Source organism: Amia ocellicauda, chromosome 9 (genome assembly GCF_036373705.1).
Source record: "Amia ocellicauda isolate fAmiCal2 chromosome 9, fAmiCal2.hap1, whole genome shotgun sequence".
Classification (NCBI taxonomy): domain Eukaryota; kingdom Metazoa; phylum Chordata; class Actinopteri; order Amiiformes; family Amiidae; genus Amia; species Amia ocellicauda.
The window spans coordinates 38,254,466-38,398,644 of record NC_089858.1 but is presented as its reverse complement, the minus strand read 5'-3'; the positions used below and the strand labels follow the sequence as shown (position 1 = coordinate 38,398,644).

Genomic DNA, 144,179 nt, shown 5'->3' with positions numbered 1-144,179 from the left:
AAAACGCACTTCATGAATAATTTCGGCCATGCACCAAATTAAATATGCATGGGAAATGTATAATGGGGAACAATAGCAAAAACAGCCAAAGAAACGTGCCTTTAATTGTTAATGGGATATTTATTAGCGTAGATACATTTTGTTACCAAAAGTACTGCATCAGTACTGTCCCTTTAAATAAATGTGATGTAAACATGAAATGCTGGGTGGGGGAAGAGTTCACCTAACAACTTGCTACTGGTATTTGCAGGTGGCCTTTTGTTGGTTTTCCCTCTGTAGTAGCACAGCTTGAAAACGCATAAAAAAAATTTACAGTCTAGCAGTGAAATTATCAGGAAGATATTTGCTTTCCTTTTGCCAGGATGTTACTATGAATTCACATAGTCTTACTACTTAGATGTATATGGGTTTTTGTCTTTTTTGTGGTCACTTTTTGTTTACATACTATTAAACAGCTGCCTAGGAACCATTAGGTGAACCAGGTAGTTGCCTAGGGCACCATTATTTTGGGAAAACACCAAATAATTTGAGCGAGGAAAACAAAAAGAATTGTAAATAAGAGTAAATATAATTGGCTCAGAAAGTTGGCAAGTCTTTTGCTTAACCTTTTGTCCATAAATATAGTCTGATGCTCTGACCACTCACCTCTGCCCATCCCCATCCCCGTCCCAGTGGGTGGGGCAGTGGGCACCCAGGGAAACAGGTTACATAAGGCATCACCTACCCTTGAACCGGCCTATCTAGTGTGGTTCTCACACATGGTCCTGGGGTCACACTGGGACTTATTCCAAACCCAGTTCTCAGTTTCTTAAACCCATACCTGAACTAATCTAATCAGTGCTTTTTGATATTTTAACAGTCAATTTCAGGTCAGATATGAAATTATATTAGGAACATGAATTCTCCATAATTTTCAAAGTGAAACCTTTCCAAATGTCAAATTATGAGTTTAATTACGGCTTCAATTAACTAAAGCAGTGCTCAGATGAAGCCAAAAATAGACAGTGAGTTCCCAGGACCCGGGCTTCTTAATGTTCTTCAAATCAGGACTTAATCTGATTGAGCTTGGCTGTAGGAATATTGGCTCGGGTTTGATTTTGTTTTCCTTATGACCAAACTGTTACAAAACATACTTAAAAATAAGCAAGAAATGCAATTTTATTTAAGTTTTTGGGCTAATCTACAAAAACCTCTGTGAAATCAATAAGGGTACTGAATTAAAATATTTTATCCCCTTTCCCCCTGTAACTGATTTATGGATGTATTTATGGATGAAAGAAACTGTGCCAGCATAGATTCATTAGGGGGAATATTAAATATCTGTTAATCATAGTTATACATATCAGTTACATAATGTCCTTCATTACAGAGAGACTTCCTATTTAGCCAGTAGTTGATGTGATGATAACATGATAGTCTTTTTGATCTGTTTAATAGAAATGGCTTGATTAAAAACCTGCTTCTCGACAACCCAGTGCTGAGCTGGTAGTAGCTCAGCTGGGATTATCACAGGGTCTTATTCATTGAGCATGATAGCCTTGTCCAGACAGCCTTTACACTGTTACACTCCCACCTAATGTACAGATATAGTTCACAGGATATTTACTCACTGGCTGGTTCTGTTCATTCCTGTTTGTGTCGAAATATAGCCATCGCCTGTATGAAAGTGAAACCATGGGTAGAGCAGGTAGAGAGATCTAGTCCAAAGCGCTGTGACTGTAGAAAACCCACAGACAACATAGCTCTGCTTGTTGTCACAAACTAATAAAAGGCTATCGATTATGGAGATGTAATCTATAGAAAAGCACTGAGAGTTAATGCTGCAGGAGGCAATAGTATCAACAGCATAGATAACACACAGAAATAAAAAGATAAAAAAAAGCCTTGGACATATTTTTCAGAGAATAAGCAATAAACCCTCAGTACAATGTGCTACATTAATCATTTTTCTTTTCTTTTTTCAATATTATTACCATCTGGATATCTTTCTTTTTTCATACACTCCCTCATCTAAATGTCTGTGTGTCTGGATTACTGCTCAGTTTTGTTTGACAGCACTTCCTGCCCTGGTTAGTAACATGCATGCACCCAGTCCAGGAGCCTTGCTGCCGACTTGATTTGTTTGAGACTAGAAGGGTGAAGTATTGACTTTAAAGCATTACAAACAATCCAATCCCATCCAGTAATGTACTCATGAAGCACTTTTCAAACAAGGCATCCCAGGCCACTTTATAATACAATATAATTAAAAGCATAAGACCCACAAAATTAATCCAGCACAAGGAAAGACAAAAGCAATGAAATGTCTTACGATGTGATTGCAAACATATGGTTTGTCCTGCACCCCTAAATCATTCCTGCTCTTAATGAAACCAGGGTAAACTATATGGAGGTACAAGATGTTTTGGAAGTTCATGTTAAAACAGTGACACTCAGTCCTGGAGAGAGATAAATATATATACAACTTCCAATCTACAAGGGACTTGAAAACAAGTTGTTACTTAGACAGATTTGTATCGATAACAAGTTCAATAAAGTTATTAAGTGTTCAGATGACGTGAAACCCAGAAAACCAACTCTTCAGAACCAAGAACAAATAATATAACCATATTTAATAAAGAACTTGTTTAGGAAAAGTAAACACACAGGGCCATTAAGAACTGGAGTACAATTACAAAAATAAAAAGCCACAATACTAACCTAATCGAAACATTTCACAAGCCTTACAGAGATCGATACTAAACTGAAAAAACACCAGCTGTTTGCTTGGTCTTTTACATGTCTGGAAACATTGTCCTAGGTGTCTGATTGGATAAATGACCATCCAATGAAAATACAGTATTGAAAATACAGCCCTGCAGCTGTACACCCTGCATTCAGAAAATTGAAGTTAAAAAATAAGTACATAAAGTAAACTGACATAAAATGTATGTAATGTAATCATTATATATTTAACATGGTATGTATGGTGTAAGTACAAGAAACATACTTTGTTTTACAAGCCATACTGTACACCCAATGTTTTTTGTTTAAGGTTTATTTCACCCTAATTGTGTTAGTGGTCAGTTTTATTTTGTCTCCCTTCCTGCTGCCAAAAGGGCGAAACAGCATTCCTGTTAATTAAAAACAGACAATTGTGTTGGAGAACAGACCGTGATCACAGTGTAGTGGTTCAAATACCTTGAGACTAGACAATTTTTTATACTAAATTGAAACAAAATAACTGAGCATCCAACCCCAACTAAATTGGCAGTTCATTTGTTCACCCTTACAATACAATGTTACATGTTGAATTATTACTATTAGAATGGAGTGATCCACAGTGTCAAATGATGATGATGATAATAATAATAATAATAATAATAATAATAATAATAATTGTTAAAATTAAGTGAATCATACACCTAACATGCAGTAGAATGAACTACAAGCACTTCTATTTTAGAGACCCACCTCGAATTCCTCCCAGCAGCCTTTGCGAACCTGAATATTAGCATAGTATTATTATTATTATTATTATTATTACCAAGGTATTATTGTCGGGGATGAAACTAGCTGAAAATATGTTTTCTTCAAATAGTCTTGTAAGCTCATTTTCAATTCTCTCATTTAGTATACTAATGTGTAAAGACGGTGCGAGACCGCGGCGACAGCAGCTTCCAGCCTGAGAACATTTGGCCTCTGTGCCATGCATAACACCAGGCCACACTCGTGGGATCCCCCGCTGTTCTAAAGGGCGCTCCGAGCCTTCGCACAAGAAGTAGACCTAAACAAAGCCTTGCTGGGACTACAAGACCATCTGGAGCCAGATGAGATCTACCCAGGAGACCTGCAGAAATATCTGGGCTAAGGCTACGCACGTTTGCCTCACAAATACGCAGAAAGATGTCTCCTGGATGGTGTCTCCCCACTTGAGTGTTCATGTACAGAAGGGGTTTAGGTGGACATCTGCCCCACAAGGGTTGCCTGAGAAAGGAGATGGAGGCTCATATTTTTAAGGAATGCCCCTTTCCATGCAGGGTCTGGCTCCCGTTTTCTTCGTTCCTCCATAGGTTCACCGTTCCTGCGCAGACAACCGCCCAGCAGATCCTTTACGGACCAACCAGAGGACATTTAACATCAACGCTGAGGTGCTGGTGGTATGTCGTCTGCATGGTGAAACAGGCCCTGTGGGAGGGACAGAACATCTGTTTGTTCAATAAGCAGGAGCCGGACCCAAAGACCATCGCACGAGGGGCATGTACGTCAATCTGGAGATCCATCAGAGGGGTAAGGAGGAAGCCTTTAAGAACTGGAATATCTATGATCTGGGGGAGCTTAAAATCCCATGATGGGATCCCACCTCTGGGGACGGATACTTGCAAGATCTTTTAATCCTTTTATCTGAGAAAATTATTGTTTTTAAAAACAATTTTAACTGAACTTTGAACTCTTAATTTGTTATCCTGATTTGTTCTTGTTTTATGGTGTTTTTGTTCTGTTTATCTGGTGCATTGACCCTTTTTCTTCTTTGAAATGTATTAGATTGTTTTGTTTGGTTTCTTGATGATTTTTTTATGTTTTTGTTTATCTAATGCATTTATTGTTCATTTTCAATGCACCAGATCATTTTCACTAACCTTAAGATTAGTTGACTATTCACTTTTTTGGCCCTTGATTTAGTTTAATGTAATTATTGTTTTATACACTTGTCACTTTGTTTAAAGTTCTTTTATTATTATTATTATTATTATTATTATTTTTTTTTTTTTTATTATTTCTTGGCAGACGCCCTTATCCAGGGCGACTTACAACATAAGTGCAAACAAAGTGCAAAAATACAGAGAAGTACAAGGCATCAATCATTACAAATTCAACTTAGCTAAAACATAGCAATTCAAAATAATACATTTTACAAATTCCAATTTACAATTTACACAAGTACAGTAAGTGAGGTCCTACATCCTGGACGGTGAAAGCTAAGTGCTGTCAAGATGTAGGGTTACAGACGAGGGCTACGGGAAAGGGAGCAAGGAGGAAAACAATCAGGAACGCGAGGAGGATAATAAGCTGAAGTGCTATCTAGCAGGGATAGAGGACTAATATTACAAGTGCTGTCGGAAGAGATGTGTCTTGAGTAAGCGCCGGAATGAGGTCAAGGACTCTGCTGTTTTGACTTCGGTGGGCAGGTCGTTCCACCACTTAGGGGCCAGGGATGAGAAAGAGCGGCTCTGGAGGAAGGAGAGTGGAGAGGAGGCAGAGTTAGCCTTCTGGCACTGGAGGAGCACAGTGGTCTGGAGGGGATGTATGGGGAGACGAGGGTCTGAAGGTAGCTTGGTGCAGTGTGGTCAAGACAGCGGTAGGTGAGGGTCAAAGTCTTGAACTGAATGCGTGCCGCTATCGGGAGCCAGTGGAGGGAGCGGAGCAGTGGAGTAGCGTGTGCGAATCGGGGCAGAGAGACACCAGACGAGCCGCAGAGTTCTGGATGAGCTGGAGTGGCGGGTAGTGGATGCAGGCAGGCCGGCCAGGAGGGAGTTGCAGTAGTCCAGGTGGGAGAGGACCAGTGACTGGACGAGTAGCTGAGTTGAGTAGTCAGTGATGAAGGGACGGATCCGGCTTATGTTGCTCAGGAAGAATCTGCAGGTGCGCGTCAGCGTGGTGATGTGCTGGGAGTAGGAGAGCGCAGTCTAGGTGACTCCTAGATTTTTAGTGGAAGAAGAAGGAGAGAGTGTGGTGGATTCCAAGAGGATCGAGATGGGGAGGTCAGCAGAAGGTGAGGAAGAGTGGGGGAAAAAGAGGAGATCTGATTTGGAGAGGTTGAGCTTGAGGTGGTGCGAGTGCATCCAGGCGGAAATGGCAGACAAGCAGGAAGAGATGCGTGAGGGGATGAGAGGGTCAGAAGAGGGAAAAGACAGGAAGATCTGGGCATCATCAGCGTAGAAGTGGTAGGAGAAACCATGGGATGCGATGAGGGGGCCCAGGGAGCGAGTGTAGAGAGAGAACAGGAGCAGGCCCAGGACGGAGCCTTGGGGAACGCCTGTGAGGAGAGGCTGGGGGGTGGTTGGGGAACCTCGCTATGTCACTTGGTAGGACCGGTCGCTGAGGTAGGAGGAGAACCAGGTGAGAGCAGTCCCAGAGATCCCAAGGTCAGCGAGGCAGGAGAGGAGGATGGAGTGATCAACGGTGTCAAATGCTGTGGAGAGGACAAGGATGATGAGGACCGAGGACCGAGCCCGGCTGAGGGAGTCAGTGACAGCCAGGAGAGCCATCTCAGTGGAGTGAGATGTCCGGAAGCCGGATTGCAGAGGATCAAGGAGTGAGTGTTGGGATAGAAAGTCCGAGAGCTGACGGTGGACCGCCCACTCTAGAGTCTTGGAGAGGAAGGGAAGTAGGGAGACAGGGCGGTAGTTCTGAGGAGAGGTGGCATCAAGGGTTGGTTTCTTGAGCAGTGGGATGACAGCAGCTTGTTTAAATGCAGAGGGGAAACAGCCAGAGAGGAGTGAGGAGTTGAGGAGGGAGGAGAGAGGAGTTGAGGAGGGAGGAGAGGAGATTTATATCAGGATTTTAAATGGTTTTTAGAAATGAATTTTTAAAAAATCATAAGAATTAAAATGTTTGTATGTTTTTATATATGTAATGTAAAATACTCAATAAAACAATAAAACAGTAAAACATGGGTGATGCCCAGCTGACTTACTTACCTGCCTACAATAATGGTAAAAAGTAGATTTGTGCTTTCACAATTTGTCAATGAACAGTGTGTATTTGTTTATTCATATTTATGTTGTTGTTTTTTTCTTTGTATTTAGGGGCTTCCCAAAGGTTCCATTGTGGAACTCATTGCCTAATTTGCATTATTTATCCACAACATCACAATAGCTGCTGAATATCTCTGAAACTGTATGTTGATTTATTACATTTTGCTTTTTTCACTTTTTTAATATATTAATTTGCTATTCATGGTTTCTTAACAACTTAATTATCAATGGTAATTTCAAGAGGTCATCCCCCTTAAAGCAAGGAAAACTGCACACTGTTCTTGCTATCATTACAAGTGAATAGCTGATCAGCAGCACTTATTTAATTAGGAAAGTCTGTGCAATGCAAATTGTGTAACTGGTAACAAATAGGTATGTTTCCAAAAATACAGGAAATATTGAATATCCTGATTCCACCTGGTGCTATAGCAACAAGATTATAATGATGGGCAAAGTTAAAAACCCGTCCTGTCTCAAGGAAAAATGCCAATTTTTAAGCCTCTTCAGATCTCCCTTATTATGTAATGTTCAGGTTTAGCTTGTTATGTAATTTCTTCCATTTTCCAATGAGCTCAATGTGATTATAGCCCATACTGGAGTTTGGCCCTATTTGTAGGTAATGCTAGTCACTGTAGCCACCCAGACTCATAACTCTGCTCTATGCCCCAGCCCCAGCTACAGGCCATTCAGAAGGACACCAGCTGTGCAACCACCCCAGGACTTTCCTTTTCTTCTGATCATTGTGCAACTCTGGAATACAATCTGTAGCATTCAACAAGACTGGAAAACACATGGTTCATCGTTGTCTTTTCTGAAGTGTGGTCTCGGGTTGTCCTCCCAAAGCGCTGTTTCTTTTTGACCCAGCTATCATAGTTTCAAACACATTGCTCCTAAACTTTGCTGTTGTGTGGTGAACCAAGAAACCCCAGTTTAATTTGAACCCACCCTGCCCTGGTGGTGACCTGGGCATGTGATCTCCTTGTCATTGTTGTACTGTGACACTACCCAGGTTCAGTCAGGCCTCCTTGGACCAATACCTGCAGTCTGAGTGGATAACTTTATCAGTCTAGCTAATCTCCACGATATGATGTGATTATCATTATTTTTGCCAAGTTGTAAATCTCTGCCCCAAACCCACCCCCCTCATTACCGCACTGTCAAACCTCAAAACTCCAGGGACCAGCTCTTGTTTCCCCTCTGTTTCAGTCTCTCTAACTCAGAGCTCTAAATCACAGTTCCTAGAGGGATGCTGTATATTCTGGTTTTCATTCCAACTGGAAATCACACTTAATGAATCAAATTATTTTATCAATCAGCAATATAACCTCATTTTAAGGTATTTTACAAATGATGGGTTAAAATGGTTTTGAATCATGTTGACCCTATCTTATAACATCACTTGCAGTCTGGAGAAAGGTATTCATTTAATCCATTTAATGAGCTAATCATCAGACCAGCTACTGGCACATGTGATCTCCTTGTCATTGGCTCTCCACAGCTAAATCCAGCACTTCACATCTCCTGGTCCCTCAGATCTAACAAGCAGACATTGCTTCCCTCTCAACTCTAACCACTAACACACCCTCTCCTCTCCCAGTCCCGTTGCTCTGATCAACAGACCCCTTTCAACTTTTGCTCCATTTTCCCCCTTCATCCATTAGATTTCTAAAGAACCCAGCTTGCTATCATATTTGTGTGTTTGTATATGATGTATAACAATTGGCTTTTAGAAGTAAAATATAGCAACTTGGCTTCACAAATATGTATTATATGACTGAAGAAAACCACAGTTGACGAGCACATGTGTGGACAAGATGTCCATTGTGACTGGGTACAGTTCCCTATTCACAGATCGGTATTGTTCTGTAATACCCAGAACAGACCCTCCCAAGTAGATCAGTACAATGACTTTCATTTGGCTGCAGTCTCTACTGGGTTTTAAATCTGCTCACATTGTCAGCTTTTTGTGCTGCCAGGCTCCACACATCAATGACTCCCAGATGCAGATAACTAGTTTAAATGGGGTTGCAGAGAGTACATATGACAAGTGTTTTTTGGGGGACGATTTAATTGGCCCACAGTATTCAAAGTTTTTCGGCCATAACCCAAACCCAGGATGATGTCATTATTATTATTAGTATTATCATCCAGCAGTTCTACCACCATGAAGCTTACTTTGCTGATGAAACAAATCTTCTGTCTGGGAAGAGTTTATAATTCCAGAGGAACTGAGATAGAGAGATCAGAACAGGGGGAGAAGAAGGAGGAGAAGAAGAGGAGATCCAATTTAGTAAGGTTACATTTGAGATGATGCAAGTACATCCAGGAAGAGATATGTGATGGGATATGGTGGGGGGAGGGACAGTGGGCAAAGGTGGGGTGGGGCAAAGTAAAGGCATTAGTGGTTTAATATATACTTGTTCTTTTTTTCATTATTTTACTAATCAAACAAAACCAAAACAAATTATTCAATTCAATAAATGAGGCAATGATTAAAATGCAATTCTGTGTGGAGAATTACCATACATTATGGAAAGTCTATTTTTCATTTTTTGTGGTACAGTATTGTTTTAATACAAGATGGACTTACAAAAAGTCTTTACTTCACAGGTTTGAGATGTAAAAAAGGAGTGGTGGTCCTAAGGATTTTGGCCTTCAAGCTCAAGCACAAGCGCTTCTAAGAGACCCACCTCAAATTCCTCCCAGCAGCCTTTGCGAACCTAAATCTTAGCATACCAACACCCAAGGTTTTATTGTTGAGGAGGAAACTAGTCGAAAATACGTATTTTATTCACATATCACTTAAGTGTGATATGAATCCTAATCATTAATATACTGTGTAAAGACGGTGCGAGACCGCGGCGACAGCAGCTTCCACCCCTGAGGCCGATGGAGGGACGGCATGGTGGGTTGTGTTGTCCCGCGCAGACTCAGATATGCCATAAACTAATGAGTGAGGAAAATAATGCGCCGGTGTGACGCCCGGCTTCTCGCTGAAAGCGCAGTGAGTTTTTGCGGGGCGCCGGTCTGAGCTGCGCGGCGAGTGATCGGCCCGTCAGTAGCGCTGAAAGACAGACCCGCGAGTTTCTGTGTCTGTTTATTATGTTCTGTTTAGGGTTGTTCCGCAGTGTCCATTGTTACCTTCGAAGCTTCGGAACACCTCATTTGCATAATGTATTTGATTGAAAGGATAATACATATAAACAAAATAAAACATACACGTGTAGCTTCAAATAGGTAAATCTCGAACAGTAATCATGTTTTGATTCGTTTTGACAAGCACACGGTTTATGTACAGGTACAGTGAGGGAAAAAAGTTTGATCCCCTGCTGATTTTGCACGTTTGCCCACTGTCAAAGAAATGATCAGTCTATAATTTAAATGGTAGGTGTATTTTAACAGTGAGAGACAGAATAACTACAAAAAAATCCAGAAAAATGCATTTCAAAAAAATTATCAATTGATTTGCATGTTAATGAGGGAAATAAGTATTTGACCCCTTCGACTTAGTACTTGGTGGCAAAACCCTTGTTGGCAATCACAGAGGTCAGACGTTTCTTGTAGTTGGCCACCAGGTTTGCACACATCTCAGGAGGGATTTTGTCCCACTCCTCGTTGCAGATCCTCTCCAAGTCATTAAGGTTTCGAGGCTGACGTTTGGCAACTCGAACCTTCAGCTCCCTCCACAGATTTTCTATGGGATTAAGGTCTGGAGACTGGCTAGGCCACTCCAGGACCTTAATGTGCTTCTTCTTGAGCCACTCCTTTGTTGCCTTGGCTGTGTGTTTTGGGTCATTGTCATGCTGCAATACCCATCCCCGACCCATTTTCAATGCCCTGGCTGAGGGAAGGAGGTTCTCACCCAAGATTTGACGGTACATGGCCCCGTCCATCGTCCCTTTGATGCAGTGCGCACTGCATCAAAGGGACGATGGACGGGGCCATGTACCGTCAAATCTTGGGTCCCCTTAGCAGAAAAACACCCCCAAAGCATAATGTTTCCACCTCCATGTTTGACGGTGGGGATGGTGTTCTTGGGGTCATTCCTTCTCCTCCAAACACGGCGAGTTGAGTTGATGCCAGAGAGCTCGATTTTGGTCTCATCTGACCACAACACTTTCACCCAGTTCTCCTCTGAATCATTCAGATGTTCATTGGCAAACTTCAGACGGGCCTGTACATGTGCTTTCTTGAGCAGGGGGACCTTGCGGGCGCTGCAGGATTTCAATCCTTCACAGCGTAGTGTGTTACCAATTGTTTTCTTGGTGACTATGGTCCCAGCTGCCTTGAGATCATTAACAAGATCCTCCCGTGTAGTTCTGGGCTGATTCCTCACCGTTCTCATGATCATTGAAACTCCAAAATCAAAAAGGATCAAATACTTATTTCACTCATTAACATGCAAATCAATTTATAACTTTTTTGAAATTAGTTTTTCTGGATTTGTTTGTTGTTATTCTGTCTCTCACTGTTAAAATACACCTACCATTAAAATTATAGACTGATCATTTCTTTGTCAGTGAGCAAACATACAAAATCAGCAGGGGATCAAATACTTTTTTCCCTCACTGTAGGCCTTTTGATTTCACAAAAGAAATCAAAGTGAACTTCAAAGTTCTGGAAACCGATCGAACTTTCTAAGAGAGCCCTTCATAGTTATTTATTTTTAATAATATTTCTTATTTTAGCAATATATTTATTTCCAATTCATATTTTATTAATACATGAATTATCAATGGTACTTTCAACAGGTCTTTTTTTTTTGGTTTCAAAAATAAAGGTAATACACATTACTTTTGAATGTCATTAAAGACTATTGCATTTTCATGACATCACCTTGTGCTATAACAACAGGATATCACAGGTTTGACCTACAGTCTTTACTTTAATTCGTGGGCAAAGATAAAAACCTGACCTGTCTCATGGAAAAGTGCCCATTTTTAAATCTCGCCAGATCTCCCTTATTATGTGATGTTCAGGTTTAGCATGCTATGTAGTTTCCTCCATTTTTCAATGAGCTCAATCTGAGATTAGCCCATACTGAAGTTTGGCCCTATTTTTAGGTAATGCCTCTAGCTTTGTTTTTGTTGCAGGCAGCTGGGGGTGATCTCGAGTACCGAGTATCCCATCTTTGCTCCATACTAACAGTTAGTTGCAATTGACCCTGCAGTACTTAATAATACCATTTAAATGTATTTATTTATTATTATTATGACTTTAATATTTTCAAAATATTTTTAAACTGTCTTTGAACATTATATAGTTCCCTCCAGCAAGTACAGAATATTACTTTTGTACCCTGACAAATGTGCCACCTGTTATAATACAATGAGCAGATTTTTTTATTGATATTGGGACATATTTTTATAGGAGCAGTAGGGGGTGTCCAGTGCTTACTGAGAATTAAATGATATGTAAAAACAGATGTCATGAACATAATATTATACCGAGCTATAGACAAATTAATTGTCTCACATTCAGTTTATAAACACAGAAAGATTACTTACCATGTTATTATTTAAGGCTGACAGCAGAATGTCAAGCTTGCATTAATTGGAGGATTATTCTTGCCTCACAAACTCACATAAATCATGAAATTGTGCAAAAAGGATACATTCGTTATTGCAGAATTAATGATTTAAACTCAAGGTACAGTCCTTGGATCTAAAACTGTAGTTGTGACAAACAGTGTGACAAGCAAAACCTCTTTCGTGTGCAGTTTTGGCTCAACTTAATGAAGAAATTCAGTTCGAGAACTCTCACGGGCAGATAGTGCGGATGTGTATGGAGTAAGATCGCTATCAAAAACATTTCCAGTTCTTATTCCACTTGTTCATAGTGCTGCCACCTACTGTGATTTTCAGGAAATTGTTGTTGTACTGCAGAAGATGTGATGTGCCACGCAGATGTCTGCAGCTTCCTGCCCATGGCTTGAATTCTTAAAAATAAAATCAAGGTCAGGAATAATTTAGTTTATTTTCTCTAGCTGGGAATTTTTCTTCTGTTTGTATACAATAATAATTTAACTGTAATCTGAACATGTACCAGTTTGCATTTTTTTATTTAAGTCAAACTACCCCATTTTACTTGTTTTTTAAGATCATACGGTTGTCATCATTGGCGAATGCCTATCTGGTTATTATTACTATGTAATCATTTTAAAGTATATTGGGTTATCTGAAGCACAGGCAACACAATTGTGCGATTCAAACTATGTTTTTGTCCTTAATTCAGTGACACACACATACTTAAACTATCCTTATAAGGACTGTTGGCTGAACACTAAGACCAAGAACAGAGGGGAAAGGGAGAGAGGCTATGACAAGTGATTTCTGCCAGGGTGGACAAATGAAGTTACAGACAGAAGGGTGGGTGCATTCAGGACATATTGAAGTCCCAAACGCAACTACAGTGGCTCTCAAAAGTATTCAGGTTAAATACACCTGTCTCTGGGAGGTCCCACAGTTGGTTAGTACAATTCCTAACAAAAACTACATCATGAAGACGAAGGAAAATTCAAATTAAATCTGGAATAAGGTTCTTCAAAAGCAACAATCAGGGGTAGGATGTAAGAACATTGCCAAGGCATTGAATCCAGAATTGATATTTCAATTGTCTCTGCCCTATCCCTCATTGCAGGGCATTGCCCAGTCACAATCTGCAGCTGCAGCATGGTGGAGTCCCAGTTTGCAGGAGAAGTGTCCTTGGATTAGGGGGAACCGCCAAGGTCCAGCAGACTACCCCAACAAAAGTCCAGGACTTGTCTGATCTGGCCCACCTTAGTGACGGAGAGCTCCGACTCAGTCCTGGGGTGAGAAATTGATGCAGGAGGCGAACTCCTCTTTTCCAGGGCATCTCGTTTCCTGGCGGTAGGTTCCTGACCTGTGTTCCTGGGGGAACGTCATGCCTTGATGAAGTGGTCCTGTCTCCCACTTTGGTGGCAAACCAGATAAGCTTGTCTCCCCATTTAGTGCAAAAAACATGAGAGAATCTGATTTTGAAGCCAAAAAAACAACTTGACTTGTTCGGGTTCTTAGTTGGCAGAGAAACAAGATACCACATGAGTTTCATTATTTAATTATCTAATGTCACCATTCTCTGGGCACATAAACCACCCTTTCTGAATAAAGCAGGGCAAAAGAACACATGGCTAATTTGCCTATAAAGTCCATAATTTCTGCATCATTTGCATGTCGTCAGCAATAGATTAGTAAAATAACTGAAGGCTATATAACACCAGACAAAGAGAGGGTCATCTCATACTTATCTAAAACACAATGTCTCAAGTATGATTAGGACACCCATATTGTATCTGTGACCACTATTGGTACTAATTTCTTTATGGTGGGGGAAGGGGAGATGGGGGGTTTAATTTTGATATCTAGGCACTCTGTTGACCTAGCCTGAAATTGCTTTTTTCTTTTAAAGTACTACTGACCATTTTAATTTCCATGTATAAATATTACACAACAGGCTATTGTATATCCTTATGCTAGGGTGACCTTGTATTTTTTTAATGTGTGTGTGTATTGCAAGCCGTGCTCCAGGGCTAGTGTTCTTATGCTAATGGGACTTCTGTCTTGTTCAAAGCAAATTGAAATGGCCACATGTCTGGGCCCAATAAAAATCCCGAATCAATAAGAAAAGTGCTGCACATAATATTGCCGGGTGTATTTGCCTAATGGTTCTTGCTCATAGCATACACGGGCATTTGTAAATTGTATAACCTCAATCTCCTTGGGAAGTAAATGAAAGATTAAAGTGTATGGTTAGACATTGTTACATATACAATAGATTTAAGTACAAACAATATTGTGCTTATGGTTAGTAGCAAATGCTATTAGGGATGGCTATGTTATTGCTGTAGGACTGAGACATTCATTTATTAAGAATTGGTGCCCATTATTGTAAACAATTATAAATTAAATAATGGTCAGTAATTCCTCATGAATTAATGTATGAATATAACAAGATTAACATATGAATATCTCAATGTACTTCAGTTGAGTTCCCAAAAAATCCTAACCCTAACCCTGTTATACATGTTAACTCAAGTGAGGTGTATGACGTATCCATGTGTTTATCCTGTGGTCTTCATACATTAATTTGTTCAGAATACATACTTTTAGTTTAAAATAGTCTCCAATAGCGAGAGAAACCTTTGTCCAGCAGGGGGCTTTTGAACTGTACTTGACAGTCTTTCTTTTTTCCTTGCAGGGAGCTGATCCATCAGGCCAGACCAGACGAGACGGGGAGGTGCCGGTTGACAGAGCTGCAGAGTCCTGGGTCCTTGGAGCGGTCCGGAGGCCGAGGCGAGTGGAGATTGGGACGGACCGGGAGCGACAGGGGACCTAGCCAGAGGGGTCGGAGGACTCCTCACGGAGTGGGTCCCATCCAGAAGCCCGGCCGACCATCTACCCGGAGCCCGGCCTGACCAGGACTGCTCCCCGCTGACGTCACCAGCCAGGATCCAGGAGAGGCCTCGGATTCCAGGGACCGACCAGGCCGATCGGCAACGTCCCTGAGGGAGGCCTCCTGCAGCCAGGGCCCGGACTTCTCCCCGCAAGGCCCGCTCCCTGCAAGAGCCCCGGAGGTGGAAGCTGCTCCCCAGCCAGGTGGACTTGCCCCGACCTCCGGATTGAGAGCCTCCCGACCCTTCTCCAAGGTAGGAAAGTGCAGCATGGCCCAGCGAACCGCCGGTGTGAGGCGCCATAATGCGGTGCGCTTCAGCCGTGAGGCTGGAGCCGAGACCGCGGCCCTCACCCGGCTGGAGTTCAGCAGGTCCGTGCTGCAGAGGGGCCTGGGCTTTGCCCCTTCTGAGCTGAACTGTGTGGTAAAACTGCCTGGACCTAGGGACGTGTTCGAGGTGAGCTTTAAGAACCCTCAAGTGCTGGAGAGTTTTTGGAACCTGTATAGGGAGAAAAAAGACAGCATGCCCCTGAATGACTTTGTGGTCGACGCCCTGACAGATAGAGAGATTAAAATTGTAACTATTCAGTTTTACAACGAAGCAGTGGCAGAGTACGACGTAGAAGTATGGCTGAGGAGACACTGTGAGATCCTGTCTGAAAGTAGGAGAGTTAATGATGAGGATGGGGTCTGGACCGGTGCTCGGCGGTGGCAGGTGCGCCTGCAGGTGGAAGTGGCCGCCATCGGCGGAGTACGCCATCTACCAAGCACCGTGGTTTTAGGAGCAAATAGGGGGCTTGTCTTTTATCATGGCATGCCCAAATTATGTAGGAACTGCGGGGCCCTGGGTCATTTAGCCGCAGCCTGTACCGTTGTTAAGTGCAAGGTCTGCGGCGGGGAACATCAGACCAGGGCCTGCAAGCAGGAGAGGGCCTGCAACCTGTGCGGTGGGGGAGGGCACCTCTTTAGGAATTGTCCCTCCTCCTATGCAAATAGGGCGCGGGCCCTCGGGGGTGGTGGAGAGAGAGAAAACCAAGCGGAGGCCCCTCCAAAGGTGATACCCCAAGATGGGGGTAGAGAGGAAACAATCCTCAGGAGCCTCATAGGCTCCCTCTCTGACTCTGGGTCAGAAGTGGAGGCAGAGGGAGAGTGGACAGTGGTAGCGGGGAAGAGAAGGAGGGCTGAGAAGAGGAGCATGGGTAGGGGGGGTATGATGAAAAAGAGGATTCATTTTGCAGATTCTCCCCCCCCTGCCGGCTCCTCCCCCGCTCCAGAGTCCCCTCCCTCTAATTTCTATACGCCCCACTCTGACTCCGGAGAGGAGAGTGGTGGGCCTTCTCCACTGCCCCGAGTGGGCAGCCTGGTAGATGAGAGGCCCCCTAGAAATAACATTCCTCCTGCCCCACAACTGAGACTCTCCCAGGGGAGGGGTCAGGTATGCCCTCCCGGCAGTAGTGGGAGAGCCGCAGGTCCTCAGGAGACGAGAGTCGGCGCCAGTGTCCTTTCCCAGAAAGACATCAGGGACGTGATGGCAAGGTCACTGGCGCTGGGGGAGGAGGCCTGCGGCGGCAGACAGCCGGGAAGGGAGAGACCACCCCCTCCCCCACCATTAGTTAAAAGAACGACTAGCGGGGTCTATACAGTTTTCTCCCCAGTTGTACATAAAGCCTCTGCCCTGCCATCTGTTCGTCGGGCCTCGGCCTCAAAGGAACCAGGGAGAACCTCCAGCACCACGGGCCCTGAGCCCAGTGGAGTTTTGCCCGCCTTACCGGGTGGCGGGAGCCGAGCCCCCCCCATAGTCTTCCTAGAGGATCAAGCGGTGAGGCAAATGATTGAAATGATGGGTGCTAGCGCTAAGCTAGGTGAGGGAGAAGAGAGGAGTGGGGAAGAGAAAGGTTTCTTTACATGATTGTTACGGAGCTGGTAATTGCCCTCACAGCCATTATGGCATTAACCATTATTTCAATTAATGTGAGGAGCATTGCTGAGGTGAAAAAGAGGACCGATGTTTTAAACTCTCTGGCTGGCATGAAGGCGGATATTATCTGTTTGCAGGAGTGCGGCATCCCGTTCCAAAAAGAATACAAAGATCTCCGGGACACTTGGACCCTAGGAGAATCCTTCTGGTCGGGGTCCAATGTGTCCCGAGCGGACGGGATTGCCGTACTCCTGAAAAACCCCTTCTTAATAGTTAAAACATTCAAGGTTATAGAGGCGGGCAGACTGGCCAGCCTCGATTTTAAATACAAGGGGGCTGTATTGAGGCTGGTCAATGTCTATGCCCCCACCAGCCAGAGAGAGAGAGTCCTCTTTCTCCCTCAGCTACGCCCGCTCCTGATCGGCACCTTGCCAGTTATCATTTCAGGTGATTTCAACTGTGCTCTGAGGGATGTAGACCGGAGTAAGCCCCGCAACGATAGATCCAGCAGGGACCTCGCTGCGTTCGTGGAGGACTTTGAACTCTGCGACGCAGGTCGGGACCTGGTCCCCTTGTTCACCTGGGTGAGTTCTTCTGGCTCCTCCTTCTCCAGGATAGATCTCGTCCTCCTCAGCAAGCCACTGGAGAGGACCGCCATGTCTTCGGAGGCGGTCTTCTTTTCAGACCACAGGCTCCTGACGACAGAGGTGCTCATTCCGAGCACACGGGAGTCGGGGCCTGGGGTCTGGAAGCTCAACACCTCTCTGCTCGATGACCCTCGTGTGATTAAGACCTTTAGCAGACGCCTCGAGGAGTGGAGGACCCTGAAGGACCTTTTTGATTCTCCCATAGAGTGGTGGGAGATGATGAAGAAAAGAACCAAGGGCTACTTCATTCAGCTGGGGAAACGGAAAGCTCGCGAGAGGCGGGCGAGATATTCCCATCTAAACGCCCGCCTCCAGCGCCTGAGTCTTTTACAGCTCAGAGGCTTCGACCTAGCTGAGGAGGTGGCCCGGGTCAAACTGAGTCTCTCCGCCCTCTATCGGGAGGAGCAAGAAAAGATCAAGGTCCTTTCCAGGGTCCGCATCATGGAGGACGATGAGAAATGCAGCCGCTTCTTCTTCAAGAAAACGAAGGAGAGGCGGCCTGCAATGTCCTCCATGATCGACTCCTCGGGGCAAGAGGTGGAGGGCGGAGAGGCTGTTGAGACAGTGGTGCGGGATTTCTACAGGGAGTTGTACGACCAGAAGGTGGTGGATCAAAATCTGATCCATCACTTTCTGTCCCTGTTGGAATCCCGCAACGAGGGGGACGAGGAGGAGGAGGAGGATCCAGAGATCACCACCACTGAACTCTCCCAGGTGATAAAGAGTCTTAACTCTGGAAGGACACCGGGTCCCGACGGGATCCCTGCTGAGTTCTATAAGATCTTTTGGGAGGTGCTTAAGGAAGATCTGGGCCAGGTCCTGGGGTCGATGTACAGAGAGGGCAGATTGGCCCCTTCGATGAAGAAGAGTATCCTCTCCCTTCTTCACAAGAAGGGAGACACGAAAGATCTGAGGAACTGGCGGCCAGTCAGCCTCCTGTGCACCGACTACAAGATACTGGCCAAAGCACTGACGCTCCGGCTGCAGCGGCCACTCCCTCAAGTCGTGGGTCCCGACCAGGTCTGTGGTGCCCGGGGGAGATCGGCGGCCGACAACGCCATGCTGCTCAGGGATGTCGTGGCCTACTCGAACGAGAGAGGGCTTCCCCTGGTCCTAATCAGCTTGGACCAGGAGAAAGCCTTCGACAGAGTGGGCCACGAATACCTGCAGCTTGTTATGGAGAGGATGGGTCTCGCTCTTGGCCTGAGGAAGTGGGTCAAGATCATCTACAGCGGCCTAAGCAGCAGGGTCCTTGTGAACCGCCACCTGACCGAACCATTTCCGGTCAGGTCGGGGGTCCGGCAGGGTTGTCCCCTGTCGGCCCTGCTGTACGTCCTCTGCTTGGAGCCGTTCATGCAGGCGATCCGCCGGGACGTCCGGGTGACAGGTTTCCATCTCCCGGGTTCCGGCGGAGAGCAACTGAAGGCCCTGGCCTATATGGACGACGTGGCCGTGGTTTGCACGGACGCTCCGTCCGTGGCCAGGGTCGAGGAACTGCTGGACGGCTTCTGCAGGGCGACGGGGGCCGCTGTGAACAAGGCCAAGAGCGAGGTCTACCTCTCCAGGGCATGGCCTGTCGGCCGGGGCCCGCCGACCGTGTTCCCTGTGAAGCCGTTTATCAAGGTTCTGGGGATCACGATCGACGGGACCAACACGGGCACCCGGAGCTGGGAGGAGGCCATAGCAAAGGTCCAAAGGAAGATCCACGGCTGGAGCACAAGGACCTTGACGATGGCTGGTAAGGTGCTGGTCGTAAAGGCCATCCTCTTCCCGATACTCCTCTACGTAGGAATGATCTTCCCCCCAGACAAGGTTATCGCAAAACTAGTGACCCGAATTATATTTCGGTTTGTCTGGGGGAGCAAAATGGAGAGGCTGAAAAGAGTGCAGATGGTGAAGGGTACCCTGGATGGAGGCAGGGGGGTCCCGGACGTTGTGCGGCTGATAAAGGCGCAGGGGCTGGCCTTTGTGGTCAAGAACATCCAGGCTGCTGGCAAGAAAGTGAGTTTCATGAACCGCTTTTATTTTGCCAGCAGCCTGAGACCATTCGGCCTCTGCGCCATGGACAACACCAGGCCGCACTCGTGGGATCCCCCGCCGTTCTACAGGGCGCTCCGAGCCTTTGCGCTCGAAGTAGGCCTCCATAAAGTCGTGCTGGCCTCCTGGGATTATAAGACCATCTGTAGTCAGATGAGATCTGCCCAGGAGACCAGCCGGATAGAAGATTTCCCTCCCGAAACCTGCCGGTTTATCTGGGCTAACGCTACGCACGTTTGCCTCACGAACACGCAGAAAGATGTCTCCTGGATGGCTGTGAGTCGGTGTCTCCCCACCCGAGTGTTTATGCACAGAAGGGGCATAGCTCCTTATGACACCTGCCCCTATAAGGGTTGCTTGGGGAAGGAGACGGAGGCTCACATCTTTAGTGAGTGCCCCTCCGCCCACAGGGTCTGGCTCCTGTTTTCTCCGTTCCTCCACAGGTTCGCCGTTCCTGCGCGGGCGACCGCCCAGCAGATCCTATACGGTCCAGCCAAGGGAATTTCTACATCTACCTTGAGGTGCTGGTGGCGTGTCGTCTGCGCAGTGAAGCAGGCACTGTGGGAGGGACGGAACATCTGTTTGTTCAATAAGCAGGAGCTGGACCCGATCGTCATCGCGCGGAGGGGCATGGTGTTTGTGAAAGACTACGTCAATCTGGAGGTCCATCAGAGGGGCAAGGAGGAAGCCTTTAAGAACTGGCGCATACAAGATCTGGGGGAGCTCAGGATCCCGTGATGGGACCCACCTCCGGGGACGGTTAGTTCCCCCTGCTGGAGCCCGAGTCCAAGATCTTTTAAAGATTTTATGAATGATTGTTTTTAAAAGAAGATTTTAAATAATGATTCTTAATTGTTTTTAAAGATTAAGTTGTTTTTAAATCACACTGTTTAGGGTTTTTTAGGTATAGTTTTGTTATATTTTGTTGTCAGATACATTGACCGTTTTGGGTTTAATTTAAAATGCATTGGACCTTTTTTGTTTGTTTTTTATTTTTTCCTTTTTAATTGTTTTTTTTAATTTGTTCAATGCATTTTCAGTTATTTTCAATGTATCTGACTCTTTTGTTGGTGTGCAATTTTTTGCTTTTATCACGTTTTGTTTATTTGATTTGAGCACGTTTATTTTAAAGTTAATTGTTTTAGTTTGGTTAAAAATCACAAGATTTTAAAAATTTTAAGTGATTTTAAGGATTGGTATTTTAACGATTTTAATCATAAGTATTAAATATTGAATTGTTTTTATTTCATGCAATGTAAAATACTTAACCCAATAAACAGTATTTTTAGTTTAAAGTGTGACGCAATTGTGTTTGGTTGTGACATACTGTACATATATGATGGCTTTACAACTATATAAATCCTACTGCTATCTATACACACACTGTCACGCTTACACTGAGAACCTCCCTACAGAAAGGCAAAACTAGCAATATAAACATAAAACAAACAAACACAAAAAAATGAGGAACAGTATCTAAGGCTATAACAGGCTAAACTACTGAAGGAGTTAGAAACCCTTGCCCACAAGTGGTGGAACACTTGGTTAAAAAGTGCTGAAATGGTTAAATATTTCCTGTTATGGTTTACAGTGTTCCCCAAATACAGAAATCTTCTGAAATAAAATAATCCTAATCAGGATAGACATGAATCACTCACAAAATAGGTATTACACACAGCCCATCATCACGGTCATGGTGTTAGCTTTCAATAGGTACAAAACAGGCTGTGAATTATCAAGCAGTGACATGCAAAGTTAACAGGTTCAGAGTAATAATGTAATATTTCAAGACCAGTGTTTTTAAGTGGTATCTGAAAAACTCTTAATGCTGAGGATGAGCAGACATGCAGTCACTTGCTAGATGTCAACTTGCCTTTGTACAGCAGGGGTGCTGTGGAAAAATGTGCTTTTGCACTCTGTAGAGAAAAACTGTTTTAGAGAGAGTTATTTCTCCAGCAGCTGTGATAGAAGATCTGTACTAATGGAAGCTGCCATTTTGAAAACAATTGCACAAGGCTTATAATAAGGTACAGGGATATTTGAAGGGTAACTAAAAGAAGACTTGTTGATCTTTGTAGCCTCTATGTTTGCTGTGTTGGCAGAAATGTTGAGCTTTGTTTGGCTGTAGCTGTCTAAACAAAGTTGTTTAAAGACAAGAAAATACTTTTATAATGTATAATATGTATTTTGGGGTAGATTGTGTATGTGCAGTGCTTTTTGCTGTTTGTTTGGGTGATTTAGCATTTGAGAAGACTTTTTTCAACATTTCAACATCAGTTTTTTTAATTGTTCATTATTTCCATCCCTAAGAAACTACGAAACCATGGATGTATTATGAAATCACATTAAATGGATTGCATTCAGTAAACCACAATTGGAAGATTTCCATAGAACAAACAAAATAACATTTTAATATCATTTCATAACACTTGCAGTATCAGTATAGCATTTTTAAAAAGTGATGTATTAATAATGTTTAAAATGTTTAGTTCTACGCATAAAATCTCCTTACTTCAAATTTCAGTAACACTTGACAATAAGGTACCATAATTCCTAATGATTTAATATATGAAAACCATAGGATTTAAACATCAATACATCATGAACATTATCTGAGTTCTAATGTTAAGCACATGAACGCACACTTACCCTCACCCTGTTATTCATGTGATTAACATATGAACTTGAATTTCACAGACTTAATATAACTTTTCATACTAAATGTGGAGCGAGAACCAGATCCAATGACGAAATGAATAATCAAGTGAATGCAGACCAGGAACCATTACCAATAAGGAAGATATGTTTAAGAGGCATCGGCAACTGGGAGTCTTGAATCCATGAAAATAACAACAGTTTCTTCTTGACTTACTTTCACAGATACTCCACTTCTCAATGTTTATCTCTTACCTATTAGAGTGTTCAGGCAGACAGTTTAGTACAAAGCAGGCAGACTATCTATAGAGCAGTGAAACGCAGGACCCTGTAGGAAGTGAATGTTTGTGTCATTTTATATGCCGGCGATGTATTTGTTCTTAGTGTGATATTGTAGACTTCTTGATTTATTTGCTACTAGAATCTAACTGCAATCTATCATATGGATAACATTATTAGTAAGGCGTTGTTACCTTACTAAGATTTCCGGTACTGTATGTACATAAATCACAACTGGCCTTTGATCTTTTAGAGAGTCATTTCAATACCACTAGGGTTGGAGGGACATACTTCCCCTACTCTGTGCTCTGTCTGTTGTCTGAGACAGTCCATAGTTCATACATTCCTCAATATTGCACGGTCATGTCTGGCAGTATTATATATTTATGAAAAGTGGAAAGATGGGACATGATTTATGGATGGAGTATGGTGACCAGATCTGTCATGGTTATGTCCTGTGCCCCATCATTTTAGTCAACATCTTAAAGGGGAACACCACCGAAAATCCATAGTTTCTCAGGTTATTTCTCAGGTCAAGTAGAAATATATTCTGCGGAGTGAGCTTTTCATGTCCAGCTCATTCTATGTACCAGAAATCCGAGATCGAGTTCCCCTTTTAAGTCCTAGTTTAAAGACACATTCTGTAGCGTCTCTCACTCAAAACTGCCAGGTCTCCAGACAGGGATTGGCCATACTATACAAATTTACAGCATTTTTCCTAAATTGCCCCAAGGGTGAAATAATTAGCCCCTCTAACATTGTTTAATGAGCTTAGGACTTTCAACACTGAGGATATTTGTTTTGCAACTAAATACATTCTATGTTGACATTTCTAAGGAGCAATTTGTATATTAAATATTTGTTTTCCTTCCAATCAACAGTTTCTTAGGATACATGTTTCACTAAAATAGTGTAGTACTGATCCAAAATACACTGTGTTTTGTGACTGTGATGTTCATATTTATCTTTGGACATTTTTGTATCGTTTGTGCCGATGGTCCACTTTTCTTAATTGTGTAAATGCATTGCCAGCTTGGCATGCTCGTGTCATTAAGAAAAGTACAGTAGAACAATTTGGACAATTTCTTTTAGAAAGTAGACCTCGTTTGGCCTTTTTTACAAGATTTATATCTAAAGATATATATCAGATGCAAAACTAAGGTAGCAATGGAGGGTTTGTAATAAAGTTGCACACAATCTACATTTTTGATAAGTGCCATACCTCTTAAACTGGTCCTCTGTCTTAAAAGAGTTGGAACATATTAACTTCTACTTGCTTTCAATGCTGGGTATGTTTAAAAGATGTATCCTTTTTTAAAATATAGTATAAAATATACTGAAGCACACAATATCATTTACTGATGAAAATATGCATACATATACATACATTGAGATAGCGAGGGAGACATGTAGACACACACACACACACACTTTGTTGACTGTGTGTAAACAAGTGCCTCTGTACACGGCTCTATTCAATGGCGCATTTCTCTGTCTCCTTGCCTTTATTCAGTTGGAGGCTTTGTTGAGATGAAGCAAATTCCAGCTGTCCTCACTCCAGAGAGAGAGAGAGAGAAAGAGAGGGGGACCAAGAAAATGCTGAAAAGGTGCAGTAATGTGAGGGGTGGGTTTGAGGAGGAGGGGGGAAGGTGCCAGGGATGGGGGCAGTGTCGATTGATGGGGGATGGAGAGGATATTTGTTATTGCTTAGTGGCAGCGGGGAATGTAAACAGAGAGTCAGTGGTGGTCGAGAGCCAGGGGGACCTTTTCAGTGGATCAGGAGCAAGAGGTCCAATATGGAAGTCACCAGCATTGTTCACACCCGTAATGGTGCTCTCCACTCCATGCCCACATGTGCCCTTATGTTGGTATTACAGTAATGGTAAAGTGTACAACAGGATTAAAATGTACATTAATTACTAGAACAGTTTCATAATAACAACAAAATAACATTATTGTTGTTGCCTTTGATTTAAAGGAGTAGTAAATCTGATGTGAAGAAATCCATATGGAAAAGAAATGTAATGAAACATATATTGCAACATAATATGCCTAGACAAATCTATTGAACATTTAAAAATATATTTCATGCAAACATTAACATACATTCAAATATAATCTAAATATTTATTTTAATTAATAAATATATTCACACAAACACTGACATACAATTACAACACAATTCTTAGATTTCAACTTATAGAAGTATTGTTGCTTTACTGCATGGGAAATCACATTGCATATGTTTTTAATTCATGGAAATGTCTGTAAAGAGCTATATTGGTAACTTGTTGAGCACTGTGTTGTTTGCAACTAGACTAAAAACAAAACCCACTGAATTTAAAGAAAGGTTTGCATTTATACAGCCCACATCCCCCTGGTATTCAGTTACTAACTTCCTTACATTATCGTGATGCAGTGGCCCTGGGACGTTAGTTAGTTGATATCCCTGAGAGAAGGGAGAAACTAGAAACCAGCAAGAAGCATCTTATTTAATTAAATCGCACAATGTGATTTTGCATGTTGCTCTTGTTCCAGGGACGACAACAACTGTCCATGGATGAACATCCTCATAACCAGTTGACCACGGGTGTGATGTCAAAAAACAAAACATAGTTTTCAAAAAGCAGCGGCAGCTTGCATGGAAAATATGTTTTATTTATGGTTTATTACAAAATCTTTAAATTTTAAGCTAAATGTATTGAACAAAGCTGTCATATACATTAAACAATAAACCATTAAATACTGTAATTTTATTTTTGTCCAATACGGAATATATATTCTGACAAAATATTGAATGTTAAATAATCATATAATAATATTATATCCTACTTTACTGTATTATGTCCTAGTTTACTGTATTTTGGTTGTGATACGTCATTTATTTCTGTTGTCCATCAAAATTAATGCTGTGCAGATACTACAAATAAGCTTGGAAAATCATAAACCATGTTGTGTACGTTTGTGTCTAGGGTAAAATGCTATATAAGTAAAGTTTATAAAATAATACTTTTTGTCCCGGATATACATACTGTATTTAAGATCATATATAATGTGATGACAGGTGTGACATGCATGAGATCTGAGATTAGACAAATTTGATACATTCAAATATAAGTGAAAACTGACAACAAGATGAGAGGAACATGGTTAAAAAATAGTAGCTGAGAGTGTAAACCAACTAACTTCTATTATAGAATGATGTTTGTTTTTATATTTGTTCCAAATTAAAGTCAAAAATACTGTGCCAGAAAACCTCACCACTGCCATATTTAATATCACAGGCAATCAGATGTGACCGTAGTCTTTCCTGATTGGTTGATTCAGGCCTCAGGTGTCTGAGCTTGGCAAGGTATTCCAGCACGCAACATCTGCTCAGCATGATAGTGGACTAGATGAAGCGGTTGTTGAAAATAGATGGATGACAGCTTTGTTGAATTACTATAGCTTCACAAATGTCAACCCTTCATAATAAATATTGAATTAGAATTATGAGTTTCATAATTTATTTTCCCAAAGGGAAGTAAGATAGCTTAGCTCCTATTGGAAGGCAAGCATTTCATTTTATACTGATCTTCTTATGAAAACAACAACAACAATAAAACAGAAGAGGAGTCATCATTTTTTCACATCAACAACTTATTTTTTTAATTTTAACATTTACAGGTTAAGGGAGCAAAACCGCAAAATCATGTTGTGCAACTTCAATCGCCAACCCTGTTGTCCCAAATGCAGTCCCTTCTCTCAAAATCACATTAATATAGAATGTATTTAAATTCCACATGGCAGTTCTAGTTTTTGTCCACTGAAAATACTGAATATTGGACCCGTGTTTGATGACGCCTCTGCCATAAAATCTGAATACAGGTTAACAACTGAAAAGGAGCCATTCTGTAGGGATTTTATTAGCTAATCAACTCCTCTAATCTCATCCACCCATTTCCAGAAGGAACTGAGTCAGCTTCAACTACACGGCTGGGTACTCTGTTCCAGAAACCCACAACTGTGTAACGATGTGCCCCAGATCTAGCCTTACATTCTGCAGATGGACCCAGAAGAGATCTCTGATCTGATCTTTGATTCAAAGAGAATGTGGTTTTGCTGAAAGTGGACAACTGGTGTTGATGTTGAAGTTGCTTTTGATACAACAACATAAACAAGTTAATATTTATTTTTTAACTAGCTAACTAGTGCTTAATGGCCACTGTATTAGCAAGTATTAAAATAAGAAACAACAACTGAAGATCATTTTGCATGGTAATCATTAACACATTGGGGTTGACAGGTATGTTATACCCTCAGGGAGTCTTTGAAAATGTTTAGTGTGCTCCATGGGTGTGTTGACCTAGATTCAGTTTGGGTTGAACAGAACACTATTATTATTATTATTATTATTATTATTATTATTATTATTATTATTATTATTTATTTCTTGGCAGACACCCATACCCTCTTAGCAGACACCCTTGTCCAACACTAGCTTTGGCAGTTGGTAATAAGGCTGTAGAAGTGGAGTTGGTGGCACATGATCATGGCCTTAATGCTGGAGATGCTAGACTGGGCCAGAACACGTGTTGCCAATGGATGCAATGAGTCATTTGAAAGCAGTATGGAAGAAATTGTATAAGTCATGCACAGGTGACAATGCTCGTTGTGTAATGAGCTCATTGCAATTATGTAATCACCTTCTGAAATCAGCACAGTGTATAATTTTCCTGCGTTTTGGTGTAGTGGGTGTGTTGCTCTGCTGGGTGTGCCCGAGATGGCGTGGTTCGCTTTCCGAGCGGGATCTCAGACCCACGTGCTACACAAGCCTCACATCCATCTGTGAGATAAAAAATTACAACTAAGATATGAGAAAGAAATATGAGGAAAATGTCTTCGAAGAGGCTCTGCAATATTGCCACCTTGCTTAGTAGATGACACAAAGTATGCATCAGTCGAGGTTAGTTCCCCAGTAATCTGAGTCAACAGCTGTGAGATAGTTGCTGAGAAGATGTCGTTTAGGCCACTGGGCAATGCCAGGACTTTAAAGTTAATGATTACCACAAAAGGTTGATTTCTATATACCTGATAACAAGAGAGCCTGGAGTTTTATCACTGTTATAGGGGGTTGAATGCAATTTATCAAGATAGTTTGCTCCTTCTCCTCTTGTTTGCTCTACACCATGAGTCTGTGCACATGAGAGCACAATTCTTTGTTGCCAAACTAATGCCTATATAGGTTGTTGAAAGTGGAGATAAGATTACGTCAGACGCTGTAATTTCTGTGGTTGCTGCACAGACACAATTTGGGGTATGGGATGCCAGTGGGGGTGGGATGGTTTCTTTCTCCCTGTTGCCAGCTGATCGGCTCTGCTTTACTGAATTTGACTTGGGCTAGTTTGTCATCAGAGAGGGCCAGCATGATGTTTATATTCAGTAAAAGATGATCGGATCTGTTCTAATTGGACTCTCGTTTACTTGATGGAAGGTTTAATTTAAGTAATAATTTCCACCAAAAAAACAAGGATCTTAAGTGAATAAATAAATACTCTCATAGTTAGAAATTCTCTTTTAGGTTGTACTTTATTATTTAGTTATTTTAAACGATTTAATTTAACAATTCAGTTTTTGTGCATGAAGGAGGATTCATTTTTTGAATGATATTGTGTGTATTGCTCATGTATTGCCCATTATGTGTCACATAAGTATGTTCTAACTAACAGATTCACCAAGTCATATATATTTAAATTAAACATAACCCTAATCTTATTCCCACTGAATAATTATTACAATTATACACACCGGAATCTTATGCACTCTTCTTTGTTACAAAATACTACAATAAGATACTCCTACTAACCCGTTCTGTAATAGTGAGCACACACAGGGTTGTAACAGGACAGGATATCTTCAAAACTAGGAGAAGGTTGTGTGCAAATTATAGTGAAAGTGAAATATGGAAATTCATAGCTGTTGTTAAAAGCTGTCAGGGAGGTGATTTTGGAGCATGAAGCCCAGACACTGTGTGGCACAGCAATCTATTACCTGTCTCCATTGATACCTACCTTGCCCATGTTAAGTGCCGGGTAGCGCATTGTGCAAGCAGCCGGGCTGTAATTAGCAGGGCAGAGCTGCCAGCAGAGGCCATTCTAGCTGTCCATAACACCCCCATCCTCTCCACTGTCCCATAATGGGCTATTTCCACCCAAGTTGTCTGTGTATGGAATAATGTCATCAGGGACAAAATAGATCCTAGCCCACCTACAGTAAATGAAAAAGACTTCACTGCTGCATAGCTGGTAGACACTCTCCTGTTTCCAAAATGGAAAAACGTTTTTATAGATTTTATTTTCCCACCCTAGGTTCACTACAATACCAGTATTCTCTCACTTCCCTTACATAAATTCAGCAGCCAAATATGTTTTGTTGGATTAAATCCTACAACGCCCTCTTTATTCTGTGCCCTACTTTGCAGTGCCTTGCTCCGACTACAGAGGACCCTGGCAGAGACTGTTTGAACAGGGCCTGACTTCATGCCCCCCCTAATTATAGGTTACTTATTATATTCATGTTGATATTTTTAAAATCAAAATGGTCCTACATGAGAACATCATAAAGATGACAAACAAGAGAAGACCATTTGGTCTTTCTCGCTTGTTGGTTGACTAAGTAGCTTACTGATCCAAAGATCATTCCATGTTTTTTAAGGATCTCAGATAATCTGCTTAATCAATGTGCTTGGGTATCTTGTTCAAGACTCCCACTTTGTGTGCCCTTAGCTTTGCATTACTGCATGAAACCACCTGGCAGTTCTCTTCCACATTTCTTTCATTTCACATTGCTTGCACTGTATTACAGCCCTTCACTGTGGCCCCAGACTTCAAAACTATGATATATAGTAAATGTGCATTAGTTTAGTATCACAGGGTTAATATAGTACAGTATGGTACAGAACAAGGTAATTTTATATATATATATATATATATATATATAAAGAAAAGCATACTGAAAGTGAAATGCATTATGTTCAAAAAATAGAGCTGGGTTATAACCAATAGACCACTTAATTTGGTCTTAATGTACACAATAAACAAGACTGCTCTACAACCAGACGACCCTTGGCTTTGTTTTGGGCAGCGCCATGCACCAAACAATCAGTTTACTGGATACAATACAACCAACCTTCCTGTACTCATGCATATTCATCTTCAGACTTGGTTCCAAATATGGGAAACCTCAATGGTAATAACCAGAAAGATCAGCAATGCATTCACTTTATATTGTTGATCGTTACCATTGAGGTCTCCCATATTCTGGAACCAAGTCAACATTCATGAGCCCCTGCCTTAAATATGTTTATTTCCTTCCATGTTATGGGTCTTGATAAAAGTGGCAGACTGTGCTTAACACTTTTTACCATGTTACATAAAGGGAGAACTTAAAATAGCAGAGCAGAAGCAATATACCTGATGATATTATTTGGCCAGATTGACAGGCATGCATATCGTAGTAGTAGCTCGTTTCGAAGGGATATTGTTATCCCAAAAAGTCGAACCTTGCAATTCAGTGCGCGCGCACACACACACACACACACACACACACACACACACACACACACACACACACACACATAGCTTTCCACTTTACATTTTGACTTGGGCAATTTAAATGTGCTTCGCTTCCTTAATTCCACCCAACACAAACAGAAAACAGCCGGGTAAAGAGATGTCACCGACCGTTGCTGTCCTGTGCATTGAGATGCTTTTGTAAATGTGGCGGAAGCGGATTTTTGTTCTGTTCCTTTGTGCACGGGGCTTTGAATTAGTCACACTTTGCATATCGTTATGGAAATACAGGGAAAGACCGAGCACACAGCTGAGTAAATCCTCCTGAGTTTTCTGTGTCAATATCTATATTTTTATTCTATCCAAATTGGAGAACGAGAAGCAAAGCAAAACAAAACAAAACAAAAAAACACGCCAGACAGAGTTCACAAAGCAGGTGTAGCATCAACCTCCACAATAAAGAGATACACAGATAAGGAAAATAAAAAAATAAGTAATCCTCATTGTAAACGGATTGTCCTTTCCAATGGTCTCTGCTTTAAATCGCTTCACAAGCAGAGCTCCACCTGCCCAGCATACATGTGGCTGAAAATAAAGCACCAGCTTCATGGCAATCCAAGGAGTCTAATGATCTCAACAAACCTCAGTCTAAATCATCTCCAGACAAGAACTTCGAAGTGGAGAAATATAAGGAAGAAGATTAAACCAGCCAGAATGATGGAACAGAGCCCCCAACCAAAGAAAATATTACAAACTAATGAAAATCTACAAGCACTTGTGCTGAATTATCTCTTGTATGAAAATAATCAGAATTCAAGTAGTATGATTTTGCTGCCCTTAGTCTGCAGTTGCGTTTGATAGTTTCAGTGTCCAGTCAGTTAATATGTTTATATGTTTATATGCAAGGTGTATTCACAATACTTGAGTCTTATTAGAATTCCAAATGAGAATTCTGAATAAGCTGTTTGCAGGCAACTTCAATTTCATATCCCTCTATTATTCACAGTTAACATATAAAAAGACAAACAGGCGTATTAGGAATACTGCTGTCCTTGATCTGACAGTCCTTGAATGAGTTTAAACACAGGTAAGATGCACTTAAAGTGTTGAAGATAGTTTGCAAATAGTGTTGCTTATTCTACTGATGCAAAGTTCCTCCCACACTAAGCATCAACCCAAGATTGTTGGTGAAAGTCACTGGTATGTGCCAACGTAAGCAAACCTGAGTATTCAGTATAAGGTGTTTACATGTCCTAATATTCCAATTACATCCCACTGTAGAGGGATGTACTCATTTTATAGTGTTAATCGTTAATCAAGTGTTTACTTGACTGATTACACATTCAGAATTCTCAAGTATTCAGAATAATAACAGCATATTAGTGTGCCTGTAAACGTACTGAGTGTTGACAATCCAGTAACTGGGAGAGCTCAGCCCTGGCACCTTGACGCTCTGCTGAAAGACAGGGAGATGACTCACTCCTCATAGACGCTGACCTCATCTGTCACTTGTGTCAGTTCTGTGCCACTCCGGTGCTGTTGTATTTGTTCCCTGGCATTTCCTCGCATTCAGGCTGGTGCCCAATGTCGACTCCCTCTCACCCTCTCTGAAAGCTTGTCCGTCTTCCTTTAATTTTTTTCTGCGTGCCGTCTCATCCTGTCTAGACTGTAAATAAAGCAAGCTTTGGGTATTTTTGGAAAATGCACTTCCACCCTCAGACCACAAGCACAGAGTTGGGGGGGGGGGGGGCAGTGAAGCCAGGACCTAGGCTCTGTGGACTGTACAATTTTGGGAGCGTTTTGTTTGGCCCATTTTGATAAATTAGCTGTAGTGGGGGGAAAAATAAACATGTCAAGGTGCACTTTTTAGAAATGTCAATATGCTATGCTATGTCTGTGTGATGGAATCAAAAGAATGAAAACCTGCAGGACAGCATCCATGCGAGCCTCCGTCTTGAGTGCAAGATGAGTCCTGATACTGAGACCTCAGGTTCAAAGGCTGCACTACTAAAAGACAGAGGGTAGGAGACTGCATAGAAAGGTGCAAAATTGGTTGAATGTTGCTGGGATGTAACTTCTTAAACATATTGGATTCCTTAGCACTGGAAAAAAAGAGTGCAACATCATTCCTATAGGCTGAATTTAACTGATCTCCAATTCCAGCTAACATATTGCCAGACAGAAGTTCACAGGGGACGGCCCACAAATATCCAGTAGAGTAGAAGTTGATTGAGTAATTCTGATGTCCAGGGAGACCCTGCAAGTTCAGATTGTTAGCAGTTCTATATCAAATACTCATTTTGGGCTTTGTGAACAGAAATTGAAGCACATAACAGCATGTAGTTTGACCAAGTTCTTTTCAGAATACAGTTACTCTGAAAAGGTAACATTGGGAACTAAATAAATCCCAGAATGACACGGTTTCAAATTAAGGGAATGAAAACATTCCACTACAATTGTACGTGGAACTGTATGGATATCCTGAAACCAACAAAATATTTGACTTGTATACATCTGGAAATATTAATTTCAGGACATGTGGTTGTTTAAAAAAGTTAATTTTAGCAATAACTTTCCTAGTCAGTCATCTGTTTATTTTATTTTATTTTTCATCTTACTTTTACTGTTAGGTTATAGTTTGATCAAGGTCTGCAATGTCTAATAAAAAATAAGATAGCTATGCAAGACTAACAAGTTGCATTTAACATGATCAATTAGTGGTTGCTGTCACCAGGACCACAGAGTTTTTATTTCTTGTTGTTTTGTCATCTGAGACCTCTAAGGGCTGTGGAAAGCATGCTAATAGATGGCTGGGCTAGGCGTTGGACTTTGGTGACAGTTTGTAATGGATGCTGGGAATAGAGCCAGACAAAGAGGCAAATTTTGTTTGATAATCAGTTGAGTGTCATCAACTGACAATGATCAGAACGAAAATAATCACGGGTCGCGAAAAGATTCCAGTTTTGCACCACAGCACTTAATTTGCCTTGTCTTCTTTGGATTTTGAATGTTTCATTTTATCCCTAATCCCTATTTGCTCAGATTAAGTGCACTAGTATGCATTGACTATATTTAAAGAGTCCTTTTAAGGCGGCACGACTGGACTACAATATTAGAGGATTTTTGTTAATTTTGCATTCATGCATTTTCCATTCCATGCTGGAGGTGTTCTATTGGATATGGGTCAGGTCACAGAACACAGTGTTACCAGTGCTATCGTCTCCGAACCACTGCTCTGAACATTGTCAGCTCTGAGAGATTTAAGTTTTAGGGTAACCATACATGCGATTAAATTCCATCAAGGTTAATAGTATAATACATACAATTCCAAAACAGTTCCTCAAGGGAGTATGGGTCATCACCTTTGACATGGAAACTCACAAATAGCCTTCTGACAAAGCTGCTGATAGGCCCCAGTGTGCAGTGACCCACTTGGTCCACCTCCTATTACAGCCCAAGTACACTGTGCAAAGGACAAAGGAAAAATGATGAAGAGTCCCAATCCATGTCCAATAATCCTGAAAGGGGTATGCAGGAATTTTAGCATAATTTATAACATAAGGGTTTAGTTATTAATGGACACCAAACAAGCCTACTCTCGTTTGTACACTTTCTTGTGTTTCTTATGTTTCTTATGAATTACAACAGCTCTCCAGGAACCAATTAGGTCGTAAGTGCGGGGGGCTCCTGTATATTAATAATATTAATATTTTATAGCAGTTTATTATTATTCGTCAACCCACGGCCTATGGCCTGGAAATCAGTGGCTGTAAAATAATTTACACATTCTAACAAATAATATCTAATAAGATGTATTAGTAATGCATGTCCCTTTAAATAAATGTCCATAGCTGATACCCCTTAATCTATGCAAATACATCTTAATAGAAAGTCTAATTGAGATAATTAAAGGAATCAGGAGACTATTAATCAATAATTGGTTTAAGTAAGCAGATTACATCGCCACCTTGTGGTGGGAGGAATGAAGTACAGCTTTAGAAAGCAGTTCACATAAAACACAGGGCCCTAGTTGTGTCTTATACTCCTGTAATTTTCACAACTCTTGTCGCCTGACTGGACTGAAGGAAGAATTTCAAAGACATCAATTGAGTTTTAAAAATGGTGTTTCTCTAAGGCCTGTCTGCCTTTCAAGCAGAATCAATTTGATTTTCCTATCTCACCCACTGTAGCAACATTTTTATGTATTTATTTATTATTTACTATTTAGGAGTACTTGTAATCCAAGGTGGTTGAAATTATGAAATTATGAAATTGCATAAGAAACAAAAATTCTCAAACTTTTTGTAAATTAAACTAATTTAAAGAGTCAATTTATGCACAAGATTACTTCCAATAAGGATTTAATTAAGCTCAGTACAGGACACTGGGTCCTCAGGGATATGGTTGAGAACCACTGCTCTAGGAAAGAACTGATAAGGTTTTAAAACCTCTAAATCTACAGGGAAGACTTCTGATTGTTGAACACTGATGGTGCACAGGCTTAATTTATTCACTTATCTGTCTGCCAAAAGAGACAGGGCGCTGTAAAGCTGGAGGTGTAACTTTTCAACTGAGAGACCAAAGGGAAGACAGCCTGCAGCACCATTTAAGAACTTTCTGATCTTCTTGCTGCTGTATCATGGGAGGTCATGGGAGGTATCATGGGCCTTAAGCCATGGGCCCCCAGAGATATATTTTCTCCTGTAACAATCTGCCATCCTATAGGAGGTTTTGTTTTTCTCTTCCATGCCTAATGGCTTATTTTAGATAATTATATTTAATTATTTATGGTTTGTTCATTTGTTTATTTTGTGTTTGTTTTCAATCTGTAAAGCACTCTGTAATACAAGGCAGGCTGAGAAAGCACTGTTGTTTAGCAAATTATAATAATAATAGTAAATACAATAAGTCATATCTGAAGTAAATTAAACAAAGATGTAGATGATGATTAATATTATCCATTAAATTCCCATTTATGATTTTATTTTCTGCTGCTGTAACCCGTTTAATTCCTTCAGCTGGAAGCCCTTCACATTGCCAGGGCAGAAGGGATGCCAGAGACCCTTTGTAAATGGCTCCCTCACCAAATTCGCACGATTAATGCTCTGCACATGGAGCTGTTCGATACAGGAAACCCTATAATTGAGCCCAGTAGGCCCTTCAGATGTTGATAGAGTTAACGAGTCTGCACAGGTTTTTAAAACTGTTAAGTGTACCTACAGTAAGTTTTTCTGCAACAAGTTTATTTTTCTTTCATCATTGGATTCTAGAATGGTAGTAATAATGTTAATAAAATGTGTTTTACTGATCCTGAGAACACTTATTTAGTTTTAAATGTACAGCTGGTTACATTTGCAAAATACACTACCTTACATTGATGTTATTCGACATAAAGATATGTAGTAAACATTGTATTGTATGTTACTATATCTATCACTAACCTCAGACTCAGACGTTAATTCATTAAAATTACTTTAGAATTCCTCGGTCAGCTTCAACAAGCATCTTGCAGCCTTTTGCGAAAATAAACACAAAATGTTTATTTGTGACAGCCTTTAGAAATCAATGCCACCAACCCCAGTAAATAGTCTATAGTTTATTTCAACCAACCTGCCCAGTAAACCTGTTTCCTGTGTACATTAGGAGATCATAAATCAACCATTTCCTGTTGCGTCAAATCCTGCTTTATACAGCCCTGCTGTTTCCAGTACTTAAGATACCTTGTGATCTCATGTTGTTTGGATATCTTCTCAGATAAAGTGGCCACATGTACATAAAGTACAATTATTTTTAAATGTGCAAATAAATACATGACTTTACTGCCACTTCCATAGATGGCAAATGAGATGCAGTCTTCTGACCTGACTTGGTTCAAGGAAAGCTTGTGGTTACTGCTAACTGGCTGAGGATGTTGTATATTGACTTTGAAGTTTATTCCAGATGTGTTCATTCAGCGCAGTGTCAGGTGGCTAGCCTGGACCAAAACAAATCACAGGATGTAGATTTCCCCTTTATTCATACAGAACTTGTATATTTATCTGAGTACCCCCTGGCCCATTTGTCTCTTTTTTTCCTTCCCTCTCCCTCTCCTGTCCCAGCCCTCTATCTCTGACTTTTAGATCTCCTTCTCTCTCTCTCTCTCCCGCCCCCTCACCACCTTTATCTGCTTTTCTTCCTCACTCCCTATTGATCCCCCCTTTCTCTCTTCCCCATTGCATCTCTCTTAAATTTTTCCCTGGTTTTCCCTCTCTCTCCCCCTTAATCACTGGGCTGCTCATTAGTCATTGCTGAGCTGGTTCACACCTCATTGCCAGCTCCATTCACTGCTGTATTTGCTGATAAGCCCTCTTTAGCAAGTCAATGGGACCCATTCAGATTTGCCTGTTTGCTTTCAAAAAGAATAGGACTGACATTAATGGACAATTAGTTCGATTTATTCTCCCCTCTCAGCTTTTCTTTAGACTGGACACAGTTTTAACGCCAGTATACAGTTGTCTTTCTCTCTAACATCCCCTTTATAATGCCAACCCTGCTAACTTGACAATTTCAATGTCTGTCCCTGACTTTACTGTTTATTAAAGAAGGACAGTGTAATTCTGTGTTAAAAACCATCTTACAGTTACAGTTAACAAGTTATCTACTGTTATAAGTTAAGTTTCCATTGATTGTCTGCTTTGCTGAGCTAGTTTTAAATATCACTTTGAGATGTGTTTATATAACACATTTTAATTAGATTAAATTCATTAAATAAATAAAAATAAAATCAAAAGGCTTGGAGAAACAACCATACACCATGCTTAACTTAGGGAATACAACAACTAACAAATTAAACCATAAGGAAATGTAATTTAGCCTAGGTATTTGTTCCAAATGATCTCTTAATTACTGAACTAACCATAAATGGCTGCTTAATTGTCTTTAAAGTCTTTATAAATAATTGGTTGTGGGTGATCTATAACACCCCCGGCTCTCCAGACCCCGGGTTGGAGAGTTTATAAGCCTCACCCAAAGATTTCTTATCCGTCCAAACATAATGCCCAACATTATCAATTCAGGACTGAACTTTGAACAATTTTCACTAAAAATCAATCAATCAAAATACACAAAAATGGAAAAACGAATAATGCCCTGGAAAATAATACTGCAGCATTGTTCACCTTACCGACGCAAAACAAACAAGATTTGCAGGCTAGTGTATCTCCCCTGGGCTTTGTCTGCAATGACAGCACCACGCAGTTCAGCCGAGCAAGCTAATGGATGAGATAGGAGCGGAAAAGGGACGGAGAGCTTAGCAATCCTGGAATGTTATGGACCCCCATAGACCTTGAAGCGCTGAGTCCAGTGATTTTGACCAAACACATTCCCTGGTTGAACTCCAGGACAGAAGTGTATTTTATTAGCGCACCACAATGCCTCTGTCATTTGGATTTGTTCTGCATACAAAGCCAGGCTGTTGAAACCGAGGACAAACAAACAAAAACAAGAGATTATTCACCTATTCAGATGGTGTTTTCTGGGAGGGGTGTAGAATAACACTGCCTGAGGAGACTGACACTTCCAATTGGAGAACAGCAAAAGTTTGTATTGATTGAGGAGAACAAATGCAGGAATGTGATTCATGTAGGGATGTAGGAGAGGAATTCTTCACCTGTGCTTTTAGAGTTGAATATGCATTTTATGCACTCTTCCTCACCCCCCCACAGTGCTGATTAATCAGTACAACCTTTTGATCCTTTAGTCATGTGAGCATGAGATTACTAACTGGTTTCCAAAAATGATTATCTTAATCAAATGTCAGGTTAATGTATCAAAATATTCAATGGCACCTTTATTATTGACAGTTGAATTGAACTATACGAACATCAGAAGGTTTACAAACGAGAGGAGGCCATTTGACCCATCGTGCTCATTTGGTGTCCATTATTAACTAACCGATCCAAGGATCCTATCCAGTCAGCTTCAACCACATTGCTGGGGAGTTTGTTCCAGATTGTGACAACTCTCTGTGTGAAGAAGTGTCTCCTGTTTTCCATTTTGAATGCCTTGAAGCCCAATTTGCATTTGTGTCCATGGGTGCATGTATCCCTGCAGATCTGGAAAAGCTCCTCTGGTTGATGTGGTCGATGCCTTTCATGATTTTGAAGACTTTAATCAAGTCCCCACATAGTCTCCTCTGTTCCAGGGTGAAAAGGTTCAGGTCCCTCAGTCTCTCAGTAGGACATTCCCTTCAGACCTGGAATAAGTCTGGTTGCTCTCCTCTGAACTGCCTCTAGAGCAGTGGTATCTTTCTTGATGTGTGGAGCCCATAACTGTACACAGTATCCAGATGAGCTCTAACTAGCGCATTGTACAGTCTGAACATTACTGCCCTTGTTTTAAATTCTACACTTTTGACAATATACAATATACAATCCAGATCATTAATATAGATTAGAAAAAGCACAGGCCCTAATACTGATCCCTGTGGAACTCCACTAACAACCTCACTAGAAGCAACTCCTCTAATTGACACCCTCTGTTTCCTATACATCAACCAGTTCATAATCCATCTACTTACATTACCCTGAATGCCTACAGCTTCCAATTTGAGGATCAGTCTTTGGTGTGGAACCTTATCAAAAGCTTTCTGAAAATCTAAGTATATCATATCATAAGCTTTCACATGATCTACAACTGCAATAGATTAGTAAGATATGATCTGCCTCGTCTAAACCCATGTTGACTATCTCCAAGAATATGGTTTTCATTAAGATGCTCCTCTATTTTCTGTCTAATAATTTTTTCCAACATTTTACAAGTAATGCAGGTGAGACTGATTGGTCTGTAATTTCCTGGCTCCGTTTTGTCCCCTTTCTTGTGGATTGGTATGACATTTGCTGTCTTCCAGTCAGTTGGCACATCCCCTGTTCCAAGTGTCATGTGGAATATTTGACTTAGCGCCCTAATTTCTTTAAATTATAAACTATTTAACTTGCAAACAATTTCTACTCCTACTATTACATCAGTGTGAGTGTCTTATGTTCTTATAAAAGAAAGATCTGTGGAACTCTGATGAACTTTTACCTATTTGTCATGTAAACAGAGGAAAGTCTCCTTTTCAAAAAGCAATTTTCACAAGTAACAAATACATTCAATTTCAGAACACGTCATCTCACAAAAATACCGTTGTAATAGTCAATTTATTTTTATGTGCAGCACTATTGAAAATCCTGTAAAACTATAAAAGCTAGCAAATCAGTGACTCTCTGAATTTATAGATGTCTTTATTTAGCTATGTGTTGAGTAATATAAAATATAAAAGTGTGGACTTTTTTTTAAATAAAATGTCAAATAAAATCTGCAAGAAAAAAACTAATTAACGAAATATATTTTTCCAAAATAAAAAAGAGTTGCTATACTGTACAAAAAAACTTTTCATCAATTGAAGCATCAGCTTTTTTCATTTTAGTTATTTGATAATCTCTTAATCTAATATCTAGCACCAGATGTCTAATGTTTAGTGTTACCAAAATGTGTTTAATAATCCTCACAGATTACATAGACTCAGTGACCATGAACTGTATGTGACTTTGAATGACAGAACACCTTTTCTCCAATTTTGACACACTAGTAAAAGAGGAGACCAGGGGGCACATAAAATGGTCAGGGATGTGGCATTGATGGATCTGATTCCTGCGAAGTCTTGGGGAAGTTGTATGAATAATAATAGTCATACCAATCATGTCAGTTATGGATCATGTATATATATTCCTATACTATTAATCTGGACCAATTGGTGTTTCTGTACATTTTCTGCTGTTTGTGCAATCCAGAAAGTTATGACACAACACATACTGTAACCCCGAAAGAGGCCAGAGTTTGACATCCACCTTTTTATACATTTTTATTTTAAAGTTAAAAAAATTGCTTATATCATCAAACTGAATGGGGAAAGTGCTATACAGCAGCACATGGGCAGCAGTGTGGTGGGCTCTGGGTTCAATCCCAGGTGGGGGGCACTGCTATTGTACCCTTGAGCAAGACACTGTACCTATTTTTCTCCAGTAAAAAAACATAGCTGTATAAATGGGCAATTGTTTGTAAAAATGATGTGATATATTGTAACACTTGTCAATCTTCCTGGATCAGTCGCATCTGCTAAGAAATTCAATCATATAAATCTTATTCATACACTACAGCAACACATTAACACACATAAAACCATAATATTAAGAATCGTGCTAGTTCCCCTATAATATTATAGCTGTTTTTAATATCTGATTATGCAAATTGTACATTTTTTAAGGCTTGTAATAAATCCAGCTCTATTAAATTCTCTATTTGTTTCCCCCTGGGCTGTTTGTGATGATCATATATTTTTGTAATTCACTTCCTTGAAACTTTTTTTCTGAAAAGTTTGGTCTGGTTAATATTTGCATGTTCACACTTAATCACAGATTAAATGTAGAGAGTTTGCATTTAATGAGCCATATGGAGAAGCAAAGTAAGTACTCTATAACGCTAACCTGTATAATGGAAACCGTGAATAGAATAACAAAATTATATACTGTAGACGTGTGAGTGATAAAAGTCTGTGTTTTTCAGAAGCAAAAATACTCTCCATACTCCAGACTAGGTGCAAGGTCTAAGATCCAGAATATTTTTGTTTCAACTTGGCAAGGTGTTAATTAAATTGTCAGAAAGCAGTTTAACTAAAAAGGAAGATAACAGAATGCATGTAATAGAATATAGGGACAATAAACCAATGAGATACCAGGAGAAAGCAGAAACCAGGAGGTTTACCCCCGAAGAACCCAGTGTGGCATAAAAGATTTTACCAGCCCTCTGGGTTACCAAGGGTTAAAATTACTCATAAATTATGGCCATATTATTTTTATCCCTATGAATATGAATATTTGCTTTTTGTGGATAACACTGTTTAGGATTAACTCCAAAATGTTTAGTTTCAGTGAGAAGGAAATTAAAGGTACAGTGAATCATCTCTGGGTAAAATATTCAAATTGGTTTCTTTTCTGAAGGACAAACCCTACAGAGGTGATGAATCTTCACCCTCCTGTCGTCTGTAGGTGTCTCTCACTTTCACAGTGTGAGGTAAGAGCAAAAGGGCTCTGAGGAAAGCTTTGCATAACCCTGCCATTCTGAGGACTATAATACTAGGCTTTTCCTCTACTAATTTAGAGTAAAGGCTATCATTACAGAATATTGATGGTTCAGCAGTGTGGCTTTAGTGCTCTTTACTCACACACAAGCAAACACAGACAGGCCTTACAAAATGTAGGGTGAAATAATTTAAATAAGAAAGATCTCTGTGTGAAAGAAACTGATTTAACCGCCATGCTAATTTTCATTCAAATTTATATTGATTGAAATGAAAGATGTTGGATTTAATTAGAGTATGTTGATTGGTTATGAATATTGATTGGTGTGACTAAATTTAAATTATTTTTGTTTGGTTATCAGATGTAATGCAATTACCTGTAATTAGCAATGTAATTGTGTGGCTTTTGGGTATATCAGGTTGCTTGGGTTGCTTGGTTCTTTGAAGTCATTGATGTATGATGACGAATGTGTGGTTATCCTGAATAAAATTACATACATTTAAGGGATTTTTTGAGTGTGCGATTCTATTCTGGAGAGAAACAGATTACTTTAATAAATGAATATAACTTTTGTCTTCACCGGACCATTCACAAAAGTCCGCTCTCACTACAAATTGCTAGCAGTAAAATGATGGCCATACTTTTCCATTCTAGACTTAGCTAGCTAGTGATGGGGTTGAATCACATATGGGTTTAAAGTTATTTAAAATTACTGAATTAATTTCTGTTCCTGTTCACAACATCTAGCATTGGACCAGTGATCCTCAGGAATATGAATGTGACATTTACAGAGAGAAGGGGACCCGGCTCTGATTGAGGCTTGGGTTTCATCCTGAACTAAAATGGTCTGCTAAACCAGCCAAGAGCTTAAGGATGTGTTCAAAGTACGTTTGCAGTTGGGGGTGGTGGTGGGGGGGATTTCGAGAGAGGAAAATGGAGTACTGAGCACGTTTGTTACAGAGAGTGCTGGAAAACAGAAATGAAATGTGTGATGTTACAGTATTTCACTGCATCCTAGGTAAGACATTGCTCCCTGGTTGTGCTGCTGTGGGGAAATTGATCGAGAGAAGGGAATGTCCTGTGTGTCTGGAAAGTTGCAAAGAAATTGGTGGTATATCTCTATGTGGATGTGGCATTCTTTGGAGGAGACAGTCAGTTTCTTATGACCTTAAGCTTTTGATCATGACACTAGTGACGTAAAAACTAAAAGGTGGGATCATTCATAGATGCCCCTTTCCCCCCACTGAACAATTTGGCAGCACCCCCACCAGCACCATTGGACTCAAAAATGAACTAAAGTTACACTACCGATTTGAATAATTTTTATATGTGTATATACAGACGGGTGACAAATTAAAGGAAAAAACAAAGTCTCAGTAAGGTGTTGGGCACCACGAGCCACCAGAACAGCTTCAGTGCTCTTGGCTCAGATTCTACGAGTCTCTGGACTCTACTGGAGGGATGGACACCATTCTTTCAAAAGATATTCCCTCATTTGATGTTTTGATGATGGTGGTGGAGAGCGCTGTCTAACATGACGGTCCAAAATCTCCCATAGGTGTTCAATTGGGCTGAGATCTGGTGACGGCGAAGGCCATAGCATACGATTCACATTATTTTCATACTCATCACAACATTCAGTGAGCCCTCGTGCCCTGTGGATGGGGGCATTGTCATCTTGGAAGAGCCCACTCCCATCAGGATACAAATGTTGCACCATAGGATAAAGGTGATCACTCAGAATAACTTTGTAATGATTTGCAGTGACCCTTCCCTCTAAAGGGAAAAGTGGACACAGGAAAATGCCCCCCACAGCATCAGTGGCATAGGTTAAGGACAGGCAAGCCAGGCAGCTGCCTGGGGCCCCAAGGGGCAACAAAATGGACCACAACATTGACAGCGACGCCCACACTGGAGAAAACTCCATCAGCAGCACCCCGCCGCGCTCTCACCGGAGAAAAGTCCATCACCCTCTTCTCAACAGACCCCCTTTTTCAAAGTCACTTACATCCTTTCCACTTGCCATCTTGATCCAAAATCAAGGTCAACTGGGCCTGCTCAGCATTTTTTTACATGCCACAGAGCATGATAGGATGTTAATTGCTTAATTGTATCATGCAGTACACCTGTTTGGATGCATCTGCATTCGTCATGTTCCTCCACTCATTTATTCAGGGTTTTCCTTTCACCCGTTTCACCCGTCTGTGTATATCAATTATTTAAAAATGTTTAAGAAATAGTTGCCAGCTGTCACAATTTCAAAATATTTTGACTTAAATATCTTGCTTCTTAGATAAAACATTTATTGTAGAATATTACATCAATCAAAAGAAACTGACTGTGATGGGAAGATCTATAACACGCTATTAGATGGATTTAGCCACATTGAAAAGTATGAATGGCAATATTTGAAGATGCGATTTTTGATGTGCTAGCTTATTGTAAAATAAACACTTAAAGTCTGTTGACAGGGTGTTTCAGAACATGTTTGCAAACCAGTAGGAGCACTAAATCAAGCATAATGTCATGACTGTAGATTTATAAGCCTTTATAATGGCCATCCTGGCACCCCTCACTGAATTTCATTTAGTGGTATGCATATGCTTTACAACTAGCTGTTTGAAGTTATTGGTTAATATGGCCTCCTTTAAAGGATGTATTAAGTTTCCTGTGGCTCGTTATTTAAGACTGTGCAATGATCAGAGTGACAAGACTCTTAAAATGATGAGCTTCAGCATATAAAACTTTAAAAAGTTGGGTAAGAAGATTAACAACAAACTGAAATGAACTTAGTGGTCACATTTATTCACAGAGATATAGGAGTTATGAGGAGGAACATGTAGAGCTGCCAATAACCCCAAATTACATGTGAAGAACTGACAATGTAGCACGAGAACATGCATTTAATTAGAGTGGGCCCTATACAGTCCTGGGGGGATGTCTGATATTAGTAGGGTGCCAAGTTAAAGACAAAAGGAAGAGAACACTATTGTGATAATCAGGTACAATTACTGTGTGTTCATATCCATAGCCAGATCCCACAGCTTCTGTCCATCAATATACATATAAGAACCTCCATTAGGAAGGTTTCTGAGTGTCTGATCCACAAAGCTATTTAGTAAAAAACATTATCATTGAACGTTCTGACTTCTTCCATGTTGAAAAGGACTCCCAAATAAAATGGACCCTTTGAATTAATCTTCAAGGAAACAGAACATTTAATCAAATGCAATTTAGGTCATCTCTAGGTCATTACAGGAAACTACAGATTTAGTGGTGACTTCTAAAACCAGGTCCGTCTCAGGCTGGATTAATTGTGTGATACCAACAGAAGGAGGCTGGAACTGAGTAAAGACCTGGAAAACAAGTGGACTCCAATTATAAGCATTTGCCTTATAGCCCCTAAAGCAGTGATATCCAGGCCTGATCCTGTAGAGCCTCAAACCAGCAGGTGTTTTATAGTATACCATGAAATACTCAATTTATAAAGACATGGAAATGTTTTATTATGATCAATTAAGCAGGTGTTTGATCAATTATATAATTTAGATCATTTGGAACAAACTAGAACGCCTGCCAACCTTTCAGCCTTCTAGGAACAGATTTACACACTTGTCTTCCTTAACTGACTAATAACTAACATGTGTTCTCAGTGTTGGAATAGGTTGACCTATAATACTAAACTGGATTGGGCTTCTCCTGGATCAGGCTTGGAGACCACTGCGTTATAATGCCTTTTCAGTACAGAAAAGCCCATATAGAAGCAGGTAGAAGATAGAAGTGACGAAGTAATGGAGTTTATTTGGCCCTGAGAGAATGATGGTCTGGTCATGAGGACGAGGCCAATGGAACACCCCCACATGGTGGATTGAGCCAAAGAGCTGCTGCAAAGGTGAAGACTAGTAAGACAGAGGGATGCAGATATTCTGCAATAGTACACCTGAAGATATGATGCTTCAGAGTGCAAGGAAGAACAAGGAAATATAGCCGATATAGCCAAATGAAAAAGGAAAGTGTTTGGAAAAGTATTTAAAATAAATCTGTTATACCTACCTTGGAATCCATTAATAAATGATTTGAGCAACCAAGTGAGTAAGATGGGCTAAAAAAGTCTCCATTCTGTCGTTGCACTTAAAGTTTATAAAAACAGGAGAAATGTAACTCATTTATTTGAAAACAATGCAATGAGGTACAGTTACCAATAGAACTGTGAATTTGTCCAGGGTGCTCGGCTGTTATCATAGGAATAAAAATGGACGGCAAGGGAAGACCTAGATCTACCACATTCCATGAGGAGATACTGGGGACATCAGCTAATGCACATAGCTCTCGGAGATAGTAAAGACCAATATGTAATACATCTATGGTAAAAATGTCAGCCTCATGTCCTGTTTATGTGTGTGTGTGTGTGTGTGTGTGTGTGTGTGTGTAAAGAAAAGTTACTGTCATAGTCATTCAGACTGACATAAACCACATCCCAATGAACAGTATATAGTTCTAATGTTTTAATTAAAGTCTACATAAAATGAAGTTTTAAAATAATATAAATAAAAAGAAAGAAATATAATAAAATGAAACAAAAAACAATATGTAATAGTAATACAATCATATCTGTTTTTTGTTGAGTTTCTCTTTTTTTAGGGGGGGGGGTAGTTTGATGCCAGGATAAGTAATATTACAGTTCATTACAAATACACAAATAAAAAGTTGTTGGTCAGTCATTTGGATTTTGTTGTTGTTATGATACGTGATGTCATGTAATACAAACCAAGTACCTTAACCTATATTTTTGCTTAGGCCGTGCTGCAGCATGCTCCCTAAAAAATAGACTGTAAATTAAGGAACAGTGTGATTAACATTAACAACTCACAACTCACTTACATATGGTTAATTAATAGCTGAAAATCGATTTACCTGTGTAATTATTAACACAGTAGCGTGCCTTGAGGCTATATCTCTGTATTGTTCATCTCCAGCTGACATCTATTATCTCAAAGGCATTGCACCTGCAGACTGGCTACTGTGACAATGCAGCGTTCACAATGACTGCCTAACAAACTGAATTAAAAATATTTAGGTCCTACTTTTTTATTGTATGTATTTTTTGTCTTGAGCCAAAGAAAGGAAATTAATTATACTGATTAGCTGTAAAATAATAGTTTTTTCCAACTGGCGTCCAACAGGCAGGATGCAGAAATGGAAGCATTTTGAATAATACAGTAAATTATTAATTTCGAAATGTGTGCCTGTTGTGATTTAGCTTATTAAAAATCTACCCGTAGTTTTATAAACACAACATTAGCCTTATTTATTCATGAAACGTTATAATTAAGGTTGGCCCTACACTAACAAGCTCACACCAGTGTCAATGATCTGTTATTGATATTTATTCACTAATTAATTTCACATATAATGATCTCTCGCACTGTGCCTTCATTTATGTATATTCTTTAAAGCGTTGAGCTAAACGTTCTTCTGTTGATAAAACAATACCAAGTTATAGTTTAAAATGTAAAGACCTATCTAAAAAGAAAAAAAAAGAAGCTATGTAAATAGCGGTCTTGCATACTAATGGACAGTTAATTTACTAATTAACTCCATCAAGTCCGTTTTTAGTCCACTTAGACATAAAGCAGCAAGAGATTGTATTAGCAACGTCTACAGTTCTCACTATTTGTCCATGTGGTAGACTAATATTATACATGTGTTTGTTAGCTATAGGCTTTTGACTTCATCAATATACCTCACCTACATTGAATTGGCTTATTAAATCCAATCATATTTAATATAGGAGTGGGTGGGGTATTCATGTTACTCCATTGTCACAGCAAGCTAGTTTTAAATATGTAATGACCCGAAATTAGTTTACTCAACTTATTGTAATACATGTATACATATTCAGCTCGATCACAAACATCCCCATGTTTGTCAAAGCACTGCTTCTAAAAACTTAAAAACGATATATATATATATATATATATATATATATATATATATATATATATATATATATATATATATATATATATATCATATATAGAATGGCTGATACCAACAAATGAATTACTGATACCAACAGATGTAGTCTAGAACAAAATGCATACCAATGTTCTTCCAATATGAATGATGAATATCAAAAACAGAATTTTTACATCCAATTTCGAATTGTCCGTATCAAAAGTTGGATTATTTATTTAACTTATTAAATGCTTAATTGTTCAAAGCAGCCAGCTGTCCCGGTGAAACTACGGGTCCCATAATGCTGAGCGCAGTGGGCTGAGTCTCGCCCGGGCACTGAGGTGTTGGAGGATGGCTGGGAGGCAGGTTAGCAGTGATTATGCATTTGCCGTGTGTTGGCAGGGGGGGCAGGTTTCCTTCAGTCCGGATCGGGTTGTTTCTGTAGCGTTTGAGCAGTGGGGGGAGGTCGCAGACAGCTCGGCGGAGTGGATGGGAAGTTGGGCAGATCAGCATTCAAAGTGAGAAGAAAATCAGTGCCTGCAGACGTCACTGGCTCCTCGGGTTTGATCACCGACAGCATCGGGCTTTTTAAAAAGCAATATTGATCGCATAGCGCTGGAGTCCTTTTCGCTGCGACGTCGGGGAGATCGGAAACGGCAGAGCCAAGTTTGAAGGTATCTTACAGACTCAATTTGGAGGCGCTTTCTTGTTAGGATCCGATTGCCTCTCGAACAATACAGTTGCGCGGAGTCCCCCCCACGTTTCCAGCAAAAGGTCTTTGCTTTGAACTTCTTTAAAGGAAAAAAAAAATACACCAGTGTGCTCCGATCGACTTGTTTTTTTTAATATATAGGCGTATACGCTTCTTAACTACGCGATTTTACACGTTTCTCGCATTGTGGACTTCTCTCTTTTTTTAAACAGCCCGTTCTTGGAAGGGTTGTGTTCTTAACCGAGTTTTAAAGGTAACTTCATTTAAATTTTCTTCACCGCCAGTTGATGGTGATGGACTCTCTTAAAAGTATTTGCATTCTTGTTCCCTACAACTTCACTTTTTGGATACAGGATCTACAGTTTTTGTAAAGTTTACACGCACACACAAAAAAGGAGAAAAAAAGGATTCCGGACCCCCCCCCCTGATATTCAGAGGAGCGCATCGTTTCAGCATTGCTTATCAAAAAGGTAAGATTTAATTTCATTACTGTACACGACCAACCCAGGTAACAATGTAACGTTGCAGCAACGTTGTGTGTTACTAGGACATATACATTGAAACCAACAACAGACAAAACCATTCTTGTTTTATAAATATTAGCATGTTATTATTTCGCATGGGGTATTATTGCAGTGTAACTTGTTTTATAAATAATCTTTCTATTTAACTATCAAGTATGTATTAGTTTATTGATTTTTAGATGTGTTTACAACTAGTAAGTGCATACGTGTATACAAACATGCATACATGGAATAAACTGCACGTTTTTTGCGTTGGAACCCTGTGATAAAAAAGCGAATGATCCGTTTTGGATGTGAGCCTATATCGGGAATGCTTCAGTCTTCGTGGTTTTGGTGTCTAGTGTAGCCCCAAGCATAGTTTTCTTGAAAGAAAAAAAGAAAAGCAATGTGTCCTTGTGTTTTGGCTCCAATCCATCGCTGCCAGATGCTGGATGTGTAATGAAATAAAACGTGCGTCTGATCGTGTTGTTAGTATATTGTTGATGACAGTTTTTGGTTTGCGAGGTACTTCTCCAATCCAAAGAAACCATTTTAACATGCATGTAGGCATACAATATAACTGTCAATTCAAGGGAAGTGTTTTGGTTAAAGCAAGGAATATGTATATATGGGATTTATAAGCGCGGTTTGGGTAGTCATTGAGCAGGTTGAAATGATGGGCAGAAGTGCTTATTGAATGAACTAGGAACGTGTATAAATAAAGACCAAACACAACGCCTCATGTTCATGGTGTTCATGAAACTGTTCTTCTAATGCTTGAACGCAAATTATATATTAGTTGGCCCAGAAAAGCTTAACATTTTAAGTGGAAAATTGTTTTTGTTATTTATAATACGTTAACAAGATAAGAGTAATGTAAACCCTGATTAAAACCCACGCCTGTATTTGATTTACCGGTATAAGAAATTAAAAACAGGCTTCAGTTTGTTCCATTGCATTCTTTAGTCTCTTTTTAAAGGACGACATGAGTACTAACTTTTTAAAATCTTGCATACTGCCTTTTCAGAGAGGGAATTAAAACATCATGGAAAAGTGGTGCTCGGAAGCTGGTAACACGATATGGAATTGAATTGAACAAGTTTCCTTTCTGTCTTGCCCGCTGTCCTGGTGCGGAGTTGCCTTTGTGTCCGTGTGTTGCGGGCGGGTCGGCGGCTCTTCACACGTCGCCCTGTGCGCCAGCATCGTGGTCGGGCTCGTGTAGCGCATCTGTCCGCAGTTCTGCCAACGGGAGCGGTGGGATTCCGCAAATCTGCGCACAACTGCGGAAATCTGCGCTACACGGCCGTGGCCGCAGTGTCGAGCGGCTGGAGCGCAGCACTTGTTGCGTTTGGGTAGCCTGAGGCGCAAAGACTTGTCCTTTCAATTCATAGTGGTGTATCCACCACTGTACTCCGTTTTAGTTATTTTAACTTGTGTTCTCTCTCAGTTTAGGATTAACACATTGAAAATCACATTTCCCATTAGAAAGTGAATCACTGTATAGGAAAACACTCTATATAATCAATTAATAGCCAAAACGAGTTCACTTAATTTTGTATTCATAGATTTACTCGCACTCAAACTATAACCTTAAAATGTTAACTGTGATATAGGATGTACACTTTTTATGGTGTGTGAAATTGTCCAAGAACTGACAATCTGGGTCGTTTTTTTTTTTTTTGAATGCAAGACATGGGTGTCCATCCAATTAAAATTGAATGGCAATGTGAATAGTAATGGATGGAAAGCTAAGACTCTGCTTTGTGCGTTTTCACACACCGTTTTCACGTTTAAAAGACAGAAGAGGAAATTGCAGAAAAGCGAGGGAATACAACACAATTGAAACCCTGCCCATGCACGCATTCCTGAAAGTGCGCCGGATTGAAAACCATATGCAGCCCCTGTCTCAGGCTGTAGAAGCGACGCACACTCTTGTTGGAGATCTTGTAGGGGTCCAAGAGAAACTGACAAAGAAAAGCTGCATAAATAAGCGCGACTTTGTTTCTACAAAAGCCATCACAGCCCATAATTGCCCGCTTCCCTTTTAATTGAATTCTCTTACTCGAAACGCATTGTGAAGATTGAGTGGCTGTTTAGCACATCAATAACATCAGCAGCAGTTTGCAGCTCGGGCGAGGGGGGATTTATTTGCATGGTAGAAGGAAATATGCGTCATTGGTTTATCATTAATTAATGGTCTTTATTTGACACAGGCAATTAACTTATTTTATGAATTGTCTGTGTCCAACTAATCCAATGCTGCCATGTGATCTAACATTAACTACCAAGCATAAACGCAGTGTTACCCATTTGTCGTTAGATAGGAGGCTTCCCAAAATCCAAATGTTTTAATGGGTGAGGGATGCTAAGAAGAAAATACCCAGCAATTAAAAATCCCCTTCAGTAGCCACAGATGAGTGGAGACTTGAGATGATGTGGTTTAGTGAACAATTTAAAAAAGCTTTTTGGTGCTGGTGCATACTTCTCTGCTTTCTCCTGATTTACAACCACCAACTGTATTAAAATAATAAAAAAAATGTCCACATCTGTTCACTCCAGCTTTTTCCCCCTTTGATCTTTTGAACAATTGTAACAGTACTGGGTCTTTTTGCCAAAACTTCAGTATAAAGGATTGTCCTCTAGTATACATTTAGGATATACCTGCTCATCTACAAAAAACAAACAAACACAAACATGAATAACTTCCATTACTTTCAAATTATAATGCATTGATTCAAAAGGACAATGGACAGCACTAGCTTAGAACATTATTCAATTATATTTAGCAGTATTGGCAGACAAGTGTGTACATAGATCTGGAACCATTTAGCAGTGTTGTGTAGTAAGTGCCCCCCCACCCCCCAAGAACCTTAAAATACTCCACAAGTGAATGCTATATTAACAATAATTAAAACAATTTTTTTAAGGACCCAATTGAATCCTAATATATGATTTTATAACTAGGATGCCCCGTTTCTTCTGCTTAGATGAGTGTCTGAGTTATGGGGGAGGAGTGAAAAAGCTGTCAATCTTTTAAAATTATTATTTTTATTTTCTCTCAATGTACAGAGCACTGTTTCATGCCAGTTACTATCTCAGACCATTTTAATAGAGTAATTTTCCAGTGGGGCACTGTTAAAAGGCTATTCTGCACCCCCCCCCCCACCCCCTTTTAGCTGAGCTGACTTGATTCACAAGCTTGATCAGGTAGATGTCGTGACATTCCCCCCCACCCCCTCTAGTTAATGCATAATTAAAATTTGTTTTCATTTGTTTTTTGTTTTTTGTCAGTGGTTTAAAGAGCATGATGTATTTAACTTTCCTACCTTCAAAGGAAAGAGTGTTCCTCTTTACAGACTTTACAGCAGTTTTATTTCTTGAAAGATTGAACTAGGTTTTGATTCAGATTACATTTGCTGTACATTTAGAAACTGTCATGTCAATAATAGAGTAAAACATTTCTTCACACCAATACAGATTAATTCCTCCCATCATGCTGTGTAAGTGTTGCAGGTCATCAAACCTGAGCTGTCTTATGTATAATATGCAGCAGTGCTTTATGGGTTAAGTCCCAAATGTCTGGTTGTAAATTTAAGAGCTTTGTAATCGGGAGCAAGTATAATTGACAGAAAATAGGTTTTACATATGTTTTGGGCATAGTAAATGGATCATGTTTTTATATATGTGTTTATACACTAATTAAATGACATTCTTTCAGGTGAAGGAGTAGACAAATTAGTGAATGTCTGCGACTTCACCACATTCATTTTGCAACGGACTCAAAATTCCCCCCCCCCCCCCCCCCCCCCAAGCCTTTCAAATTCTATTGCACCTCTGTTTGTTGATTTAGCCATGTTTCTCCTTTGCTTAAGAAATGGATCACAGTCAGGTTATGATGGTTAATGTCCTGGCTCTCCTCGTGTCATTTAATAAGCTCTTCCAGGCAACTCCGCTGCACTGGTCACTCAACCTTGCCCCTCGAAGCCAAGCCCTAATTAACAGTGATTGTTATTCAGGGCCTGAAATCCTGATCTGGGATGCCTTATCAGCCCTTGTTTTGCAGCTGCTTTTTGACATTATTCTTGACAGTTGATCTTCACTAATTCAAGATGCGCAACCCATTCCCACCCCCCACCCCCCTCTGTCCCGACCTGGTCGCGCTTCAATGCCTTCCCCACTGGAGTCTATAGAACTGCATGTGCACCCAACCCTGTGCCTAATTCATAGGGGGCCGGGACACTATCTACAGGATCTCCACTTAAAGGGGCTTTGGATTTCACAGCATCCTTTTTGTCTTGTGATTTATGCCCAATATGGGGTGACCAGTCTGGTCCCGGAGAGCCACCTACAGCGACAAGTTTTATAGGGGGCTGTAAAAATCAGCACCCCCCCTTCGTGTTTCAAACACATGGTAATTCTGACCAATCGAGACAAGTAAATAATTGACTATGGGCTCAATAAAACAAATGCCAGAAGACCTTGTGGCTCTTTAGGACCAAGGGTGGCCCCCATTGTTTAGGTCATTGACATCCCAAATTAGTCCAGCAATATTAGTTCTGCAGCAGAACAAACCTTAGGAGTTGGTCAAGAATCTGTGAACAACCCTACGAAGCGCATATTTCGTCTGTCTGTTATAAGGGCTCCTTGCTTTTGTGCCTGTATAGTAAGTTAAGCAGAAGCAACCAATTAATATAATTGAGTACAGAACTGGAGAGTTGGTATTATGTGGGTCATTCTAATGTAGATGCCCTTAACTGTTAGGTTGTGTGTGTGAAAGGGGCAAGGGACAGGGCTGTCGCGTTTCTTTCTAGCCTGAAAGACTCTGGACACCCATAGAGATTTGAAGATGGAGAGGCTTGCTACATAAATCAAGACAAAGCACATTTATGGGGAAATGGAAATGGTTTAAAGTCATGAGGAGGTCAATTAGAGAATCCTACACCTAGTATAACAATTGGTATGGTATTTTCAGTTGCGGTCTTCAGGAATGCCAGTATTCGGGAGTACATCCAAGGTATTTTCCTGTCACTTATCTCCTTCTCTTACCTACTGTGAAATTCTGATGTCAGTGTTGCAGCAGATTTGTGTTGTTCCTGTATACAGAACATGTTGGGATTTGCAAACACTCCCCAGTTTCTACTGATGCGCTTGTACATTCCAGTAAAAAGGGGCTTGATTTAGAATCCAAGCATCCTCGGTTGATTTTTGGGTTCCTCTCTTTGGGTTAGCAATTTTCTGTACATCACACTGAAACACGGACACACATTGCTGAACTGGCGTCTGTCCCAGAGCATGGGGGAGAATAACAGTGACATGCATTTGTGTCTGTGTGCGTGAGTTTGTGTGTGGGGACCACAAGCAATTACTGAGTCAGAGTAAGGAACCAATACCCTTACACACCAGCCCATTTTTCTTGGCACTGGTTCATTAACATTCATTTGTCTGTCTTCATAGTAGCTAAACTTAGTGTATCTGGGGCAGTGGGATCTCATCGCTCTGTAATAAGTTTATTCATGGGGTCAGCCAGCCGTTGTAGAGGGAAAATCCCCACAATTCAAGATGGATCCCAGCCCTGTGTAGTAAACCGGTGAATCACTGGGGTGGTCTGTGTTCTCTGTCACTGGGAGCCAGTCCAGCAGGCTGGGAGGCTGTACTGTTGACTAATCGTGTAGTGGCCTAAAAGTTAACCACCTGACTGCAGCAGCCTGAGTCACAGGACTGACTGTTTTCTCAAACGACTTTTCAGATCCACAAATGCCAATAAAAATACATGAGCAAAAATGTCAATTTTTCCTGTTTGTTTCTAGGAATTAACTTCTGGTCACTTGTAGGTCAGCACATATTACCTGACTTTTTAAAAGGGACTGCAAGACTTATTGTCGGCAGCAGCCTTTCAGTAACTTTTTTAAATGGTTTTAATGTTTTCAATGCAGTGCTTGAGTGTTTTCCTAATGGTTTAATATTTGTTTTGTATTCTCATTGGTGCTGGGTCACCCTGGGTGTTATGCGGACGATAGGGTACAGAGTGCTTATCCAAAACAATTGACGTGTATGTCTCCACAGAGACTCCTTGCTGCCCTTTTTGAAAGCTTTCTCCTTTTAGCTCATGAAGTCAGAGATCATTTCATAAACAAATCTGGCGTTCCTGACCTGTGAATAGGCTGACAGGCTTTTTTTTCTTGGACGGAACAGAAATAATGAAACCAATCGTTTTGCATAAGTAGTCAGTTTCAGATGTGGTGATTTTTAACGCTACATTTATGCAAACCTGACGTTTAATCCTTTGAAGTGGTTTGTCAAGCTTAACCCAACCAGTTCTCTTCAGGGGAGCTGCTGAAAAGCAAACTACAGAATGAGTCGACGAGGATTTGTCAGCTTCTGTATTCAGAATTCCCTAATGGTCAACATTTTTGGATCCAGCCAGCACTTAATCATTTTAGCTTTAGATCTGCACTCTATAACTCACCTATAAAAATGGTCACATCCTCATTTATTGAGGACAGTGCTGCACTGGAGAGAGTTCAAACAGGAGTGACTAGAATAAATCCCCGGGGCTCTAAAGAATGGTCTTGTGTGGACTTCATTCAAAATCCTTAATGGGCCGACGCAACCCCAAGGAGATATTTAAAATTAGGACTGGAGACTGGAAGCACTTCTTTCCACACAGAGTTGTGGGGGTCTGGAACAAGCTACTCGGCCATGGAGTGAAAGCCAACTTCTTGGCATCGCACTTGTAACTTCCCTTTGTTCTTATATTCTTAATTAGGAGTGAGTGAGTTGTTTGGAGACAATGTAACACAGTCCATTAAAAGTAAAATGAAGTGTTAGTTGAATCAAAGGCCTGGATCATTGGGCAGCCCTGACAGAAGCAGTGTCCAGTCAGAGCTGCGCACATAGCTGTCTGGTTTTGTGGGGGGGTGGTGGGGTGATTTGGACAGGCAGGCCCAGGAACAAACAGAGAACTGAGGAATTTTATGCATGGCTGCAGCCGAATAGTAATTAGGGGCCAGTGCTGGGCTGGCAAGGGTCTCTGCTTCGGAGTGTAGTGGGGGAAAGAAAACCAAAACGCAACCTTTAATTAAAACACAGGGTTATTCTCCATCCCATGTCAATATACAACCAGGCCCCCCCCCTGCCCCTTCCTCCTACCTCCAGTAGACTTGATTTCAAGAGCAGGACTGTTCAGAATTGGGAGTTAATGCCCTGTTTACTGTAAACCCACATAATCCAGGCAGTTAGTGGAAGAAGGTCCCTTGTTGGATAGCTTTATTCCTAACATAGAAATGTCTATGCTGTGAAGTTTTTGTTTCTTTCATAGTGTGCTGTTTGTAGTTTAAAGTTATTTTGTGTGTGTATATATATCCTTAACCCCTTCCATGTTTATTCTCTGCTGTGGAAGATGGGGAATTATGACCAGAAATTATCAAGTATGTATTTCTGGATAATTTGACATTCATCCCATTCTTGACCGATTTTATCAGATTTTTCTGTAGTATTTGACAGTCAACTGCATAACTATCTTTCTGCACAGTGCTTTTCATCTTCAGAGCCGTGAAAGTGGCCTTCTAGACTGGCATGGTTACTGGTTTAGCCTTAAAGAGTCCTGCCAAATGTGTAACTGGAGTGTGTTGAAAGGAGCCAATTGGGTAGCTCTCCAAACAAGGTAGTAGCATGTGAGGGTAGGTTTGCCCCATAAAACAGTTGTTGCTTTTGTCAGATAAGTGCTGTTCTGCTCTGTTCAAACATGTGGCACTCTTGTCTGCTGTCTGGTGTGATCTTAACAGGCACACCTTGCCAAAACCAATAGTTTCAAAGGCAGTAAGTCATCCTATCAAAAGATTAGTTCAGTGCGGAGTCATACTGCAAGCCCTGCTGTTTGAAGCCCATGGGCCACAAACCTACTGTACTCTAGCTGGTGAACCACACATTATTCAGATTGCCTTCTGAACATGGAATGTGGGGTGATACAATCATTAACCACTATAACTTTTAGTCCCACAAGGTCTACTCATCTCTTGAAATTATGGATTTCAACATGGTGCATGAGTTGGTATCTAAATATTTACATGATTGTGTGATGTGACATTAACTATATAACAAATGTTGGAATTCTTCCAAATAACACTATTAACTAAACCTACCCCTCCCACGAAAAAGCCAACAAAATATGACTGTTGCAAAACAAGCTAAAAATACATTGCTCTACTTAAAAGTCCTGGATTTTTTATTGGACACAATTGTGCCTGTTTGGGGGGGGGGGGGGGGGCAATGGTGAAATAAAATGCAAATCTGATGCTAAAAATTATTTGAAATAAATGACTGTGAATTTCCTCCATGGTCGATCTTTTTAATGACTGGGTATCTTCAATTACAAGCAGAAAAACATGAAGAATATGCTAGTTGCTCCACTCCTCCATACTTGTCATTTTTATCCTTTTGTTGAAAATCAGATCCCACCACGATGCAAACTCAGCCAACCCTTTAAAACAAATCAGACATGTTGTCATGCATTTGTGGAGATACCATGTGTACATTTGGACAGGTACTGTGCTAAACCAATGGCCTCTTATTAGGAGGCCCATTTTGGGTTTAATGGAGTTGGTCTGTTTGTAAAACCAGAATTCAGCCCTCTCTCTCACCCGCTTGCTTTCTGGACTGGCACTGGAACCTGCCTACAGTCCACCATTTCTCTCTCTCTCTCTCTCTCTCTCTCTCTCTCTCTCTCTCTCTCTCCCTTGCCTAAAATATCGGTTGTGAACGAAAGCAGCCCTAACAGTTTACCTTTCTTCTTGCAGTTTGTGCAGAGTGCCTCCTAATTACTCTGCCTGGACGCTCTAATGAGAGGCAGCAAGCCACCGCCCCTTCACTGCAACATTTGCCATTTCCTGTCTGGAGCAGAGAAATAAATCTCACGGCAAAACGCAAAGCAGTGCAATCTTGAATGGTGACAGGAGAAAGTTGCAAATATTTTTAACCCCTTAACTTAATTCTGAGAAGGGTATCTCGTGTTTTTCAGGTGCCCATATTATTCTAGGAAACCTTTATGAAAAGCTCTGGCTTGATGAACACTTGCACACTAGTTTGCTCAAGGCTGCTTGCTTCCTGACGGCTACTATTCCCTTTTAACAAGTCCCTCAGTTTCATTGATTTTTAAGTAATCGTTTTTATGATATATTTGTCAATCAGTAACTCTAGTTAGCTCCAAACAGCTGTCTATTAGCCTGTTTTGCAAATGTATAGAGGTCAAGCAGGGACTCCATTTACACACTGGCATCTGCTGTATATAAAACTTAAAGCAAGAACTAATCTATAAAGCTAGGGGGGGGGGGGGGCTCCAGTGAGCAGCAGGACTTCACGCTGGTGGTGCATGGCGGGGCAGGTGAGGAGCCGCTGCTGAACCCAGAGGTGCAGGGCACAGTGCGGTTTGCACTGCGGGCAGCGCTGGCAGTGGGGGCACGGGTGCTGGTGGGAGGGGGCAGCAGTCTGGACGCAGTGGAGGCCAGCGTGGCGGCGCTAGAGGACTGCTTCCTGTTAAAACTGTTGCGCACTCCCGTTTAATGTTATTATTTTTCGGTCACAAGCTAAACTTGGATCCTCTCTTCTGGCCAATTATACTACCAGCCTGAAGAACAGTAATTGCATTGGCTGCCTTATTATCTGGGCTGAACTATGAATTCCCAATATTGAATTTTCCAAGAGAATAATCACTCTTCACCAGGAACACGGACTAGTATAGTATGTAAGTGTATGCTTTCTTGATAACCCTAGTGCTCTGCCTATCTATTGAAGTTCATGAATCTGTTATAAACAGGGAATTGGTGCCTTTTCACACTTGCACACCTTATCCATGCAAGAGCGGCACCTGGGAAAATACCAAAAAACTAATTTGAAAAGCCTTGAAAAACCTTGAGAATAAGACCTTTTAATGTGTCAATGTTTCAGAGCTGGCTGTGGAAAATGTAGAAAAATATGAGCCTCACAGGTAAAACGTGAGATTTGGCAGGTATGCACTTAATTTGTAGTAAACTTAACTCCATTCACTTGGAAAGAACAGTGGCATAATAAATGAAAAAATCTCCCTTTTGTGATTGATCTCACACTTCTTGCTGGTTATTTCCAAATCATTTGTTGCATTATTGTTTTTGTTAAAGTTGCATGGTAACATGCACTGCATCCTTGGTAATTGGTCAAGATTTATTAAAAAAAAAAAAAAAAAAAAATCTGGGACTTTTTGCTTTTCTCTCCAATGTTTTTTCTTATTCAGTCTTGTTACATTGCAAGCATAAATTACATTTTCTCTTTACATGTCTTTGAAGGTTAAAAATCCTCTGCCACTGCCAGCACCTCTAGCCCCATTCATTCTTGTCAGAACCACAATGCCCTTCCACACATCTTCATTTAAGCTCCACAGGCACAGTGCCTCTTATGATTTATGCTTCTGTGGCTGTAGTCTATTCTAATAAATGAATGTTCTGCTGCATTAGTACAAGGGTTACTAATGAATGGAAACTTTAATGACTGGCTAGTTAGAAAATCTAAAAAAGGTCTTGCGTGCCTTCCCAGTACTATGGCAGTGAGGTGGCGATAGGTATTCTAGTGAAGCCAGTGGAGGGCACAGTTCCGGAGTGAAGTGGACCCTGTGCGTTTTTGGCAGGGGTCTTGCATACTCAGAGCGTGACTGTGCTGTGACTCAGGCCTCGCAGCCTGGTCAGAGAGCAGCTATGATGCTCGGCAGACTTGGGCCCAGTGTGCCTCAGAGTCATCCATGACGCTTGAAGCTTAGGAGGAGAAAAGGCTCGATTTGTAACTAACAAATGTAATGGATGGAAAATGCAGCCCTATTGAGTCTACCCGGCCAGGGCTAATCGTACATAAAATGATTCTTCATTGTAGAGTGGATGGACTTCAGTGTTAGGAAATTATTAGTGTTTTTTTTTTTTTCTCACGTGACCCTGCCTGTGCTCTTTTGCTACATAATATGTGCTAAACATCTCTACTATCCTAGAAATACGTACCCAAAATCTACTTCAGATAAGAGTAAGTTAAGTGTTGAGAGAAATTACTGAATTTAAAGGAGGCAGAGAGTCACCAACTTTAGGGAAACATGACCTTTACAACTGTGTTAATATTCTATGCAATTAAAAGTTATTTATAATTAATTTGTGTCACCCAGAAGATGCATTTGATTTATCAGAATGTATTACCTTATATTCTTGTGAAATGGTCCTTAATGTTTTGCAAGAAAACCATTCACGGTTCGTTAGTGGGAAACTGGTGCAGTTATAATTCCCACAAAGTACGACCAGTAGCAAAATCTGATCGCAGAGCAGTTCAGCAGTTGTCCATTTCTGTGTCGTTGTGCTGCTCTGAACTATTTTCTAAAAAACAGAATAAAAATAATTCCAGTGAAAGCTTTAGACAGTCTCTGAGGGTGTGAGGAGTGAATACTTATGGTTGTTGTGATCACAATTCAATGCTACTGACCTTCAGAGAATTGAGAGAAGATTCACTGGCACGTATGAGCTGAAAAGACCAGAACAACATGGAGTGATCTGGAGCCTCATGGGTAGGTGCCTTGCATGAAGGCCAGGAGCAGGAAGTTTTGACCTTTTTATGAGAACGAGTCCATGGCTTTCCAGGAGGTTTAGGTGCAGTGAAAAGAATCTTCTCCTTAGACCAGGTGCATTCCAGAAGGAAAAGCGTTTACCGCCCCCTCCCCGTGCCTCGGCCAGGTGCGGTGGGGCTGATGGGATTTACAGATGTGACTCTCCGGGGAGCTTTGCAGCATTGATTTACATTCCCAGAGTTCCACTGAGGAGAGCTCAGTTTAAAACTAAATTCGCTGCGGGGATAGTGCTCTGCTCCCCACCAACTGTTGAATTGATCAGTGTCAATGTTGAGCTCATCAGAAAGATGTCTCATTCTTGCTTTTGTCTTGTCTTGTCTTGAGACCACTTTTGGTATAAATGAGCTATAGTAGGTGTTTTTTCTTCTTGCATCCTGTCATCTGGATACTGTATCGTCACCCTCTTCTCCCTCTATCCCTCGCACTATTGTATAGACTGGTGTGATTTGATGCGTACTACCTCTTCCACCAAAAAAAGCTCTGCAGAAAAAGGTTTTTAAGCTCTCTATTAAAGTTTTGCACAGTTCTCTCTAGCTTGAACATTGTGCTAACAATGCTAAATTGTATCTTGACATTTAATCTGGGAAATCTGTTCCACAACAGTGTAGTTTTTGCTAGTTAACCCATGAAGTCACCTGCATTTCCCTTGTTACTGTGAAATGGATGTTTGTGATATGGATACCGTGTCAAAATACTCATGTTTATTTTTATACTTATTTGCAATGGAAAGTGTGTTTTTGGCCTTTTGTCAGAGTGGCACACATGATTGATGCTCTCAGGCCAATTCACATTCTTGTGATTTTGGTCCACCCACTCCTTAACAGCGACTTGCGAAGACCCACCCTGTCAGACTCCTCATCACTCAGGTATTCTAGGAATGGGCCGAATGTTTGCCAGTGCATTGGGGAAAAGCACTGCGGGATGCATCCGATTGCTTCGTCACATGCTGAAAAATTCTGCCATATCCACCCCCGGTTCCTTACAACCTAGGAAAAGAATTTGAAAATCGTCTGCTCATCATTGTAACTGTGACAGACTGACAGTCACAAAAAAAAACTAAATATAACGGCTTTTCTCTGCGGTCTTGTATTTGTTTCCCTATTCGGCAGCTGTCTCCAAGGCATAAGAGGAATCTTGTTTATGACTGGGACTGGGATGTTTATTAAACTGGCATCTTGCACACATCAGCCAGTTTGGAGGCTGTTCATCGTGAAAGGAATGAACAAGAGTGGATTCAGGACCTGCTTTTAATTGAGGCAGACAGAATGGAAGCACATGCCGGCAGTAAGGCACTTTCTGCTGATCACTGGTACGGCGTCACATTTAATACATCAGATCAGAGAGTGCATAGAAAACAGCATTCTGCCAGCTGCGCTTCAGATTCAGTGGAATTTAGTTCGGGGGCATAACAGACTAATTTGGGGTTTAGGAGAAGGATTCACAAAGTAATTAATGTTTAAAAGGAACCTAGAAATCCAGCTTCAATTCGATAGCTGGCTAGTTAGTTCAAGACCCCCACAACTCTTTGTGTAAAGATGGAATTTTAACATCTAGAAGACCTGTTCATGTGGTGTGGTAGAGAGGGGATGGTGTATATGGGTGAGTGGGTGGGGTTTAGTGAGTGGGTTGGGTGCTGAGATGACCATTTCATGGGTGAGGGTAATGACTACAAAATAATTTCAAAGGGAAATTTCACAGGAAATTCATTTTTTTTTTTTTAATGTTTCTTTCTAGAGATCTGTAATTAACACTGATTTAGGACCAGCTTTTTTTTTTTTTTTAAACAAACAATGTATAGTTTTAATTGTTGCAGTTAATATATTTTCCTGGATAGATTTTGATTTGTCTATTTACAGAGTTCTCCAGTTACAATGAGATACTTTGTTTACAAGACATCCTTTTTTTTTTGTCAAGCTTGTCAGCAGGGTAGCAGGAACATAAAAATGTTAGGGTTTCTCTCTGGATATTTCCGATTGGAAATTCCGATGTCAGCAAAAGTGCCACAAAGCCGGGAGGGAGTGTGGAAGTGGATGCGCTGCATAGGCCTAGTACATGCGGAGCATTGTGCAACCCTAATTCCTTTCTCCAATGCAACGCATTCCAGTTTGCTCTGAGGAGCCTTTTCATGAACTTTTTAAAAGTTCATTTTAGGTGGCTGAAAAATAAATTGGGCCACTGTTGCTGCAGAATCATTGACAGAATTTCCTTTTAATCAGCTTCATTTTCTAGGTTTTCTTAACACACTTGTTACTGTAACGTTGTAAACATCTGAACAATGATCATATTCAAATATTCTGTCATTTTCTTTGTTACTTGTTGCCAGTGGATTTTAATACAAGCTAACAAGTTATGATTCCCCCCACCGCCACGGCTGTAAAACATGCTGTCCTTGTGTGTCTGTAGAACTGGGCCATATACCTGCAACAGGGAAACGGCAATAAAATCAGACCATAAATAAACTCTTGTGATTTCAGTCCAGTGGCTAAGAGAGAGAGTTGTGCTATGAGTGTAATTAATGTGAATTAATGTGAATCAGCAGATCTACCCTCCCCCCATTCCCCCTCCTGTCTTTCTCTCCTTCCCATTCAGTTATTTTATTTTTTCCTAACTGATTTCAGAATTACACCCTTTCAATAACTTAGTGTTTGTACATGTTTCACTTTCTGCTTTCATGCGAATCCTTTTGTGTTTTATTATGACGGTGGACATTGAATGACTTTTGCTAGCAGGTTAGTTTGTTCTCTTGCTGATAAAATTATGCATTTTGAATTGTCTTCTCTCCTGTGGATAAACAGAAGGGTAATAAAAACAGCTTCTACGGTTGCCTTTTCTTTTGACAGTGAGCTGGTTGTTGCAACAGAGAATCTTACAGGAACCATCTGTTTAAATCTACTTAAGAGAAGAATTAGGAACTGGTAGCTACCATCTCCTGATTGAGGGGCATCAATGGTACTTTATTCTCCTGTCATAGGCCAAATCCCTTTATACATTTAAACTAAACTTCATGTCCAAATTTTTAAGCAAAAATGGCGCTCATCCCAATCCATATAGCAAAGACCGAAGAGAACAATTTCAACTCCACAAAATTATGGAACAAGCAATACTCTTAAATGAGATGGCATTCCTTAAAAGTGATCGGAAAGTAAGTAAAATAAGTAGTCCTTGTGAATAAATCAACGAATATGCCAGTTGATCATGGGTTTGTGAGATCATAAACGAGACCCCTTTGGATCAAATGCCCGGAAGCTTGTTCCAGATGGGAGTTTGACAATATGAATGGTTTGGTAAAAAAAAAAAAGATTTGGAATCCATGGCCTTTTATGACTGGGGAGTTTTATGACTCGGCTGCGGTGGGCTCTCTGGGCTCAATAATGAGGCAAGGTGTGCGGGGGCTCTTAGAAGTAAGCTTGGCTGGGGGCACTGCAATGGAAACGGGGGCTGTTTATTTTCTTATCCAGATGGCACAGAGGAGAAAAAAATACATATAATAATGAAATAGGTAGTCAGACAGTTGGCAGTGTTAAGAAATGCCTTTTGAGTTAATTGCTATTCCAAATATGGATTCTTTGATCCTGGAGTATTTGTGTGTCCGCAAGCTTTCATTACATTTAAGCCTTTAGTTCCTTAATTGAACTAACATGTGGCTTTAATAGATCATTCTAGATCTATAAGTGATTGTGATTTTATAGAAGTAATTCAGTTCTCAAATCAAGGTCAATTTCCAGTGTTTTGATGCATTGGTCAGATTTTTTTCCCCCGTCAATTCCATTTTCACCAAGACAGTCTAGTCAAATTCTGTAACTCTATTTTTCAATTATGAATTTCAGACTTGGAATTGTCCTGGACTCTGGCTTTAGAGCTTCCCTTACTACATGGTCTGGCCATCCACTTTGAAGTCATTAAGTTATTTAATGTCTTTATCTTTAATGAGACATGCACATAGTCTTACTGAAATAGTCTTTCATATCCCTTCAGTGGGTTATATTTAGATTTTTGTAGCATTCTAGAATCCTCAACAGTATATTATTAATGACATCCGATGAGGTGGGTTTAAAATGTATCTAACTTTCTTGCTCTTTGTAATGCAGGCTGGCGCCCCCAAGTTGGCGGTGTGGATGGCCCAGTGCTGATGACCCTGTTGTTGCCATGGCGTGCCCCCCGGACCACCCCACCAGGCAGTAGAGGGCTCCGCAGGATGTTGCCCTGGACGCTGGTGTTACTGTGGGCACTGCTTGCCCAGGCCTCTCTCTCCGCTGCCCGGCCTGCCATCACTGACCAAGGTAGGCATGTTCAACACTTGCATGCTTTACTCACCTTCAACACAGACCTTCCAGCTTACCTCACCGGCCCCCAAAAACAAACCAACAAACAAACAAAAAACATAGGCCTTAAATTGACAGGATACATGATTTACCATCAAATAATGAACCCTCTTGCAGCTGACTGATCAGTCCAGTGCTTTTGCTGTAACAAAGAATGCATTCCTAGCAAATCGAGTACCTTTCATCCGCTTGGGAAATGGTGTTGTAAGCTGGTAGTCTGCTTCCTGTAGGGGGATCAGGCCAGAGGCACGGGACGCTGACTGTGAAACCTGCAGTTCAGTCATGAGTGAGCACAGAAACACTGCCGCGCTGCAGGAACCTAATGGATGAATGTTCCTGGTTATACCGGCTCATAAGACTGTGAAGGAGCAGTCGTACGCAATTGCATAATCCTGATCTCCATTTTCAGACATAGCTGTGTTCTGAAGGCCTGCTCAGACACCATGCTCAGGGTACACAGTTTGAAGCAAAAACTACTCCTGTGTCTCTGGCCCTGCACTGTAACATCAACTGTGCTGTTGTGAGGGTGTCTTCCGCTAACACTAACTGGGCTTGAAAGGGTGAGAAGTGGTGAAAGTTTTGTTTTATTTTGGATGTACTTTTATATAAGAATTACATAGTTACAGTTCTTGTCATACTGTAAAACAGCAGTCGCCTAATGATGGTTAGATGTCGGCTGCTTCCTTTTGTTGCTATGAGTAAAATGTTTGCGTACGTTGGTTCTAGACAGATCCGGTCACCTAGTCAAAACATCTCTTATGAGCCAAAAGTGCTTTTTCTAGTTCCTTGTAATAGAATATATGAAACTGGATCACTTGGTAGAGATGGCTTTTCTCAGTGTTTAATGATATCCCATCAATGGTAGGGATAATGTGAAGTTGAATACTTGTTCTCATAAACTAGTATTCTCATCAGAAACTTACATGCTGGTCTGTTTAGAATGATTTGATCAGAATTGTGATTTGCAATCAGGATGATCTGGAAGAGTCTTCTAAGGTGGTGTTATACATGGAGTAAGCCCAGCCCAAGCGATCTAGCACACAGACAGACCCTAAGATCTCTTAACACACACTCCTGATACATTGTGGCCTAGTGTTTCTACCAAACTGCCATTCATAAAATGTGTGATTAGAAGATTTAACTGGATTTAACTGGATGAATTCAATACATCTCGGCAGACTGAAAATTGTTACAAGGTAGTGTGACATTGATACAATGGCTTAAGTGAAGAACCATAAAAATATTTTAAATGTTATAGTTGACTGCTTGGGAAATGTTAATTAATTGAACTCCATTTGGAAATAAAATCAGATGATGGTGTCACACTCCAGGAACTGAGTTTTAGACACCTTGGGCATGACTCAATCCAGATGGCAACAACCGTCCAGAGGCTTTTACCCGTTGACCTCCCAGTATTTTGATCGGTTCTATATTGTATTCCATCACTGTCTATGCAAATGGCTTCAATATAAGGGTTAACAGAGCTGAAATATCCAGCATGGGGTGTTGTCTTCTACAAGAGTCCCATTGCAATACAGTTTGAACCTTATCCCAGAGTTGGTTGTCCTTCACAACATGTGCCTGCTGAGCTGTAGCCAAAGCCCCCCTCCTTGTATTACCCCCCACGAACACACCAGTCTGCACTCCTTTTGTCTGTTCAGTCTCCATTGCGATGAGGATTTAATGAGCTTTGCTGGATCTCATTAGGACTTTTCCATCGATACTCCAGATGCTTTTCCAACCAAGCAAAACATCGACTCCCATTCTTGTGATGTTCAAATTATCCCAGAGTGGGATCTGGGTGCATTTTGCATTTTACACCCTGCTCTCTCTATGCAAATCCCTCCAAAAATTCCCCACAGTGTACTTGCGGAGGGAGGGTAATGCATAAGCACACTCACTGGACTTAACTGATTGCCTTATGCTTCAGTCTTCCCAGTTTGTTCCTGTCAACGGGGTGCACTAAAGTTAATTTAAAATGTCAGAGGAATGCAGAAAAAAGCAGGGTTGTAGAAGAATCCCTTTCTCTTTGCTATTCATTTAAAACATGTTGCTGGATTATGCCCTTTTGCAGATTGTAATTTGGGCACATTTTTATACTGTATACATGTGCAGATTTAACAATAGACTAGTATTAGTATCGGTAATATGACTGCCAGTCTAAGATGGTTAAACAGTGTATTTGATGACTTGCATAGTGTCCATATTTTAAAAGCTTTTAAGTTTCTTAAATAGGATTGTTGAGGGTCCCCCCTCCCCTTCCCACAACTGCCATTGTGGTGCTAGATTCACTGTGCCTCAACTACCACTAATACCCCACACCTTAGTCAAGCATTAGCGCTCCATACAATGCTGCTGTTCCCTAATGAGAAGACAATGGGTTCAGACTTCTCACAGCCATTGGGACTAGATGTAGTGTAAGAAGTATGTCTGTCTCTTGGTGGATTGCAATAATTCTAGAGATTTATCTGAATATAGCAAAGTTGGGCAGCAATAAGCTTTTCTTGCCTCAAGTATGTGACCGCACAGTTTAGCGTTTGGCTTTGTTAGTGATTAAGGCATCTGCTTAATAATAGTAGTAGTAAAAATGACATTTGAAAGCTGGCATTCAGACAAGTTCTTGTTCTCTGACAGGCCTCCAGCTTTCCCTAAACTGGGCCTCCCTCTGTCTGTGGCAGAGAGATAGTTATAAAGGTGCAGTGTGGCATTTTAAAACTTTTTTGTTGTTGTCCTTTTTCTGCTTGAGGTGTACAGCATACACTCTTTACATATTACTTTGAGAATACCAAAATAAAAATATAACCCTGAAACACAGTTCTGACTTCGATTTGCATTGTGTATCCGAAGAACACAGAAAAAGCTCTTTGCGAGCTTTTCATTTCAATCCTATCCCATGCTTTATTGCTTCAAGCAGAAAAAGGCAGACTTGACTCATTTTACAGTCCCCTCCAAAGTCATTGAATTTAAGTATACCCTTTCATGCTCTCCAGCACTTCACAACACGTCATTTTATAAAACAGGGCTATAGTAAGATTAGTGTCATCATTTGGGCTGAAGTAGAGTAGTAAGTTTATAATAAAGCCTATAGTTAAAGTACAGTACAATAGTCATGTTACAATAGGGACAAAGGTAAAAGTAAAATAGAATAGAGGTTAAGTAGAGGCTATGTTAAAACTATAATAACGTGCCTATCGTATTATAAGCCCATTTGAAAATGTACCGTGTGTATTACTGCGATGCGATAGTCGAATAGTTATTTTGGGTGCTGTAGTAAATGTTCAGCAGAATAGTAGTTACATTAGGGGCTTATAGTATTAGCTGAATAATCATTTTACAATTGGGGCTATATGGTAAAACTACAGTAGAAGTCATGTTACAATAAGGCTGTGTGAAAAGTACAGAAAATAAATGGTGGGGGGTAGGAGAAACCAGTTTAAAAAAATTAACACTTTTATGAACCATCAATCCACAGATATGAGCTCTTTTAAATTTCAAGCAGTTGTGTAAAGTTTATAAATACAATCCATTTTTGATGCAAAGGAAATGATACAAACCCACAGGATGTCTTAAGTACAATGAGGCATGATATGAGAGAGGCAAGTATGCAATGCCAAAAATCAGGGCAGATTCGAGATGGTGTGTGTAGGGAGCAACGGAGAAAACTGAGGGTAAACCTTACAGAATATCTTAATTTACACTTTCATCTTTTTTTAATTTTGCTTTTTTTAATGAGCTAATTACATATTTTTATTCTGATTTAAATCTGATTGCACATACAAAAAAAACAAAGCAATTTAGTTTATTTGGTCTCTTTGTTACAAAGATTCTACTTGTCAGTAGAGAACCAGAAGGAATGATCTGAAATTTGAGTGCAGAGGAAAGAGGGTACAAAAAAAAATAAAAATCCACTAACTAAATCCTTAAAAATGTGCCCATTGGGTCAAAGCCAAATGTGTAATGGCCGCCACCTCAGTCTTATACAGTGGGGTGTCAGTTTGAAATGTTTACACTGTTGAATCGGAAGTGCAGCATTAGAGCATCATAAAGAGCCAGATTATAATTAGGGTAATTACGACTGAGGGGTCTCCCCGTCTGTAAACCCTTTAAATAAACTAGGAAGGGCTTTGTTTATCTGAGGGGGCAAAGAAGGGGGCCAGAAAATAGGTCCCATCTGTAACCCCTGGTCAGGCAGTGTATCCAGCAGCCCCTGCTGCAGAGCTGCCTGCTTCACTTTGTAATGAGAAGGTATTTGGTGTCGCCAGGGAAGAGTTAACGGCAGGGGGAAGCTATAAATTAGCCACTTTGAAAAACTCTGCTAGAACTCCACCCAAAGGCTATGTTTCACAGTGGAGATCGAGTTGCTGGGAACACGTTGGGTTTTCTTATTGCAAAGAGAGTTTGGGGTGGGGGTGGCGGTTGTTTTTTTGACGTTTTATCTTTCTTCCTCATCTACCAAATGGCCATTTACAGTTTGGGACCCCCCCACCCCTGAGCCCTACCCTCAAGTCCCTTAGGCAGTTAGGCAGAAAAAATAATTTGGTTTACCTTATCAATTTTAAACGGGAAATGCATACCAACTAGAAATTAGTGGCTTCATGCATGTAAAAACTATGAATGTTTTCCTACTAAGCAGCATTGTTAATAGGCTAAAGTCACTGACTAGTTGAAATGATGCAATTTGATACACAATACCAGTAGACATTAGTTATTACAGTTTAGTGCAATTATACCTGCTAAAAAAAACAATAGCAGTGTGTCCGTAAAAGCAAAAACCAATTTCTTACTGATGTCTTTTACATCATGCTGATGCATTTAGTTATTTCCAAAGTCGAAAATGCTCAGTAGGGTCTGTATGTATGCATCTTTTTGAGTTACTCTGCATTCTTGTAGGACAACTCCCATTCAGCAGCATAAATGCTTTCTAAATTTAAGCAACCACCAAAATCTACGTCCTGAAATAGATTGGAGGGGTTTAACCAAATGTTTAGATTAAAGCATAATGCATCTTCTGTTATGCAGTGAACCAAAAATACTACAGCAACTACAGCAATTGATCTGAATGAATACAATAGAGGGAGGGAGCAAGACAGCATCAAGGGAGATGGAGAGCAGAATCGAGAGAGGAAGAAAAGAGCCTGGACATAGATAGTTGTGAGGTATTGTTGGAGTTCTTGGAGAAGGAACGTGAGGTGCATCTTGGGATCGCCAGCATACAAGCAATAGGATAATCCATAGGAGAGCATAACAGAACGCAGAGAGTGGGTGCCAAGTGAGAAAAGAGCTCCAAATATGGAACCTTGGGGAATCTATGGAGAGGGGGAGCTGAATATCTGAAAGCAAGCTAAGAGCAGTGTCAAGAGAGGATTGAGGGGTCAGCTGTGCCAAAGTCTGCTGAAAACTTACATTTGTAATATTGAGAGTCTGAGCAGACTGGTTTCTGTGTAGCTTGCGCAAAGGATAACACATGGAGGACAGCGGGTGAAATTAGACAGCTACTGACAGATGGCTTCCTTGATAGGAAAGGGAGTACAGGGACAAAGGAACGCTCCTACTGCTCAGGCGAGGTCAAGAAAAGGCTGAATCCAGAGAATCCAGGGTTACGCAAAGTCTTTTTGAACTCGAAGAGAAAGTAGCCAGAGAGGTGAGGTGTTGAAGAGACCGGAAATGAAAGGGAGAAAAGCAGTAGCATTAGTCTGGAAGAGATGAGTGGGGAGATGATCCAAGGCACATGTGTTGGGCTTATAATCCAGAAGCAAGGACCAGAGGTCAAAGAAGGGGGGAGTCGGTGGGGGTTGAAAGAGGCAGTAGGAGGAGGGTGATTGCAGGACTATATGATAGTGGTGGAGTGTCGCTCTGTGGAGGGAGACAGGGGAAGCAGGTGGTGGGATGTGGGAGGCTTTCTGTCCAAGACTTGGGAACAGAAGGCTGAGGCCTGGTGAGATGGCATAAAACAGGGAGGAGAAGGTGGAGGAGGGGTAGTGAAAGGTGGGTGGGGGGAGAGAATGGAAATCTACTTTATGTGAATGAAAGAGAGGAGAGGTGTAGAGGTCTAGATGCTAGAATGCAATGAGCGTGATTGGGAGTGCGAGTTCTTCCTTGACTCGGAAGGGCTTAAAGAGACTCTTCTCAAGGGAGAAGCTTTGTCGGAGGGGGAAGGGTACTGGGACACTTGGGGAGGGTTTCTTCCCAGTAGTTTCCTTAGACTCGTGTCTTTACTTCCTCTCTGTAGCCCCAGGGTTCTGCTAGTCAAATGAGCTGGCAGAACAACACTGACACTTCTATGGGCAGAGGAACAAAACTGAGCTGTCAAGTCAGCCTCAGGGCAGGGGAAGCTTTGTTGAGGCTGAGGAGCTGAGTACCGGTGAGGGGGTAGGGGGTGGGAGGGTCTACCTTAATGTGGGTGTGGTTAAACATCAGGTTTCTATGGTAATGCAGGAGTTGTTTTAAGGGCCTACAAAGCACAAGTTTTGACAAAAACACTGATGTATTTTCAAAAGTCTATTTAAAAAATTGTAACCCCACCCTCACGAATATTGGTATGTATAATTAAAAAAAAAAGTATGAATTGCTAATAGTGCTTTGAATTACAATTTTGATTTGTTATGGATTTATTTAACTTCAGTTTGATTGCATGCCATCTCCTCTTGTAAATCATAGATGGGACTGTTAATCAAATTGATCGTTTGATCCCTAAACAGGATTTTTTGTATTGTCTGTGTCACATTTGTTAGGGAAGGAAAGAAAATAACAAACGCCTGCTGTGCATTTGTTTTATATTATTTAATATGATTTGTATGAACTTCTAACAAGACATTTGAAGGAGTTTGACTGCATGCAGAGTTGTAAAACATCAGTGTAGTGTCTGAAGTTTCCATTGGTTTTATAGGCACTGTGTTTATGGAAGACTAAGCCAGGAAAGAACTTAGCCTTTCCAGGGCTATGACACTGTATCCGGGTAACTGGAGCTTTGCATTGTCATGTAATTAGGGATGGCACTGGCAGTCTGTCAGCTTTTAAAAGTTGCTATTGTTTCCAGTATCACTGAAATGGGGGTGGGGGGGGGGATTGGATGAGGTAGTGAGCCCAGATTAATGAAGACCCTTCAGGGGGAGGTAGTGAAGTTTTCATCTTGTAATAGAATGAAGTGGTTATTGGATTTCCCAGGGTCGCGTCTTCTGGAAAGGAGATGCAGATAGTATTATTGGGGTGGGAGGTGGGGAGGGTTTTAAGAACAGCTGGGGGATGGGGAAAGGGTATCGGTTCACACCTTGTGTGAAAAAGTCAAAGATGTAGGCTGTAGAACAAAATAATTCTTCTCACATCTAGTTAAAACCGGTTAAGCAGTAGGTCAGCGGTATCTTGAAATTGGAAATGGTTGAGTAGGTTTCATTTTTATTGAATGAAAGGCAGAGGCAAGCTTCTTGCCAAGTGTTACCACAGTGAATTTTGACATAAAGGGGCAGAATCGTAGTCACGGAGAAATGACATCTAATGAGGCTTATTAATAATATTGACAGAATAACTAATTTGAGAGAGAACATCCACATTGTTTGTAAAGTTCTTTCCAGTTTGCATTCAGTGGATGATGAACACAGTGCAAAATCTGTGGTTAAGCCCTGAGAAGTGGTTTTATTCACCTACCTGTTTACCCTGGATTTATTTGTTTTTCTCCTTCATGGTTTTGGGGGGCTCTGCAGATCGTTGACAGGTCTCCTGCCGCTCTGGCATTCCTGTCCATCAGTACAGCCCAACCAACCCCCCTCTCTGGGGCTGGGGCAGTGAACTCGGAGAGGCCTGTGTTCCTTTGCAGCCCTTCCTGTACTGTTTGTTTGTCCTGGGTAGCATGCGCCCAGCCATCACTCTGCTGAGCAGGATATCCGAACGGCAATTCACTCAGCCTATTGCTTCCTATTCTGAACACAGGCAAGGTTACAGTCTGACATGAAAATCTGACATGCATGTTTAGGAAGTGAAGTGAGAGACCCAGTGCACAGTTTTGGGCTGCATTGAACAGGATTTTGAGTTTATTGAAATGGGTTGCTTTAAAAAAGAATTGAAGAGGTTTTCTGATGAACATGGTAATTATAATGGCAATAACTGAAATCGATATTAAATGTGCAGTCATACACCAGGGCCAGTGCTAAGTAGGGACCCACACCACCTGTACACTGATACCTAAACGCATACAAGTTTTCTAAGCCAAAAAACAACAAACCTCTTTCTGATGTGGCAGGTCGCGTATGTTAGCATTACAAATAAAACTTGATCCCAAGTAAGCACGCAGATCGGAATCGTTCTTAAAGGACTGATGGATAAACGGAGAGCTTAACCAGGCTGTAATCGGGTCACAAGTTCCTTCTGAAAAACACAATGTTTACTGAATAGCTGCTGTGTTCACTACAACATTTCTGTAAGCAGTTTTCATTAAGAAAATTCCAGAATTGCTCATCCAGAGTGCACTGAAGGATGAAGGTTTGCTGGATCCAGTCCAGGCTGTGCCACTAGCCACCTGGGATTGCGAGTGTACAGGGGTGGGTGTGCGGATGGATGAGTCCTGCTGTAGTGGAGCGCTAGCTATGGGCAACTTCCTCTGAAGCTGAAGTGTAGCGTGTCTGACTTGCATCAAGAGGTTGTGGGATCAGCTCCGCAGCCAGGTGTGGGAAATATTCCAAACATCACAAACCCCCCTGTAGTTAGTCAGGCACCTGCGAGTCTGGCGTTAATAGTCATTAATATCTGCGTCAGTCCTCTCCCCACCACAAAATGCACACTGGTTTTGTTTTGTTCTAACGCTCTGTAATGAAGCGACCGTCTCTTCAGCAGACCTCAGAGGTCACGTCCGTATCTTCTCCCTTCCACCGGCCGTAATAGTGAGTCACGTTTTGACCGTGATTTTCCAAACTGATGGAAAATAACTGCAGATTCTAAAATGAAGAAATTGAACAAAACCTTAACCCTATGAAGCTTTATTGATGCCTTTTTAATGGCAGGATTACAGTGGGCTGATAGTAAAAGTACAGTACAAAAAGTAAAACTACACAATACAAATGATAGATATATGTTGCTTATGCCAGCCATACTGGGAATGATAACATAGTGGAAGAGGGAAGCAACGGTCATATTTAGGGTTCCTTGTACTATAAACTAGTTTGCCATTCCATTTCAGAAGGATTGTTTATATATACTGTGCATCCTGGATCAGTTAAAATCCTACTCGCTTACAAAAGTGTTTTTTGTAATCTGCAAACTTTTTTTTTTACATTATTCAATTATGATGTAATATTCAATCAGATCTCAAATCGTTGATGGCTCAACTAATCCCTTCAGCAACTTCTAGATATTTGACATGTTTGTCTTCTGCATCTCTGCTTCTATAGCCCATAAATGTTTGTCCCAGAGAGTCAAAACTCTGCGAGTGGATACCTTTGGGCTGAAAAAAAGCAATCCAAGTTCAGACTTCGCTTGTTAAATGCTTTTCCAAAAAACAATCTGTTTTCCATTTTACAGCGCTCTCTGCCTGTTATTTTTTATTTTTTTGTGCTCGGGGAAAAAAAAAAAAATCTCCTTTCCTAGCGTGTATGGGCTCTTCAAGTTTCAAAGCACTGGTTTTGTTGTGAACTGCTTCTAATTTAGCAGAGGGAAAGGTTTGGATTACCCTTCCCTTATAAACATCCCCATACTTAAGGCTCACCAAGCTTTTCTAATCCAAAGGTATTCATTACGTTTCTTATAAAAGGACTGCAGTTCAGACTACCCATCCAAACAAGAACAGTTTGACTGTGTGCAGTCCTAATTATAGCCTATTTCCCCCCCTAACTATTTTTAATTGAAGTGTACATCTCTTGAGATCACAATTTCAATAGCCAACTAAAATAATTACAAATACAGATACAAATGGTAGTTTTTTTTTTTTTTTTTTTTATCTATAAAGTTTACAGGTCCTACATTGGTGAAGCTGGGATCCATGCCCATATCTCTTAAGTAAAAAAAAAAAAAAAAAAAAAAAATCTATTTAAAAGACTAATTGACACTTGCATTGCATGTAAAGTTGAAAAATGACTCCTCTGTAATCCTAATTGCATTTGTTCTATTGCTATTCAGTCGTTTGTGTTTTTAATTCTATTTTGCCGTGTTTTAATTTAATGAGACAAATGTTTCCATATCTAAAATGCATTTGTGTTCCAAAGAATGCTTCTGTGGTTAAAGGCTCAAAAATAATGAGGCGTTGAACTGCTTTGGTGTAAAGAAGGAAAAGGAAAATTCTATAGAAATGGGCTTTATGCAGTACCAATTAATTTCCCCCATTCACTGGGTCCATCTAACCTAGCTGTAGGAATATCAATGCAGAACAATAGTTTTGTGCTAATGGTAAAATCCAAATGTTACATAAAATAAAGCTTAACCCCCCCCTTCAAAAATAGAAACCAGTAATAAACTGAAGACACTTGTCTGTTGTATAGTACTTTTTAAAAATGTTTAAGATCAAAAACAGAAGGCAACAGTTGTAGTCATTACTGCTGTGAATTCCCTATAGGTGGTTATAGATGTAGTTTGTGAAAAATCTGTGGATCCAGAGATCAACAGGGATCTTGTCTGCAGCTGTACAGAAGAGTTTCAATTTTTCAAAAACTTAGGTTTGGTGTCGGTGTCTCAATTACAGTGTTTATTTATTCTACATTAGGTCTAATTCAGGACTACATTTATAAACAAAGCAAAAAATCACTTGAAAAGCAGTTTCCCTAAATAGGCTCAATCCATTTCTCGTCAAAACCAAGTAATTGTAGGTGCTTGTTATTTCTGTAGAGCTAAAAAATAGTTTTTGAGGTTTGGGGTAGATTTATCCCCCTCAGATGAATATGTAGCACTGGATTAGAGTTTGAAGCATAAAAGCTGTAATTTAATTATTACCTTAGAACTACAGTTCAGATGAAACACTTTATTTTAAATAGTTTAATCAAATTATCAAAACAACACAACAGATCTGAGTTTTGGAAAGTCGGAGCAACACCAGATATTAAATGAAGAAAGCGGTTACAAACTGGAACCATTTCAGAAGAAAAATAAAACCAAACCGCTGGGAGATATACATGCCGAGGCCCTGCCATTTAGCCGACATCAAAGGGGCGAGTAGTTTTTTTTTTTTTACAGCTTTTATGGCTGCTTTTTTACGGTGTGCTCGTACTTGCGATTAATAGCTGGAATGTTGACTGAAGCTCGTTGACAATGAAGGCGTAAAATAAAAACCAAAAACAAAACAACCAAAAGGGCAAACAAAAGCTAGGCCTTATATGGAATGTTAGAATTGAAAAAGTCTATAGATGTAGACGGCCCCGTGTTTCCCTCCTTCCAACTATGCCTAGTTTTTTTTTTTTTTTTTCGGGGTGGGGGGGGTTGTTTTGGAGGAGAAAGTTGATCCCAACCCCCCCTGGCCCCTTTCCTGCCTGGATTAGAAGGCCTGTCAGGCATATGTGATCCAGGAAATACCTTTACTAGGCCCAAGTCCGGTCACCATGACGACCGGCACTGGAACCTGCTCCTACAGGCCTCTTTCTGTGTGCGAGTCTCCCTCTTTCCCCCCTCTTTCTCCCTTGCTCTGCCTCTTATTGTTCTCCCAAACCCTTTGTTGGGATAGTTGTACTGGGGAGTAAGAGAGAGAGACACGGAGGAAAAATAGATCGAATGTTGTCTACACAGGATGAGAAACGTAGACCTAAAAGGGCCGGCGGTGATGGGGACAGTTAAGGTGTCCTGTTTGGCATGGGGCCATGGTTTGCGGACTATGTGAAGGGAGGCCAGTAGAAAGGGTCGCATTGCCAGGAACTGATGGGGTCTTAAGTTTAATCTGTAAACCGTTCCTCTTTTCTCTCCAGACAGCCCCCCCCACCTCCTTCCCCATTTTGTATGATTTTAATTACCTTTTGCTTGTTTCTGCCCAAATCCTTTCCTTTTTTTCCAGTTCTTCAAAAGAACTTGTTGACATTCTTTCCCTCGACCCCCCCCCCCCCTTACCCACCAACCCCTGGATCTCAATCAAGATTTGAAGGGGCTGCAAACTCTCTTGTTAGGAACTCGGTTAGATGGTTATGTTTATCTGTTAATCTCAGTGCTCGGCTATGACTTCTAAATAACTTGATTGTTTCCTACTTAATCTGAGGACTTGTTTTGCATTGCAGACTTCATTTTAGTAGCAGCTGCCATCTACCACTAACTTTATATTTTTTGTTGTTTTTGAGCTTTCTGTTGAGGTAAACTGCCTGGTATTTTGCAAAAAGCATAAGAACCAACTGCAAAGGTCTATAATCTTTGTGATAAGTAATTGTTGGAAAAATGTATTACCAGACTCTGTTTTACCAACCAGGTCTTGTGCATTCTATCATTATACATAATTATCTTTAGCATCTGTCTTCGGTATAGTAGAAAAAGACCAGCTGAAGCGAAGGTCTAAATTAAAACCGTTTAGAAAAACCAGACCAAACAAGTCTCCCATTGGGTTCTAAAGGGGCAATTTTCTATGTCATATATTTATGCTGGCTTCATCCCTGGAGAGAGAGCTGTTGTGTGTCAGTCACAGTATAGACAGGCACTTTGGAAATCCACAAACACACTGGCACAAGGGCTCAAGAGAGGTAAAAGGGCAAAGTGTATTGACCTTCTCACCTCTTCCCACCCCCAGCCTAAGTCTCGCCGCCACCTCCAATGCATTAAAAGCAGAAGGCCAGGAGAACGTTCGCAGTTTATAAATGGGTTATCCATACCTTTCAAATGCATTGGAAACTATTTAGGCCTTAAATAGTCTTCAAGGCAGGAGATAAAAATGAGGTGGGGCGAATTACATACCAACAATAGCCTTCCACAGTCTTACCATTTCTTTCTTCTTGTAGCTTATTAGACTCCCCCCTCAGTGCTTTAGTTTTTCAGAGAACATTCTTGCATTAAAGGAGTGCTGTATGAAGTAATGACCTCCAGGGTGTTTAAATGATGGTTTAAAATAAAACCAGGAGTTCTAGAGCATTGGTGCAGTTGAGCAAACTTCATAAACAGACTTCATTTAAGTTGCTGCTGGTGTCTTCCAATCACAGACCTATAAAATAGATAATAAACCAGTGGCTCCAGTGCGCACATGGAACATGTCATTAACTTCATATAAAAACATTTAAATAAAAGCTTTCAGCGTCTTGGTGCCAGTCGGGCGGTTGCCATCCTTGCATAGTGCTTGGCATTGTTTTAGTAGCTCAGGTAAGACTGTACAGATCGTTCATTGCAGAATTACTCTTAAGATAAACATTGGAAAGAAGTTAAAGGTTTACCAAGATTTCCTCAGCCTGCCAAGCCATGACAGAGTTTGGCACTGGTTTAGTCTTCTAATTAAGAAGCTGAAAAAGCTCTGGGGTAGGAAGTTTTGTACATTGGTTGCTGGTAACGTAATCCAAGAATAAAGCAGCAAACAAACATGATGGTTCAAATGGCACTTCTCAATTGTAAACAGTTGGTTACTTATACGGTCTCAAATTCTTTATCCGTATACCTGATCAGCCCAAAATCACTTAGCTGGATTTTGATGTAGAAAGAATGATGCCGACATTTATTCATGTTAATAACCTCACAGTACAGGAAGTACAGAGATTATATTTATGGAAACACGTAGCATAAAATGGAGAGGTCACAAACCTGTTGGTATTTTGTAGTCCAGCCTAGTGCATCATTTAGGGCCTGATACGTTTGACATTTTTACCAAGGGTGCTACTATGCTAATATTGATAATTATTATATATACGTTCAAAAATATTTCATACTAACATGCATTTTCTGTATTTTAATAGAATTTTACCATATAGCTTTAATATCCAAGATCAATTTTTTTTTATGCAATAAGCTTTCTGAATTAGGTAGTCTAAGCAAAGAAATGTACCTTTTATTTATGACTCCAATTACTAGATCTAATAAACAGATTTGAGATCCAGTTTTGTTTTCCTTGTGCTTTGTTGAATTACAAGATTGCTTTTATATACTTCCCATCAATTAAATAAGTAACACCTCAGACAACCACATGAATAGACATCACTGGATTTTAAATATGTGCTATGCAGGCTGGTACTAGCTTGCATTTCAATTCCGAAGTAAGCTCTGAGGTTTCCATTACTCCCACCCAGTTAAAACCATGATCTGGCAGACACCATTGCTCTGACTGATAACTTAACCCTAATCCATTGTTTTATCAAATTACCAGCAGCTTCTGCCTCAGCACTATATCCTATCTAGGCGTGTATCCTTAAACTCTGCGGGCAACTCGCTAAGCTTGGATCCGGCAGAAGGGAGGGTAGCGTTCTACAATCTCCGAAGTGTTCCGCTTTAAAGTTGGGACAGTTGTTTTATTAGATTTCAAGAACTGTAGTGCTGAAAGTCCCTGGATTTCATTCACTCAGTCCATTTTAGTCGATGTTAACCAGTAATGCTACCATTGAGACAAAGCAAGTCGTATGTTACCTTTTTTCAGAGTTTGCATGTGCTGCTGTGATTATTAATTATAGTTTTCTCTGGGATGCTCTTACTTGGGGAAAATAAATGTGCTGGGTAAGGGAAGGGAGGGAATCTGATGTCCTCCCATAGTTACCCTCCGAGTGGGGGGGTGCTGCTATAACAAATGTCCCACGAGAGAAAGAAATCGAAAGAGGCTGCCAACCAGACAATCGGGAGGCATTATGACAGATGACGTGTCAGGCTAATTAGGTTAATTCCCTTCCCCACACACACACACTTGTGATGGAAGGGTCAAGGCGAGCCAAGGGGGGCTCAGGTGTCTCAAGTTGGAGCTCAACAGCATCCCCACCACCCCCCCTTTCCACTACAAATTGGATTCTCCATTGCATCGTCCCAGGCTACCAATCAGTTTGAGATTAAGTATGGCGGCAATTCAATTTGCAGGGAGGAAGACTGGGAGATGGGGAGGGGATAAAATGGTGGCTTTGATTTGAGTCACTTGACAAACATGCCTGGGATTCAATAAGCAATATTGGCTTTGTGTATGGAGGGGGGAGGGTATGCCAGGGTTTGTGAACGTAAATGCTATGACCCAGTTTTGCAGCTTCTTTCTGGCTGAAATTGGTTTAGCACATTAGTCTTCACTCATGGTCCAATACATCAGGTTCTACAGGCGACTTCAATCAGGGGAGAAAGATTGTGTTACTCTTGACTAAATAGTCCAGTAATTGGTTCAGTTAGGTTATCAAACGCTGGGTTGGATGGAAAACCCCTGCCATAGTATATATGTATATATGTTTTGCAAAGTCCTTCTCTGCCTGTATGTATAAAGTAATCTTTGGAATCGGCTAATGTTTAAATTCTGCATAGAAAGTTATGAAATGGTGTACAAAATATTTCTGATGAAGTCATAATTATTAAATATTTAAATGCATAAGTTACAAAATAGAAAGTTGTAGTGTTGGATTTTTTAATTAACTGTAGAAAAATCCCCAGAAAATGGGTGGTGGAAGTCCGGTTAGAAATGCGATTTTGTTTATTTTCCCAATTCTTTTATTTTGGGATAGAATTATAATTTCCTGGCCGCTGTGTGTTGAATTCTACTCGATGTCACCCTGTATCTTTCTGTGGTGGTGGCTTTGTTTTGGTGATTTTCTCCTCTTCATGTCTTTGTTCATCGGTACTGGTGGCCTGTTTGTGTTCTTTCGGTGGTGGCTTCTTGTTGCGTCGTGTTTTTGTTGATCCTTAACGTCCAATGGATCCCCCCCTAAAAAAACTGCGTGGCTTTTTTTTGTTTTTTGTTCTATACACCCATAGTCCCACCCGAAACGCAAGCGGAGCCTTTCACATTATACCCCGGGGAGCGCTTAGAGCTACACTGTGGAGCCAAGGAGGAGGCCCAGGGGCTGGTGTGGACCAAGGACCAGGTGGCCGTGCAGGACGGGGAGCACACGCGCCTGCAGGATGCCACACTCAAGATCGAAGGTGTGGAGCTGGCCGATTCGGGCCTCTACGCCTGTCTGGCCAAAGGCTCTTTCAGCAACCACAGCATCTATTTCGCCGTGAACGTCTCAGGTATGTAGGGATCAGGCCCAAGATCAAGACCTGTCAAGAGCTCTGCTCCACTTAACTTCCATTGATTCAGTCTTCCACATCTGGTCTTTTTTGTTTTTGCCACCACCCCCTTTTCAGTTCTGTCACCTGACTATCCCCAAAGAAACTTGCTTGGCTATGCTGGTGATCAATGGACATGAATTGTCATATTATCATCAGTTTGATTATCAGTTTGCAAGTTTTCCTTGTCACGTCACTTTTGGTTTCGGAGAATTTTGCCATGTTAGATGTTGAAGTGCTTGTAAAGATGTTTTGGACCGGTTTCTTTGAGGCCAGTCTTGTAAACCAGCAATAAAGGCTGTGTTTCAATTCTACCATCCTTTGGATGATAAGGTTTCCCTAAAGCTTGGCAGTGTTTTTGTCTAGGTGTGAGTCTGGGTAATTTTCCCTGGCTGACTGAGTGGAAAGTCCCTTCTGGAAGCATGGATGACTTCAATGGGATTTACCTGCAATCCGTGGCTTGGTTGAGCTGTAAAGATCTGGCATTTCTGTGTGATTGGTCTTATGAGAGAGCTTCCTTTAATAGGCCGAGGATGTGCAGACCTTTCTGCTGCTCTATTTGTTAGTACCCTTTCATGTCTGTCCCCCCCTCAATGAAGATTCTTATTGAGCTACTCCTGGCAAGATCACATGTTTTTGTGGCCTAGAGGATGTATACTTTAGGGCCTGACTGTCGATTGTTCGAAGTTGTTCTTGCATTTCCCAATCTTTCTCCAATTTAATAAAACCTATTGGGAGATCATAGACTTGAGTTTATATTACAGCCTTTGAGATGCTGAATCAATTTCTGCTCCTTCCGGTGTCTGTTATATATCATGTTCAATCCTAATACTGATGTCAGTAGTTGAATATGCAGAGGAAAGATAACTGTACAGTATGTGTTTTTTTTCCTTTATTTTGAAGTAATTGTGATTATTTCAGTATTGAGCATTTCCACATATTGGTATGCTGCCGTACTTCCATATGGATCAAACATTTTGAAATCTCTGGTTGAAATGTGTGATGCTTAGTTTTCATATTTTTATATTTAATATGAGTTGTACTTTATATTTGAATCTGTAATCCATATATTTATTTTGAAAATATTGCAGAAATTATATTGTCTGCCTGTAAAATAAATGTATGCATTACGGACTCAAATATATAATTAAATGCATTACATTATTATATTTTACAAATACCAAGAAGGGACCCATTTTGACATGAAAAATATTACGATCGTGCATTTCTACCAAATACTAAAGGTTTGTTCCATAGGGGTTTTATAGGGTAGTCCAGTTGTGACGGTATTAACTTTACAAATACAATAGTATGAAATGCATATGCACACTTTTTCCAATTTTAACATTGCTTTCATTGATTTCTACCTTTTAATCCTGGAAAAGTATAAAATCCAGTAAGGTCCAAAACAGAAAAGGATAACACAAACATTTTGGGAGAAATTTAAGCTCAACATTTTTCACTTGAGGGGTGGGGGTTAAGGTGTTGAATCCACAGGGATGATGCTGTGGAATTATACTAGTTTCATCTGGGGTTGTGGGTGAAATTGAACATATAAAATCCTGTACCATTTTAATGAATCATCAGCAGCTTGACAACTTTTGCCTTTTTATTTTTTATGACTATGACCAACAGTTCCACCCTTACTGTGCATTCTTAAGTTTTCGAGAATAATCTGGCATGGTTGGGCCAGGAGACCATTTCATTGAGACAGCAGTCAGCGGGGTAGAGGGGCTATTGTTAGCAGTAATTGCCCTACTGGTTTCTGATGTTGGGAGACATTCCTATATATGTGCATATCTCAATTTCAGAATGGAGCTATCAGTGTACAATGTGAATTCATTGTATAAGGGTTGTGATTTGATGATCAGTGAAGGAACTATAAATGTATTTCAGTACACTGTGCAACACTAATTTACTTCCCTTTGTATGCACTAAAACCCCAGCAACAATATCCTGTTCCTACAACACCTCCACCCCCTCTACCCTCAGCCCCAAGATGTATTTTCTAAAGCAGTTTTGTTCTGGAACCATTGAAATGTAATGGGAATTACTTTATAACAGTGGGATCTTACAGCAGGCTCAATAGGGGGCACAGTAATGCCGTGCCCTGTGAACGGGCTGACCGTGTCTGTGTCGTTTTCCAGCTGATACCTTGGCGTCGTCAGAAGATGAAGATGATGACGAGTCTTCTTCAGAGGAGACCAAGCTGTCCAGCAGTCAGAAGCTCTTGCGTAAGTAACTCCCAAGGAAAGGTTAGCAGGGGAGATGCTAAACGCTTTTTTTACATCTAAACATGCGCCCGTCATTTCAGTGGCTGACGAAACTTTGCACTTCCCCAAAGTACCGAAAGCATAAAGGGATGTGACCTTGTAACCCCTAGCACAACAATGGTTTAGATTAAAATATCTGTGATCAAATTTCCTTCAACTTCAATAAAAATAATTGAGAATGTATATTTTCCTAGTGCTGAAAGATTACATCTGTAGTATTTGCTCACAAGGTCACTTCCTGTGACTTTTGGTACCTTCAGGAAGAGCAAGTTTTGATTGCCTCTGAAAGTACAGGCATATGTTTACATTTATAATTAGTTTACAATTGTCCTCCAGTATGCTCCTTTTTGGAAAACAAGTGGATCATATTCAATCAATTGGGGATCTTAAGTGAGCAGAGGTATTTAATATCATATTGTGTTTATATGAACCTGAACCTGAGGAAAACTGAAGAAAAACATGCATTTTAAATTGTTTTAGCCACAGTTTGTTTGCCAAGACCGAGGCCTCTGGCAGTGCTCAGGATGTTCCAGTAAACACTGTCAGTTCTTCCTTTAAAGAAAGATTAGGCTTCCAAGTCAATGACCAAGCAAGCCATGCCCTCCTTCCACAGTTGTGACCATGGGATTGTGTGGGTGACCGTCTTGAGAATCACGAGGAGAGAGAGATCTTAATCGAAGCCATAAGCGGTTATTACAAAGAACAACAAAACAAGGCATTCAAAATTCCAGCAAGGTCCTTATTAGCCTTCCAGACTGCAGGGCGTCCTAAAGCCAGTGAGGCGTGGAGAGGGCTTGGCCAGGCTGAGCCTCGTGCCCCTGGCCGACGGGCGCAGGGCAGGGGAGCGTGGCGGGCATCCCTCAGCCCTGACGGGCACCAATGCCGATGCCTGGCTCTGGGAGAGCCCTGTGGCATGGTGTGCTTTGTGTGAATCATGCTTTAGGTTTCAAGCCGAGCCGTATCATTGCTTTCCTTGGTGTTTTTTGCTTTTGTGTTTTTTGTTTTTGTCTTTTTAAATGCTGATTTCCAGGTGGATTTTGAAAGATGTCCTCCTTTTTTCTTTCTTCCATCCTGTTAGTTGTATGCACCCCCCTAGTCCTTTAAGATGGATTAAGGGACATTTTTGAAGTGGTTTTCCTGACTTATATAATGTGGCCTCTCTCTCCCACAGCTATGGCTCCACAGTGGGCCCAGCCTGAGAAGATGGAGAAGAAGCTTCATGCAGTGCCAGCCAGCAAGACAGTCAAGTTCCGGTGCCAGGCCAGCGGTAACCCCACGCCCACGCTGAAGTGGTTCAAGAATGGCAAGGAGTTCAAGAGGGACCAGCGGATTGGAGGCTTCAAGGTACCGTCCCCTCATGGTCACAGAGCGTTGTCTAAATGCCACACACTGTCCTCTGACAGCATATCCCCATAATCTGCACCATCCTTATGTGTAGGCTTGAGAGATTTCAATGTTTATTCATGTTGTCCCTACCTGCCATTAAAAGCTCTAATACGCATTGTTAATCCATAACCATTTGTCATGTAAGTCACAGAGTTGGTGCTTAATAAAGTATGAATAATTCCATTCAATTCAACTCATCAGATCTATGGTTTAAAATCTACCAAGCCTATTTGTGTTCAGCCTTTCATTAAAAGCACCATCATGGGCAGGCCATTCGAGTAACAAACACTGCCTAAAGATTGGCGGGGTGGGGAAGGATTGTACACGCTTTTGAGTCTAGGGGAGTGATGTCACCATGACAGGCTAATGGACACTCTGTCACACTTATACTGTAGAATGGCCAGAAATCCATAACCCCCAAATATCACTCAAGCTTAATTTTGGTAGACTTGATTCAAAATTACTCTGCTGACTGGTTGCTAGACTTGGAACACGTACATCTATTACTCTTCTCAGACGCTTATTTTTCATTACAGAATAAGAGATGCATATAAGCAATATACTACTAGACATACCTGGAAGGTATAAGTTTGTTTTATTTTTATTTAAAATGCTTCAGCAGGCAAACATGCTGTATACCAGGAAATTCTTATCTAATGATAATTTTTCAATACAAGTAGTCTACAAACTTAAAAGAAGAAAGCACAGAGCTGAAGACTGCAACACTGATAAAAGTACAGAGCAAACTTCATAATTTAGACTATCTGTAGACTTAGCTTTGTTCTCGATGTTGGCATTCAATAAGCCCAGCCTGCAAGCAACTACTCATTGCGGTTAAAATACACAAGAGGTCATTTGCAGTTCTAAAAGCTTAACTGTTATCGGTAATGTGTAATTTTTTTTTATAAAACACGATCTCGTGGCCTGGGGGGAGTCACAGGAAATTAGTCATGGTGAACGGAGTCCTGAGAGAAGAGGGTGAGAGGTTTTCCAGGGAAGGGGGAAGTGACTTAGGCTGCCCTGTCAGTATCTGGCCCTAAGGCAGTTGGAGAGCACCTGACCCTGAGAGGGAAAGCGATAAGGGAGAGACATTTGCGGCCCTGTTTTCACACCTGAGATGCAGGAGCTCTGCGTCAACTGGGGAAGAATGCGAGGCGAAACCCTACTCCACAAAGAGTTGATTATGTAGGCTGACAATAGCAGTGCCTGCAGCCCAGCCAGTCCAGCCCTGACTTCCCAGTTAACTCCATAAGCACCTGTCTGGGCAAGTGCGCTTTCCTCTATTTAAAACCACTTTTTGGGATTGTGCATTGCTATGAAAACTGCATTCCTTCACAAAACCACCTCTGGAAAAGACAAAAGACCAAACACCATTTCAACAATTCATACACTACCTATGCTGCAACATGTGATGACACTATTACAATGATCCATTCCCTGAGCTTTTTACTATATCCCAAACATAATTACAAATTCCCCTAATTTGTATTTGTATTTCACTTTCTGGACAGGTGTAGAAACGCTTAACAGCACTTAGTGAATATCTATGAACATTAATGACTGAATTAATAAATAAAACAATTTGTTGAACCAGTATCCATTAGGAAGAAATTTTAAGAGAGGTAAACAGTTCAAAATATTTGTTTAACAGCATAAGGACACTGGCTTTACAGATGACAATTCCAGCTTTATTTTAATATATAGCTTCCCAGCATTTGTCCTATGGGTTTGTCTCCTTGTTTTCAGTTTAACGCCATTCTGTTACTCAATCAACCAAAATTGTAAAAGTACAAGTTCTTGAAGCATGCCGGTTTTGAAGTGAGTGGAAAAAAAACAGTCCTCTCTCAGACTGAGGCTTTGGATGTTTGAGAATTTGGCAATACTTGACTCTCCTAAGCTCTGTTACAGCATTTATTTTTCCAAGGACATAAATAACAGTAACTGAGCTGTAAATGTTAATTGTAACTGAAGCCAACTGTGACACCTGTTAACTGCGTTGTTAGTCTGACCATAGATATTGGCGGGAGGGGGATGTATGAAATGTGACCTAATTCAGATAATTCACTCTTTTTAGCTTTTCTGAATGTAAATGGTGTCAATCCTGAAATGACCATGTATCTCGCATCATTGTATATCATGCAAGCAGGAGGGCGAGGTGACATTTGAGTCTGTTACACATGGTTACATAAGCATTGATGGTAAACCATAACTTGAAATGACCTTGGATTTAATTAAACCAAAAATAGTGTATGAAATTTACATGGGTCATTGCAGGAATGCTGTTAGCAGGTGGGAAACAAATGTGATTTTGCGCATGGTTAGATGTATTGAATAATTACCAGGTCAAATTAATAATTGAAGAAAAACACGCATTTTATTAAAATTAAAGCGATGCAATGCAAACCATTTACTGAAACAAAAACATCTATGCCCAATTGATGAAAAAAAATCTTGCTCATTAATGGGTCTGTTTTTTCCAGTGCTTGAGTAAATATTTGGCAGAATTCAGGGTAGTATAAAGCTGTGTACATTTTAAAGAAAACATGTAGGGTGATTGAAATAAAATTAATTATAGATATTAGCACAATGTTGGCTACAGTCATGGAGTTTTTATTTCCAGAGACTTTTTTTAAGGGACACCGTCTAATTCAGCTGGTTCAATAAGAATAACCAAGAGGGTTTGCTGAAATTCTCCGTACAAACAAAAACTGAATGTAAAGGGAAATAAGCAAGCAAAGTAAACAACTGTTAAAATTCAAACTCATTTGGCTTGAGTTTATCAGCCCTGGAAAAACAAATCGATGAAAAATAATGAAAACCATTTTGCAAATTTCAAGACTGAGATCAAACTTTCCAGTTACTAATCTGCAGTGAACTGAACAGGGGGTTGTTCGATAGTTAGGCAGTGGTATTGGAAAAATAAAATCATTGCCAATAACCCGATCAAACATTTCATAGTTTACCCTGAAAAAGACATGCTCATACACGATCAAAAATGCTTGTTAAAGGAAAAGACCACCCATGTACTAAATGGTTTCCTACCACATGGATATTTTAAACAAAATGTTAAGCTTTATTCAGTCATTGTGATGTAATCTTTAAACACAACATCTGATAAGAGAACACTATTCTTTTTTTAAATGAATAGAAACGTTAGCAGGACCTTGGGTGAAAGACCTGTTTTAGAGGGCACTTGCTCTTTAATTTGTTTAGATTGCTTGCCTTGGTCCGTATAAATTTCCCCTTGGATAGTTTCACTCCAGTAACCAGTTGACCCTCTCTTCATTTCCTGTGCATTTCTAACATCAATCCTTCTTACTGCCAATTTAAATATCATTCCTAGACTCGGCACCATCATGAGGGAGGACTGTGCTTATAGTTATTTTTCCATTTAAGTATGACCCCTTTTTGTTTTACTTTCTGACTTTATACTTCTAGGGGAATTGTGAAGAAATATACAGGGAGAAGCATAAGCCATTAGAAATCTTTGAAGGAGCTGTGTTTTTGCTGTGTCCTGCTGGACGACAATGTGAACCTTATGCTTATTAAGAAAAATCATTAAAGGATGCGCTTGAGGTACGATTAGACAAAATGTATGTGTATTGGCTATTCACTAATGGACTGATTGTGCTATGTTGTGTTTGGAAACCACTGATCATAGTTGGATTTTTCCTTTAGTTGTCAGATATTAGATCAGGTTGACATCTGGTCTGCTTGGGCCAGGATCCCTCTGCTGTGGACTAGAAACACTGCCATGTCTAGTCGACGGCTGAGTTCGTGGTGAGCACCGCCATCATTGTGAATCAGACTGACTTGGCCGCTGGTGGTTTGGGGTGGCAGCCAGAATCTTGAGTGCGGTGGGATTGAAAATCTGCCGCCGAAGCACAAAGGCCCCGGGAGTCGGCCAGCTCTGCCTGACCGCAGGGGGGGGGGACAGACTGACGGTCCCAGACTGCACTCCCTGCAGCGTGAGAGCAACAAAAGGCTAAATCGCAAACACACTGGCTGCTCGGTGCTGTGACATTAAAGAACCATGGACCATGGTTTGATACATTGAGAAGAAACCCATGTGGCTTGTGGGATTTATATATATATATATATGGATTTGTTAAATTTTTCCTTAAGTTTTTTTGTACCCTTTAATATGAAGGGCAGTGAATAAGGACTCTTCTGAATTTGCAGTTTGACCCATTTCAGGTCTAGTCCTCCTTAAGTAGAAATAAAATCTCGTAAATGCACCTGACTGTGTGCAATTTTGCCTAGAAAACACACACATAACCCTGCATTGTAGAACATGAAATGGATCATAGAGCTATGTAATGGGAGTCTTATTGACTTTCCTTACATGTCCGTTTCCGAATTTCCAGTTGGTGCTCAAACTGATTTCCCAGCGTTTGCCTGCACCGAGGCAAAGATGACACTAGGGGTCCCCCAGTCTGGGTTCTCAAGTTTCAAATTCCTACGCAGAGTGAGTCAAAGTGACGTAAGCAGAGGGGGCATTTGTAATTCCTATTGGTCTCCTATAACTCTCCAATCTATTGCGGCATCTCTCATTAGTTTCGGCTCTGGCCGGAACGCAGGCATCTGGGGTGGTACGTTCATGCTGATCTACCCTCCGTGGCAAAAAAAAAAAGTTAATGGAACTGCGTCAAACTGCAAAACAAGCAAGTCTGTTTTTTCCATCCAGGCTTGTCTACAGCAAGACAGGCCAGCTGGGAGACATTAAGAAGTTTCCTCTCCGTTGGCAAAAAAATCCCTCCCTGTTCAATGTGCTGCTTTACCATCTGGTCGGTGTTTTTTCAGTCAAGGTGGAAAAGTCTGCAGCAGTGGTTGGGGAGTACTGGAAAGGGTACTTTTCTTTTTACGAGCACAGATCTATTGTTCATATTTACAGGGGAGAAGGTGGGGGGGTTGTCGACAAGGAGAAAATATTGTAAACCTTCATCCACTTACTACAGCAGCACACATCTGGAAATGAAAAGCTGTGTTTTTAGTTTTTTTTTCTTTCATTCCCTTGGTAACGGCAGACTCTTTAATTATGAGAGCAGTTTGCATTGCATTCACTCTCCACTTTAACAGGGAAGCTTTCAAGTGCAAATGGAAGGAATTGACCTCACGGAGTTCAATTAGTTCTGTCCTTAAAAAAGAAATAATGTATTAGATTCGTTGCTTGTGTTCATTTCAGACTTCTGGTCCATAGTGGTAATGGGAGCCAATTCACTTCCTGTTTTCTAGATTGTATTTCTTTTTGTACACCAAATATTGCTTGAGGACTGTCTTACAATGAACTATAATGTGTAGTTGTTTTTTTTTTAAAGCTTGTTTGAAAAATTGCTTTTTAGGGGGCCTCAGGGCTATACCTATTCTGGCAATAATGATATCCTTCCTGTAAGGTTTGTTTCTGTTCCAGTAAACTTCTGTGCATGTCCCTTAGGGAAGTCAATCTCGACTCCTTTTCTTTTAGATCCCCCCAACAGTCCAGCTTTCTAAAACAGCTTGCACTTATTTTGAAATCTACACTGCTAGACATTGATGTACGGCATGCACGGGGGCTTCCAAATAGCATAAACAGTAAAAGTTTCAGCCTGGTGTGCAGGTTGAAACTTACACCCCATACAGCACTGTTTCCAGTCTTGACTGTCCTGCAATTGGGACCAGAATTCAATTAGCTTTAAAATCTAAATATCTAAATTTAAACTCTTGCATGTTCTGGGTTAGAATGAGGGCTGAATTAGGAAAAACTACTCAAACCCCTGTGATCTTTCCATTTAATTTGTGTGTGTATACAGCCCATAAAATCCAGCTTTTGTGTGGTCTTCAGCTCCCCACCGTCAATTAGAAGTTACACAAGGTTTTGAAATCTAAAGCTGGGTATAAAACTGAGGAAAACCCAATTTAAATTATTAATCTTAAGAAAGTTGCTGTCTTTTAAAATCCAATCATTTGCCTGGTTTCACCTACCAGTAGGAAGAGCATCAAGACCACAATCCTGCTCTGTCTGGTGTGGCACTCTAGGCACTATTTTTTAGTCTTCTGTAAAAAAAATAAAAAAAATAAAACACGTACGTTTTCAAAATGGCATGAAGGAGGATGTTCTACACTGCAGGTTATGCATCGGCTTTGCTAAAAAAAAAAAGTGTATATATTTCTACAATAGTTTTGCAGCTCGATTTTTAAACCAGTTTTTATTTTTTTTCCAGGTTGCGAGCTCATATAGATCTGTACACGGGAAGCAAAACTGTAACTCCATATATAGTCGCCCCACCACAATACAAATCACACTGCTGAAGACATGAACATCTGTGAAATCAATTAGTGCTTCGGAATGAGCACAGCTAGCAAACTAGAGGAATGGGAACTAGATTAGCAACTCGGAAACCCTGTGCAATGAGTGTCCTGTTGTGACAAGTGTTTTGTTACCTATGTGGAGGTCTCTTCTGACCAGTGTTGTCAATCTCTCTCCTCTCTCTCAATCCCTTTCTCAATCCCAGGTCCGGGAACACATGTGGACCATCATCATGGAATCGGTGGTGCCTTCAGACAAGGGCAACTACACCTGCCTGGTGGAGAACAAATATGGCAGCATCAACCACACCTACCAGCTGGATGTTGTTGGTGAGTCTGAGAAATGAGTCTTCCCCTATTCCAATATGTAACTATCTCCGGTTGTCTCCATTTCCAATTCTCCAAACTGACACTTTCCCTCACGTGGGTATATGCATCTTACCCTCAATTTGAGTATTTTCATGTGTTTCTAGGATGTCGTATGGCTGCTCCTGGAATTACCGATTTTAAATTCCCAGACTCCTCTCTCTTCACAAATCATAGTCTTAGGGATTCAGTTATAAGTTCATAGTTAGTCTGCTTTGGTATTGTGTGGGGAGGGGGAGGGACAATACCATCTATGCTTTACTATGCATTTCTCACCACTCTCATGAGGGGAAAACAAGATATTAAATGAATCCAGCTGTGTGTGTCGATTTACCAGCAATTAGCGGAGATCTAAATTAAAATGCAACCTCGTAGTGTTTACTGGGATTTACAGTGCAGTGAGTAATGGAACAACTGTAACCAGCTGTTATTAAAGGGTGAAGTCACGTATGATTTCTTAGTATATAAAGGCGACAGCAGCGACTGTATTAAACCACACCTCTGCCCTGGCTCTGACCCTGGAGGTCTGCACAGACTGCTGCCTGGGAAATTTCTCACACTTCGCCGTTACTTCATTCCCACACCATTATCAGTCTTCATAATGAGATCATACTTGAGAGAAAGCCCAGTTTGACAAGTGTGCACAACAATGCAGCGCTCCGGGGGCTTCAGTGCCTGATCCGAGAAGGCATTTGAAAGCGATTGAAGCATCTAATAGCAATAACTGTAAAAATAAGACAAAACATGGTACAGTTGTTTCAGTGTCTAATCCCTCCCTTGTGATTTGCTGATTCTCTCTGGAACAGTTTTATGGGGATTGGGCATGTATATTATATTATATCAAAGGTGATCGTAATCGCTGTCTTGGTAAAAATCTGACTATTTTCAACCCATTTGGAATAGAAATTGAAAGGAAATTGAGACACCGCTCTGAGCACTGGTTGAGACTCCTTTTAATATTTTATTTTCAGACTGAATGGAAAGGAGTCACAATATGCCAGTCACTTATTTCTGTTTTCCCCTGCTGCCAGCATAGGCAGGGGCTTTAATGGGGCTGTCTGGAGAATTGTTTTGCACTTGCGTTTTATATATATATATATATATATATATAGCGGCAATTACGGAGACGGCATAAGTTGTCAGGAAAACCGCTATTACTGTGTATAATTAAGCCCCTTTTGTGCTTAGACCTTGAGCATGAGTGGAATGATCCATGATCAGCTAAATTGTGGTCCATACGGGTGGGAACAGGTCCAACCTGCCTGTCTTAACTTGAAATTAATTATAGCACACAATAAGAGCACAGTGATCAAGGCAAAGCATGGAGAGGTATAGTAAACCATGCAAGAATGGCAACAAAGTGGTAAAACTCTCAAATGTGGTCCATATTTGTGTCTGTAGATCCTACAAAAAATAAAATTACATAATTTTCCAGAACTACTGAAGTGAAAACCAAAAATTCTTTTTAATTGCTCTATTTCGTTGGAACTCTTAAGCTTTTATGGTTTTGTTTAGAGCAAATGGTGCTCTGAAACCAAAAGCTGTGGAAATTCACATGTAAGAGCTGGAACAAGGTCTGTGTTTTAAGTGGGTGTGAAGAACTGAACCTGGATGGAACATTTGTCTTGTCTTCATTCCAGCTGAGCTCTTGATTTACTTAAGTGAAGCAAATGTATGCATTTCTTAATTAGACCTTTTTCTGTGTTTTTCAGTTCTTAAACATTTGGAGATTTCAAGCTACCTGCACAATTATATAAGTAGCTAAAATCAACCCACAATCTCCGCTGCAAACTGCTGAAAAGAAACTCGTCAAACCAGTTATCGCTCAATTAAGAGCTCAGTTTGAATAATAAAAACAAACTGGCACATGCAGTAGGAATCCGGTCATGAAAGTTCACAAGCACAGTTTTTTTTTTTTTTTTTTTTTTTTTTTTAATTATTATTATTAACCTGTGCTGCTTAACCTGTGTACCTTGGCTCACTTGGTGTCTTGTGTGTCTGTCTTCCAGAGCGCTCTCCTCACCGGCCCATCCTCCAGGCGGGGCTGCCTGCCAATCGCACTGTGGTGGTGGGCAGCGATGTGGAGTTTGTGTGTAAGGTGTTCAGTGACCCCCAGCCCCACATCCAATGGCTGAAGCATATCGAAGTGAATGGCAGTAAACTGGGGCCTGATGGCTTGCCCTACGTGAGAGTGCTCAAGGTAATGCTGAGGATCCAGAAACATTCACTCGCACGCAAATGCACATACACAATTCCTTTAATGGGGAAATATCAAAGCTATCAATTAACCATTTCCTCTCTCTGTGCACAGTACATCTCTTATAGCCTTTAATCAACTCTCCAATTCTGTATAGAACTCTAACTGTATAAGAGCATAGATCAATAACTGTAGTAATAAGTATTAAGCCATGCCTATAAGCTGCATATAGCTAAGGAATGGATGGTCACTTTTCCACTACAGTCTCTTAAGACTGAATAGACCCCTACAAATCACAGTACCTGTGCATACACTCCAATATTTATTTGGATCTAAAAATCCTACTATCAGAATAATACCAGCCCATGTTCACATACACACTACTGTCTGCACTGTATTGACTATTAGCATGGATTACACCAACTTGGGATATAACTAGTGCTAATATACTGTGTCAATACATACTGGCACTGCTGGTACTAGTAAAGGGATTATACTGGTAATGCCTCAAGTAATCGAACAATAAGTAGATCTCATTGAGCAATTGCAATAGAGACATTCCTAAATTGATATGCTGCATAAATATATTTTTTACAAAGTAAAGGTTTCTGGGGTTTTCTTTGTTCAAGGTTTAGGTGGGAAAATAGTTATTCTAGGATTAGAAATCCGTACTGGAGAAATTATGCATTTAAGGTGTAATTTTAAATTTTACAGGATTATTGCACAGTCCACGGGCCTCCAGTAGACTAGTGGAACCTAGGTTGGTGTAGTCCATCCATATTGTGCAGCAAAGTCCTTAAAGGGGAACCTGCATCTTCACTTTCCTGTGATTTCTATTTATTTTATTTGGCTTTCCAATCTGGCATAAAGGAAGCACTCCAAAACCAAGTGTGTGTTTAGGAGGGGCAAATAAGTGTCACCCTGCCCCAATGGAGAAGCCTCATTGACCAAGGGGTCTCCTCAATATACTTCCCCATGAAATTTCTCTTCCTGTGCCCTGACTCTGGTTTTAGAGTGGGCAATTGAGAGGAGCAACTGGAGCTGTTATTGTAAAAACATGTCCAGCAAGAGCTGAAATAACAGGAGCAACGTGGAAGTGATGTCAGTTTCCCCCTTTAACCTGGTTCGGCCCATTGGTGGTGGCACGATCCCATCTTGTTGTCTCTTGTTGGTTTATTTTTGTTGTTGTTGTTTCCAGCACTCGGGGGTCAATAGCTCGAACACTCAGGTGCTGAGCCTCTACAATGTGACGGAGGAGGATAGCGGGGAGTATATTTGTAAAGTGTCCAATTATATAGGAGAGGCCAATCAGTCGGCCTGGTTGACCGTCATCACACATGAGGCACAAGGTAACGTCTGAGCCGCGGCCAGGTCCCACAGTCGGGCAGACAGGCAGACGGGCGGGTGGGGACGGTCTAAAGAGTAAAATATGAAACGCGCGCAAAAAAATAATCAACCACCCAGCTGTTTTCTCTTCTACCTCCCTCCCTCCCTCCTGACTTGGGTGTTTCTCGCTGTCGTTACGGAACCATGGAAAATCTCTGCAGAGCCACATGAGCATGCTGGGGTTTTGATGTTAATCCCCGTCCCTTATTTTTCCATTTTGTTTCTCATCTCTCGTCATTCTTGGGTCCTTCTCTCATTTCTCACAGCTCATAGAATCTTTTTCTTGTAGGCCTTGAAAAACCCCACCACCACCCTCCAGTTTCCTCTTAATTCTTAAATCCAACCATCTAAAACCCATATCCTTTGTCCCTTTCTAAACTCTCCTTAAGGTCTTGCAGCTTGCTTCACCTCTTAGGGCAGGGCACATCCAACACATCAACCCCAGATAAACCCCTTCAGTTCTATAGCATTTCTCCTAGTTGCATGAGTCTAGCCCCTTAGCCCCTATACTAGTGATCCAGACCTGTGGTGTTGAATCACTGGGAGATTATACCTTCAGAACAGTATTAGGGAGAAAAACTGCACTCCTGGATCTACTCTGTGGACTGTAGATCTCAATCTATACATTTGTAGTCCTCTACAAAAATTATTTAATTGAAAATGCAGAGCACTAACCAAGGATTTTATGATAAAGCTTGTGAGTTTTCCACACTCATCCCTCAAATTTCTCAGCCTTGCTCTTTGAAGGCAACAAACCACTTGTGCACATTTTCAAACTTATCTTTCTTAATCTCTTTCAGCCTTCCTCTTTACTGTCTTCTCTTTTAAATCAAAACCCAGTACGCCTACATAAGAGAGTGTTTGCGTGTTTGTGTACCAGTGTGAATGTGTGTGCTCTGCAGGAGGATTTTCCATGTAGCCCATCTCCTGCATGCAAAGATGGGACTCTGGGACATTGGTCCCTCCAGTGGTGACGGGTGTCAGTTTAGGGCAGACTGTCCGTTCTCCTCCTCCTGTCCCTCTCCTCCACTAACAGGGTGTCGGAGGGAAGCTACGGGGGTGTTGTGGAGGTGGGTTGGGGATTCAGTCCCCCACCCCACCCCATGCCACGCCAAAACCTTTTCTTTTGGAGCCTATACTCTAGGCATTTTTATTTTATTTCGTTTGGCCCATTTGTCGGTCTGCTGCCATTGTTCTCCTTCTAGACGGCTGGCCTTAACACAACGGACAAGGAAATGGAAGTCCTCCAACTAAGGAATGTCTCTTTTGATGACGCTGGGGAGTATACCTGCTTGGCGGGCAATTCTATCGGGTTCTCTCATCACTCTGCATGGCTGACCGTTCTTAAAGGTATAAATGGTTCTTTTCCCTCTGCCTTTCCTTTCTCTGTCCCCCTCCCCCTCTCTCTCCCCTTCAGTCCTTCCCTACACCTCCATGTCCCAATTTCCTATCATTTTGCAGAAGAATGGGCTGCCCATTGCCTTTGACACTGAAAAGGTGGTTCTGGGAGGTGACAAGCAAAGTTTTATTTAAATTGTTTTGGTTGATTCCAAACCCACCTAGAGTTGTTTAAATTCAATTCAAACCATGACCACCTCCTCTGTGTCCAGCAGCGATGGGCAATGAAGGCTGGCCAACTAGCTGGCACTAACCCGCCTTCCCTTCTTCCTCTGCTCTTTCTGACACGGTCCTCTTCCCACCCAGTCCTAGATCTAGGTGGGACTGGGACCTGTGCGGAGAGAGGTCCCCTATCTCTGTGTCTTTGTTTTTAATGAAAATGCAGCAAGATAAAACACTCAAAACTAACTTTATGAACCAAGACTTCCAAAAGAAGAGCTAATGCGAAGGAGTTTGCTCCTAGATTGCAGTGTGACCTGTAGGCTTACGCTCAAACTTGTGATCCATCGCAAGTTAATCATAAGGCTAAGGTTTTCACTCTGGAGCTTAGAATTGCTCAAGTTAGGCCTGTTTTCATGTAGTAGGTGTATATCAGAAATAGTTTTGCTGCCATATAGAAATGAGTGTTTGGCATTGCAGTTTATCTGCTGGTTTCATTAAAACAAAGAAAATGTTTCTGCCTTCTTAAAAGAAAATTGATTTGAAGCAATTATTTTGTTTGGATGGTGATTTTGACAAGGGCCCTGAAGAGTATGTACAGTCTTTGTCCATCTCCCTCTCCTGGCACCTCGCCTAGCTGATGCCCCTTCACTCTGTTGAAGGGACACTCAGTTGCTCTTCAGGGATGGCTCTGATAATTGACAGTATGGGAACGGACGTTAACTTCCGGGTTGGAATTAGCGTTTCCTCAATTATCAGCCACTTGTCATGAAGCCTCCAGACACAAGGGGGAGCTCTCTTGTGTTATTGGGTGTCTGTGGGGTTCTGTGCTGGTGTCTTTCTGCGGAGGAAGGTTGCGAGATACAAGATCTTTGACTTATTCCAGGACAGTACCCCTCAAGTTTGGGGTGATATTCAGTTATTTTCTGTGGAAACCAAGTGTATTGATCTCCTTAAAAACACAAATGTGTTACTTCACCTGTGATATAGATTGAGTAATTTGAAGTCTGTGCTTCCGTTTTCCCATTTCCTGTTGTCTCTTCTGAGGAAGAGCCAAACTGACTTTTCCAAACCAATTGGCAGGGAGTTTTGAGGGGAAGTAAACTGGCCTTGTACTGTTAAAGAAACATAGCATGTGACACTTAAATACTTCACTCTTATATTTAGTTTAAGTCGTAGCATGAAAAGCAGTACATCAGAGAGTCGCATGCAATACATAGCATAGTGTATGCAAACTATGTAATAAGCCTCGTTTGTTTTTTAATCAAACTTATTGGAAGTTTGTCACAAGATTTAATTAGACGTTGGCTGTTTTTTTTAAATACAAAAAAGTCTAGTACATAGTGTGCTTTTGCTGTCCAAGACATCTCTACTGGGATCACTCATTTTATTAACCCTATATATTGACAGGGTAATCTCTCGCAATGTGTCCTTGGAAAAACAATGCTATTGCAAAAGCAAGAAAATATTATACAAACTGCATATGAGATACACTTGATACATTTAATTCTATGGTCATAACATCTACCGACCTTAAGGGTGGAGCTTAAGTTGGAGTAATAGTTTTACTGAAGATTTCCAGTAGACCATGTTAATTGATTACTGAAAAGGAAAATATGCAAAACATTTTAAAGTTTTCTATTGTGATCCAAATATGTGGTCAAATTGTTAAGGCTTGCATCACACCATGCATTGTGTAGACCTGATATTAAATATTACTGCCATTTATTTTGCTTTCTTTACTTTCTTTTATCAGTTTTATTCATTGACTATAGTAAAAGAGGTTAATGTCTTCCCTGTATATTTGGCCACATTAAGCCTTGGAAAGCTTTTGATTTGAAATGGCTTTCATCCACTGAGTCAAGGTTTCTTCAGCCCCAGTGTAAGAGCTTTGCCTGTAGTGGTTTTGCTGCAGAATTTCAGACTAAGAACAGTAGCAGCAGTTGTTTTTAATGTGTTGCCCCTCAGAGAACTGACACGTAAATGGTTTAACAGAAAATAACTGGACGTTCCACAGTGTTAGATGGAAACTAAGGTTGGGGAGGGTATGTTTTATTATGATTTACTTTTTAGTATGAGTATGATTATTTAAGCATTTTTTATCCATGCACTGCATTTACTCTCAAGCCCACAAATGCATCATAATATTGATATATTACCAACACCTTTTTTAAAGCTTGGAAATCCCTCTTAAGGTCACCACATTAGGGACATATTTGAAAGAATATGCTTTGAGTTTGTCATTTTTATAGCTTGTCATAAATCAAGGAAATCAGTCTGGAACTCTGTGGTTCAACCAGTTAAAGCCTCCATTGGATGTGCAGGTTGAGCCCTCTGGTCCAGATGGCACTGATGCCAATCTCAAGTGTTGTAGCTGTCCGTTACCGATATAGTCCACAGTGTGACGTACAATTGGCTGAGGGCTGCCAGGGTTCGATAGGTTTAACCTACCGGAGTTTCCTCGACTTTGCGCTTTTGTTCCATGTGCCTGTCTAAATATTTGTTGGTACAGGTAGTTTTAGTAGTAAGTGTCATGTTAAAAACTAACTTGGATTGGAATACTTTTATATATTATGGCAGCACCAAAACAAACTTTTAGTTTTTTACTCAAGTGACAGCACTTTTTAATGTGCCAAATAGTAAAATTGTTATAATGTACAATATACCTGGATGCTCTATAGAGGTGCAGACCCACCAGTTGTAAATTCCAAACCCAAAACTTGAGGGCTGCTTTGATTGCCAGAGGCTTCTTCTCGACTCATGAGTGTCTTGTATTTGGAATTTGCAATCGGCTCCAATTTAATCCTGGCACTTGGCTCTTATTAATGTAATTATACCACACATGAACTAATTAGATATTTAAACTTCTTGAATTGGTTAAGTTCTTTTAAATAAATATTAATGATAATTGAGGTTTGTTTCTTTTCTTAATGTTCATGTTTTTTAAGAAATATTAAGTCTCCGCTGGAACTAATCATTAAAACGTATATTTTGGGCTAGGTGTTAGTGGTGTTTTGTTTGTGTATATTGTTCATTTGGATGGATATGTCAGCATGCGTCTCTGTATGTTTTGCTTTGTGGTCCATATATTGGGAGTATGAACATGTACTGGTGTGTGTGTGTGGAATGTGATTTTGTGTGTGTTCATGTCCAGGCCTGTTTGTTTGTGAGAGCAAGAGGAGATCTTTCCTGTAACTGAGGTAGACTTTTCAGGGTCTTATTTGGATTCATCAGTTTCACATGACAAATTAAAGGAATACTAATAACCTAATTAACTAAATTCTGAAACAGTGGTGGGTGAAAGTCAGTTTTCTTTCTGTTCATGGTTTATGGTTTTGAATAAAATTCACTGCTTAATCTTCAGAGCTTAACAATGGAGAAATGTAGGCAGCTATAGCAGCTACCAGTACATATGCCTCCAAGTTGCCCCCTTCCTTTCACAATCTCTGGTACACAGTGGAAACTGCAGAACTAGAGCAACCTGGAGGGGAGTTTGACAGAACTAGAGCAACTGGGGTCATTGTTGCACAGAATTACCTGTTCCATATAAGGGGAGTTTCATTAGATAGGAGCCCAGATGCAGCTAGCCTCTTTGTCTAGCTCCTCAGCTCTCAAACTCTGTGTATGTGTGTGTCTGTGTCTGCATCTGCATGTTCTGTCTGTCTGACGGCATATACATCCTCAGTGTGCAAGTGTACCTCTGTGCCTCTGCAGTCTAATTTAACCCTTGCCCCTGTGCCCAGCCATGCCCCCCTCCCCGGTGCCCAGCCAGACCTACCTGGAGGTGCTGATCTACTGTGTGGGCTTCTTCCTCATCTGTATCATGGTGGTCATCGCCATCATCTTCAAGATGAAGAGCACAGCCAAGAAGAGTGACTTCAACAGCCAGCTGGCCGTGCACAAGCTGGCCAAGAGCATCCCTCTGCGCAGACAGGTAACAGAAAGTAGATAGGGGGTTTGCAAACTTTACTTTTCCCCTCTCTCACTCTTCCTTTGTTCTGCTGCTCAGATTGGTGTCCAGGTGATATGCTATCCGCTTGGATTGCATGGAGTAGAACCACCAAATGCTCTCAAAATTAATATTTAATAGAAAAAGTAAAGAAACTGACTTGCCTGCCGACATAGACAAGTGAAAAATAATTCTCCTCGCCAAGTTAATCAGTTTCAATCTCTCTATTTATTTTAACTAGATGTAAAATTTGTAGTTGGTCTTCAAATTTAAGTAGCAAACAGTGTCTTTCTATGTCTCCCAAAATATCCCCCTCATTGACAAAAACAGCAGTTGGGAGACTCAGAAAACTATTATCCAAAGGTGAAACCAACACATCACTTGACACGTTTTCATGTGAAATTGTAGTGTGTGTATTGTTGTAACTACAGTTTATTTTTGGACAGCAATATCCCTTTTTAGGGTGTTTTGAGGGAGGGGGAGATAATTAATCTTAAACACTATTCGCCAACCACCCTTAACAGTTTTGAGAAGCAGTAGAAAAAAACACTACAGAAGGTATCTTTCAAGGGGAAACTTGTTCACTATATAACAGTCAGGTTAACTGCAGTAAATACAAATACCAGGTATATTATTTAGTTGTTCTTTAAGCACCATGGCCGGCTTTTAAAATCTGTGTAAAGTAGTAGTCTGAATAGCTATTTAAAATGAGTACTCTTTTTAACCCTTTGTCCTCTTCCCCGTTTCCACTTGGTAACACATTTTAAGGTTTGTATTACTGGGAATTATTGTGGAATTAATTGACAGATACCAGGACTGTCAATCCTTCGGTCAAATGACCTCACATAACCCATTTCAACAAGGCACACCCCTGAAGTATAGTTTGTGTTTTTTGAACATGAAGGTGGACACAAACACAAGAGTTTGTAAACTCATTATCTTGTCTGAATTTCCATAAGTGATTTCCATGTCCATTTTGGTTTGCATCAAGTAGAGATTATGCAAAAGTCAACTTAGCGAGTTCTTAACGAGTGTTGAACGTACGGTAGGCACTGTCCTCAAAAGTGGTTAGCAAAATTGACAGTCCTAAAGCAGCTGACTTAAAATGATCGGACATGGCTTTTTCAAATGTATACTAACATCAAGCTGGAGTAGTGGATGTCTACGGTCTGTGATAAAAAAAAAAAAACCTGAAAAATAATGGGTTATGGTCATTATTACCAAGCTGCTGAGCCCTCAGTCCTATGAATGTACTTCTGAATACTTTTGCACTTTGTATTGTGCTTATATTTTGTAAGTCAGCCTGGATAAGGGTGTCTGCCAAGAAATAAATAATAATACCATGCTCTCCAAAACCGCTGTGGTAGCTAATTCAATATACCTACTTTCTTTCTATTGAATTGGCTGCTTTGTCCTTGACACCTAAGGTATGGATTATGGCAATAACGGCAAACAATCTTTACTGGTCTTCTGGTCTCGCAGCCAACCTTTATCCCAGTATTGGGAACTGTGCCTCTCTCATTGACTAGTCCAGAGTCCTACTGGTTTTGAGTGACCTCATACAGGTACTACTTTTAAACAAGCAGTCTATAAGCCCTCGAAGTGAATATGGTCTACTTTACAGGGTGTGACTATTAGAATTTTAGTTTTCTTTGAATCACAGGTTTGAATGATCTCTGCTCCTATAGAGGAATGTCTCTCCCCATCCCAGACTCTCACTTTCTCAGAGGCTTTCCTCTTATCTTCCCCTCATGTTCTGTCACTGTCTGTATCTCTCCAGATCCTAGAGAACTAACTAGTTTTATAGCTATAGGTCAACATGAAACACCAATTTCTGAAGACTGGGAAGATGTTAATTGTAGGTCAATTTTCCAAGGAAATTCTTCAATTAAGGGAACCGTGGCCCTTGGGGAACCAAAGTGTATTCAGGTGTTTGTTCTGAAAGATGCTGAAATTGACAATTTACTTAAACTCCAGCATAATTGTTCAGAATGGAAGGTTTTGTAGGTCTTTAAAAATGTCTGAATTAAAGATGAAACCTGATGTATTCGGGAGCTCCTGCACCAAGATTGGACACCCTTAGTCTGTCTCTGTCTCTCTCTCTCTCTCTCTCTCTTTCTCTCTCCCCACTTTCTTGGGCAGGAAGTCTGCTTTCTCCTTTACGCTCTCGCTCAGATAGTAACCATGCTTTGTGTGTATAGGTGTCAGTGGACTCCAGCTCTTCTCTACACTCTGGGGTGATGTTGGTGCGTCCCTCTCGACTGTCCTCCAGTGGGACGCCCATGCTGTCAGGGGTGTCGGAGTACGAGCTGCCTCAGGACCCCCGCTGGGAACTCTCCCGTGACAGGTACACTGTCTAAGCCCCGATACAACTGCCAGGCCACATGGTCACATACCCACATGTGCACTTGCAATCGCAAACACTTTTGAAGTAAGATCACATACAATAGTTGTCCATAGTTTTTCCAGTGGAACCATAATCTTGCAGGTTTTAGTCTGTTATTAAATCACTTCAACCCATGGTAATTTTGACCCATTAATGGCAATCAGTCCATTCATTAAGAGTTATGTTCTTGATGCCTTTCACTTATTTTCTCTCTCCCCCCCCCCCCCAATTGTTTGTCTCCTACAGGCTCGTCCTGGGCAAGCCGCTGGGTGAGGGCTGCTTTGGCCAGGTTGTGATGGGCGAGGCGCTTGGTTTAGACAAGGAGAAACCCAACCGAGTGACCAAGGTGGCTGTGAAGATGCTGAAATGTGAGTTAGGGCTGAAGAGAAAGCAGATGAGTTACAGTAGTGGACACAGCACTGCTGAATGTCATGCAGAATTACAGTTTTCATGACCAATGTTCTCTGGTTTGGACCTGCCAATAGGTAGCAAATGTCACAAGGATTTGTTTGCAAAGGGACAATGAGTTTGGTGTACTGCTTCACATTTAAATTCAAAGGATCAATAGAACTGTTGTTAGGATTAGTTAAAATTAAGGTGTTAGGATCGGTTAATTTAATCCCCCCCCCCCCCATTTTAATCCTTGTTATGCAATGTTCTTTAAGCACATTACATATAAATGAATGTTCTCTGTTTATGTTGTAATAGACTTGGAGTTGATTATCAACTAGTGATTCCAAACTAGGGGGGTATAAATGAAAACTGTCTAATTGAATTATTTGTAAAACTGTTTGAGTATGTCAGAACTACGCAGGATCCAGATACATAGTCCTTGATCTGAAGATCATTTTTAAGAGTAATTTTCAATAGGAAAAGCTGCAATACTATTCTGGACCTTGTATAGTATTGCAGCTTGCACATTTTTCTTTGTAAGTGCTGTTAGAAAATATTGATAGACTGAGGGGTCAATCAATATGGAAGATGATCTGGTCGTGTCTGTTATGGTAATCCAGCTGTCTTGGTCTTTCCTAGCTGATGCTACAGAGAAGGATCTGTCGGACCTGATCTCAGAGATGGAAATGATGAAGATTATTGGCAAACACAAGAACATCATTAATCTGCTGGGGGCCTGCACTCAGGATGGTAAGGGGGGGAACTGAGAGCATCTGGGACTGAGAGATGGAGAGAAGAGAGATGCATCATCCCATAGAAAGAATGTGACAGAGCTGACACAAAGAGCTAGTAGGACCAAGCAGTGGAGACCAAAGACAGACTTCAGAAAAAATAAATTCTCCAGGCCTAGGTTTGGGGGAGACCAGAGAGAATTATCCCCCGTGTGATAAGATTGCAAAACACAGAATATTCACCTACACAAATCACCTCGGCTGAACCCACCATTGCAGCTCTTGCACGTAACATGCCAAGAGCACTAAAACCTTTTCTTTGGCACCATTGCACATCTTGTAAAAACATTAGCCTCCATTTCTCCACTCCCTCTCTGGCTGTGAGTTAATAACCTGAATAGACAAGTTCAATGAAGGCAGTCATTCCAGCTTGCGTTTCCTAATACTTAATGCCTTTGAACGTTCTCCTGGTCCACACAAGGAGCTGTTTCTGTAAAATTGTTTCATTGTGCGGCACTGCGGTTGCTGTCCACATGACTGCTATAAGCTTCGACTGATTTCCCTCTTCTGTGTTTGGATTTAATGGCTCCCTGCCTTTATTACTGGCCGTTTGTCCTGTAGTCCACCGAATAGAATAGATCTTAAGTGTAGAATTGTACTTCATTTTTTCTTATTTTTCCTAAACTATTTTAAAGTTTTATCTTTTGCCAACTGTTGTAATAAGAAAACAGTGAAGTCTCAATATCTCATTAAATGTAAAGAGTTTAAATTGATTAGACATCTTTTTGGATTTTGAACCATCAGGTGAATATAGCCAGGTGACAGGAAATGTCCCCAATAGAGCCTAAATTGTCTCCCTGTGCCCTTCTCTCCCTGTCCCCAGGCCCCCTGTATGTGATTGTGGAGTACGCTTCCAAGGGCAATCTGAGAGAATACCTGAGAGCTCGCCGGCCCCCTGGCATGGAGTACTGCTATAACCCTGACCAGGTGCCAGAGGAGCACATGTCCATTAAGGACCTAGTCTCCTGTGCCTATCAAGTGGCCCGGGGAATGGAGTACCTGTCTTCCAAAAAGGTAGGCCTGACCTCTTCACCATTTGCCCTCTGTTAAACCCACAATCCCATGTGTCTTTCAAATCTTAAATCGGCAGAGATTGTTAACCACTCAGTTCTCTTGAAGGGGATATTGGGATGAAAAAAAAGAAGAAAAAAAAAAAATAACACCATCACCGTGTATTATATATATAATACTGATATTTCAACAGTTATCAGAAGTGTTTTAATCAGGGTAGAGGTTATGCTGGCTCTTTAATATTTCTATTTATGTAACTGAACAGAAATAATATGCAACTAACTGATAGGCAATCTACAACCTTGCATTAAATAAATGGTTCTTAATATTTTATGGGATTATTATAAATTTACATAATAGAAACCATGACCTTGCTGTATGTAAAATGGCAAGCAATACAAAAGTAGCCAAACAGCAAATCAATAGTGATACAAATGTTATCAGCCTATTGTCTTTTTTTAAATTATATTCTGTTTAACAAGACTAATGCCTGAATTTAAATGTGACCATGGTCATATCCATATTGTGCGTTTGATGAAATTTGTTATTTTACACATTTTACACACAATACATGAATTATGTTGCCCAGTAGTTAGGAGACACTTTTTGTTTAAGCATAGTAATACTAATATATGATGTTGCCTTTTCTGATGTACATAAAGGTTTGAAACGGTAATGAAAATGTTACAAAAGCTAGAGAGACTAAAATTAAATCTTTGAGGTACAGAAAATTTGAGAATTGCATTGTCATTTCATACATAAATGCTTTAGAAATTCTGGGAACAGGATATGGATTATAGCTCGACATAATTTTAGAGAATGCTAGGAAACCGCAGTCCACACTGATATTTTACACATCTGTTCAAATAGACATATTGCACTTTTAAAATCTATAATCCAGCACTATATGGGGGAATGCTGACCCCTGAGTTGAACATGGCTTCACTCTGTCAATCATACACATTGTACTAGTTACCTAATGGCTTTGCAGATGTGCATTGTAAATACATAGACAAAACAAGTGAACATCTTCACTTCCAATCTATACATAAATACACACATACACGTACGTTAATGGTTAATTTTAAATGTATTACTAAAATAATTATATGATAACATGTTCACCAACATGAGTCAGGAGGGGATTCTAAAGTTTAAAAGTTTAGTGTTAACATACACTCACCTAAAGGATTATTAGGAACACCTGTTCAATTTCTCATTAATGCAATTATCTAACCAACCAATCACATGGCAGTTGCTTCAATGCATTTAGGGGTGTGGTCCTGGTCAAGACAATCTCCTGAACTCCAAACTGAATGTCTGAATGGGAAAGAAAGGTGATTTAAGCAATTTTGAGCGTGGCATGGTTGTTGGTGCCAGACGGGCCGGTCTGAGTATTTCACAATCTGCTCAGTTACTGGGATTTTCACGCACAACCATTTCTAGGGTTTACAAAGAATGGTGTGAAAAGGGAAAAACATCCAGTATGCGGCAGTCCTGTGGGCGAAAATGCCTTGTTGATGCTAGAGGTCAGAGGAGAATGGGCCGACTGATTCAAGCTGATAGAAGAGCAACTTTGACTGAAATAACCACTCGTTACAACCGAGGTATGCAGCAAAGCATTTGTGAAGCCACAACACGTACAACCTTGAGGCGGATGGGCTACAACAGCAGAAGACCCCACCGGGTACCACTCATCTCCACTACAAATAGGAAAAAGAGGCTACAATTTGCACAAGCTCACCAAAATTGGACAGTTGAAGACTGGAAAAATGTTGCCTGGTCTGATGAGTCTCGATTTCTGTTGAGACATTCAGATGGTAGAGTCAGAATTTGGCATAAACAGAATGAGAACATGGATCCATCATGCCTTGTTACCACTGTGCAGGCTGGTGGTGGTGGTGTAATGGTGTGGGGGATGTTTTCTTGGCACACTTTAGGCCCCTTAGTGCCAATTGGGCATTGTTTAAATGCCACGGCTTACCTGAGCATTGTTTCTGACCATGTCCATCCCTTTATGACCACCATGTACCCATCCTCTGATGGCTACTTCCAGCAGGATAATGCACCATGTCACAAAGGTCGAATCATTTCAAATTGGTTTCTTGAACATGACAATGAGTTCACTGTACTAAACTAAATAGAGCATCTTTGGGATGTGGTGGAACGGGAGCTTTGTGCCCTGGATGTGCATCCCACAAATCTCCATCAACTGCAAGATGCTATCCTATCAATATGGGCCAACATTTGTAAAGAATGCTTTCAGCACCTTGTTGAATCAATGCCACGTAGAATTAAGGCAGTTCTGAAGGCGAAAGGGGGTCAAACACAGTATTAGTATGGTGTTCCTAATAATCCTTTAGGTGAGTGTAGTTCATAACACTATTTACACCATTGCACTGCAATAAATCCAACAAGTGAGTGATGGGTCCTGATGAGATTGTTTTTCCAGTGTATTCACAGGGACCTTGCTGCCCGGAACGTCTTGGTCACCGAGGACAACATTATGAAGATCGCTGACTTTGGACTGGCACGAGACATTCACCACATCGACTACTACAAGAAAACCACCAATGTGAGTGTGGCTTGCCCTCTTCTGTAAAATGGCAGGCCTAAAAGTGGTTTAGAAAGTGAGCTTACCTGTCCTAACAGCTATATGGGGCATGGGGGGGAGAAGAGAGATGGCAAATGGTGAATCCATTCTGGTAGACCACTACATTAAAAACCAGAATTTTACATGAATACATAGGAATGATGGCTTACATTTGTTTTGGGGGGTACACAGATGTGTACAGGTATTCCTTGTTCATGTGGACATTTTTGAATGGCATTTTTCGCCATTTATATGTGCAACATTCACTACACAATAGTTGTTTGAATACAGCTTCCATCTTGATGAGATTATCGTAATCAGATTATCTTAATTCAGGATTTAATTTTTAGTAATCTCATAATGTACAGCCTGTGAATATATCTGAGCAGTGTAATAATGCAAGTCTGTGTTTTCTCCCCAGGGTCGCTTGCCAGTAAAATGGATGGCTCCAGAAGCCCTCTTCGACAGGATATACACACACCAGAGTGACGTGTGAGTACAAAATGGCTATTGTTTTATTGTAAATTAGAATCTGCATATGCATTTTTCCTTCCTCCCAATCTGAAGTTGACTATTGTGAATTCACTTGGTTCCTCATTTTCGATGTGCACAGTAACAGAGGAGAAATGCAGACTGATTTGCTGAAACGTGCTTTAAGCTTCGCTTCACATTGCAAATACCATTTCTATATATGTTCCAGAATTCATAAAATATATTAATTGAGAATAATGTAACAGGCATGATCTAATATCGGTATTGGCTCAAATGCAAGACATTGTACAGTCTGTCACAACGGGAGTCTCGTTACCATTCAATTAAAGTTTAAATGGGACCAGTGTTGACCAAGTAACTGTGTTTCAGATGGTCATTCGGGGTCTTGCTGTGGGAGATCTTCACTCTGGGGGGCTCTCCATACCCTGGGGTCCCAGTGGAGGAGCTCTTCAAGCTGCTGAAGGAGGGACATCGTATGGACAAGCCCTCCACCTGCACCCATGAGCTGTAAGAGCACCTCACCAACCTTACACTGCCCCCTCCTTTGTCACACCATTGTCTCTTATGGGGGGGAAAAATGCCCCACATTATCATTCCAGTCCAACTATCACTTGTTTAAAAAAAAAAAAAAAAAAAAAAAAAATTGGTCAGGTGTTAACAATTCTTAACCACTGATTTATTCACACCTGTTGAAGCTCTCTTGGACCAAGGCTGAAGAATAAGGCTTCAAGAGCAAGGGTCAGGAAGAACTCATGTCCCATAGGGTTAGAGTAGACCAACAGGCCTTCTAATCCAGTTCATTTTTTGGTGCAACCAGCTCCATAATGATGTGTCCATTTATTAAGCACTTACATATTTGTGCCAGAATAGAGCAATTGAATAAGTTGCATGGGAAGTGTCTGGTGACCTGTCACAGCGTAACTCCATGGCAACTTGACATTACACGTTGTAAGTGAAGTCTCATTTGGTGACCAAATGGTAACATTTGTATTGTGTGTGTGCAGATACATGATGATGAGGGACTGCTGGCATGCTGTGCCCTCCCAGAGGCCGACCTTCAAACAGCTGGTTGAGGACCTGGACCGCATCCTGGTCATGAATTCCAACCAGGTAAGCTCACACGATCTATTATGGTGAATCTGCCCAACTTATTTGCACTATTTTGTGTAACCCAACCCAACCCAACCCAATTTAAAGGCAACCAGGGGGACTCCTCAGTGATGCATCCAATCAAAGCATCTGCAAATAGTGCAAGATGTTTCCTACAGCAATTACCAGCTTTGGCTGGGAGTTCCCTGCGCGGGCATTTAACAGTTTAATTGGCTTTGAGCCGCCGGGATGGGGTGGGTAAATGTCTGTTGGGGTTCATCGTGCACTAATCCCCTCCCTGTAGCATAACGTGCCCCTCCAGATTCAGATTGTTCATACTTCTATAATAGCTATGGAACACTTGTGTAAATTACTTCACATTAGGAAATTAACTCCCTTTCGGTCTCTCTCGCTCTGTTTCAGGAGTACTTGGACCTCTCGGTGCCCTTGGACCAGTATTCCCCCAGCTACCCTGACACTCGCAGCTCCACCTGCTCCTCGGGGGAGGACTCGGTCTTCTCCCACGATGCTGGGGCTGATGAGCCCTGCCTGCCCAAATTCCCCCCACAGCCCAATGGTGTGACCTTCAAGAAACGCTGACCCTTCCCCAGTCCCCCCTGCCCCCCACCTTTTCTTTGGCCCTGCTACCAACAGCCAGCCATTCTTTCTGAAAGACTTGAGACCGAAGGGACTCTTTCTGCTGGCCTGACTGTAGCAGGTACAGAAATGGGAGAACATGCTTTATGATTTTACGGACTTTGGACACATAGGTACAAGATTATCAGCCAGTTTCCTGCCCTGAAATCGGAGGCTGCACCATTGATCTGGTATTGTTTCGACTCTTTGCAGCTGTTGGGACTGCACCGGAGGATTTGAAAGGCTTGTATCTCTCTTTGTGAAGGGGATGATGGGCAACTTTGGGATTCTGTTGGGGGGTTGGAAGGCGGCTGGAAATGTTACAGATGTTAGAGGGAGATTTTTGTTTTCCTTGTGCTATGTTTTCTTTTTTTTTAATTACAAATAATGAGTGGTTTTTTTTTTTTTTTTTTTTTTTTTTGCTTTGCAGTCAATTACTGCACTCCACAGACCTGAACAGATGCCATTGTGTAAATAGTTAGAAAATGTATAAATATGAATATATATTTACACTGTACTCTTATGTTAATTCTTTTTGTACAAGATTCATAACACTTGTTTTTGGAATATTGTTTGTTGGGGAGAGTGGGGTGTAGGGGGCGGGGTGGGGGTGAGTGAATAGCCATGAAATGAAACTATGCTAATCTTATATTGATTCATTCATCGGCCTGTCATTTTGGGTTTGCTTTTGCCATGTGCAAGCCCACTGCTGCAAATACAAATACTTTCTCTCATGGCCTGTTGCCTCACTCTTCCTGTGCTGAATGGTAGTAAAAGGACATTTGGTATTGGCTACAAAAGTGTTTCGTGGACTGGTATTTTTTCTTTATGCAATTATAATTGCTTATTTAGCTGTAATAGAAACATTCCTTAATGAGAAACGGAACCACAATTATATCCTCACTTTGTAAATCCATATTAATTACACAGATATTAAATTAACTGATTAGGCAGTGTGACAACCAAATCAAGCAATTCTAATCATGAAAAAAACCCAAACAAAACACTAGACTGAAGATTACAAAGGCAGTGATAGTTGAACAATTCAAAAAAGTGTTGAGTCTATTGGTCTCTGGATTCCATTTTGTTTTCCAATTTTATTCTGCAAAGGGGAGATCTCAACCCTGTCCCCTCTTTATTTAATGTTTCATTCCATCTGAGCTCTCAAGTGCTACATATGTTTTAACTTTCAGTACTTTCAAAAATACTGTGATTAATCTTACCTCAAATATTTTAATAAACTTGCTCCCTTGTAGTGTCCGAAGAAGTTTTTAATAGCTTACCTATTAACAATCTTCAGAAATGGATGGGAATTTCACTCGTCTGTAAAGCACCCCCATAGTAAGTATTAACTCCAGTCCACACATGTCATTTAAAACCCAAGAAATGCTTCAAACCTTCATTAAATCCTTAATTCTATGAAGGTTCTATAGCAGTGACAAGAACATTCTCAGTAGCCACTGGTGTGTACAGGTATTTATTGAAGGCAATGTATGTTTTAAAGATTGAGTCCATTTTTTTTTTTTATATATATGCCTGACATCGTGAATGATTACAATAAATAAAATTGTGATTTAAAAAAAAGAGCTAGCTTATAACAGCACTTCATAAACCGGTCCATAAATTTTCTGGGACTGGCTTCTCCACTTGTGTTAGTGATGTAAATCATGTTTCCTGTGAACAACTTGTGGCAATTTCAATCTCTCACCCATTTAGAGTAGGTTACAGGGGGCAATTAAATATGATAATGTGCTGCTGACATCAGAAGAAATATCTGTGCTGGCGGAGAGCAGCTCTGCGTGGTGAACGGGTAATTTATGGCCAGGGGAATGGTTTCATGGAAAGTGTTGCTCTGTTAATCCCCCCCACAAACTCCAAGACCTACACCACAGGATGGCTTCGTGCCATCCATAGCTGGATGGCCTACACCTGGCCTACACTCAGGACACACAAACACTGCTAAGAAAAGGAACAGGGCTGCCTGTGTCAAGGACTTACCTAAATGGAGAAAATACATGGAGAGAATTAATGTGTTGCCTTGGACCTTGTTAAACAATAAAAGGCAGGATTTAGAGCACCTTATTGCTTCTTGGTTTAATTTCATTAAAAGTACAAAAATGAAAAGTAATGAGACATCCTGCAAACCTGTCCCTATAGAGAACAAGAGATCTACTTAATGATTTTTGGTGTTGCTTGTTCTCACACAACACATTGATTCAGGAAGTGCAGTGCTATTTTCATCCTGCATATGATTCCATCTAATCGTGCAGAATGTGATCTTCCTAAAAGGCTGTGGATCCAAATGGACATCTGAGAGAATTATGCCTCAGTTTTAAAGAAATGTCCAACACTAGGTGAGATTTGTAATCTGAAATCTTATGTGTAATAAGCTTTTTTTTTGTCTGCAAAATCCAGTTAGAAAAATAAATATTGGTCTTTATGTTCTAATGCATCAGCTGAAGATGGTCAACAACTGTTAATTGTATTAAAGCATCTACAGGTAAATCAGACTTCCACTTTTATTTTCCTGTCTTATGCTTGCAGTTCTGATTGCAACTTTATTTGTTTCACTTCAAATCTGGTTTTAGAATATCTGATGCAGTCAGTCAAGTGAAGGAAATACAAAAATGTGTAGGGAAAGAAGATTTAGTTAAGGAAAAATGATTTGCCTTTTAAATGTACTCCAATGAGAAGAATGTTTTGGGTCAGGCACCTTTCCAGTCCCTGATTTGGCTTTGACTAGAATGGTGCAGGAATGTGCTTTGCATAGAAAAAAACACTTGAAGGAAAAGTAGCATATAATCATTCATATTGTTTGGCCAGGAAAGAGGGGCTTGTGGGTGATATGCTTTGGTTTGATTCTTGATCCTAAAACTTACATGGTATGAAAAAAACTTTTATTGTTGGGTTTATTTTAGAGCAGAATGCTATTCATCCCTGGAAACGGGCTGTAAAAAGTGACATCTGCCTGGTTACCTGTGCCATAAATGCCCATCAATAAACTGCAGAGAACCTGTTTTATTGCCAGATAATGGTGTGCCATGAAGAACAATCAAGCAGTCAAGTATTATCACTCCCAACAGATGGCCTGGCAGAGACTGAGAAACCCAAGGTGCTTCCGATAGCCGTCTCTGCCATGCAGAACAACCTGCTCTTAACGTGATTAACAGCCTTTTTACCCGGGGACAGGCCTTAAAAGTCTGGAAGAATTATCTGGGGGGGGGTCATTAATTCTAGGTTGTCACATTCAAATAAGTAAAAAGCCATTCCTGGTGGCAAGTACAAGAGGTGAAGCTTTTGAGTTGTTTTCTGCAGGTTATGGATCTGTACTCGAAAGCATTCAATGTCAAGTGAATTTTAAGGAGAAAAAAAAACTATATATAATGCACTAGTAAAACCCAATTCAGGATACCAACCGAGTCCAATTTTAATGGCCGTCTTACAAAAAGGACATTGCTGCCTTGGATGGAATTCAAATAGGAGCAATTAAAGAAGGTCCCACAGCTGTGGCCTGGAGAGCCACAGTCCAGGTTTTATAGGTCTCTGTAAATCAGCAGCACCTTAAACTATGAAGTGTTCTTAGATTGGTTCAAATAAGCAAATATTGAGCTGAATTATGTAGATAAGACTTGAAATGAAAACCTGAAGACCATGTGCTAAAGTAGTGCATCACTGGACTGCTGTAAACCCTTTAATGAAATTGTATTACTTGAACAGGTTAAATAAACAATTGCTTTAGTCTTTGATAAAGAGTTGGATGGAGTCTATTCCAGTGATTACTTTGAGATCAAAGTTCCTTCAAGAAACCACTGGATGAAATCCTTTATAATGTTCTAAATAGGAATATGATCTCATGTTTCAGTGTGTGATTGTCACCATGGTTTTAGGGATGGTTGAAATTGTCATGGAATCCTGCCAACGTCTCATAATCATACAAACAGCAACATTAACCAGAAGCTCAATGCTGAACATTCAAATATCCTTCTGCACCACAGATCCCCAGAGCCCTGGAGAGCAAGAGTCTTGTGTTTTTTGTTCCAAATGAGATTTCGTTTATTCCACTAAACCAGAATCTTCTTAATTGGGTATTTTTAAAGAAAACTTTTACAGGTTATCTTTATTTAACTGTACCCTTATATTTCAAAATAAGGATATATTGGGCATTAAAGTATAATTAATAGACCACATGGTTGGATCAATAAACAAATAGTACCATGGCACTGCAGGGCTGGACTGTCATATCAAGGCTTAAACCCTCAGCGTGTGTTGGTAGGAATGTTTGAATTACCCTGACTCAAGTTTACCCACTCATGTACCTTAAACACAGTGTTAAATTGAGGCCTCTGATGTCTTGCCATCCATCAGTTACTTCATCAAAACATTAAGTGAACTTAAAACGTTTCCGTCATTTATAACATTTCTTGACATCAGTAGTTTAAATTAGCCTACTTACTGGTTTCCTACGCAGTGACAAAAAAAATCCCCTACCTTGAACTGATTAAAAGCAATTTAAAATAAAAAGTCATACAAGTATTCTAAAATCCAAGTGATAAAGTTCACTTTTTAATGAAACTGATTTCTCAACATTAGTTAAGTTAAATTTGAATACTTGCAACAACTTTATTGTAAAATCGTTAATATAACATTGTAGACTGAAGGAAAAGGCGCGGGAAAGCATTAAGGTATGTAACTTCTTAATGTCACTTAATGCCTACTTATTTCAAATAAGCTTTCAGATCGTCTTATCCTAAGCGGAGTAGTTTTATTGCTGTGTTCTTCCTTGAGGGTAATAACTATAGAGATTAACTAATAATTATATGGTATTAACTATACTTTGAATAAATGGAACTTTGTGGAAATGTATAAATGTTATAATAATAACCTCAATTGAAAACATACATCCAGGGCAGTTTGAATCAGGTAGTTTCCTTTTGTAAAATTGTACCAAATTGCCTTCTGGTTGACATGTTTTTGTGTTCTGACACAACTCAAAAGTCAAGAAGTTGACATTTTTTTGTTTTGGGTGTTAATTAAACTATAGTGCAGTGTGTAAACAAAAAATCTAAATCAAACAAATAAAAGTCGCTCAATTCAGTCGTTCTGATTTTGTTTCATGTGGTTCTTTACAAAGTTGAAGTTGATACACAGCACCTTTCTGGACCGATGAGAGTGTCGTCAACTTTCATGGTGTGAATCATATAAGCTATTCAGAAGGGAGAGTTGCGCTTTCACACACACTTTATTTCGGTGGCTGTCAGCGCTGACAGATGACCTGCCCTTCACACTGCCACTTCCTGCGAGAGGTGACGCATTGTCACTCAGATATGATTATTATTCCACACCGGGGGATGCAGCTTATTAAGGCAAGGGGGAACAGAGCGATGACATCAGCCTGCTTGTTGTGCTCGCTGTCTGTCACTTAGCAATTGAATAGATTATTTATGGGGAGGAATGAGAGAAGAGTGCCCCCGTCTTAAGAACCAAGAGGCTGCCAATGCACTCGGGGAACAGATCCGAACAAAGAAGCAGAAAGATGAATTAACTCATGAATAACAATCTACAGACTTTCCATCTGGTGGGAACGGCCAAGCCTTTTTAAAAGCCCCAAGTTTACAAAAACTATAGCACCGATTTGAATTAGCAAATGTTTAATTGAAACTAGTATTGTTTACTAACAATAACATGTGTGGATGCACCTTTTCCTCAAGCAACAGAGCAAATAAATACTCCAGAACACACATAGCAATTACTCAGATTGGCAATGTCCCAAAATAAGATTTGTTTTAATTGACTGTTTAATGTGGGTTTACATTCTGTTCCTGGAAAGCCTCTGTCATTCAGATTTAATACGTGTCTCCAATTGTAGGCTAAAGATGTTAATTTAGGTAATTATTTAATTGAGAATTCAGTTTGGTATAAAAGAATAGTAGACTGACTTCTAAATATATATAATTTATTTTAGAAAATGGTGGAAAACAGGCTTCAATCACAGTTCTTACATTTAGTTTAACCCAGTTTTTTTTAATTTTGTGACCATTTAACCATTATACTAGATTATAAATAAATTGACTATCCTTCCTCAAAGTTCAGGAATGGATTTATGTATTCAATTTTGAAAGCGGAGCAATGGTATTTTGTTTAATTAAACCAAGAAACTCTTACATAGGGTATATTTTGTTCTAATACTATTTTCAAATTAAATACCCAATTAAATTCAAAATAAGTGCTCAAGTCAAAAGTACACTCCAATTAGTAGCTGATGTACAATCATAAAAAACTACATGAAAAAGGAGGCGCACATGTTAAAATCTTCATCAGGGACTTCAATGGAAGAATTGGAAAACAACGACATGGTGTGTCCTCAGTAGGTAAATATGGAAATGAAGACAGGAATGAAAGAGGTGATAGACTAAGGGAATGTGCAGAAAACACAAATCTTTTTTCATCACAAATTCTCTCCAACACGCCAACAAGAAAATGGACCTGGAGAAGTCTAGAAAGAGTGAAATAGGTTACATATTAACAAACAAAATTGAACCGAATTAACAAATTGAAGACTGTATGGTCCAATACTACAGTTTCAATACTGGAATCGACCACAGAGTGGTTCAGTGCAGATTTAATCTCAATGCCAAAATGGAAAGAAGAAAACAAATGAGGAAAGAAGCCAATTGACATCTTGAACCTCAGAAATCACCAAGCGGAGTACATATTAGAACTGAAGAACCGATTTAGTGTACTTTATGACCAACAAGAAGACCTAGATCACAGTTATGTGATAAAATATATTAAAGGATAAAAAGATCTCTCAAGAAACAAGAGAACTTATGATGAAAAGATAAATAAAATATAGTCAAGACCCCAAAAATGTGAATTACAAACTATAAGAAACTTATTACTGAAGATGGACAATGGGAACATCATAAATGCAACAATCCTCTGAATAGGAAAGAATCAAATCATTACCCTGAAAAATTATGATGGCAAAACAAACCAAAACAGATGTAATTATCAGAATAGTAGAAGAATTCTACAAAAACCTATGTAGTAGTGATGACAGCAGTAAAGAAGAGGAGGTCTCAATGAACATGAGTGAAATACCAGATGTGATCCCAGAAGAAGTAGGCTATGCCATAAAGAAGATTTTACCTTGAGTTGATGGAATCACAGTGGAGGAGATCCTAAAATAAGTTGGAGAAGAAACGTCATCAGAGCTCTATGAAATCAAAACATTGAGGAAACCTCTATAACCTAAAATTTAGATGTACATTTGGAAGAGACGGCACACTGCGGAAAGGAAATATACACACTTGCCTGAAGAGACAATTATTTGACCAATGCACGCTACCAGTGCTCACTTATGACTGAAACCTGGTCAGTAAATTGCAAAATGCTACAGAGTCTACAGATGACACAAAGAAGCATGGGAAGATACATACTTGGAATAAGAAGAAGAGCTACAAAAATAAATGAAAGGACCTGAGAACAAACTAAAATATGACATCACTGGAAGAGTGAAAATGTGAAAATACCAATGGTCCGAAAAACAGATCAAGATGGACAAAGGAAACTATTGAATGGATACTAAGAGATGAAAAAGTACCAAGACAACACCCACATAAAAGATGGGAAGAAGAAATCATAACATTTACAGGCATGACATAGAAAAGAGAAGGAAGCAAGTGGAAACATCTTGCGGAGGCCTTCCAGCAGTGGATCGATATATGCTGATGAAATGTATTCCTGTTACAACTATCACAGTCAGGAAATGAAAGTGTTAAAGGATCTGTCACCTTAACACATTTATACTGTGGTATATACAGGTTAAAAATCCTAAATGGCTTTTTGAAGTAACATATGAAAAGTAAAATAAAATGTACTGCAACTGGATACTGAACATACTTTAGTCTTAAGCTACTGTACTTTTATGATCGCTATATTTTAGTTGTCTTGTTTTTCCTACGTATGTTAATCTATTCCATGGGGTATTTTATCATATATATTACATTACACATTACTAAAGTGATAATACCACATTTTTATTTGTTAATTATTTTCCTTTTGTTTCCACCTGACAAATGATGAATGCAATTTTTGTTTAATTACGTGCAATAATGGAGACATGAATAACACCTACTATGTTTTATATAAGAACTAGTTTATTGATATGCTGCAACATAGTTTAGTTTCTCTTTTTGAGTTGGTGATTAGGATTAGCTGGTTTTAAAGAAACACAATCAAACTCACGTCATGAAATAAGACTTGCAAACGGTCTTAAGATAGTTAATTTTAATTTTGAATGGGAAGGATTTAAAAGTAAAATAAATACCAATTGTTGCCCATTTTTCTAATGCACATCTTCAATACTTGTTTCTAAAGTTATATAGAAAGATGAACTTTCCAAAACTCTGTCATATAGTATTTTGCCAAAGAAAATAATTTGAAATGACTGGTTTTCCATATTATTAAAACTTAGACAATCTGTCTTTACCATAAAATGCTAAACAATGAATATTGAAATTGAAATGTATCCAGAAAGGGACAGAGCAAACAAAAAATACTCACTTAATGTCTAGAAAATTCAGTATTATGTATTATAGGCTTTCATTGTAGACACATATTTTTAAATGGAAGTTAACATCATTGTACAAGACGTCTGTTTAAAGGCCAGGTGTTCACCAGAGTAATTGTAATATCTTCTATAATTTTATGTTTTTAGTTTTGTAATGTTGAATGAATTAATTCTGAATTCTGCATTTGTATACTGCTGATAACGCTATTTGTATTCAATCTTTGAGGGATAGTTTTTTGCTTCCCATTTCATTTGAAGGGTGCATATCCGTAATATTACTAACATGTTCCAGTGAGTATTTTCTCAGTGAAATCCCCAAGTCAATCTGACCGAGAAACTGTTTGAAAATGAATTCTGTTGTTCAGGCATCAAGGGTCAAATGGATTTGATAGGGTTTGATTACGGTGGTATGCAAGTGGTATACAACTCAGTTCCTAAAGGTTTTTTTATATCTTTTTTATCAGCTGTTCTCAGTCACTTTATTCTGTTAAATCTGAATTCTCCATGCTTGGTTCTGGAGAGCCTCAATCCAGCATGTTTTATAGGTCAACATTAAGTAATTTATCATTGGGAAACACATAATTCTGATCTTTTTATTTTTCTGTTTGATTGTTTTGGTGAATTCAGAATTTAAAAGATAATTTTGAACAAAACCCTGAATTCCCCTTCAGTCCCCAAGGACCACATTTCATTTAATGGAACAAGTTAAATGCTTTATTGACCAATAACTAACAAGTTTCCATCAACTAACTTGATCAGGAGTCTCTAAGACCACATGGTTTAGTTTAAGGTGCAGCACCTATACAACATTGTGAATCCCAGAGACAAGTATAAATTAATATAGTTAATCAGAGCAATTGGATGTATTAACAAACTGAGAGCTTGGTTTGGATCCATTCTAAAATTAATAGGGTGGTTTAGATAACCTTTGATGACAGAAGCCCCTCAAGCTATTAATTATAATGTAATTCTTGGTTGATTTATGTGTGTGGGGGTGATTCCTGCATATTTACATTAGCGTGTTTTATAAAATCCTGGGTGAACAAAACGGCTGTGTATCTGCACATTGGTTTTCCTGTGGTCAATGTGGTTTTGCTTTATCTGCATTCTTGAGGGCTTGGGTCAATTGGGGCTAATTTTCTGTTGTTTGTTAGTGGTCTTTTCTTTCTTTTTTGTATAAGTGTTCCAAATTGATGTGGGTAATGATTGCAAAAATTACCATACCTGGTCCTCATAGTTTTCTCTTTTTTTTTTTGTTTTGTTCCTGCAACAAGAATGATGATTTATTTATTAGCAGAAGCACTTATACAGGGTGACTAACAGTTTACACAAGAAGCATTTTAAAGCATTATAAAAGTGCAGTTATACAATCAATACAAAATACAATAAACATACATCCTAGTGCAATGAGGTAACAAGTGCAGACATAATACATAGTTAAATATAGTGCATAGTATCAAGATAATATGCTGTTGTATTGCAGGTAAATGTGGAACTGATGTGTCTTTAGTCAACTAAGAAATGGTGATAGCATAAAGATAAGTTTTTATTGTTTTATTGGTCAGTGCATCAGTGTGGGTTATAGCGCATCATGCCACACCACTTTCCTTCTCTATTAAATTTGCTTATAATAATAATGATCTTAGCCCATGATCTAAATAGTTATACCAACAGGACTCGGCTGTTGCTGGGCATACTACAGAACAAATTAATCTAATATAGCTTCTCTTTGTTTCTTGGGGGGAGGGGGGTCATACCCTTCTATATTTTATATTTTAGTGAATATCAAGACCCCCTCCTTGTCTCCCCATCAGAATGGAGCCTCTCTATCCCAGGAGGTGCAGACAGGCACTGACAGTTGCAGGCACTGGGAGCATGCTCAGTGGGCTGAGACCGACAGACAGAGTGGCTGAGGGGCAGTCGCTGTCAATCACAACAAAGCGGTATTTCTGCCCCCTCCTCTCACCTCCAACCTGCGTAGCACAGCTTACTGTGTACAATGAACCTTGTTTGCTCTTTCACGCTGGCACTCTGACCTGGGGTGTGACCTAGGTTTTGGTGACCTGGATTATAACTCCAGCTTGTGCAAAGCTACGTAGCTGAGACACAAGTGTGTCGACAGTAACCCCACTCAGCAGCCCACCAAACCAAATACTTCACTGACAAAACAGGCAGGTTATTTAATAATGTGGGGACCCTATAGCCAGATGTGCCACAACCAATGGTTAGTTTTAAGGCTTTAGGAATAGTGAGCAGTCCAGACTCCTGGGAGTGGGTGGGCTGCCCAGAAGCATGTGGCAATTAAAGACATCTGAGGTTTAAGAGAGCTTTGTAAGTTAAAAGCAAGACTTAACAATTGTGCCCTGAAATGCACTGGAAGACAGTGTAGTGCTGCAAGAACAGTGGTAATGTGCTAATTTGTTTTTGTGGAATTTTCTTCAAATTGAAAATGGAATAAAATAAATCTAGGGATTATGGAAAAGAGAGTATTACAATGATCAGCTTGTAATGTTACCAAAAGAACAATCACTCTCTCTGCAGTTTGTACTGAAAGAAGGCTTCTTATTTTAGCACTGTTTCATCCATGTGCTGAGGTAGTTAAACAGGCAGAGGGAGGGGCTGCCTGGTGACAACACACAGACAATTCATGAATTCCACTGCAATGCTCAATTACAAATAGTCCCTTTAGTTGTTATACCCTTTTTCATGTGCAACCTATCATTGTATAAAGCTGAACCTAATTTAATACATGAAATGAACATGAACGTTAAATGAGGAACATGATTCTTGATTTGCGGAATTTCATTAATGATTAAGGATGATTCTTTTTAACTGTGATGTTTAACTATTGTAATTAAGATCTGATCAGTTGCTTGAACTAAAAGTGTATCTAAATATTTAGTGTTCCTCACCTGTGTTCCTTCTCACATACTGTTACTCATTGGAGCTCAAACAATATTTCATGTTGCCATAACACCCATTCTCAATGCTTTCTTGATCAATCCTCATTGTTTATGTTTTTGTCCCATTTCACTAAAGATCTCACATTTTCTGTTTTATGTTGAATTCGGTTAATCAGTTACAACATGTTTGGTTACAAAAAAAAGGTTTAGCCTTAGATAGGGCTGTGTCAGTGAGAGATATTTGGTATTGATATACTGAAGAATTCACCGTGGTGGGGGGTGGGGGGCTATTCTGAAAAAGTAGGAGGGCTCTTCTGTTTTATTGTTCAATCAAACCATAGAACTAGTTACTACACAAATACAAAATAAAGGTAGTATTAATAAATACACAACACAGAATAAAATAAAGATTTAAAAGAGCAATGTGCAAATTACATTGTAAGTAGTTTTTAAGTGTTATGATTTAAAAGGAGCATTTGAAGTAGACTTTTTAGATTCAAATACATATTCTAAAGAACTACACTGCTCAAAAAAATTAAGGGAACACTTAAATCACACATTGGATCTCGATGAACAAAATATATTAAAGATCAAAATCTTTACTGAACATTGTGTAAATCTGTTGAGAACAAAATTACATAACAACGGTCAATGGAAACCAAAATCACCAACCGATTGAGGGCTGGATTTACACTCACACCGAAAATCAAAGTTAACAATTGAAATCACAGGCTGTTCCAACTTGCGTGAATTTCATAACGGCAACTCATAATGTGACAGTAGTGTGTATGGCCCCCACGTGCCTGTATGCACTCCCGACAACGTCTGGGCATGCTCCTGATGAGACGGCGGATGGTGTCCAAGGGGATCTCCTCCCAGACCTGGATCAGGGCATCAGTGAGCTGCTGGACAGTCTGTGGTGCTACTTGGTGGCATTGGATGCAGCGATACATAACATCCCAAAGGTTCTCAATTGAACTCAGGTCTGGGGAACATGAGGGTCAGTCAATTGCATCAATGCCTTCGTCATCCAGGAACTGGCTACACACTCTGGCCACATGAGGCCGGGCATTGTCCTGCACCAGGAGGAACCCAGGGTCCACTGCACCAGCGTAAGGTCTGACGATGGGTCTGAGGATTTCATCCTGGTACCTAACAGCAGTCAGGGTAGCGTTGACTAACACGTGGAGGTCTGTGTGACCCTCCAAGGATATGCCTCCCCAGACCATCACTGACCCACCGCCAAACCGGTCATGCTGGATGATGTTGCAGGCAGCATAACGTTCACCATGGCGTCTCCAGACTCTTTCACGTCTGTCACATGTGCTCAGTGTGAACCTGCTCTCATTTGTGAAGAGAACGGGGCACCAATGGCGGACCTGCCATTTCTGGTGTTCTCTGGCGAATGTCAATCGCGCTGCACGGTACTGGGCTGTGAACACAGGCCCTCATGCCACCCTCATGGAGTCTGTTTCTGACAGTTTGGTCAGAAACATGCACACCAGTAGCCCAGTGGAAGTCATTTTGTAGGGCTCTGGCAGTGCTCCTCCTGTTCCTCCTAGTAACAAAGGAGCAGATACCGGTCCTGCTGCTGGGTTGATGCCCTTCTACACCCCTGTCTACGCCCGTAACGGCCCGTCTCTTGGTATCTCCTCCATGCTCCTGAGACTGTACTGGGAGACACAGCAAACCTTCTTGCGACGGCACATATGGATGTGCCATCCTGGAGGAGCTGGACTACCTGTGCAACCTGAATGGGCTGCAGGTATCGCCTCATGCTACCAGTAGTGACAAGGACACTAGCAAAACTCAAAACTAGAGAAGAATCAGTCAGGAAGGATAAGGAGAGAGCAATTGTTTGTGGCCACCACCTGTAAAACCATTCCCTTTTTGGGGGTTGTCTTGCTGTTGCCTCTCCAGTGCACCTGTTGTCACTTTCATTTGCACCAAAACAGCTGATATTGATTCACAATCGCTTAGGCTTCCTAACTGGACAGATTGATATCCCTGAAGTTTAAATGACTTGGTGTTATATTGTGATGATTACGTGTTCCCTTAATTTTTTGAGCGTGCAGCGGGGGTGCGCAAGACGGTTATTATATTATAAAAAGGCCGGTATTGACGATAAATAATTTTTCACCACGGTGAGCCGGTATACCGTTTACTGGCACAGCCCTAGCCTTAGACTTTCTTATTTTTTTCATAGTTTTTGTCTTTCTAACATATAGATTGTTTTTGGCAAGGCGACCATTTTTTCTACATATGTTTTATAACTTTCTATACAATACTGTAAGAGATAATCTTATGGGAGTACTTGAAGAAAGGCAGTAAAATATATTAAATGATAGATACATTTATATAGATACAAATACATCCATTGATATTTTTTATTTTGGAAATAATGGATAATTTGGATAATAATGTCCTTTCTCTCTTACACTTATGCCTTAAAAGTGCACTTATTCTCAGTCAATTGCTGGGATTGTGCTTGTGCAGGGTTGTACTCAAATATATTTAAATGCAAATGTATTCATTATACATTTCAAAATGCAAAAGATGTGATTTATTATTCCAAACACATTTTAAATACTCAATACAATACCCTTACATACACTAACAATATAATTGAACACATTCCCTGATTAAGCAGCACAAACATTAGTATAATTAATACTTTGTTGTCATTAATTTGTCATATGCTTATAAATCTGTAAATTGGAGTATTATCTGCATCTGAAAATATGTACTCTGTCTTTTTGTTTTCTTTTTGCCAGAACTGACACAACACAGGTAGATATTTTTTGCATCCAGACAACAATGTTAAAAAAGTTGTATCTTGAGTGGCACAGAGTTTTGAATTATACTATCATAAATTATTGAATTATGTAATATAGTTGAATAATGAATACATTCAGGCCTTTTTTTCCAGGTTTGTAGATGCAGTTTGCTGTAAACGCATTTGTTTGGAAAATCTTGACAAAATGAATGTCAGATGCTTGCACACCAGCTGACAGCATGCTGTGATTGACTGAATTATTATTTTAAATACCAAGTGAGCCACAATTCAGAGACCACCTTTTTGTCTGCAGGAGCTACATTTAAAGTACAAGCCTAAGAGTGAACTTTCAGCCATTAATCACAGCTGCTCCTCAGCTTTGACAATGATAAACACATGTGCTGACTTCTCGCTGCCTCCTGCAGGTGTTCCATTCCCAAGGGGGGATCTCCATCAATCAGATGGAACCATCAGGAAACCCCCAGGCTTCAGAGGCTTTGTTAGGCCAGACCTGCTATCTTCGCTCAATACAACAGCTTCATTAGCTTGGGGGTGGGGGTGGGGGTGGGGGGGATTCAGTATATACAGAGCCATCCCTCAAGGGTTCAAAAGAAAGGTTTTAGTGCAATAACATCTAGCCTGCTATCGTACATTAAGGTTGCAATCAATAAACTAGATAAGCACATAACATTAGACAACCATCGATGAATACATTAGTGTGCCTAATGGACTCTGTCAGATTGGTCTTAATAAGTGCCAAATTACAGTGGTTTCATGACAGATTAGAGGTGCAGCGTGTTTGTACACATTTGACAAGACAAATTAACTACCTGACATAAAATGTATCACAAACAAATGAAAACAGCCAGCTCCATTTCACTATTGTGTACAGCACTGTAAATAATTCACCCAAGTTTAAACCTGATCATATATAGCACATCACACTCACGTCGTGCTATCTGGGATGCTGAACTGTCTAAGTGGGTAAAAATGTAATGAATAATGAAAAAGCAAGTTTGAAAACAGCAAATAATGGAAAAGCAGCATAATATTATAGTTCTCTAGTTTTGAGTCTAAGGGGAACCCCAGAGACTACTGCTTTTGCAGCTACTTAGATCATCTTTGTTGAAAAAGCCTATCTACAATATACCACATATTGCTAATGTTTTGTCTCTTGCAGTAGAATAATTAATACAATTTAAATTATAATTTGAAAATAAAATCCATCCACATGATATCCCTTTTACCCTATTTGGAGTTGATATAGCTTTCTTAATTCAATCTGTTAATGACCAAACCAAGCTGCTGCTTTGTCTTGATTGAGACACTGGAATTTCATTATGACAATATTCACACTTGATCCTAACTTGCGTTCTCCCACTGTCTAATTTGGATTCCAATATGCCACTTATCCATTTGTTTTATCTTCAACCACTTTTTTTAAAATTAGGATGTAGATACATCTTAGTGAATCATATTTAAAGGCAGGTGGTAATTAGGACAATACAAAGAAAAGTTAAATCCCTAAACATGCTGAATGTAATTTAAACATTCAAGCTTATTGCTGTAATAGACGTTTGTGTGTCCATATATGGTATAATTAAACAAGTGTGTCCATATATTTGGTTTGGTTAATTGTTTTTCCTTCCCAACCATTTGCAAACATGCCAAATGCTACAGTTTAACTGTTGCACCTATGTTTATTGTTCCACAGTGCTATGTGTAATGGTGAGACATTACTGAGTTTGCTAGGTAGTTAAACTAATACCAGAGCTCAATAGTTGATATTGACGGGATACATGCAATCAGAAATAGTCAAAAACATAAGAGTAAACAAAATCCCCTAAATCACACTGAACACATTTCTACAAAATACATAATAAACAAGTAAACAAATACTACTACTGGTAGTGCTGCTGCTATTGCATTGACTGTAAATAAAGCATGCATACAGGGATTGGCACTTGTCAACCCTTAGGTTTTATAAACTGACAGATATCAGTTGATAGAAGTGATACTTTACATACAGCACTATATTGAATTGATTTGCACTAGGTTTATTAAAATGTAATGTTGCTGTACATGCCAGAATTGAAGTAGGTGACATGTTTGTCATGATTAGTATTATTATTTATTTCTTAGCCCCCTTATCCAGGGTGACTTATAGTTTACACAAGCATTTTAAAGTGTAGTAATACAATCAGTATAAAATACAATAAGAACACATCCCAGTACAATGACCTAACGAGTGCAGATATAATACAGTTAAGTCCTATGTATGTGCTAAAGGGAGGGGTAGGCATATGAGAAATCACAGGGACACAATAGAAGTGCTAACAATACATAAGTACGCAGGAGAATAATGAAGCATAGTTAATTAAAGCACATAATGTCAATAGTGCTGAACAGTTGCCAGAAGATGGTCAGCAACTTTGACCTCAGTGGGAAAGTTGTTCCACCACTTAGGGGAAAGGACTGAAAATAATGGACTCTGGAGGAGGGGAAGCGGAGTCTTCTGGTGCAGGAGGACCGCAGTGGTCTGGAAGGAGTGTAAGGAGAGACTGTAGGTAGCTAGGTGCAGACTGGTGAAGACAACAGTAGGTAAGAGCCTAGGTTTTGGATTTGAGCCGAGATCGGGTGCCAGAAGGGCACAGAGAAGTGGAGTAGCATGTGTGAATCGAAGCAGAGAGTACAGTAGATGAGCAGAAGTGGGTGAGTAACAGATGCAGGCAGCCCATCTAGGAGGGATTTGGAGTAATCCAGGCAGGAGGGAACAAGGGACGAGTTGAGTAGTTTGTGAGGAAGAGATGGATTCTGCATATGTTGCTCAGGAAGAAACAGCAAGTGGATTGGAAATATACTGGGAGTAGGATAGAGCAGGGTGAAGGGTGACTCTGAGATTCTCAGCAGAGGAAGAGGGAGAATGTGGTAGATGTAGAAGTTGAGGTGGAGGAGGGAAAGAAGAAGAGATCAGATTTGGAAAGGTTAAGCTTCAGATGATGCGATTGCATCCAGGAGGAGAAAGCAGAGAGACAGAAAGGGATTTTAAGGTGGGGATGAGAGGGTCAGAAGAGTGAAAATAATGGAAGATCTGGGCATTATCTGCATGGAAGTGGTAGGAGAACCCATTGGATGCGATGAGGGGGTCCATAGAGCATGTGTAGCGAGAGAATTAGAGGGGGCCTAGGACAAAGCCTTGGGGCACACCTATTAGGAGAGGTTGCAGAATGGACCAACATGCACGCTATGTCACCTGGTGTGATAATTGAAGTAAGAGAACCAGACAAGAGCTGTGCCAGAGATTCCAAGATTGGAAACAGAGAGGAAAGGCTAATCAAGTGATTGACAGTGTCAGTGGCTGCAGAAAGATCAAGAAGAATCAAGAGGACAGAGAAGAGGGAGGATACATATACAGGGATATGAGAGTCAGTGACAGGTAGGAGAGCATTTTCAGTAGAGTGACCAGTGTGAAAGCTAGTTTTCAGAGGGGCTATCTCTGGTTTGGTGAGACAGAAACACAGAGCTGATGCTGAATTGCCCACTCAAGAGAGGGGAGAAGGGAGATAGGATGCTAATTCTGGAGGGAGGTAGGGTCGAGGGTTTTTTGAGGAGTGGAATCGCAGAAGCTTGTTTGAAAGCAGAGGTGAAACAGCCATAGAGGAGGGAGGAGTTGAGAAGGACAATTATTAGAAAAGTGGATTTAAATAAAAATAAAATGGATTTAAACTTTACTGTAAGAATATTGATTGATCCATATAACCTCAGATAATACAGAATTAATTGAGTCTAATCTCTACATTTGTCTATCAATCAATCTGTAGGGGAGGCGTACCTAATGTCATCTGGGAGTCTGAAACAAATTTGCATCATATAATGCAAGTCTAACCCGCTTATTGACTCCAAATAATTTATTTAGACATCACTGTGAGCCGCTTCATTTGATGCCCCATAGTGATTCACTTAAAATGAACAAATTGGTCATGAACTGCACATCACTATATACTATAATTCTATAGTACTATATATGTGATTTATTCTTGAATCATGGTTAAATACACAATATTAATAAGCATGTTAAACAGCATTAAATATAAATTAAGCTGCAGGCATTTTGAGTCTGTTTTGTATATCTATAGCTGTTATTTAGAATACCATTTGAGGTAAAAGAAGAACCACCTATCTGTTGATAGGTCTCCTAAAATTGTAAAATTATGACATTTAAGTAAATATTAAATGTTTCTAGTGCTTGTCAGTCTTTCAATTAAACTATATTTGTTTGAAGAAATTCACAGTCTAAATGGCTATGTACTATGTACAGATAATGTACATTTTATGTTGTTGCTAGAATGTCACGAATATCATACTTTTTTGATTTTAATTTGTTTTGAATTCCCCCAGTTGTACAGGATGTTGATAAAGGGTTTTCCTTGTCCATTTAGGACTGCTGCAATCTACAATCTGCGCATCTTCTTTTTCATACTGTATGACATTATTCATTATTATTTCAAGTGTATGACATTTTAATTTGAATGCAGTTTGAGTTTTATAAAGATAAAGAAAAAAGTCAATGGCTAAAAAGAGGGTGAAATTTTAAATGTGGCCTGGTTTGTCAAAATAAATTAATTTCATTATTGGCAGGTGAGCAAGTCTGCTTAATCTCTTTCCTCCAGGAGGTAACTGATACAAACACAAGCAGCTGCTCTGCATTTCTCACTCATAAATCACCCCCAGACAACGGTACACTCACTCTTCTACAGAAAACCCAATCCTAGCTCTCAAACAATGGTTTTATACAGCTCAGTTTTTCGGTATGTACATATTTATGCACAATCATTTGATATATCAAATCTAAAACAGACCAACTTTAATTTCAGTTCTGATTTAATCATTTGCTTCCTCTCAGAAATCTGAAACTGTTATCCTATTTTCTATTTTCTTTTGATTCAACCTGACATCTTTACTGATACCTCAGAAATATATAATAAGTATGTTGCCTTGCCAGGATCTAGACTCAGTGTTTAAAGTGTCAGTAAGCAGTCAATAATATTTTCCTTTGCAATCCACAACCTTTGGCCATATTTGGTAATCCCATGCATAGTTAATTTAGTCTGAATTGGTTTTATTTTAGTCATCGTTATTAAATTTTGTTTCTTTAAATTGTATAGAGTGTTAATGTGACAAGTGACAAGTGACAGGGACAAAAACTATACAAATTCAGAAGAAAACAAAATTAAAATGATGGAATGAGTGATAGGAAGAAGAATTGACTGAAATAAATAATTTTTAATGTCTATAATATTAATTGTGAGAAGTTATTCATTGCTGTTGAGTAATTGTATGGAAAGAAAATGACTTGATTTATATATATATATATATATATATATATATATATATATATATATATATATATATATATATATAAATATTCAGTTTTTAGTGGCTGTTAATTCTTAAACAACATAATTATGTGAGATTTGCTGTCAACAAGTCTTTCTTTTCACTTGAAGAATAACTTAGGGGTACACTGTTGTATTACTTTGTATCACTGCATTTTAAAAGATACATTTTTAATGGAAAAATAATTATAATGCATGATTTGTCATCGGATCTCAGTGATTAAATGGAGAAACAGTCATGGACTGACAAGGCTAATTACAGTTTCGAAGGCAAATAAGAGAATCAGAAAAAGGCTGCTGAAATTAAGTTAGTGTGCAGAAGTGATTTTTATAATTATTGCAGTTCTTAGCAGACTCCCTTATCCAGGGCAACCTTCAGTTATAAACATTATCTTTACATACAAGTGCCCATTTATACAGCTGGGTTTTTACTGGAGCATTCTGGGTAAAGTACAATGACCCTCTTCTGCAGAGTCCTGAGTCCTGACCACTGTTCCATCAAAACATTCAATACCATCAACCCCTCCCCCTACTGTACTTTACTGGATCATGTTACTGTAGTGAGATGCCAGTGTCTTTAATCACTTTAAACACAGGGGCAGATCCAGTCTCTTAGGTTGTCTAATAAACTGATTTCTCCCAGCTACATTGATCAACTTTCACTTCTTATGAAACAACACACCAGCATTAATGTTGTTTTAGCTACACATCACATTCAGAGTCTTAATTCATTTAAAAACATATATAAATACAATTATTCTGATTGTCAATGGATTGTTTTCTTATTCTGACTAGCTCACGTGCGCCGGTCCAAATGTGCACCACCTAATCACTGACAGCCACTGTTTATTTTCATTCCAGTGTCAAAGTGACAGCTGAAGCCAAACCCAGTCTCATTCTTTAAATCTCAAGACTATATCATTTCAATATCATTTTAGAATATGCTCTGGAAAACACATAAACAAGGAACCAGTGATGTAAGTAATGAAATGTACTATTTTGTTATTAGAGAGTTCTAGTACCCACTGGTACTGCCCTGCCCTGAAGGCCCTGTGTTACCCAGCTGTTGGAAGGGTGCAGTATATGAAAGCCACACCCCAGGGCCGATCCCAGCCTCACCCTGTCCACGGCACACTGCTCTAAAGCCTGCCGAATAAAACCAGCACGTAGATTTCAGTCCAAAGCAACACTAGAAACATGTCGTTTTATATGACCGCCTTCATGTCAATGTATCCAAGACGGCTGTATGTGATTAGGAAACAAGCTAATAGAGACCACTCTGGAAACTCATCTGTGTTATTAAAGCATTTTTAAAAAGAGGAAGATCCCTCCTGCTTTACACCTTGTCCCACCATATGCTGGCGACCCAGCTTACTGTTTAAACTGTATACAGCACACAGCCCTGGTGCACTGCAACTGCACTGTATACATTTACAAAGTGGTTCAAAGGTAATGAAATATGCTCAAAATGTCAGAAATAAAAGGAGCTAATTAAAGGTGGGGAAGTAATGTATACCTTTAAGGGGAAAGGCAGTATAAAGTGTGTGGAAGCAGCCGGGACTGGGGTTTTGTTCTGGCTGTAAGGCGATATGGAGGCAGCGGGGTGTGATGAGCAGGGGCTGTGTCTGCAGAGCGCAGCCGAGCCCCGCGGCCAGTGCGCCGCCCTCCCCGGCACAGATCTCCTTTCCTCCGCAGGTGTATCTCACACTCTCTTCTCTCTGCTCCTGTGCCAGACAGGGCCACCCAATCCGGGCTGTCAGGCCTTTTATCACGCACGATTTACAGCACAGCCAAGCCTTGTTTTCAGCCCTGCGGGGTGACAGGAAATGAAGAAAAGGTCTTGCACTTTTAAATTTTGAGAAAGCATATCATTGCCACCCAACCCCCCCCCCCCAAATAGCTTTCCTTTCATTTTTGATTTTTTATGTTTCCTTAGGGAACATTTTATTATATTTGTATCATATATATCTGTATGAAAAACAGCTGTGGTTTTAGCTGCAGAGAATATTGTACCTTAAAGGCGTATTTTTTTATTTTATTTTTTAATAAAGGCAATTTTGCAATTGATGGCCGGCTGTGTCGATGCAGGCACATGCTATGACTGATTGTGATGCTGCACACTGTGGATTTATGACCCTTTGATTTGTATCTTTCACACTCAAGGGTCAGAGAGAGAATAATTGTATCCTCACATTTGGAAATCAGTAATTCTTCATCCCACTTTTTTATTTTTTAAATCTGCTTATTTATATGAAAGAACTGTAGATGCTCATCTTTTGTAAATGTATGCTGTCAGGTAAATTTTCCTGTAGCTTTGTTTTTTGTTTTTTTTGTGGAAACAATACTTTTACCATCAAAGTGGGCTATTTACTACAAAATGCTAATAAGTCACACCATGGCATATTTCAAAGTACGAACATTAGTGTCAACATTAAAATCTATAGTCAGCACAGTTTTCATATTGTTAATTCAATACCTACAGCTAATATAATCAATTTATGTTTTTACAACAGTTCTTACTGCTCTTAATGTTGTAACTGATGTATGGCCAAAACATATTTGTACTAGTGCTTCATCAGTATTTCAATACTAAATTAATTCCAACCATTCAAACCAGTTTGGAGGAATGACGAATGTACCTTCTAAATATCAAATGGATGTACTAAACCTTTAGAAGCAGCCTACAGAAATGATTTATGAGTCGATTAGTCATTGTGTTGGGGGGCTTTCACACTTACACTTTAATACCGATTGAAGTGCGGTTCAGTTCGTTTGGAGCCGTATGTGAAACCTCTGATAGTGATCAGTCTCACCAGGAGGCAGATCAAACCAAACAGACCGAGACCACTAGAGAGGGGTGGTCTCAGTTAGCTTGAAAGTGAACTCGGCACATCTGTGACACTTTGCACTGTCAAATTGTTTTCAAATGTAAAAGAAAATGCTTTCTGGTTCACTTGGAAATGAACCACTCTACACAGAGACCCAAACTGTGGAACTGATGTAATCAAATGCAATTGTTTTCTTTTTTTTTCTTAAATCATCTGATTGACTTCTGGCCGACTTTCTGAAAGATGACGCTGCCGTTCTCTGGATGTTGGTGGCAGCTCTCACTTTGCCCCTGTTGGTATTACCGTGGCAAAGATACACATCTAAAGGAAAACTCATACCCAAAATTAATGGAGGTGCCAGCCAAGGCACCAAAAGAAATGAAAAGCCGCACAGTACTTTAATAAAGATTATATTAACTGTATTGTGCTGCATTAGTTATTTAGGAGTTATGTTTTATCACTGTCTGTACATACTACAGTGACCGACTGTGATCGTATATGAAAATTGAAATTTTCGAAATATTCATGAGTTTCAAATGGCCCAACTGCCTTATTAGTTCGATCGATGGTGACTGCACTGTATAATAAACGTCGTCCTCCACCATTATGTCAGCTCTCTCCTTTTACTCTCTTCAAAGTATTGTACAGGACTGGCTATTCAAGAATTGCTGAGAAATCACTGCAGATTTATTCCTTTCACCCGTTTCATTTCCACTGAGTCATGAAGGAGCTGTTAAGTAGGCCTACTTTACAAATATTTTTTCATCCGGGAAAAGTTCCGTCTTGTTTTCCTTGGCCTTTTTTTCCATGGGTCCATATTATGAGAGTAAATTTACACCGACAAAAATATCTCTGGCCTAAAAAGAGCTCCCTGCTCAAGCTTTGTCAATTCAAAAATGTACTCTAGTCAAAAAGACTTCCTTCTGTTTCATTTTGTGCAATAAGATGTTTATATAGGCCTAGTTAATAATTATGTTGCTTTTTATTTTAAGGCAGACACTGTTAAAGGAGATTAGTGAAAGAACTTCTGTCCAAATTAAAATGTTGGAAGAGGATGTTGTTGTTTAGAAGCAGAGTTCTTAATATGTCTCTGTAGTCATTAATCGTTAAGATTTACATCTGCTTTGAAGCTGCATGGGAAGTGTGAATTGTAGATTTAAATGCGTATTTTACAAAACGCTCCATGCAATAATGTTTTACAGTAAGAAAGGAGTGGATCGACCCTCACACTGGTTGCCCAGTGTAAGATAATCATCAAAGCCCAGGGGCAGTTTGTAAAAGAGACACTTTCTATTCTCAAGGGGTCCTAAGAAAGCCTACATCTGGATTGACATGCTGTGTCTGCTCTGAGGCTCATTCCTTTAATGCAAATGAAATGACCTGAATCATTTTTTAAAATAATAAATGTGCATCGTGTGAGTTATTGATCCCTTGTGTGGTTGGTGTCCGTGTGCAGCTCAATAGTAATGGAATCTTTGTTAGTCCCAATGGCCGGAGCACAGATTGCCTCAGCTATTGTAAGTAAATATAACAGGGGGCTGTAATGTTTCATGTGCATCAAGAGGTTCTTATGGTTTTCATTCCTGCTGATGTCTAAAGAGATGATTCCAAGGGACCTTTCTTATAGCAAGAATTCAGTGAACCTGTCAACCCTGGACTGGAAGGACTAATGTTCTCCAAGCTGGGAGAATCCTGGGCAAAGACCTCTTAGAACTTGCAATGGTTTCAACTTCAAAGATAAGAGAAAAAAAAACAAGATAATCACCCAAGCCTGTTCACTTAGTACTGATTTGACTGCTGTAGTGCCTGGATCTCACAGTCATTATCTTACAGAGTAGCTTTCAGTCACCAATCAGGATTCCACCTCTCTGATCATCACGGCTCATATCTGATTAAAAACTCTTATGGCATAACTTCTGGAAAGACTCCATGAACTTATAAATGTTGATTTGTGTGATAGTTTGTGTGATAGGTGATACAACTACCCCTGTACCTTAAAACAATTCTGTACATTAGCTGTCTGTATTCCTGGTCCGGGAGAGCCCAAAATCCATCAAAGTAATGTTGCCTACATTGTGACATAAGATAATAATTGAATAAATGTATATAATTGATTGGCTGCTTGGAATGAAATCCAAAACAACCTGTATATCTTCGTGGCCAGGGCTGTAGTGCTACATTCAATAGATATTCCACCATTTAGTCTTTAAGTCTATAGGGACATACTGGATACACTTATAACAACTGTTTACACCGGAGGATTTTAGTTTAATTCTAATGTACCATTAAATTTAATGATAGCGGCTCTGTTTATGCACAGGTTAATGTCTATTCATTCATGGTGTCAAAACAAAATGAAACACAAACTGATGCAAGCGTCTGGGGATCATAGTCAATTTTTATGGAGGTGTTTACAATTCCGGTTTTACAAGCTTCAGTCTCCCGTGCTGTGACAGAAGCGCAGTATCGTCAATGTTGTCTCAACCCTCGCATCTAGGTAAACGAATTAGCATCCCAAGGTAAGAAGATATCTGTCCTCTGATGGTGACTTATGTGAAGCCAAAGGGATTTTTTGTTTGTTTCCCTTGGATTATGTTGGCAAACCCAGTGGATGACCTTCAGAGAAAGGTCCAGATTTGGTCTAATGCTGACATAGGCAAAGAAGATCCCATCTTTGTTTTCTGTCTGCAAATGACATTATTGGGCTCTCACTGTGTTTTGTGGCCACGGTTCTCAGCATCTGTTTTCAGGCTTTTGATCATAAATTTGCTTTGCTTATGGTGACTGAACTTTCTTACTCGCCGCCGAACACAAAACTCCTTGATCATGGGGACCATATAATTTTGGGAAGGCTAGACGGACCGAGAGATTTACTGACAAGCGCTTCTAACAAACTTCTTGGCAGGTAGAATCTGAGCGTCCATACATCCTGCATGAATGCGGTCTTTGATTGCTGTCTAGTGGACAGAACACCCACTCGAGGGGAGAGAGAAAAAGTGCTCTAGATTGGAAAGAGAAACAGGCAGCTGGAGCTGTGTGAGAGCCTATATCCTGTTCTGCACCGCTGAACACAGCCTTCGTGTTTATTCTGTTACATTTCTCTCTCCCTCTCTCCCTCTCTCTCTCTCTCTCTCTCTCTCTCTCTCTCTCTCTCTCTCTCCTTGGCAGAAATGTAATTTCGGAAACCCATGACTCAGAAATGCAATTCCTCCCAAAACTCATCACATGATGCCTGTAAAAGCCGAGCAGGGCACCAGAGCGCCTGGTTTTGAGGGCACACTGGCCTAGTTACAGACACCATTTCCAGCCATTAGATATAGCTATTGTAGCGCATGGTACAGCTTCATCCCCGGGCCAATACTTTTAAATTAGTTTCTTGGTTTAAAGGTTGTTTTAGTGGGGTAGTCTATGTCAGACTTGTTTCCCTGACATACAGATGCTGTACATCTATACAAAATTGAGTTTTCAGGAAAAGCTGTGTTTCCAGAAAAACAAATCATGTGTTTACCGGACATTCCACTGTTTTCAGGGATGTATATTTTCGGGAAAACACGTGCGGACAAGATAGTACATCGAGTCGAAGTTTCATCAGAATAAACTAAAAAAGAATGTTGACTCTGCAAACTTCTGAGCGGATGCTGTTTCAATTCAGTATTTGCGAAACTGTCTGAAATTTTGAATTGTCACATTCATGTAAATTATCTGACCAATCAGCTGATCAGGCTACGTGATTAAAGGTTTAAAGGTTTAAATTTATGTTGCACTGCCCCTTCAAATGGAAAAGGCCATGCCAAAAACAGCTCATATACTCTGCTGTTGTTACACCATTACACCATGCTGGGGTTTGTGGAAAGTGTACCTTACAATGTTTTAAACAGATTATGTGTAATGGCTGTAGTAAATAAGTATTCCATTAGATACTTGAATGGTGTATCTAGTGCCCCAAGGGCCATAGTGTGTATTACCTCCCCCCATGTTGATTTAGCCAGTCATGTAAAATACCTGCGCATTGTCTTTAGTTAACACCCTAAACTGTTTCTATCACAGTGAAAGACTTAATTGTTTTATAGACGGTAGAGTTCATATTTACTCCAAGCTTGAGTAAATAGATTGTAAGTGAATATGATTGAAATTATTAATTAATTTAAAACTGATCTTAATAGCCTTTTTAAATCGTAAGAATGATTTTCTGGCTTGTGACTGTGTTCTTCGGGGATTTCTATTCTAAAAGAAAAAAACAACATTTTAAAAGACAATGACACCCATGTGACTGGTGAGCGTAACCAGTACAGATCATGGGGACAGAGAAAAGGTGTTGCAGGGCTCCACCTGGTGGTATTTCTCTATATTACAGACTGCAAGAACCAGACCAAATAATACGATTATTATATAAGAAGCAAACTTGATAATGAAGTTTGGAGACTTAATTTTCAATTTGAGACACTATACTATCAACATATTCAATGACTGTTTGTATTTAAGGTAATTGAACCTGATGGAAATGATGTATGACAGAAATAAGGCAAAGTCAAAATATGTAATCAGGACACCTGGCAAGACAGATAAAACGTTAAATATCAAAGGTGGATGATATTTAGTTTAATTTCCTTTATGTAAAATATTAAGATGCACAAAATCATCCTAATTTTGAAAATATTTACATTGCTTATCTCCAATTTAAATACTGAGCAAATGTTTCATATATGTACATTTATTTTGGATAAAGATGTAATCAGCCAAACAATTGAATAATAATAATAATAATAATAATAATAATAATAATAATAATAATAATAATAATAATAATAATAATCATCATCATCATCATCATCATCATCTGGCTTTAATCAATAAGTAGCTATCAAAACAGTGAAGGACTGGTTTAACTCCTCATTTTTTAAAGTCTTGTATGAACTTTAGTTGTAGTCCAGTAATTTCAGATGCTTCATATGCTAAACATCTCTATATGTGAAAACTTTCTCAAAAGCACTGAAAATATTTGTCACCCAAAATGACTCTAAATACTTTCCCAGATTTGAGTCTATTTGCCAAGACAATAAAGCCAGCAATAAAATATAAATTGAGCACCTGTCAAGGACAGAAAAATATACCCAATATTGATATGATTATTTTATGTAAGTAATACTTTTGTGTTTTGTTTGTGAAAAATTACATATGAATATAATAATCCCAGAATTCTATTGTGTGTTATTTAAAATATATTGTACTTATATATTTATGTAGATAAAATACAAAGTTGACATGAAAGTAAGACATTCATAATAAGAGCTGTGGGGGTCTGTTACCAGCTTGTGTAGATTAAGCAGATTGCTGCAAGAAACAGCCGTATGAGACACCAGCAAACTAGAGGTTACAAATTTCTTACAAATGTCTGTAACATTTCTTAAATTCTCAATATGTTCCTATCTAGAATTAAGTTTTCGTTTACTGTATCAGCATCAGGTTTCACTTTTGGATGGACACTCATGTTTGGGCACCCTCAAAAGGGCTTTTATTTTAATTATTTTGTTTAAAATCAGTTTGCCACCTCAAAACATAATAACGCTGCAATAGTTTAACTCTGACTGCTCAATCAAATTGTTTTTCTGAAAAAGACATCTGTATTTATGTACAATTAAAGCTCTGAGAGACTTCAACTGTATAGGACACTATAGATCAATGTTTGTAATTGCAATTATTATTATTATTATTATTATTATTATTATTATTATTAATTTATAATACATTAAAACAGCTTAATTAAAAATTAAAAAAGTATACAATATTTACAAATTCTTAGGGTTCAGAAAGATAAACATTAATAGAAACCAAGTGTTGCGTCTGAGGGTTTAGAGTGAAAAGGCAGAATATTGTGGTTTGTTAGGCTATTGCAATACTACATTCAAAATATTAGTGCACTGTTTTAATTACAGTTTTGCAGTTGATTAGAATCAACCAATGCAATGTATTTATTTATTTAACACAGGTGAATGCTTCTCTTTCAGTTCTTCACACAAAGGGCCAATAATGAAATGCAGACTGTTGTGTCACCTTAAGTGGGGCTATTCCCAATAATGTTTTTTTATTTTTTCATCAATGCTCACAATCAATTTCTGGACAGTAAAATGGAAGACTTTCTGTACTGGGTTGGTTATGGCCTACTATAGGTACAGCTTTTGTTTTATTCTTTCTTGGGACACTGCTTGTTTTGCTAAACAGCGCTGCTCATAATATGATCAGCATGTGATAATAAGTGTGACGGATATCTGTGCTCGTCACACAGTGATATGGACAAGATATTTTTCTGTCCAAGAAGGATGTGGGCATGGAGGGTGTTGTTGAAGCTTCACTGCAGGGATTTAAAGGTCTAATTTACGCTTTTCTGATATAAAAGTGCTTTTACTGTATATCCACTGTGTTTGAACATACGTGTCCATTTCATACTCAAATCCTCAGCATAGCAGAAATATTCATATTACAAAATACTGGGAAACTCTATATACTGATATCTATGGTAGCCTATATACAAAAATGTTTACTTAGAGGATCTTTGCTGTATGTTCACTACAAAATCCATGTGGAAGCAAGTGATTGGTGACATTAGTCCAAATACAAAAATGGTTCACCAGGGTTATGTCAGTACTTGCAATTAAAATTAATGCCCCATTTCCACTGTCCACGTTTAGGTGCACCTCAGCCTGTCTGTCATAGCTGCCTGTGTTTGCATTGCATTGTCATTAGGTACAGCTGCCCCAGGGAGTGAATGTGACACCAAAGGTCAAACCACATTCAAATAAAAGTTAACATTTTTGTACTCTATTTGTAGTTACTTTGTCACAGCACACTGTATTGCAGTCTGATGCAGTCCTTTCTCCTGCAGGATGTTTGTGAACTTATCAAACACTTTTAAATGTTTTACTGCTCCAAGCAATTGATCTTGTGTGGTACTGTCTTTCTTGGGAAAAGTTTCCACTACATCTCTCGCATCGTAGTGTTGAATTCCCACACAGCTCACTGGCTTATATAGAATGTATTAACTTATATATCTATATAATATTTGTTCCAAATGCTCGTTGCATAATCATTCCAAATGTTGTCTGTCCAAAACCAGGATACCAACACAAGCTGGTGAATAATGACACAATTGTTATATATTCACTATGGATTTTGTAAATCAATACATACAAATATTGTGGATAATAATGACACACATACATGATTTTATTATAAATACACAGAAGAGCAAGACTCATCCATAGTTATAGCAACAGAGTATGTGGTGATGATCTAACCTGGTCACAGCTTTAGTTGTTTGTTTCTATTTATGGCAATTTACTTTTCATTATACAAAAGTCCATGTGTGAAGCCTATACACAGCTATTGGAACTGAAATTCGAATGTGATTTGAATTCATTGTATGCTAAGCCTAAAGCAAGTATTCAGTTTTTCATTCACAACATACTTTAAAAACTATTTTTTATGGATAATTGAGATGTAATATCAGGTTGTACAATTTTTTAGATCATATATTTATCTATTTAGAGTTAATCATGTGTACTTTTTGTGTACTAAACACATAGCCTGGTTCCCACGAATACTCCCTACAAATTAGTAATCCTGCTCGCACAGTGCAAAATGTGTATTTTTAATTATCATGAATAACACATCCCAATATACTCATGAGGTACAATTACATTGTATCTAGGGAAAGCATTATGTACGATTATTGTGTAATTTACACTATTACCAGGGCTCTGGATAGTGGCCAACGCATAAATATCCATATGATCAAAATGATTGCTAGCCTACAAATGAATAAATGTCACCTGCTCAAATGTATTTCATTGAAACATATATTATTGCTTGGGAGCAGAGAGTTTTGAATTATGCTTTAGTCAAGTATTTTATTTCATAATATTATTGTGCTCGAGAGGCTTTGACAAACAAAATGCATAATTTGGACTCTTAATGTTTCAAGACCATGGGAAGGTAAAGTGTTTTTATATCAGTGTTTTAGCTTCTTTGTGCTTTTACTGATTAAGCCATTAGTTGTCTAGGGGATTACTAAGTTCAAATGTGTGTTCTGAGTGAATGACGCAGACAATACAGTGAGTGTATTGGTCTGTGTGTAGAGCAGTGATCTCCTGATGAGAACCAGCAGTGTTGTTGTGCTGGGCAGCTGCCTGTGACTGGCACTGACATAACCACTCTGCCAGCCTGCCCCCCTCCTCCCCCACACTGCTTTCCCCTATCTCTCCGGACTGGGAGTCACTATTTATGGACAAGAGCTCCTCTTCTGCCCACCGGTCTCAGTGACGCCTGTACAACACTCTGCCAATAGATGAGAACTCCTCAAGATGTATCACACACAAAAATGTATTCATTAACTACAGAAATTACTTCTTTCTTTCTTGACAAAACAAACAAAACAATTCTGCTGATCCAAGATTTAATCTATTGTGTGAAAACCAACTCCAGGCATTTACGAAGTTCTCTCCAGTGTAAACATCTGTGTTACTTGTTCTCTTGTTAGATAGATTAAATTGACTGCCTGCAGGGCATTTTACAGTCTACAGTTTGTTTAGGTTTTCAAGTGTGCTTGATTTCCAGTTTCAGTTGCTGCAGTTAAAGCTACATAAGCAGCAGGATAAGAGTGTCTTCTTAGAAGAAATCCAGGGTGTCTGTGGATGCTACCATTTATTTTCAATGCAATTTATTTATATTGTAATGATTTCTATGATATTAACAGGGTACTTTATTGCCATGTGGGAGCCACAAGATCATCCATAGCAGCCAAGAGGAACTTCCACTCTCAAACAGGGCACTTCTCTGAGCTCAAACCTCTAGCAGGTCCCAGAGCTCCTCCTCTACCAGTTTGGCCACCACCTGCAACTCCTCTGGTTTGCTACCCCTGCAGCTCCTCCTCCTCCTCCGATCGCAACTCCACCTCCAGGTCCTCCTCTGTCTCCTCCCAATAGGGTTGCAGGCAGCGGCCACTCCTCATACCGGCACCCCTACATGACTGGCTGGCTAGTAATCGGCGCTGCCTCCTGGCCTTCCAGCCCTCCAGCAGCGGCGCACAATCACCCCAATGACCTCCAATCGCATCCCCAGTATGGCTGTCCATTCAATTCCAGCTTCTGAAGCCAGTGTAACACTTTCCAGAATCCAACAGATTCGACACACTCTCTAGTGTTGCCGGTTAAGTTTCTTCATTGCCACGGGAGCAGAGAAACATTCAGTGAGGCACACCCACTCTAACACTGGGCGCCACTCTGAACTCGAACCCTTGTGCCTGCACTTATGAACCCCATACTATGTGTGACTACTGAGCAGGTTCCAATCCCCTGCCGGTAGTTACCTAAGCCAACCTGTTCAACCTATGCAATCACCCACATAAACCAATCAATTAGACACAATAACACCTGATAGGGACTCAATTTAGTAGGGACCCTCCCACAATTACACGCAAGGTGCCCTGGCGCTCCTGTTGGAATACAAGTAGCGGTGTTACGTAGTTAGATTGTAGAATTTTGATAACTGTATTTTGGTTACAGTTACGCCAGTCAGATGAGTATTCTGATTACAGATATTTTTTTTAAAGAGTAGACCTAATCAGTAATCTCTTTAATCATTTACATGAAAGTGAACAAATGTAAGGGAATTGCCCGAATCTCAAGGGGCCCACGTGTAGTATTTTTGCAACATTGTTTTTATTTACGCGTCTCTAGCTAAAGAGCGGCTGATTCGGCACCATTCTACAACAAGCAGCATAATGGTAGCTGCTAATCAGCATCCCAGCTAACACATAGTTCTACAATGTTGTGGCAACATTGTGTGTTAGCAGAGATTTAACTCGTGGAAGTACAGGCAACTGTTAACTTTTAAAAAGAAAATCTTTTAAAAAGGAACAAACATTAAAGTGCAATACAAGATGTGCCTACCTCAGGACAATGTACTGTCTGCTTCCAAGGACTCAACTTCAAATCTAAAAAAATATCGTCTGGAGGTAAGATTTTAGTTTTTAAGCATGTGCAGCCGTAATACAATTATGCTTGACATCCAAGTAGAAAATACACATTTTAATAAAAATGATCATTAATACTTTTAAAAATAACATATTTTTATGAAAGCATAATAATAAGCAAAAAGGCAGCACATGCCTAGTATAACCAAAAACATTATTGATAGTTTGTATTTGCAGTAAAAAGTGATCCTATCTAACTTTAAGATAAATCCACACAAATTACAAGTTCCTGTTCATCCTAGCTGGTTCTGTGACCTTAACAATGAAATACTTAATATAATACCAAAATAACAACATACAATGTGTTTATAGTCTAAAACAAAATAATCAGTGTTTTCGGTGCTGGCGAATTGAAACCGGTTACTGCGTTTCTCATGGATAGAACAATGTAATTAATTTAAATCCCCTTTATTATAGCAAGTTGCTTGATCTGTGTATCTTCACAGATAGAACAAAACAAACTGTATTCTTTATAAGCATTTAACATACTTACAATTTACAGAGAAGCTATGTAAGTTTTTATGAAAATGCATTTCACAATATCAGCGATTAGCAGAAAACTGAAACCAACGCCTGCATTAAAATGAAGGTGAATGTGATACACCTTCATTGACATTAACACATTATTTATATGATTCATATTGGTTTGTAAAAATGTAAAGGGTATCAAAATGCAGTTTCACTTTTTTTTAAATGCATACACTACTACAAAATGCAAATTATAAATATGCAAGAAAATGTAACTGATTTTCTCCTGCACTTCTCCAACTCGAGAAGAGTTCCAAACCATGTCAATGAACATTCCTCACAGGTCATTTTGGGAATCCCTTGGTTAACTCACCACAATCTGACCATTTCCTGGGCAGACAGCGAAATCATCAAATGGGGGTCAATCTGCTTTTCTCGATGCCTGTCTATCCCTTGTGGAGCGACACACATTTGAAGTCCTCTCCTGTCTTCATCTTTCATCTGTCCCTCGGAATACAGAGACCTCTCCGCAGTTTACCTCCTCACAGACCTGGATGCTGCACCATTGAATTGCTGCCAGGGTCTCATATATCCTCTATCTATCCCAGATTCCAAAGAAATGGATGCATACATACAGGAAGCATTAGAACTGGGGATCATTCGGCCATCTACCTCCCCTGCCGCTACCTTCATATTGAAAAAAGACTGAGGATTGTGTTCCTGCTTTGACTACTGAGGTCTGAACGATATCACCATAAAAGGCCGATATTCTCTTCCTTTGGTGCCTGCAGCTCTGGAACAAGTCCGAGGTGCATGCTTTTTCACCAAGCTGGACTTTCACAGTGCCTACAATCTGATTCGAGTACATCAGGGGGATGAGTGGAAAACAGCATTTTGGACAAGCAGTGGACACTACAAATACCTTATTATTTCCTTTGGATTGGCCAATGCCCCTTCAGTGTTTCAAGCCTTTGTGAATAACATCCTCAGAGAATACCTAAACAGTTTTGTCATTGTCTATATCGACGATATTTAGTTTTTTTGCCATACATTTTCCTCTCATGTATCTCATGTTCTCCAGGTTTTGCACAGCCTTCTACAGAATGGACTGTACGTGAAAGGAGAAAATTGTGAGTTCGGCCACGAACAGATCAGTTTCCTGGGTTACGTCATTGATGCTGAGGGGGTGCATATGGATCTTTGGAAAGTGCAAGCTGTCACAGACTGGCCCTAGCCCCGCACGGAAAAGGAGCTTCAGCGATTCCTGGGCTTTGCAAACTTTTATAGGAGGTTCATACGGAACTTCAGTACTGTTGCTGCACTTACATCCCTTCTCAAAGGTGCCGCTCGCAGCTTGGCTTGGACACCCACAGTGTCAACTGCAGACCACTTTACTCATCTGAAGACCCTCTTCACCACGGCACCCATCTTAAAGCATCCGGACCCCTCACTTCCCTTTGTCATGGAGGTGGGATGCTTCAGAATCCAGTGTCAGGGCAGTGTTGTTACAGCTTCACGGCCAACCTCAAAAGAAATTGTACCCCGCCGAGAGAAATGATGACATCGGGGAACCGAGAGTTATTGGCTATCAAACTGGTGTTTAAGGAGTGTCGACACTGCCTGGAGGGCGCTCAACACTCTTTTCTTGTTCTTACAGACCACTGCAACCTGGAGTACATACGCTCTGCAAAGAGGCTCAATACCCGACAGGAGGGTTAGGCACTATTCTTCACAAGATTCGACTTCACACTCACTTACCAGCCAGTCACTACTTGCCTTGGGCTGAAACTCCCTCACCAGCTCCTCCACCGGTTTCACGCCTTTTCAGTGTATCCTGGGTTACCAACCTCCTCTCTTCCCTGGGTCAGCTGCTTC

General features: G+C 40.1%; 1 protein-coding gene and 1 non-coding gene across 6 annotated transcripts; both read left to right on the top strand.

The window, feature by feature from the left end:
• Positions 1-9,673: 9,673 nt before the first annotated feature.
• LOC136759514 (U12 minor spliceosomal RNA) lies at positions 9,674-9,792 on the top strand. Its single transcript, XR_010820038.1, has one exon. It is a non-coding gene; the product is annotated as a U12 minor spliceosomal RNA (small nuclear RNA).
• A 37,889-nt stretch (positions 9,793-47,681) lies between these two features.
• fgfr1a (fibroblast growth factor receptor 1a) lies at positions 47,682-110,068 on the top strand. 5 transcript variants are annotated; one of them, XM_066714423.1, is made up of 18 exons: positions 47,682-48,471; positions 64,219-64,410; positions 80,248-80,505; positions 82,692-82,778; positions 83,989-84,161; positions 90,695-90,818; positions 92,864-93,054; positions 94,250-94,400; positions 99,738-99,928; positions 102,145-102,290; positions 102,576-102,697; positions 103,362-103,472; positions 104,337-104,527; positions 106,977-107,099; positions 107,539-107,609; positions 107,979-108,116; positions 108,614-108,719; positions 109,122-110,068. In XM_066714423.1, the coding sequence occupies exons 2-18, from the start codon at positions 64,260-64,262 to the stop codon at positions 109,296-109,298; spliced, it is 2,511 nt and encodes an 836-aa protein (XP_066570520.1). In that variant the 5' UTR covers positions 47,682-48,471; positions 64,219-64,259; the 3' UTR covers positions 109,299-110,068. The 5 variants fall into 5 exon arrangements, with proteins under 5 accessions (XP_066570520.1, XP_066570518.1, XP_066570522.1 ...); XM_066714421.1 differs by having other exon boundaries at positions 99,738-99,935; positions 102,146-102,290; XM_066714424.1 differs by lacking the exon at positions 94,250-94,400 and adding an exon at positions 95,643-95,787 and having other exon boundaries at positions 47,684-48,471.
• The last annotated feature ends 34,111 nt before the right edge of the window (positions 110,069-144,179 follow it).

Bases quoted from the DNA above. Each gene is read 5' to 3' on its own strand.
- fgfr1a (XM_066714421.1), top strand. From the start codon at position 64,260: ATGACCCTGTTGTTGCCATGGCGTGCCCCCCGGACCACCCCACCAGGC. The intron at 90,819-92,863 runs GTGAGTCTGAGA...TCTGTCTTCCAG, and splicing joins CTACCAGCTGGATGTTGTTG to AGCGCTCTCCTCACCGGCCC. The intron at 102,291-102,575 runs GTACACTGTCTA...TGTCTCCTACAG, and splicing joins TGGGAACTCTCCCGTGACAG to GCTCGTCCTGGGCAAGCCGC.